Below are 106,114 nucleotides of genomic sequence, written 5' to 3'. Positions count from 1 at the left end.
TTTTTCATCTGAAGGCTGAATTTGAAAATCCTACTGTACCTGCTTCTATATGTGTGACAATGACGATAGGGACCCAGGACTACTGCTTATTGTTCTCTGCTAACTTCATTAGCTTACCATAACTATACAGTATATGCATTGTTTTATTAAGATAAAAAAAAAACCTGTACAGGGCAATTTAGGTATATAATATTTCAGATTTTTTTGTTATCTCTTAAATATTCTTATTAACAGAAGATGTAAGACAGTCAGTGCATGATGATGATGATGATGATGATGATGATGATGATGATGATGATGATGATGATTCCTCCTCCCCTACACAGTGTTTCCCTTCAGACTGTAAATTATTCTGCTGCCCTTTTTGTTTTTGCCTCTGGCAAACATTTCAGGGTTGTTTTTATTTTTTATGTTCGAGTTACATGCTTAAAAAGATTGAAACATTTTTTTTGTTTGAATTGGTTGGCAGTTGAAAAGCATTGACTGCCAGCCAGCCCCCTTTCAGATAGCTACAACGGGCTTCGATTAAGATTGTAATAATAATATTAATGATGATGATAATAATAATAATAATAATGGTCGTTTTTTGTAAATGGTATTTTAAAAGTTATTTTTGTATACACTGTTGTTTGTTGCGTCACAAGTCCACTGCTCCCCGCCCACCCCCCCCCCCCGCTCCTCACCTCTCTTCTCACCCTCTCTTCGTCTTTTGATTTTTTTTCACCCATTTTTCCTCTCGGCTCTTTTAATGTTCAACATGCAACAGAGTTAGATCTCCTGCTCTGGACAAGGAACATCTCGTTATTTTTCGCTTCCTTCATACTTCCCCTGCTGTGTTCTCTGTTTTATTCCCCCTCCCACCCTCGCCTCTACCTTTTTAAATTTTAAAAGGTAGTCGTTTTCAACCCGTCTGTGCCAGCAGATGGATTCATTTCAGTAATACATCTCTAACTTGTTAGTGGTTCAAAGAAACAAAATACGCCTAAACTGACGAATAGACATGCTGGGGGGGAAAAACGTCTTTTAAACTTTCTCTTTTGTTTTTCCAATCCTCCATTTCTTTCTGTTTCTCTACCTACCTGACCCCTTCACATGCACACTAGCCTCGATCTCAGAAAAGAGCCCACCTGTGCCTTTAAGTGAGAGCCCGCCCTCCCCTTCTCCTCCAATCATCATTAGCGGCGTGAGCGTGAGCGATGTGATTCGCTGCTGCTTGCTCATCGCCTCCTGTGGGACTCTTTCAGTCCCCCTACACACACACACCTCGTGCCCCTCCTTACACAAACATAAACACACACACAGCCCCAAAATGTTTGTATGTTGCAGAAATCAATCAGTAAAAATGAACATTAAGTGAAGACACGCCTCTTTGTTTTTATTCGTATGAAACAAAAAAGTGCGCACGCACAGGTTGTGTTTGACTGTGTGTGTGAGTGTACGTACAGACAGCTTTTATTTACAAGGCAAGTTAATGGTACAGAAAGCGATTCAGAGCTGTTAATAAAACACTGACTTGTCTTGATGCCAGAAGAAATGAAATGATTTAATTGTGTCTTTACTGGCTAGTAGTTTTGTACATAGTGTGTGTACACTATGTCGATTAATTAATCACTGCAGCTGGTAAAGACACAGGCGCTCACTGTCTTACACAGACACCTTGAAGGTTTCACATTTGTATTCACTTTACACGCATAGAGAGGCACAGCAGGTGGGAAGACATACTGTGATTATTTGCTTCTGCTCACACGTAGACGATGCTCATTTCAGATTAATTATACATTACAATATTTAGTGTGTAATGGTGCAGCAGAACAGCACTGTGTAAGTCCTCTTTGGTTTCACTCATTGATAAAAGTGCCTGTTGCATCAATGGCATCTACAAAACCTGTTGCAGTCAATTTGGAGTAAAGTATAAATATTGATCAACTATATTTGCTGTTGCAACTTGACGGAAACATCAAACCTGTTTTCAATCAAGAAGAATACAAAAACATCAGATACAATTGGTTTTAAAATACGCATATGAATGCATGATTAAAATTACAGTTACACACACACACACACACACACACAGAGCCTGTGTTGTATGAATTAAGCCAGATTGCTATCTTAACTGGGTCACCTCAGTTTTCCCATGGAGCAGTTTAACATGTTGTGTAATGACTTATAAATATAGCCAATCGGTGTTCAGTGTGTGTGAGTTAATCGGAAGGAACTGAAAACTGTGTCAGCTCGGTTTCAAAACCTAGAATATACAGTATAATGCATTCTATATGTAGGTATATGAGTCATATACAGTAGATGCTTGCATCATACAGTAATGTCAAAATGTTTATGGCAGGTTGTAACTTTACAAGCATGCAGCCGCTAATCATGTTTAGTATTCACTGTGGGCTGTCACTTACTGACAGCTCGGCCAATCAGTCTAAGTGTAGAAATGTTTTCATGTCAATAAATCGAAACACTGTATAATGATGTGTAAGAGTGATAAACTCATCCAGTTGTGGAAATTAGATGAAAGAGAGCAAGTTTATCCCTTTGATGGGAATATTTCCATTTCCACGAACAAACATATTGCTAGCACTACACTCTATACTGTCAGTGTGCTGTTTTGTAGAGTGGTATGTTCCCTTTAGATTGGAGGAAACAGATGTCTGAAAACTGAAATAAAACTATATATTTTGAACTTTACCTTCAACTATTTTGTAATTGGACAGAAAACACTATTAGTACAAGTGTTATAAACTAGAGCTGCAACTAATTGTTTTTATCAATAACTCAATAGAGTAAAACAATTCTTAAATCAAAATAATAATCAACACTTTAATTGATCATTATTACAAGTTTAATTTATTTATCATGCACAATATTTTTGAAGCAGTCGTTGGCAGTGAAAATCCTTAGTTTTGTGCTGCCACTAACAATGCTAATTAAGATCACGCAAGTAAAATCCCAAATAAGAGTCTAAGCATAAAATAGTGCAAGTTAGAATAAGGGATAAAACACAACATAAATAAAATATCAAATAAAGTAATATTAATATACAGTAATTGCAAATCTATAAACATGAATGTAGTAAATGTACTGTATATGCATAATAAGTATACATATATCCTCTCCTTAAATTAAACTTACAGTATATAGAATATTCAGAATTAATTATTTTATTTATTTACTCTGTTACCTTTATTTTACCAGGAAGTCCACCAAAAAAAAAGAGAATGGCAAAGGTAGCAGTAGTACAAAAATCACAACAAAATACAAAAATTCACAATAAAACAGAAGAACAGCTGTTTAACACAGTGGCCTCTCAAAAAACAACCACTTGCCTCCATCACCACATTCTTTATGATGCCTTTTAATTCTCAATGGATAGGCTATACATGTTTTCCCCAGATCTGAACTGGTACAATCAAAGCAACCACTTGGAGGAGCATAGCTGAAAGCTACGACAAATAATATTTCTCATGATGCTTTTTGATGTTCATCTACTTTGCTTGAGGTCTTGCTCCTAATTATTATTTTCAAAATAATACATTAACAGTACATACACAGCTACTAAGCCCCGCCTCTAGTTTTTCCCTCTCTGCCTGTCAGTCAAGCCTTATTCCCGCCCCCTCTCTGGCTGCCTCTCAATCAAACTACGCCCGCCCCTTCACTGCCTGCACGTCGCGCAAAAAAAAACAGCAGCGGCGGCCGTTGGGGGAAGAGAGTAAATAGAGAGAGAAGCCTCAAGATGGCTGACTTCGCTGTGCTCCGCTTACCTCACCGCAGCTGCTACTGCGGTAGCCCCGGCGGTCGCCCCCGCCAAAATCCCGCTCGTCAAGCCGACCGAAGCGAAGGGAGCCCCTGACAGCCGCTCTCAGTCTTCCCGGGATTTCAACCCGCCGCCGCCCAAGAAGGTCCGAGTGGAGGAGAGGAGCGGTAAACCCAAGAAACTCAGCAGGGAAGGAGGTGTGGGAGGCAACGGTAGCGGCAAAGAGAAACTCCAGCAGCCCACGAAGCTACAGAGTTATGGCAGCAGTGCGGGCTTGTGGAGCTTCAGCCCGGTTAAGACGAGTAGCAACAACCCTCCGGTGCCTGCTACTGTTGGACACCAACCACCGACAAACACGCATAAAGTCTTTAAACAGAGCGATTTCTTCCTCCACAAAGCGCCTTCCTCCTCCAAACCCAAGAAACCGAGTAAAGATAAACAGCGCGAGAAAGAGAGGGAGAAGGGGAAAGGAGGCGGAGAGGAGAAAAAGAAAACTAAACTATTGGTGAGCTCCGGACCCGGGAATAATGTCAGTAACAACAACAACAACAACAACAACGATATCGGCAGAATTAATAACACTTCTGCAGTGAAAAGAGAAAATGGGGAGGTCATGCTGCCACCCAAAGGTAGGCCACCAGTCTATTTCCTTTGAATTGTACTTGAAGCGAATGAGTAAAGTTTGAGTTGTGTTTATTATAAGTAGGCTTGAGTTGTGCCCGTTTGTAGTTACTTGACTCATCGTAGAATCAGCCGCTTGGGATATGAACATGTGGCCCTGAGTGTTCAGTTGTCTGCCTCATAATTTGTCTGGACAGTCCCGTTTTTGGACCAGCCACTGCTCAAAGGGCGCTCCTAAATGTTGTCTATGAACCATTCTAATTCTCGAGGGTTACTCTTATTTATAATTGCACATTACAAAGGAGGTTTGTATCGAGTTGAGCGATTACAAAGCCCAGTTTCTACGGGCTATGGCTGCCAGCTTTCGTCGCTTGTGAACCCTCGAGCTCCACAACAGTGTTCCAGGGCAGTAGTCGCGCGACCTGGCTGTTTGTTACAGTGCAACCAACTGCTCTCGTGCTGCTGCGGAATTGTAACGTCGTTACCTCATATTGACACAAATATGTATATCCTGTTTTAGTTATACGTTTAACTGTAACGTATTTGATTCGGTCTAAGATGTTATAAACGGCAAAAACAAGATATAAATTGTCATGTCAGCGTAACGAATTAAGCAAAGGTTTACGTTTTCTACAACATGAATGCGCTTTTATATATATATATTCGTAATTATCTTTGGAGCGGTGTGTGTATTAAAACTGCTGCTGTCATAACAATATGACAGCCGCCCGCCATTATAGGGTAAGTGTTATTTTGGTAGAGCACCACGCCCCCCTCTGTAACCTCAGGCTGGAAACAGACACGGCTCCACCGCTTGTTGTTACTCCATGTTCTACAGTTGTACAGCAGAGCATGTTGTAGGCGTTCAACCACTCCTACATTCATTTGTTTTACAATTAAATAATCTTTATTATTGCACTGAAGTAATTACATTTGGATCCTATAGACACTAACAAGTATAAGTATATTCTTGCTACATGTCATTTAGGTGGGTGAGAGGGAAATAATATGAATAATTTAGGTAAGGTAGAAAAGTCAGTTACATAGCGTAATACAAAATAACTATAATCGTTAAAAACAATAACTAATTATTAGTACACATTTTACAATATTATGATATCTCAAATATCCAGTCTAATTACTTCATCATGTTACAACAAATATGTTATGCTAAATATCTAGGCTATGTTTTAATTATTTAGGAATTATTATTTAATTGACAGTGCTGAAGCAACTACTTTCTGTTTTTCTCATCGTCTCATTAATGGATTTTGGGTTTCTCTTTTCTTATTTTCTGTGTTTTGGTGGGTGTCATCGTCACACCTTTTGCTGTGTGTGAGTTTGTAGACTCTAGCAGGAGACCGAGTGGACACATGCAGCTGTGTGTGAGTGCATGATGTCACCCTTTTCCAGTTGGGTAGTTTAAGAGGTCATGACATGCTCTGAACAGCCACTGCAGTCAGTGAGAACAGCAGAACTAGCCCTATCACACCATCAGAAACACAGTCTTGTAAACATGCTGTGTTGGATGTGCGTGCACGCTTGATAGGGATTTCAGAACAGATGGAGGTTGGTGTTAGTCTTTACACAGAATCAGAACAAAATTGGGATTAAAAAAAATAATAATGTTAAACAAATCATGTCTTTTTATTTAGCAATCATAAGATTTAAAGTCAGTTATTGTAGTTTTATTACATTTATTGTGTTCTTTTTAAAACTGTTAATGCTGGTTGTAGGTGTGTAATGAACGTTTTCATCTCTGAACCTGAGTAGGGCTGCAGAATATATTCTTTTTTTTGTTTTTTTATCTTCATCGCAATGTCACCCTGTGCGGCAAACACACTGTGAAAGATGTTGTACTCGGGAGCTTTTTTCAGTTAGTTGAAAGAGAGTATGAGTATAAAACTCCACTTTAAAATCTAACTATAATTTTTAGTTTTTATTGGTGCCTTTTGTGTTCAGTTCAATGTCCAATTTGTAAAAAAAAAAAAAAAGAATGTTTTAAATAATTTCCCTTCATTGATTTTTAATTCAACAAGCATTTTGTTGTATTTAAGTTGTATACTGAAAGCATCAGAACTGAGTACACTTTAATATCTGTTTATTTATCGCAAGTAATATCGCTATCGTGATATTCAACAACGTTGTAACACATTTTCCTCGTATCGTGCAGCCCTTACACCTCACTGGATAAATTTGATGCAGCCATAAGTAACAATATATAATAGCACTACTTCAACAGTCCCAACGAGGTGCTCTTGAACAAGGTAATGTAACCTGTAATTGCTGTAGGGAGCTGCTCAATGGCCAGCAGCAGGGAGACTGTAATTATATTGAGTAGCTTCAGATTTGAAGATGAGGAAGTATATGAACATGGAGCAGATTGTTGCTGGAAAAGACACATTATTGCAAAAATGTTTAAAGGATTAAAATGGTCTTTTCTGAGCTGCAGCTTCCTGTAAAAGCTAGTAACAGTGTGTTAGTCTTCTTCCTTCACTCTGTGACACAGCTTCAGTCAGCATAGGCTTAAGGTGACACTATTTAAAAACACAATTTTAATAGTGTTTTTCTAATATGTGTTGGGAGGCAGGCTGGCCCACTTGTTAGACAGACTGCTGTTCAACAGGAGGACACTGCTCTGCTCTGAAGCCGATTGTGCTCTGACCTTCCTGGAAGGGAAGACATTTCCTACAGGGATCAAAAGAGTATCACATCGTCACAGCAATATTAGTGTTGGGTTTGCTTTTGGACCGAGGCTAAAGGCAACTGCCAGGAGCAGTGACTCCCGGTTACATACATTTGGTCTTGAAATAAGAAGCATGTGACTAAGTGCAATGCAGGAAACATTACTGTATTAGGCCGACTGATCTTGTGTGAAAGAAATAATTGTCACAAGTTTAATCCTCACTAAGACCAAGTTGACCTGCTGCTGACCCCCAATGTATGTACATGCAGTCTGATATTATATTATATCCAAATGCCGTTCTCCTAAAGAATATCCTATTCATAAATAAAATGTATTATTATTATTATTAAGTTAAACACATCCATTTACGAAATGGTGAGGAGAATATGATATACAACGGAGACGAGCCTATTTGAGAGGCTAAAAAAAATTATTTGCATAAAAAATTACGATTTAAGCCATTATCAAAATAGTTTTTTTTTATTTTTCTGTTGCGTGACTAATCTGTGCAGCTCTACTGGACATCTTTTTAACCATTAAACAAGTCATGTAAACCTGGGTTATTGTGGATGTCGGGTAGTTGTGAATCATGTCTGAATTGCAGTAATTAGGTTTTTTGTGTGCATGTAAATGCAGCATGCTGACTGTGCCCTCTGGGACTACTCGTCTGTAGTCGTGTACAGCGACGGGAAAAGGAAGAGAAAGTCGAGCTTGGCTGCAATCGGCACCCAATTAAGTTACTGCCGGCTGGGTCATTTGTTCAGTTCCAAAAATTACAAGACGCTTAACTCTGCGTGTGCAGAAGCAGTTCAATAGAGTGACAAAGAGTGCATAAACCTTATTGCTAAATGGTTTTGAGATCAGCTTGAATGGAGAAGCATGGATTTTCCACACCAGCAGGAGTGGACAGACCATCTGGACTTACAGGATGTTCCTGCCGGGCAGGTTTACCTGTACTGTTACAGTGAGTCCAACAACACTGATCTAAAAAGAACTCAAAATATTCACTTTGATGTCTGCTGAGCTATATATGTAACTGTTTTCACCCTTAAATATGTACAAGTACATCATAGGCCTGGTTGACTTTTGGCTGTTTTCTGTCGTCCCACTTTGCCACAGTGAGTCATTTTACAGCAGAAATGACGTGCTTGTTAATGTCCAGCATTTTGTTCACATCGGACTGCTCTTCTAGCTGTGATGTCTAATCCTTGAAGCCCTCAGATTCCACAACAAAGGACTAGAAAACTGAATTAGCTTGATTCAGTTTATTAATTAAATTCACAAGTAATATAATCACATATTCCGAATCTCAGAATAGAATAAATAGTAAATAATATTAAAGTCACGTCGCTAACACACACTCAAAGCTACATCGTTAAACACCATGTTGTCACAGGTTAACACACGTTAAATGTCACACATTAAATAAATACAGTTAATTTTAAGGAGAGGTGAAATGGAGAAAGTTGTTATCAAAGTAAACTTTACATAAAAAAAAAAACCCAAAACATTAAAATGTGGATACCCCATTGACTTTCTGAATAAATTATTCTCTTCTACAGCTTTAAAAAGTTTGATAGCAGTGGGGACCGGCGTAGTTATCGTTAACAAACTGTCTGCCTCTGGCCCTCTATCCTTCAAAGTCTTTTCTCTCCTGTGATCATCTGAACAGTGAAATCCACCTGCTGTGTTCCCCTTCAAACCCCGGCTGGTGCAAGAAAGCCAGAAAACAAGATCAGAAAAAGAGTAGAAGTTTCAGTTGCATGGATCCCATTAATATCTGATTCATTTACACCTCTAGCTTTGTGCTGTGTCAAAATCAACACTGTTTAGTTACTGACCAGCTTGAAACTTGAGACCTCAAGTCATGGGATGGTCTGCTTTTTATTTTAAGGTGGAGACCCTTCTCTCAAGCTGTGATAAATCAGCAGTGTATTTAAGGCCCAGGCAGCCAACTGATCTAATTTATCTCCTATTGCCCCTAAATTTATAGTTTATGAATGTTTCCGCTCTGGCAAGGTCTGACGTGTTTTTATAAATCTGGCAATAGATGTGAGTGAATCCTCCCTTTGTTGGCAGCTTCCTGTGGCGCTAAATAGATGCTTTAAAACGTCATGTTTTTTCTTCACGAGGCAGCTTAAAGTGTCTGGTCATTTTACAGCTTTTATTTTGAAAAGTTCTTAAAATGGTTTGTCAACATTATTGGCGTTCCACCTATTAACAACAGGGTATGGGGGGTAATGACTACCTGCATGTTAAGTAGCAAACAAAAGCCACCTACTCAACTTCAAAATGCTAAAGGTATTTATTGAAATATAATCACGGAGTGTAATAATGTACCTCTGATTCTCCTACTGCTCCTTTTTAAGCCTTTTTAAGCCTTTTTACTTTCAAAGAATTTTCTCCTTTGATCCGGCACACAGCGAGTCCAACCCCACTGTGTTCACTTTCCCACTCCCCACGACCACAGGAGAGAAACAGTCTGAAAACACAGCTTCCTTTTAAAGATGGATCTGACTGAGTTCAAAGAAAAAAGTTATTTGGAAAGGAAAAGAAAGAATCAGCAAAAATAAAGGAATTTTTTTTTTCTTTATGTGGATATAAAAGGAAATAAAGAAACAAAGGAGAAGATGTATTAAAGATTTGATCAAATTAAAGTTATTTTAAGAAATAATAATATATTTGTATAGTTCTTATCAGAACAAAGTACTTCACATGGCAAGCAAAGAACACGTGAAGCATAACGGCAACACATGAAACCACAGCAATAAAAGTACTAAACTAAAGAGTGTGTGATGGTATGATATTTACTTTTTAAACTACTGCTCTGAACCAGACTGACTTGTAATGAGTGCAACGTTAGAGTGCATTCCCATTCCTCGAGCTGTAATATTCCCTCAACACTGAAATTATTCTGTCAGAGAGAGAGAAGCGCTGAGAAGAGGAAATTAAACTAGTCAGAAAGCAAGGAAGGATTTTAGGACTTTTAAGACAGGAGCATATTGAAGCTAGCAGAGAACAGAGAAACGTTATATATATATATTGAAGAGATGGAGCTTTAAGGTTGTGTGAAGTTGCAGAGTGACTGCTGCAGTCTTAAAGGGAATTGGAAGGTCATTACAGTGCAGAGGGAACTTGAGAGATGAGAGTAAAGGCTTGGTGGAGAGATGGATTTCTTGCAGCGTGAAAAGAGAAGCCAAACGTTTTGTAGGAGGAAGACCAACAAAATTAAGGAATGGATGACGGCCAAGGTGAAGCACTTGGCAAGAGTTTAGTTGAACATTTGAAAGTGAATAGTGTGCTCACAAGTGTAGCATGTGTGCAGTGAGTAAATCCGGGAGCTAATGCTTATGTGTTTCTACCATCGAGACCTAAAATCATCCTCCTTTGCTTTCACAGAGCACTCCGACAAGGCAAAAGAGAGAGACCGAGAGGAGAGGGAGAAGAAGAAGGTCAAAGACAGAGAGAGAGAAAAGGAGAAGAAGAAGCACAAAGTGATAAACGAGATCAAGGGGGAGAACGGAGAAGTCAAGCAGCCGATTAAAGGTGGGTGGAAACACGCACACACACACACACACACACACACATTAATGCAAACCTAGCGATTTTATATAGGGCTGAAATTTAGTTTTCTTTCAGTTAATAGTAAAAAAATATTCCCAGTCTATGGTCATGTCTTTTAAATTGCTTTTTTTTATGTCTAACCAACAGTCCAAAACCAAAAAGTATTCAATTTACAATGGTATTTAAAATGAACAAAAAAACAACAACAACACAATTGAAACGCTGGATCCAGTCAATATCTGGAACTTGTATTTCGGTTAATAATTAACATTGAAATTGAACGTTCATTTTTGATCTGGGAAACGGCAGCTTGACAACAACATCTCAACAGAACGTTCACATACTTGTTGTTTCCTTCCTCAGCGGATGGAGCTGCTCAATTGTTATGGAGATAGTTTAGTTAAGGCAAATTCGGTCACAAGTGGTTGTATACGGGGGGACAGATTGCAACATCTGTGTGGAACTTATGTTGTGAATATTTTGTCAAGACATCAAAAGTGTTTGAACAGTAATATTGGTTATAAAATGTTTTAATATCCAATTACTGGCTGAATGATGTAATTCGGAATTATTGTTATATATTGCCACGAAGTACTGAAAACTGTGGCGTTATAATAAATAATTCTTACTGCTTTTCTATCATACTTTCATATTTAACCCTTATGATTGTGAAAAGGTTATTAAATTGCATTCTGTTTTGTATTAAAACGTCCTAAAAAGTCTTACATGTAACCATGTGAACCCTGACATATACAATATAAAAATACAATATACAAATAATTGTTTGTATAAAAAAAATGTATGCGCAAGACATGTTGTGACATGTTATATGATCTACAGTAGAAAGTGTTTTATGGGTTTTTGATTTCTTAATTCTTTAGCAGAAAGAAGCTGTCAAACATTGTTATTGTTTGAACCGTCTGTTGTTGTGAGAGTGAGGACAAAATCAATGTCTGCTCTGGTGGCTCAGTGATCTAAGCTACACACCCCACAGGTTACTTGTTATATCTGGTCTCCTCTGTCCCTCTCCATGGTATGCAGTAAAACAACAAGCAAAATGTCACGATGATAATGTTAAAAAGGAAAACGTGTTGAGCAGATCTCTCAGAAAGCAGCACACCAAACACTGGAAGCATTTATGTCATTCAGTCCAGTTAGTAACACATTCAGGTAAAATCCATCACAAAGGTTGCACTGAGTTGCACTTAGAGTCTGCTCAGCATCCCAGTGGGTGTTGGAAACATGCCGATACTGTGGGGGTCTCCATAAAAGGCTCAATATAGCAGTGTGTTACCGTGGTTGTAACCATTTTCTTTTTTCTTTATGAATTTGACCCCTGGCTTTAGGTTGACCTTTGCACTGTGTTGCTCCTCACGTGGAGGATTTGTGCGTCGGGTTTATTTAGTCCGACCTGTGTGTGTGTGTGTGTGTGTGTGTGTGTGTGTGTGTGTTTGTGTTTGTGTGTGCTGGCTGATTGTGCATCTGGTAGTTAGGATTGATACAGGAGAAGCTTGGAGACGAGCCAGGGCTATGTCACCCACTCTTGTGTCTAGTGCCACTCTCTCCAATGAGTCGGTTAATTGATTATTTAGATGGAATTATTTTGATAATCGATTTAACCCATTTACCGAAAAATAAGCCCACACATTTATCTTATATCTCTGTAAATTAAATACTTTTTAGTTTTGGCCTGTTGGTCTGGACAAAAACAATTTGAAGAAATCATTATTGGGGAAATTGTGCCAGGCTTTTTTGAATAATTAATAATAAAAAATATACAACACATCATGAAAACAACTGTTCGTTGCAACCCTACACATGTTTTGTCTTTACATTTCTTATCTGCATGACTAATATGTGGCTGTTGAGACCAGTTTTCAAAATACTTTTGGCAATGAAGTTCTGCAAAATGTTATAAGAATTGTGACCGATGTATGGTTAGACCATAGATTACACATAAAAATACAATATAGTTTTCAAACCTTGAATTTATGAGACAAAAAAAAAAATTCATGACAAGAAATGATGCTTGTAAAACATTTATGTTCTATAATTTCTGGTGCATAACTGGCAACTTGTACACCAAGACAACCAGATATATGAAAGTTCACAGTCGGATACAGAGGTATCAGTCAGGCCCTGTTGTGTCTGTTATCTTGTTTCCACTTTATGAATGCAGCGGCGAGTTTCATTGTTAACCCTTCAACAGCAGTGAATTATTTGCCGAGCGCTGCGACGTAATGTCCGTCCCTCTTTCTTTCTCTGTACTTCACTTGACCTCTTTAAACAGACATGCACACACACACCACACACCGACATGTATACATGGTCGTCAATTTTATTCAGATTTGTTTTAAAGCTCTTGTTAGAATCGCAATGTCTTTGTGCTGGTATGCCATGACCACACTGACATTTGAAGGACTTAGCAAGGCCACATATCATAGCTAGAATGTGCAGATAGAAATGACAGATTGATAATTCAGCTCACTCTTTCAATCTTCATACTTAATGCGAGGTGGACAGGCCCTTTGTAATAGTGGTTCATCTTCTCCGTATGAGTGTAAGAGCTGGAAAGGTGAATCGAGAGAGGGGTAGAGGCGGATAAAAACAGTCCGTGTGTATTAAGTCTGTCAACCTGCCAGAGAGGCCGGTATTTAATCATGTGTGTGTATACGATAATAAAGACACTCTGGGATTCTCGGTGGGAATCAGAGTCGAGAGGGAGCCGAGGAAGAGACTCTCCCCACCAGAGAGTAGGTTTTCAGGAACAGTGAGTGAGGCATTTAATCAGAGAGTGTTGAGTTTGCAAATGTTGGGAGTGATGGAGTCAGGGAGGGGAAGTTAGAAATTTAATCAGTGAGAGAGTGTTAAGTTTACAATTGAAAAGGACGACAGAGAGAGGCACCCAGAGGAAACGTGTATAGGAAATCAATAAGCAGCGAGCAGCTATTCTGACTGTGTGTGTGTGTGTGTGTGTGTGTGTGTGTGTGTGTGTGTGTGTGTGTGTGTGTGTGTGTGCGCCCGTAATAGTCGAACCAAGTATAAGCCAGTGCATTTCTTGTCTAGTGTAAGCAAAAGAGGGAGATCCCAGTTTGTACACGCTTGGGCGTTGCTTTTTAAATGTGAGAGGAACATCATCCATAATTGTGGATATGTTTTTCAATGCTTAGAACCCGAATGATGGACATTTGTGTTGTTAGGGAGAGATTTCCTTTTGGGTTGCTGCTACAAAATGTCATATTTTGATCAGAGCAGAAATGATCTCATATTCGATCAATACATTTTTTACGTGAACAATTTTGATAGTTATTAGAGTAATATTTGTTGTCTGTCCCAGTTTTATATCACTTGTTGGATTTTGGACTGTCAAACAAAACAATACCCTTTTCGGACATGTTGACAAACAAACTATTAAACATAATAATTGGCAGATTCATGGATAATGAAGATAATTGTTGGTTTCAGCCCTCTTGATAAGCCAAACATTATGACTGTAATGAAGTCTATATCTTTCGTGCAATGTTTCAAGCCAATCCTGACAAAATGTACAATCATACGTTTAGACCATTAAGGTATGAGTATCATCATTCAACACCCCCCCCCCCCAAGGGTAAATTTCTCTTGTAGTCAAGTGGAACATAAAACACAGACTTGAACAAAAAACCTGATCAAATATATTAAAACATAAAATAAGAACATGTAAATTATACGCTAAAGCGCACACAAGGCGGCAAACATGTAAAAGTCTTTCATCTACCTTGAATCAATAAAGCACAAAGGAGACATTGCTGGAAGGCTTTTATTATGAAGCAGCTGCCGGCACAACACGCTCACACAGGTTAACATATTTCAGAACAAGCAGTTGCGTTATACAACTTTGACTACGTATGTATTGGTATACTAATGGTTGTGTTTGGTCAGAGCAGAAAATGATGACTATTGGATAAGTAGAATATTGTTATTGTAATCGGAACATGCTTTTGAAATGATCTTTTATCACAAACGAATATAATATATCGGAGTTTGTATCCTTAGATCTGTTTATCACTTCATATTACCATTGCAATATCCAACAAATGTATTATAGTGTGTGTGTGTGTGTGTGTGTGTGTGTGTGTGTGTGTGTGTAATTGGGGGAAGGGTTACTTGTGGGTTAAAGAGCTTTTGGATTAGTATCTTAGGTATTGTACTGCAAATACCTTCTTGCTGTGCTCTCTTTATTGCTCACACACACATTATGTTACTCTCTCGCTCTCTGCTCTTTTTCATTCTGTCTCATTCCTGCCTTATCTGGCGGTGAACGTGTGTGAGGTACAAACTAGACTGTGTGTGTGATTGAGATAATGGCTGATATATGAATTATGCTGAGGCAGCAGCTATCAAAGCGACTCACATGCGCACATATACAGTAAATGTATATTTATCCACTTGTTTACACAACCACTGGGTAAGACCAGCCAGCAACACATTTCCAAATAGATGTGTACAGCTCTGACACACACACACACACCCCCACACACACCCCCACACACAATATACAGTAGCACTGTGCATAAATTTGCATGTTCTACTACGTCCTACCTCCGGCATCCAAGAGTCGGTCCACCATGTACGGTATTATCTCTATTCAGATATGCCACTCGAAAGCTTGTTTCCTGGCTTAGTCATATCTGCTTTTCTCCAGGGATGCCATTTCAGGGCTCTTCAATTTATTTTCTGCATGCACCCCAGGAGATGCGCGCCACCTGGGAGAAGCTATGACTCATCTGTCTACACTCACTTAAAATAGTTAGGCCTCATTATTTTTAGTTTTATTGTTTTTTCAAATGAGGAATCTATCAGGTATCAGTTTGTGAGAACGTCTTGTATTTTTATGGGTATGGCCTCTTTTCTTTTATCCTTTTTTTAACAGAGCATAATCAGCACCTTATTTGCAGTTTTCCCTCATTTTTCTCTTCACCTTATTTTACTGGAGGCTTTTCTGAGCTTTCATCATTGCAAGAGGACCTGACTCCCTGTAAAGTACAGTGAAGTGTGTGTCTTCTTACAGCAGGAGAAGGAAAAGGGCTGAGGGTTGTGTGTTGATCCAGTGCACATCAGACAGTAGACTTGTATAGATTATTTTACAAAGCTTGCATGAATGATGTGTCTCCTTACTCCCTTCAAGCTTTTTCAAAGTTTTTGATCTTTAAACAGGTCTCCTGTAAAAAAGTATCTTCCCTCTAAGTAATAAGGTTCTTTCCTCTCTCTCTCTCTCTCTGTCTCTCTCTCTGTCTCTCTGTCTCTCTCTCTCTCTCTCTCTCTGTCTCTCTCTCTGTCTCTCTCTCCTCTCTCTCTCTCTCTCTCTCTCTCTCTCTCTCTCTCTCTCTCTCTGTCTGTCTCTCGCTCTCTCTCTGTCTCTCTCTCTGTCTCTCTCTCTCTCTCTCTCTCTCTCTCTGTCACTTTATCCAGATGAAAAAGAAAAAGCCAACTCAGAGGAGCTGCAAATCAAAAAAGTGAAGAAGAAAAAAGAAGAAGAAACACAAAGAGGGGGAGAAGCACAAACGAGTGAAGATGTACCACCGCTCCTGCCAAACCATTTGTGCTGGCCTGTTTCTCCTCCCTCCATCCTCTCCATCTCCCACCTCTTCTTCCTCTTCTTCCTCATCCTCTGATCCCTCTCATAACTCCTCCCTGTCTCCATTTAAGTCCCCTCTACCTGTTTACCCTCCACCCAACAACAAAACTGCACATTTCCTACCTTCCTCGCCTCATCTCGCCCCCAAATCTCTCTTAAACTGCGCTCTCCTCGACTCCCTCAACTCTACGTCGTCCTCCATGAAGACGCAAACCAAACACCAGTGCACCTATCCTGGCATGGGGGGCCTGGAGTTTGCTCCATACATCCACATAGAGAACCAACCTAACGGAGGTGCCCTGGTGGCCCACGCCTACACGTCCCAGCTCTCCTCTCTCTCCATGGGCGAGAGGCAGAGATTTGCCCAGGAGTTTGTCACCTTGGCTTTCAGCGAGGACTCATCCCTGGTATGGCATAATTAGATATTGATCATAGGCTTCATTACAGAAGGCCTTTGTGCCATCCTAACTTAGAATTCCTAACTTGGGTAATCCTTTTATTTAAGACTGTTCTGTAATAGCTAAATACCTATCATACCCTAAGATAAGATAGGGTTTTTCCCTAAATGCATTTAGGAAACATATTTCTGTAATGTAAAGAACCCTAAATGTCATCCTGAATTGAGATAAAATTGGATTCCAGTCTTAAGAGGTTTCTGTAATGAAGCCCCTGCACAGCACAGCACTAAAACAAATAATACTTTTGATTTCATTACTGTCCTTGTTTTTTCAGGCAGCTCATTACGTCATGGGAATTGTCCACGGAGAAGCCGGCTACCTGCCTGACTTCTTGGACTACTTCTCAACCAAGTTCCCAACAGCACCAGTCAAAATGGAAATACTGGGAAAGAAGGACATCGAAACCACCACGATGGTTAATTTCTACTCTCAGGTCAGTCAGACACAGTCACACACACGCGATGGGGGAAATGTGTGTGTGCTGCTAAGCCTCTTACTTTCTGCCTCTGTATATAATGTATTGGGCTGAATATCACAGAGTATTACAACAGTCTGTGAATACAGGACGTGTTGAGACACTGTCCTAGGAGGTGGAAACATACTAATAACTTCTCTGAAAGGGAACAAATTAAATCTTTTGTTCATGCACACACATGCATACGCATCTCAGTTTCTCTTTAAAATGTGACACGTTGCTGGAAAAAGCTCATTATTAGTGAATGGAGTAATCAGGGCTCTGTTTCAGTTGTGTGCTGTGGTAGTGTTTATAAATTCAGCTTAGTAATAGCGCACGTGTGCACTTTTGTGTTGAGTTATGAATGGCTTGACCTCTGTGAGCAAAGCTCAAATATTAGATGAAAACAGTGAATATGTCACCCGGTTTTATCTTTTCACAGCAAAAGCATTTACTGCATTTATGTAAATGATCACTGGCGGAATATGTACGTAAAGCTGGGTTTATAGCTGTCCATCGGCACATTTATAACATCACATCTTCCTCTTTAGTAACCAGCACTTTTTATCCTTGAAAACAATAAATGAATAAGGAAGGCTGATGAATATAATATAGGAAGGAGAAAATAGAGGCTAAGAAACTCAGTCAGGAGATGGATGGAGAGACGGGCTGATGGAGAGGAGGAAAGATTTAGAGACTGTACAAGCCGGGGGAGAGGATGAAAGGATGCTGGGGGAAGGAAAGAGATCGATTGAAGGAAAAGACCGGATGACGGATGGCTGCTGTTCGCGGATGAAAAAGTTGTATTGTTGAGGCTTTAACCATCTGGTTTGAGCGTCTGCCTCAATCTGTCGAGCATTAAACGGCTTTAGGCATTCATACAGATGTCTGATTTCTCAGAGTAATTGACGACATTAACAATGATGATGTTGTGTGCAGTGCGTAGGTGGGGACCGCTCTCACTTTAGTGTTACTTAATCTTACAAAGAAACGTTTAAGTGAGAGCAAGAAAGCAAGTGGACATCTCATTAGAGAGTGAAACGATGAAGTCCGGTGGTGAGAAAGCAAGGGGGCTACATAAGAAAAGAAGTCAAGTCAAGTTATGATATCATAATAGGAATGTCACAAAACGGGTAGTAGGAAGTGAAGTTCTAGACTGTGAGAGCTGACTGCTCACAAAGGGTGTTTTTCTTCTTTTCTTTTCAAAACCACAGGTATTGGAGCCTTTTTCCCACTCCTCAACATAATACACAACCTATTGAGGAAAACTGGAAAAACAAGAAGTGTGTGTGTGTGTGTGTGTGTGTGTGTGTGTTGCTGGCGGTGTCTGTCCGGAGTGTCCCTCTGAGTACAGCCACACAGCTAGACCTCTTCGTTTAGTGCTGTCTCACATCTATCGTTCACTAATGAAAAGCCTTTTGTTACCTCAAACCTCCTGAGTGGCTTTGTATTGAGATACTGCCTGTTCTTTCTCAATGTGTGTGTGTGTGTGTGTGGTTTTAAAGGGGTAGAGCAGTTAATGGTCTCGACTCTTTCTGGCTATTTTTTTTAATGTATTATTATGAAATACTTATAATGTTGTTCTGTGTTTTGTTTCAGTTTTGGCCATTCTGCTTCAACAAACACATCTTTGATCTCTACATGTGTCTGAATAAATTTAACGGAGAAATGAATCAATTAAACATCTAAATTGTCCATTGTCTAAATTGAGTTTTCCCTGCAAACCTGTGTCCTGAGCTGTCCCTTTAAGAGTACTGTTCCTTGCAGGGCTCACGTCATTGTCCACTGGTCTTGTTAATTCCCCCCCCCCCCCCCCCCCCCTCCCTTCTAGCTCTCAGCGGTGACCTTGGGAAGTAGACATACAGTCTACACACACACACAAACAGATGTGAGCATGCACACCGATATATACACAGCACAGGTACACACACGGACAGATTAATGATTTCTCTCACACATTTTCCCTCCACATTTCTTTCTCTTCAGCGCTCCCTCCCTCTGCGTTTGTCTGTAATGCTCTCTTTTATCCCTCTGCTCTTTATGTTTCCGCTCTGTTTGGTTCTCTCGTACACTGTCAAATGGCTGCTTTTTGTAACGTGTGAGAAGAAGAGAAGGATAGGCATCTAATGTCATGGACCGAACAATTGTGCTTCATAATATTATTCTGATAATCATCAAAATGTGTTTAAAACTTTTAAAATGGAATTAAAACATAATGGAATCACTTTATTTTACATTTAACTTAGAAACTACATATCAGACACAAATCCATTTGTTTTTGTGAAAAGCCTTTAATTATTTTTTTTATCAAACAATCTTAAATTAATTAATCATAAATCAAAAGATTCCCCCTGAGAAAGAAGGATTATTTTATATATATATTTTCTTTATTATTATTATTATAAAAATATATCTCTATATATAATACATTTATTTATTATTAGAAATATATATAAAATATATTCTAAAATATAATTATCTATAAAAGATATAAAGATCTAAGATCTATGCTCTCTCTCGCATATATGATAGAGAGATAGGATCTTCTATATTAGATCTAGAGAGAGATTCTCTAGAGATTCTCTATAGTAGAGAAGAGAGATTTCTCTCTATATAGATATTCTATATACTATATTTATATATTATATCATATCTAAGATCTATATTATATTAATTATGCTATATTATCTTATCTATTATATTTTTTTATATATCCCCTATGTTTCACTTGTATACTATAATGGGGGAGAAGCTCAGTGTGAGAATATCCACGATAAGGACATCGTGTGTTGCGCTTTGTGGCTGGTTCAGGCTGCGTGTGAGTATTTTGTATTCCGTACCTCACTGCAGGCATTTTCAGAGTTGCTAAGGATTATGGAAGATTACAGCACTCCATTTTCTCAGGGCAAGACAGTCAATACATGATGTGCTTTGACGGTGAGGTCATTTTTGTTTTTAGGTTTAGTCACGTGGTAATAATTTAGTGACAACATCAGATTAATACAATGCAAAAGAACAGACTGCAGCTTTTTAATTGTATAAAAGCTGTGCTCACATTCTGCTTGTGTGTGTGTGTATACTCATAGCTGAAGAGCATTCACAACAATGCCCTGGAATGTAAAGTAGCTAACAGATGGCATGTTTAGTGTAATGATTGGAAAAGGGAATATGGTCTGTAACTTATTTGATTACAAAATGGAGAATTCGTTATTGCCTGTTTTGTCTGTTTTCATGAATGATTTTGGGTTTTGTGGAAAGTAATTAGACTGACTGTCTGACTGTAGCTCCATCCTCCACCTCTGTATCCATCCTGCTGCTGCACTTTCATATACTCTCACCTGGACGCAGTATGTTGCACATGGCCTCTCCAACACAGTGTTTACAAAATAAGCCTCCACTTTGCATCAGTCTCGCATCGCAGCCTTTAAACCGTGCTTAAGCTTCGACACAGCCACGGTGGTAACTTCGACTTCAATGAAGGTGGACAGCAATCCTTACTAGGGTTGGGTGATCATTTCTATTTTCATATTGTCCAATCGTGGTTACTCAAAATCGTCAATAGGCCATCCGATTGCTGGAGGGCGGCGGCGTTTCTCGGCGTCTGCCGGAGCTTGAAATAATCAAACCTTTTTGAGTTTTCTGCAAGCAATACAGTTGTGCCTGTGTTTGATTTATGAATAGAAAGAAAGACACACAGAGCTGTGAAAGAGAGGAAGAAGCAGACAGAGGTCGTGGAGAGGCCAGATGGATTAGAAAGATGATGTCATGACATGAACTCAGCCAGAGAGAGTGAAGGATGTGTTGACGAGAGGAAGGGAACTTGTTATATAGAATTAACAAGTGGTTACAGTGGCTGCACCAGAGACGGAAAGGAGACAGGAAAAGAGAGAGGCTTGATCTAATAGACTTCCCAGGGGGGGGGGACGTGAGTATTATGAGGGAAAGGCAGAGGAGGAGATGGAGTGGCTGACTGGAGACGAGAGAAAAATAGATAATCTGGGTAAAACGGCAAGTGGGAAGTAGAGAGGGACTTAAAGATATACTGCTTTTATCCAAAGAAAGTGACAGCAGGGGAGGGATGACTAATGATAATTATAGATAATGATGGTGGAATACCAAATGAGACGCAATGCATTTTAGTCTGTTTTGAATCTTTTGTGTCCAGAATTAAAATTGTTGGACATAACAAGACATTTAAAGCCATCACTTTGGACTTTGAGTATATGGGATGGACATTTCTCATGATATTTTATAAACCAAAAGATTCATTGTTTAGAAAATAATCAGCAGATTAATCGATTGCAGCCCTAGTTGTACACAGAGGTGAGGATGTACGGGAGCATCTTGAACAGTACCGCTCTGAGGAAGTCTGTCACAATTCCTGTTTTCTTCTGTTTGCCTTCACTTTGTGTGTGTGTGTGTGTGACTATTAAATGTATCCGTTTATTTGAAGGCAGAGGAAGCGTTTCCTAATACTGTACTCCTGTGATAGTAAGACTGTTCCCTATGCTAATGACGTGGGGGTTATTCTGCTGGTAAATTATGCATTGTGTGTAAACACACACTCGCAGTAAGAGATGTTCTAAAGCACACACAGTTATAAGTATGCAGGCTCTCACAGATGCAGACATACTGGGTAAGAAACACAAATGCTTGTAAGCATGAAGGCATTTGAATCCATGTGTGCACACAAACACATTTGCCTCTCAGTATCTAGGTCATTGACTCAGTGAGACTATTTAAAGTTGTGATGTGTTTACGCGTGTGGAGGTAGTATTTCAAGCTTTAAGTCATCATCTTCTTAGGAGGATATTACAGCGTCGGGGCACAGATGCAGGGAAATGGAGTGAACAAACACACCACATGCTTCAGCCTGTTTGTGCATGATAAACTGATTTATTTTGTTAATATATCACAGATTAGATAAACACCAATAGGCAGTTAGGATACATGTCATTCGACCAATTTGCAAGTAAATATACTGGCATGCAGGAGCTTTTTTATTTATTTATTTACAATTTTTAAACAAAAACAATGCTGACGAGACAACACGCTGACTTTTAACGGGATCAGTTCTATGTCCTATACCTGCCGTGTGGACAGGTTGCTTCATCCAGGGAGTAATGCAAGCATATTCTACTAGTGTATACTAGGGCTGAAGCTATTAGTATTATTAATAGCTTCGTCAATTGACGGGCAATTAATCGACAATTTTGATATTCTATAATTTAAAATTATTTATCAAATAATTATTTTAATATCTTTAGATGGTTTTAGACTGTTTGAACACTTTGTCACTTTGGACTCTGGGGAAATGTGTCGGGTTTTAAAGTATTTTGTGAACATTTATAGACTAAACAGTTTCTAAATGAACTTAAATCGCAGCCTCACCACGTATAAATACAAGAACATTTATACACACACACACACACACACACACCTACACACCTACACCTACACCTAAGCGCTGCCTGTGATCTACTGTATCATGCGATTATCCTCTGAGCAGCTGCTTTGGGCTTTAGTGCCTTGCTCAAGGACACACCCGGGAGCTGCTGAGCACCTTCCCCTTCGGTCTTTTTCCAATTCATAGTTTCCATCCTTATTACTTCTGCTTCACCTCCCTCCTCCCATCCTCCTCTAATCTCCACTCATCACTCTTCTTTCCTCCTTGTTACACTCCACCTCCCTCCTTTTTGTCTCTTTAACATCTTTTACTTTTTCTTATCTGGTGTCTCCTACTCTATTTTCCCCTTCTCTCCTTTGCCTCATTTTTTTCCTGTCCACTTTTATCTTCCAAAATCCATGTTATCTTCATTTAGTTCCCTCCTTACTCCCCTTTTGAGTTATTTCCGTCCTCTCCTTCATGTTTCCTCTTTATGTCTTCTGTGTCTCTTTGACAACTTGTCTTGCCTAAACTTTCTCTCTCCCTTCCTCTCACCACTTCTCTCCATCTGTCCCTCGTCCTTTCTCTCCAGCGTATCCTACCGTCTCCTCCCTCTGGACTGTCTCTCTTCCCCGCTCTCTCTTTATCTCTGCCTTGTTGTCAAGTGGTGACTCACTAGAGGCGTGTAGCCAAGGATCTGGCCAACACAGACACACACACACACACACACACACACACGCACACTCACACACCCTGATCTGCCAAGAGTACAGCATGCAGGCCACATGCTGCACACACACACACACACACACACAAAGACACTGAGGGCCAAGGGTATGGAGACGAGACACACACACACACACACACACCGTTTTTGTTTTGACACCCAAGAGTGATTAACAGCTTCCATCTCAGTGTCTAGTTTTGTATTCCTCTGTATTGGATTGCCGTTAAACATGCGTGTGACTGTATTTGGAGGATCTTCTAGAAGGAAATGACAGATACCTGAAGATATTTTATAGCAGCAGCAAGGAAAAACAACCTCGTAAATGGTGACAGGCCGATCCACCTGCAATAGATAATTATTATTATTTATACAATACTAGATGAACAAGATAGATATAAAACCAGGAACGTGCTTGGTGGTTTGCCCCGCTCACCCTCACTGCTTGAAATGTAGTTTAACTTCCCTTTGCTGTCTGCCGATTTGGCATTCATGGAAAATAATATGGAAATAATGAAGTGCTGTATAAAGACCATAATCCCGAATATTGGATGCAAGTTATCTGGATATTGTGAATGCCAGAATGATGGCAATGATGCTGCTGTTCTTTACTGTGGGCTAGTAACATTACGATATCATGGTCTAACGCCGTGTTTCTCCTTTGGTTGCTGCAGGTGAAGAAAACGTACAGTAATGGTACATACAGAGCCGGGGCAATGAGACAGATCAGCCTGGTGGGAGCCGTGGACGAGGAGGTTGGGGATTATTTCCCAGAATTCCTAGGCATGCTCGAGGAGTCGCCCTTCCTGAAGGTGAGTCACGACAGGATGAATGGCAGTAATACTTACACAGCAACAGAATGGGGTGGATAGAAAGGGAAATGAAAAAGTGGCAGAGGTATAAAGTAGATCTGCCCAAATATTCAAATGAACTGAACAGATGGAGTAATACGGCTCGACACAAACATCAACACATCTAATATTAAGAGTTAAGTCGGTGTGTCCGAGTGATTTAATGAAGCTTTCAGTTCAGGGAGTTCTCTTTTAAAGTGTGTGTGCAGGAACAGACCACCAAAGATACTGTGTTTACCGAACTGTCCCTGAAATGCAAGAGTGACAAGCTTTTTCTTCTGTTTGTGATTCTGTGTTGACACTTCAAATCTCCTGCTTGCAGCGTGGAGGAGTGGCGGCGTACGCTGAATATAAAAACACACATCCTCTGGCACTGACTCTGTATTGAGGGCTTTGGCTCTGATTCAGCACCCTCTGAAGCATCTTTGGTGCTTGTGACAAGTTTTGCCAGGGATGGGAAATTTCTGCACATGATATTTCTTTTTTGGAGTCTCTGGAATAAATAAAATCCTTAAGTGAAAAAGTGACCGATGTACTAACATACTGCTTTGATTATTTCTTTCCCCTCCTCTCTTCATCTGTCTGGCTGCAGCGGACTCTTCCCTGGGGAACGTTCTCCAATCTGAAGTCGATGGATCCCACAGAGAGCGATGACGGTCCCATAATGTGGGTCAGACCAGGAGAACAGATGATACCTGTAGCTGATATACCAAAGTCCCCTTTTAAAAGAAAACGGTAAGTACACACTACAGCGTACTACACATTACTTCAATAAACACACACAAATGAAGCAGGCCAATATTTTGGATCCTCCTTAAGCACTGCGATGAGACAGAATTAGCGTGTGTGCGTGTGTGTGTGTGTGAGAGATTGAGCCAGTTGTACTCTCCGCACAAGCCCACAAGGACTGATTATGAAAAACGGTAAACGAGACACACGCACACATTTGAAGCAGCAGCCGTGGTAGCAGCATGAAGCTTTGTTGCAGCACCGGATGAGGCAATTACACCCTCTCTGTTTGTGTCTGTCACAGTGTCATTGTTACTCACACATAAGCTCTGTACCACACACATAAACACAGGATTTCTGTGAACGAGACCATTAGAGAGTGTGTGTGTGTGTGTGTGATGTGAGCGGTATGTGCTTCACCACTCAGATGAGATCATCGTTATGTTAATAGAGTCGACACATCAGACGCTACTTCACATGGCAGCCTAGCCAAGTACGGGACAACGCGCACATTCCTCCAATGCAGCAGTTATTTCTCTCCAGTTGATAGCTGCTCACATCAATAGTAATATATATAATCAATAAGTTATTTTTGAAGTAAAAACGCCCACCGTTCTCTGGTTCCAGCTTTTATAGTGAAGCATGTGCTGCTCTTGTTTTATATCTATAACTGAATATATTTAGGCGTCACCTTGCAGTTTAGCAAATTGACATTGTAAACTAATGATTCCCTGGTTAATTTTCTTTGTCTATAAATTCATACAAGAAAGCTTAATTCAGTCAGACGTTTCCGGGTAAACAAAAGGGGAAGTAATAAAGAAAGTATAGTCACTTGATCTTTAATGTCAGCCTGTAAATACATACACGGTATGCATGGGTTGTTGCGCAGTGTTTGAAGGGGATGACTGTCAAGAAGGAGTGTGAGCGTGAATGTTTGTGTGTGTGTGTGCTGTCAGAAACACTTGTGTAACAGCTGGGGCACAGAGATGGATGGAGAGAGAGGTGGTTAAACTATTCCTCTCTCTTTTTATGTTGCGTCTCATTCCATTACTCGATTATAAATCGAGATATGAATACAGAATGACATCTACAAACCAAGGTGCACTTTTCTCATTATTTCCTCCCTTTTGGCTCCTAGATTTCTCCTCAATCTCTATTTCCTCCTCCTCCAAACTCTTCTTTCCTTTTCTTCCTTTCCTCCCACATTTATCTGTGTGTATATATATATATATATATATATATCTGTCTTTCTTTCTCTATTTCTCTTACTTCTTCTGTTTCCTCCTCCTGACCTCTCTCTCCTGCTTTAAGTGGATTTATTGAGTTACTTCGCTGTTATTTTCAGGAACTCTGAAAGTGTGTTTTTAAAGAAAGCATATATATTGAAGATGTCAAAGCAGTGCATCAGACATAAAACCTGTGTGTTTGAAAGAAATATTGTGACGAGAGGACGTGATTTTGACCGTATGTTGTGTTGAAGGAAGGCTTCTTGTGCATGGGGAACATCTCTTCTCTTCTCTTTCTTGCTGGTTTCAGTGAAAAGGTCGAGCTGGTGTGCCTTTCTGACGGCTCTAAGTCTGAGCATTTAGCTTGATTTATTGTGGTCAGAGGATTGGAAAAAAAGATATTTGAGATTTTAGCCAAGGAGCGCCATGCTTCCAGAGCTTTACAATAATTGCATAGCAACAGCAGTACCCTTGGCAAGCACCAGTTGCGCAGGACAGAGGCCTGACGCAGAGCATGCTGCTGCTGTACAGACACAAACTGCACGACCACTGACAGGCAGCGTGAGTCCATCGAGAGCCGGGCAGCTGTCGGCAACATGTCAAGCCCCAGCCTGTCGGTCTCAAGCGGTTGCAATGATTGGTCGATTAATCAGTTAGTTGAGCAGAGCGACAGAACATTCATCATTCATATTTTGATAATCAATTTATAACTAAGCTTAAACGTTTTCTGCTTCCAGCTTCTGACTTGCTGTTTTTCTCTATCTTATATAATTGTGATTAAATATCCTCCTCTGGTATTGTTACTTCACTTAAAGATGTCACATTGAGCTGTGGGAAACGGTGATGGGATCTCTTGTAATGCAAACACTCATTAGTTGCTTTAGCTGTGTAAAATGTAAATGTGATGTGCAACCTTTCCAGGAGTGTGTGCTGCAGCTTTAAGATGTACTTTTAACAGTGTTTGTCGTAAGAGCATGTGGTTCCCTCAGTCTCCCTCCTCTTTACACTCATTTTTACTGCCTTATCCCTCCACTCCCCACCCGTCTCTCCTTCTTTATCCCCTGTTCCCCTCCACCATCTCCTCCCCCCCTCTCTCTCGCCCTGCCTCTCCTCATCCTCGGTCTCCTCGTTTATGTTCCCTCCCATTTTATTTGCCCATAAATGCCCAGGAATCTGTCACATGGTGCAGAGACAGTTGCCCTCTCGCAGTACTGACATACATTGTGCCGGATCAACATATAGCGGAGGGAGATGGTAGACTTCAAATTTCACTCTACATGTGCACGTTCAGCATCCTCTTCCCTTTTTACACTCTCTTCGTTTCACTGTGTTTCACTTACCACATCTCCTGGTTTTACATTCATTACTGTCAGCCTGCAGTTAGCTCACACACTCTGTCTCTGTGTGTGTGCGTGTGTGTGTGTGTGTGTTTTTCACTCTGTACTATTTTCCTCTGCTTCTTTCTTCCTTTTCCACCAGCTCCTGTCTCTCTCCTCTTATCTCTGAATGAATGAACGCACAATTAAGTGTTCAGCACGGGTAGTCTCGCTGCTGTTCTGTCTACGTTACACTCTCGAAGGAATCTCTCACAGACTCTGTGAGTGTGTGTTTATACTCTTGTTTGAATCTGACTGCAGCTCCAGTGTGAGTCACTGATCCAGCAGAGAGCTGACTGCAGTACTTCTATTGTTTGGCAACACGGCTCATTTTTTATGCTTTTTACTCCTCAGCTCCTCAGTCTGTATGCATGAAGCCAAGTGTGCACGTAGGGGGACATGCTCGAGCACTTTTACTTTCCATTATTTGAAATGCAATATTTTTTTTTACACAAAGCATATTACTGATTTCCAATTTCTCCTTTTCCTGTTATATGTATTTTTGAAGAATTTAAATAGATACCATATTAACCATGCAAGGGAAGTTATTTTTGGAAACACTGAATAATTTGCATCGTGAAAAGAAATATTGGGTCTGTAGCTAGAAAAAGCTCAAGTGTCATTTTTTATATCTGCAGACATAATGTTTTTACAGTGTGCTGTGAAACATCGAGTTAGTTAGGACTTTCACTTTAAATACTCCACAAGGATGTTTTATAATGTCCACACTTTCAAGTGTTTTTAACCTCTACATCACAATATTTCTATGGCTGCAACTTAATATATTCATTATTGATAATTGTTTTGTTTAATCGTTTGGTTACATCTTAAGTTTGCGTTTTTGTTGTTGTACCAAAAGATATTCAGTGTACAATTCCATAAATCAGAGAAAAGCAACAAATTCTCACTTTTGACAAACTTGAACCAACCAATTTATTTTGTGCTTAATAAATACCGTAAAAATGTATTTTTATTATTCATGTATTATCTTTTAGAACTTTTTTTAAAATTATTTTGTCAACTAATTGGTGGTTTTGGTTTCTTTAGTCATTTTCTTTAATGCTTTTTTCACGCTAAATGCCTTATTTCAAAGAAACTTATGAGCACATCTGGTAAATGCAAGATTTGAAGTGGTGATTTTGCATGATTTAATTTTTACAGATCTGTATGAGTTAATAAATTGTATGAGTGTTGAATTTCTTGAATCGAGGATAGCCGTAATTTTCTGTTTTACACACCAAACTATTAATTGAGGTATGAATCAGCAGACTAATTGATAGTGATGATAATCGCAAGTTGATGCCCTGCTGAAAATGCTCCAACACGACCTGAATGCTATTTCATATCCATTCCACTGCAGGTTTTCATCCTGTCTAACATCCTCTCTGCTCCTCGTGTCATACTGTGGCGTCTGGATTACATCAATGAGTCAACAAAGATAACAATACCAGCCGATAATGCCCTGTTTTAGCCACAGCAGACGGGAAACAAAGAAATAAACAAAGCTGCCCACTCACCGTTTTCTTCTTTATTTAGACAGCAGGGAAGCAGAGACATGGGAGAAATCTCTTTGAAGAACTACGTAGATACTCTTGTGTGATTTTCTACTTTCCACTCTACATTGTTTATTTCTGTCTCGTGTTAGCTCCACCAACGAGGTGAAGAACCTGCTGCAGTCGCTACCCAGGACCAGCGAGCCCAGAGAGATGCTATTTGAGGATCGGACTCGAGCCCATGCCGATCACATCGGTCAGGGCTTTGAACGACAAACCACAGCAGCCGTGGGGGTGCTGAAGGCCGTGCGGGCTGGAGGAAGGTAGGCGGTGAAGCAACATATGATCACACTGTTGTGCGCAGGCAGTGATGGCTGTTTGTGTAGAAGCAACACACACTGTAATCCTTCTTACCACCTCCCATGTTTCAGCTCAGAGCCTCCTCGTGTCACCAAAGACGTCGTGTGTTTCCATGCTGGTGATTTCCCTCATGTAGTTCAGAGGCTGCAGCTGGACCTATACGAACCTCCGCTTTCTCAGGTTTGTACATTACACACACACACACACACACACACACACACACACACACACCCGGCAATAAACACTGCTCATACATTAGATTCCCCCTAGCAGAGTAGTCTTTATTAGGTGAGTTCTTCCTCAGTGTTCCCTTGATATAACACTGGGTGAGCTGTAAAGTTAAATGGATCTGATGTGGATGCTGCCACATTGTGGAGCAAAGTTGAACTGCGGTATTTTTGGAGTGTACCTCTTCACTTCATTGATCTAAAACCCTCGTCTCTCTTCACAGTGTGTGCAGTGGGTGGATGATGCCAAGCTGAACCAGCTGCGTCGCGAGGGCATCCACTACGCCCGCATCCGCCTGTGCCACGATGACATCTATTTCATCCCTCGCAATGTGGTCCACCAGTTCAAGACTGTGTCGTCTGTCTGCAGCCTGGCATGGCACGTCCGCTTAAGAAAATACCACCATGGAGCGGGAGATGAGGAGGAGGAAGATGAGGAGGAGCAGGTTGAGATGAAGGAGAGGAAACCCGTGGAGGAAGAGAGGAGAGAAAAGAAGTGTGAGAAAGGAATGAAGGAGGAGGACGAGGAGGTTGGTGTGGCAGAAAACGGAGCTTTGCCTGCTGTCAAAAAGGAGGAACAGGATCCTCACCCGCCTCTCTTGTGTCAGCCCGCTCTCTCAGTGGACTCTAGCAGCGCGAGAGACAAAGAGGTGGAGAAGGTAAAAGAAGGAGGGAAACCCAAACGGCAGGATTCACCTCCTGTGAAGGTGAAAGCAGAACTTCCAACGCCTCCTCTCTGCAAGAATAAATCACCTTTACCTCTTCCTCCTGCCACTCATCCTCCTCATCAGGACACAAAACCCAAAGCAGCATCATCAAAGCACCTTCACCACCATCACCATCATTCGGACAGCAGAACGACGTCTTCCAGTTCAAGGTCCTCCTCTTCTGCTCCTAAATCACCCATCACTAAGTCTTCCTCCTCTTTGTTGGCTTCAGCTGTTACTCCTTCGCGCTCCTCTTTTGCCGCTCCCAATCCATCCTCTACCTCTTCTCCATCTCCTGCCCTGTCCACATCTTCCTCCGCGTCAACCTCCACTACACCTACTCCCAAGCCTGTGGCCAACTTCTCCAAACTCCCTCCTTCCAGCGTCTCTTCCACTTCCTCTCAGTCAGACCAACCGAAAGAAAAGGTTTTGCTCCGCCTGAAGCCAGACGTCCCCGTCTACTCAGACACGCGGGCGCGGGCGCATTCGGAGGTTCGAGCATCACACGGGTCTACCTGCCGTGGATGCACACACCTCTGCGAGTTCACAAGCAGACACACGGACACACGCGGTAGGTCGAACGGCGACAGACTTACGGACACAAACGCTCCAAGAGAGATGGACTCACAGTGCGGACTCCAGGGCGCAGATGCATCCGCCACAGGACGCCGGGAGACAAGGAGTTTACATGCAGCAATACCCACCCCAGCATCTCCCCCCTCCTCACCTCGCTCACATGCTTCCCCCGTCTTTCTCCCCTCTCCTGCCACACTCCCACCTTCCTCATCGTCCGCCAATCCTCCCCCCGAATCTGCTGTCCAATCACTCTGCACAGCCCCAACCTCTGAACTCTTATCTGGGTCAGAACGCACCGCCACATTCAGTTCACATGAGCCAGCTTCACCTGCACCCCCCGCACCAACCAAACTTCTCCGCCCAGTCTCAACCGTACTACCAGCCGAACACTCCCCTCCCCAGCTCCCAGTCTCTTCCTCCTCACCTTCCTCACCATCACCAGTTCGCCCTGCACGCCAACCCCTTCTACCCCCCTCAGCTTCCCCACTTCTCCCCTCACCACTTCCTCCCCCCTCAGTCTTACCTCCCTCAACCACCCAGCTCTTACCCGCTACAACCACAATACCAGCCTCAGTCTTTCCCTCACCCGCCTCCTCCTCCTTCGTCCTCGCCGCCTCCCCCTCCTCCTTCACTTCCACCTCCTCCTCCCCCTCAACCTTCCCCTTCTGTCCTCCTCCCTCCCCCAAAGCATGAAGCGGAGATTTTATAGTTTTTGTACATAAGGATGCTGTTTTTAAATGACTGTATATGTACAAAGTTTTATTTTGGTTGTGATGTAAATGTAAACAATGTAAAAAAGACGTGGATCGGTATCAGCAGTTTATAAAGCAGAGTTTATTCACCCCAGACAACAATGACTAGTGTACTGAATGCTTTGGTCGTTCCAGGTCAGAAATATTAAGAATTTTGGCCTTCAGTCATGTATGGCTGCACCAGTTTTGACTTTAAAGATTATAATATTGCTCAAGGTCTGAATGATCTCCCTTGTCTGAGGTAGGAAGGAACACATGTAAACTTCTTCTTTGACAGACTGAGATATTTATATATAAAAAGGTCATGATGATGACCTTTTTGTGAAATTGCAGCTAATTCTTTCATTTTTGTGGCTTTTTTTTCTAGTATATTGTTTGTGCCCAAGAGTACTGATGGCTCGAACCATGACATCATACAATACACTATTGTTTTGATGTAATATTGCTACATTCTCTCTACTCTATTGTATTGATAAATCTTAATTAATACAGTATATCGCAGAACATTTCCCTGTATTTTGAGCAATAATGCTCTGCAATAATCTGCTGACTATAAATATTAATGCATTTCCCCATTATTGATATGGTGACGGCACGTATCAGTATATTTTAGTCTGACTTCAAAGCCATTGAATCATGTTGGGCGTTATCAAATCTGATTAGTTCAGTTTGTAGTGCTACTAAACAAAAGGAACCCCTCACATGTCAATATAAAAGTATATTAAGTTAAATAGTTTGACATTTTTGGAAATGCATTTATTTATTTATCTTATTTTAATTGAGTTTATCTTGTTTTATTTTAGCTTAGCAGAAACACTGGAGTCATCTCTGTGAACAAGCAGAGACTAGTTACAAGTTACTGCTGCTGGTCAAGAAGTGTTTTGTTATTTAGTGAGCTCTAGAGGTTCTGGTAGGTGCGTTATGCTAGTTTGGGATTAGGGCTGCAACTAACAATTTATTTTTTATTATTAATTAATCTTATTATTTTCTAGATTAATCATTTAGTCTATAAAATGTCAGAAAATAGTGGAAAAAAGTCCATCCTAGTTTCTCAAAGTCCAAGGTGTCTTTTGAATGTTTTGTTTTGTCGTTCCAAAACCCAAAGATATTTACTTTAATATTATATAAAACGGAGAAAAGCAAAGTATTACCTGTACTCGACACCTGTGGCAGAGCTCTTAGTGTCATTTTGCTGTGTTATTGGATGTGTGCCAGGGTTTCCTAAGTTTAGAAACAGCCCTTCAGCCAAGGACGAATTGGACCCAGCCAAGGCCGCTACACAGCCCGGCCTTCAGTCTCAGGAAAAGAAACGTTCAGGACACATCCACCAATATATTGGTCTTCTAAAAGCAGTCCGAGTTACCTTTTTTAGGTAATTGTTCAAGGTCATTGAAATATTAAATCTGCAACCTTATATCAGTACCTATGCAGCTACATTAAGAGCTCGCCATGAGTTAACTTTTGCTCTCACAGCATCAGGGGAAGAATAACAGAATGTAGTAGGTCAAGACTCATTACAGCACTTTGTAACATGGTTATATCCACTGTTGATATCATTGGAGATACTAATTATGTCAGATGATCAACAGGGCAATTTCAGGTTCTTCCAAGACTTATGTTAATAATTTAGGCCTCAGACTTCTATGATACAATTGTTTTTATTTGTTATGGACGCATGAAGACACAGCAGGTACACACTGTTGAGAGTTAATTCCCAAAGCACTATTTATCTATTTAGCTGAAGTCCAGGTTCTCTACAGTGTGGAGCATCCTGTCTATTAACATGTTTTATTTATCAACCAGGGACCGGAACGACTTCTTGTGTTTTTAAAAAAGTACAATAAATTATTGAAATTCTGTTTTAGCGACAACTATGAATATCTTTCTCCAGGCGGTGAACATCTCTTCTGTCTCACTTTAATGTTGAAAACTTGGTTTTGTCATTGATGTCTTGATTTTTCTATCAATATTGGAGTACAGCCCACTTGCTAATGTAGCCCACAACATTTCCCCAGTGCCTGTCCTTAACTGTGAATTACTTAATGGCCCAGAGCCATAAAGAGAAGGAGTTCTGTGCATTTTTTTAAAATCCCAGTTTTTGATTTCCCCTGGAAAACGAGAGCAAAGCCTTAAATTGGTCTTGAAAGCCGCTGAAAACTCTCCAAATATCTGCGGCGTAAGTTGAGATGAGTCAAACCCTGTGGCTCGGTGGGACGATATCCTAAAAGCAGGGTTGTGTTTTTCATGATTAGTCTCGCCGCCATCCTGCTAAATTAAATGTAAACCTTTAGCTCTCTTGCTCAGTTTGCCTCGAAGGATTTAATTTTAGAGACTGAACTCTTCACTTTGTGGCTTTGGGGAGAGCGAGGTGATAGAAAAGCACTTGATGCCAGTTGCAGGGCGCTCTGCATCTCTTTTTATGCTTTTGGGTTTCAGATGACAGGAACTTCTATATTTCTTTTGTACAAATGTAACACAATTATGGTTGAAAACAAAACAAGTCTTCAGGGGCTGGTGTTGTTTTCACAGAGTTTATTTATCTCAAGGTTTTTGGGTTGTTTCTGTGATTTTTAACTGTCATCACTGTATTGTACATAAGAAGTTTTGTAAAGAGGAAAAAATGTGTAGTGTGGTTTCTACTTTAAATATGAGCCTAGCTAATAAAAGGTTCAATGTATGGAAAATATGGTGGTACAAGTTCATTTCCGATATGTGTGAAACTGGAGGAGTTTTAAGACTCCACCGGACCGTGAACGCACTGCTGACATACTGTCATCTTTTAACTTCATATTGATCTTTTAATATCAATATGTTGATATTGATAGTAAACCATTTTATTTGGACACTTTGCTCTCTTTGGGTTCATTACTGCAACCCCTTGTAGTGCTCAAAGCGCCAAAAAAGATTCATTTAAAAAAAACCTGAACAAAGATGTCTCTTTCCAGAAACCATGACCCGTTAACTCAAGATAATCCACAGACAGGAACTATTTACTTTCTACTGTATCACAGTGCAGAAGGAAGCGTGCATCTACTCATGGACGAGAGACTTGTGCTCACTCGTTGTGGGTGTAGTTTGTCCAAAATAAAAATAGTTCCTGTATGAAACTACTCGTGACGAGGTCTGGGGATTATCTTGAGTAACCGTGATTTCTGGAAAGAGACATTGCTGTTGCCTTTTTAAAACGAGCACCACAGGAGGAGTGCCATCTAGTTACATTATATTTGAGAGAAGGCAGACGTCTCTACGGCCGATACCTCCAACACTGAGAGGAAAAATATGTATTTTTGATTTTAGGATGATCTGTCTCTTTAAAGACCAGAGACACCTGTGTGACCTTTTAAAAGAAACCTTTAGGTTATTTCAAATTCTAAGAACCGATACCTCCGCCTTTGTCTGATGTTTACCCTCCTGTGTTTTCTCTCTCTGTATTGCTGTTTTGCAAGCCACCCACTCACTGCCAATCGGCAGCAAGTAACCTCAGCGAGAGATTTGAGCAGACAACTTGCACACACACCCCGTAATTCAGGGCTGGTGTGTTTCAGGTCAAATATGACTCAAAAACAGCCTTTTCCCTCTCTTTTCATCCTTTCATGCACTCTCACACACTGCAGGAATGCCAGAGGAGCTCCGCTGACCTTTACAGAGTGGGAGTGGGAGGGAGGCAGGAAGTTGGAGCAGAGAGACAAAAGAGTTATGGACTCGGAAACATGTCATTGAAACAAACGGACTGTAGAGTCTTTGAGCGTACACCACTCACTCTTCCAGTGCCGTGGTACTAATATCTAAAAACAGTACTGGTCATTAGTTAAGTTGGGAAATGAAAGTGGGCTTAACTGTGTTACCTTCTAAAACACTGACCAAAAGTAAAAGCAGTTGTTCTGTATAATATGTCTCCTGTGACATGTTAGTTTACGGTCAATTATTCGACTGTTAATGCTGATGTATTGATGTGTACTGTACACAGCATTTTACTGCTTTTACTCCTTTATAAACAGTTAGGTCCTACAAATGGTCATAAATTAAATCTGAGGGCTCTTGAGATGATTAACAGAGTAGGAAAGCAGAAAGTCAACAAGTTTCTATTCAATTGTTTGACTTTTGTCTATTTGATCTTTTTGGATAATTTCCCCTCTTTTAGGGTCAAACGTGCTGAACCTAAAAAGGTTGATTTAATCTTTAGCAATGCAATGTGTGTTATAAGTTTATAATATTTTTTATAACATCACATTTGTATCTGCAAAAGTAGCCAGTAGTAAGTATACCTGTGAATTAAATACAGTGGAGTAAGAAATAGAATATTTCACGAGGATTGGAAGTATAAAGTGGAAATACTAAACTAAAGAACAAATACTTCAAGATTGTATTTAAGAGAAAGTACCAGAATAAATGTACTGAGTTGCCTTCACCGCTGCAGATTACTAGATTTTGTGGGACGAGTGCAGCCGGCTGGAGTAAATGTAAAACAGCAGCAGCTAGCATACATGTAATGATTACAAGCTCAGATAGCCATTTCACATTTAGCACACTGTGTTATGCCTCAGTGCTTTTTCCTGCTGCTGTTGATGACGGTGTCGCGACAACTAGGGCAAACTGGAAACATCAATCTCATACACATGGTTCCCACAAGGCCTTGAAAGTTTGTGTATTTGGGGGGGGGGGACAAGGCCTTGAAAGTAGACATAAATAGACATGGGTCAGTGCTTGAATTTATATTTTTGTAAGATAAATAATAGAAATAAGATAAAAGAAATTGAAGTTTCTTAGATGTTTTGTTTTACTTATCTTTTAATTTAGTTGTTACCTTCACTGTACCACAGCACAAATGAGAAGTTTCTCAGGCTGTGTTGGGTCCTTGAATTTGAGGGAATTAGGCCTGTAAAGTCCTTGACCTTTAAGAAGGTATGGGAACCCTGCATGCAGTTAAATATCTGGACTCTAAAATGATGTTCTCGTCATAAAAACACTATAATATTAAAGACTAACACAGACAGAAAAGAATTCAATGTGCTGTCTGTGTCAGAGGAGCAGAAGATCTCACACACAACACTTTGTTTTACAGTCTGCAACTAATTTGATACTTCTGAATATGGAAACACTTGAATGTGTACGACTATCTGAGACAAATACCCACAGTCTAATGTAAAGAATCCATTTATTGTTTTTACAATATGTGCATTAAATATCAAATACTTTCGATCCTAAAACACCCATTTCTTTTCATTTCAACATAGTGCAAAATAACGCGAAGAATGTATTTGAGTGATTATTAAACGATCAAATGGCACAAAACAAATGTCAGTCATGCAGTGTCAGCCGTACCATAAATGTGTCAACACTAGAAAGTGCTGGTAGAAAGTATTCTGATGAATGTTTAAGCCCTAGAAATTCTACTTTAAATACGATAGGAACATGATCTTTATCATGGTACGTGTCAAGGAGTTCTTCCTAGCGACCTTGGACCTTGTAACTACAGTAATAACGGCTTACTAATTTTCACGGGACACATGATGATTTACATGATACAAAAGAGACATTGTACAGAGCAGAGAGGGCAGCCTGTGGAAACATCACAAGTTGTTCCAAGATGCTTTTATGTCCTGCAATTTCCTTATGTGGTTGCAGCCAAACTAAGCTGTTGTCAAGAACACTTATAAAGTACATTTTTAACTTGTGAAATAATATTTGGCCCACTACCCTCCACAACTCAGGAATGAAAAGAAAAAAAGTGTTTGTGCATATATATATATATACGGAGTTTTTAAAGCATTCGTAGCAAAATGCACACTATGATTTTGAGCGATAGTTCTGCAGCTTAAATAAGGGAAGTGGAGTCAAAACTAAACACAGTTCACTTCCTCCCTGTGTGACTTTACAAGAGAAGGTGTGGCAGCTTATATACAGTGAAATAAAACACTAGAAAACAATACTGAACATCTTGAGTTCAAAACTAAAACAAACAGAGGATGTTAACACTTCTTCCAGTGTAGGCTTCACAGTAGTCTTATACATTTACAGTTGATCCCTTGGTGTCAAGAAAATGGAGCCATTTCTTTTAAACTATTTTGAACATTTCAAGTAGATGAATAGCAGTCTCTCCCATGATGAAGCTCTCACAGCATACTCCACCGAGGTCTGAACACATCATTTTTATTTTTACACAAAGTCTCCTTTTCTTAAGATGGATACTAATATCTGAAATGGTGATTCCTTATTGAGCCTCAGCCCTCTCTGGAAACATAATCAGGACAAAACCTCCAATTTCACAAACTTGGCCATACAACCACAAATCTACTCTCAACATTTCTTGGATAGTTTGTTGTTGGTGTAATGACTCTTAGGCTTCTCTCCTTTCAGGAAAGATATTGAGCCCCAGCTCCACCAGCGCCCCCAGTAACATGGTCCACAGTGGTATGCACACAAACGTCAGCTTTACATCCTGCTAGCTTCTCCAGCTTCGCGCACAGCGTCAGGCAGAAGCCCAGCTTGAGCAGCATGGCCGTGAGGTACCAGGCACGCAGACGCAGATCTGGGGAGCCGTTGCGTGGGTCGTACCCGGGCTTGCAACGGCCTGCCATCTTGATGGCAAGCATGAGGATGAGGATGCCATCAAATACCCAGACTGGGAGGAAGATGAGGAACCAATTCCACTGCACCTGGAGAGAGGAAAGGGAGAAGATCATGTCAGTTACATAATCAAGGTGTTTATTCACTATTTATATATCAGTGGTGATGGGTTCATTTCAAGCATGGGTAACAAGATATGAATACGGACAGTAACATGGGATTGATCGCAAACAAATAAATCCAGTAAGTAAAGCAAGGATTTAAAGTAAAAGACTAAAAACCACTCAAAGAAGGGTTAACAAAGACTGATAAATATTAAGAGAAAACGTTACCTTCCCATCCAGTTTCAGTACTAGCATAATGAGGAAGACCAGGGTGAAGACCCAGGTCAACAAAACCCTCTGAGCCAGAGACATTTCACTGACTGGAGACAGATCAAGAGGAAGAAACATCCATGAGACAGAGACAGGAAAGGTCAGAAACAATCAGACACATAATTATAATGAGTCTTTCGAGTATTTTAGCAAGAAACCCGACATATAAGAATAGACAGCTACGTTTGATTTGCTACTATTAGCTATTTAAATGTGTATTATCAATCACATGACACAACATGTCACTAATACTAGCTAGATTCAATTTTAAAATATATATTTTTCATTCATCGTTATTTAGCTCATGTTACAATGACAGCTAGCTTTTTCTTTTTTTTAGCACAATAGCATTTAGCTAACCGGTTGGTGTTTAAATTAAGACAACGTCTGACTTACTTCAGCGTATTTCTACATTGGTGGCCAGGATTGTCGTCTCCCTGTAAGGTATACACAAAAACTCATAACGTTTCTGGTAATAATTCACATAATTATCAACAGACGTGTCCGTTAACTGCAGCAGACGGAGGGATTTTGTGGGTCCGTTATCTGGGTTTGTCCCGCCCATCCTGGAAGCTGATTGGTCGTGCTTCCGTTACCTCACGTTTGTTGAACGTCCATCATTCTGCGGTCTAACCGTAAAGCTTTTGAAAAGGCGCAAACTCGTTTTATTTTTTTCCTGTAGTGGGTTTAACGTCCACTAGAGGTAGGTAGAGTTCTTTCTATTTCTCCCAGTGGTTGTGTTTATATGCAGTTTTCCGTGTCACTACATAAAACAGCGATATTTTACTGGGATATTTAGTTGCTTTTGGTTAATTTGCTCATTGGAGTGATATATATATATATATATATATATATATATATATATATATATATATATATATATATATATATATATATATATATATATAAGCCTACTTGCGTCTTCTCTTCACTAACCGCCGGCGTCGGCTTAAAATGTAAATGCCCATTTACACGGTGGTTTACGGGCAGGGGCTGAAGTTGTATTTTTACAGTTGGAGGCTGAAAGGAAAAAGCTAATGCTTCAAACATCCACGAGCAGACACTGAGCATCTCTTTCAGACAGTGGACAAGTCTGGATAGCCCATTGCCGTATTAAAGCACAGTGTGTGTCTGTGCCGGGACTCGGGGCTGCCGTCGTAGTCTAAGAGGTAAGACTGAGCGGCTGTATGTTGTGGTTGGACAGCATTAATCAGGGTTCAGTATTAGGGCCAGCTGTGTGGGCTCTTTGTGCCGCTAGCTTACTATGAACGTTAGCATGGTGAGCTAGCAGCAGGAGGAAGACCGTTTGTCTGGACGGAGCTATAAAGACTGTTTAAAAACACCGTGACTACATATACACGGAGGCTAGCTACACGATTAGCTGCATTTGAATTTGATTTAAGGCGATGCACAGGTCATGTCCTTTTTAGGAGTGTATCGTTAACTGTACTATTTTGCTATAGTATAACGTTACGACTGTAACGTTACCGACTTAATGGTACTTGACACTAATACACTTTAAAACCATTATATTTAGCCTCACCTATCCTCCACTCAAATTTGACTAGAGCTGAACTAACCATTATTCTCAAATCAAGGGCTTCACACAGTGTTTCATAGCGGCACTGGACCACCTAATAAATAAATATATATATATATATATCAATCTTCACACAGATCTTCTGGCACAAAAAAATGCCATGTTTTTAATGATTGTGTTGTGACGTTTGTTAAGCTGCCATCCACCAACGTAATTGGTCACAAGGCAACATGTATAAGGATCCTTACCACCTTTTTGTTAAATAATTTATTGGGTTCCTTCAAGGTAATCATCTGAGGTTACTATCCTTAAACTATGCAAAACATTGCATGACTGTACCATGCCTGAAATCTTGACATTCCAGAGGCTGGTAGAATTTATATTCTGGCTTTTTTTGCTTAAACTTGACCTTAAATTATTGAAATTCAAGGTCTTAATTCTACGTTATTTCATTATATTCCAGTCTACTTGTGTCCGTTCACTTCTGTACTACTGTACTTTGTTCTCTACTCTTTTATTCTATACTATAGTCAGTGTTGGTTTTCTCTCTATCTTGTGACACTGGTGTAGCAGTGAGGAGAAACATTTGCATGCGGTCCGGCTTGCAGTTTGGCAGGTCATCTGATTATCCAACATGATTTGCCATCCAGCCAGCCTGTCTGTTCCACTGTCCTACTAACGCTGTCATCACGCAACCAGATTTTCCACTGCAATCATAATTTGACCCCTAAATTAACCTTCCTCACTACTCTGGCAGAGTCCTGTACTAATCATTTATGTTAAAATACAGCACAGCCTTGGCAGTCAAATAAACCTTTTATAGCTTAACATCTTTATATATATTGTTTCTGTCAACCTGTAGTTTTTACATGCATTTCTTATTTCCTTTTATAAATCAGAATATGTCCATACAGGCTGAAGAACCAAAATCAATAATACTATATTTGATTAGTAAATCCTGTTCTGAAACAACGACACTGGCGGAAACAACCATCTGCAGTATCGCCTACTGTCACAGCAAGACGTGACTGTACGTGACGTGACTGTTCAGGGGCCACACAAAATTTGATCTCAAGTGGGCCGGACCAGTAAAATCATATCATAATAACCTATAAATAACGACAACTCCAAATTTTTCCCTTCGTTTTAGTGCAAAAAAAGTACAAGTACATTCTGAAAATGTGCAAATTTAATGAACTATCTTTTTTACAAAACATTATGAACAACCTGACATTTCTTAAGAAAAAAAGGAGCAATTTCAACAATAGTACGCCTCAGTTTATCATTTACACATGTGCATTACAACCTACAGATCACAGTGTATCTACAAAGGCACAAACCATTTTGTCATAGGTATCTGGTATCAGTATTTTTACTTTATGATCAAAACAACCTAAACTTTACACTTTGCAAAGTCATCCCGCATGTTTGACACCCCTGATTTAGCATGTTTGTTTCACTTGCAGTCAGTCAGGTAGGCAAGTCAAACATGTATGGCAGCACTGCAATCTGTATTTTAAGAGTTCAAGAAGTAGGTCTACTTTACTACTTTCTAAAAATCAAACAGTTAGAATATCACCGCTTTGTAATAATGTAATTAAGAAGATTTAATTTGTGAATTTATTACTTGTACCTCTCAGGCAATTTGGTGAGGCTTTTATTCAGGGAAACGTATAACACGCGAGATTAGAGATAGTTTCAGTCAGGTGTTATATCCCTTCAGCAAAGCACTTTATTGTAGTTCAGTAGCAAACAGCATGAAGCTGTTGCAAGAACGAACGTTTGCAAACAGGTAATGTGTTTGTTACTTGTTTATAGATGGGGGATGAGGAATAAAGTCCCTGTTGCTGCGTATAGCATGTTGAGTAGAGCGGTGTTGCGTTACACCCAGTGGATGTCTTACAGACCTGGGATTCCCAGGACGATCCTGACATGCACCTGCTAAGCACACATTGTGGATGGGACTACACCGCCTTTAAGACATTGATTTAAATGATTGTCAGTTAGACCAACAGTACTTGTCAGTCAATGTGTGTGCGTGTGTGTAATTCTAACATCCATAGACCTAGACTGCTGTCTATTGTCTGACCAGCGTGTTCCTTTGTCTTTCTTTGTGTCGTTTGTTCTCTTTCCCTCTGCTTTACACTTTTTCTCGTTATTGTCTCTCTCTCCCTTACTCTTTCGCTCTCTCTGTCTATTTGACGATGCTGTGTATTGTGCAGCTTGAATCTGCCTGCAGAGCTGGTTACATCATCAACTGCATTGTAGTCGCACCACCACATAAGACTGCCATATTAACTTTATGTTTCATCAGCTGTAGAACGGCCTGCAGTGCAGCGTTGTAGTTCAATAAAGCCATTGCAGTATTGAGCGTGAGCAGAAAGGTCACAGAAGGTGTGCCCTCTGCAGTAGAGTGGCAGATTGTGTTAATGATACAATGGAAAGTGTTATGTTAGGATGAGCCATTGCTGCTCAGGTTAAGTCAAAATCAAGTGTTCGACAGGATGGGGAATCTACAGCATGTGCACGTTGACTCTGGACCTTATCAGGCTTTCATTTAAATGTAGATTCGCTGCAATTTGTTTTCTTGAAGTATGTCCATATGGTAATAGAAATGGTTTGTATTACCATATGGACATAGGCCTTTTTAACAGAAGACATTTTGTCATGTCATAGACCGAAAAAGCATAGTTGCAAAAAATGAATAATAATAAATGAATGCTGGCTGAATTCCATTCATCTGCTTCAGTTTCAGGGTCCAGGTGTTTTTAAATGCTGGATCACTGACATGGCTCTGTCTGGGACATGTGAATAGAGCAGAGCATTGTTAATGTGATTAGTCACACCTGTGTGAATGATAATGCTGCAATATGTCCCGCCCTATCAGGTGCAACGAAGCTCACAGGAGCGTGACTCATATGTCAATCAAACACAGTCTGTAAGCGCCCACCCCCCACAGTCTAATCAGCCAAAAATAAGTGAACTCTCCTGTGCAGATGTACAACAGGTGTGTAGGGCCTTAAGTCTTTGAATTAATAGGGCCTAGATCAGAGTTATTTCCCTCAAATTAAGTTTCAACGGGTCTAATTTTGTCATATTAACTTTATTTTAAAAAATTGCATCAAATCCATCTACTTTTTAGGATTTATCTGTCAACTTTAATATTTCCAAAGAAAAGGAGAGCCATGGCCGTCATGTGATTCGCGTGCTGCAAAGCTCCTGCGTCTCTCACTGATTGCAGTGTAACACATTGATGTTACTTTTAGGGTCACGCTGTGCCCTGAGGAATAACTTCATTTCTAGGACTTCTGAAGGACAATCAATTATATGTGTGTGTGTGTGTGTGTGTGTGTGTGTGTTGAATTATAAGTCTAAGTGACCAAATAAAATGACTCTTTCCTGATTGACTGGCTTCATCAGAGCCTGAGATACACATGGCTGTTGTTGCTTTGAATCTCTCGCTCTCTCTCTTTCTCTCTCCTTTGTTTTCCAAATGTCCAGCTCCTAATTTGGCTGTGAGGAAGAAACACCAGTCAGCTACACAGCCTGACAAGGTGTGTGTGTCTTGCTGATCGTATGGTTTTCTAGCATGTCAGAAATGTTGGTCGGCTCTCTTTTAAGGATTTTGAGGCGTTCCACGGTCTGATTTTTCTCATGACTACTGTCAAACCATTTGTCGTAAACTATAGTGAGCTTGTTTTTAATATTATTGGAGTAGTATTGTGAATGTTGTTGCTAAAACTATAGTCTGAGGCTGTTCTATGATTTAAGACCGAGCTTTGCTTCAGAACAGACCTCTTTCAGCCATCTGTTCATGGTGAGCTCCCATAAATCCCCTGACACCTTCAACTCTTCATCGTCGATTGAGCAGCGTTATATTTCCTGTAGGCATTCAAACACACACTTACTTAAACACACACATGTGCCCCCCCTCGGCCCAGCTCAGAGATGTAACCTGCACCCATCATGAAATATAGAGCACCCAGAGAGAGAGGGACCAGCTCGTGTTACACATCACGAGTTACCAGACTCATGAAGAAGGTCTCCTCTTGTGATCATGTTTTCATTAAACATCCCAGAGGAACATTACACTAATAGAAAAACAGCAATCAGAAGAAAGAGAAATCTTCTCTATTCCCTGCTGTTCAATGAATTTTGTCTTAAAAAGTACAACTCTGTAATTTGTCTGTCTGAAACAGCTTTGTGGTCAGCTGTGATCGAGATCAGTGCCTGAGGAGTTTTCAGCATTATTGTTTAATGCTCAGTTTCTGTCTAACTTTGTCTGAGAGCTACGTTATGCTTTTTCAGGCCAAATGTAGTAGTTTCCATGAATAAACAAGCAAAGTAATTTGTTTTCTGCAAGTGACTCTGTTTTTCTGTGTTGTTGTGGCTCAGCTTATAGCCCACAGTGATGATTTGCCATTGGGTTTATATGGTCGGCAACTTGTGAACTCTTGAGTGGAGGCTTTCAGCCGATAGTGCTACATTTTCACAGCTATCTAAGCCTTCCCCAGCTTCCATATAGAAGGCAAATGAGGCCTGTCACCATCCTAATCCTAACGTCAAAGTATACCCAGCTTGAAAAACCTCTGATGTTGCTGCAGCCGATGGCGGGACAAAGAAGCGTATACAGTTGCACATCACAAGGTTTAGGAAACGTACACTTCACTGACTGACGTTAAAGTGTTTCTCTTCTGCTCTGCTGAACTTACTTCCAGAGAAACCGTGTCATACTTTTAAGGTATAACTGGGACCATCAAGCTTCAAGAGGTCATGAAAGTCGATGCTTGTGACAAAAAATGATCTTTTTATCAAATCAGGAATCCAGTAGCAAATCCTCCTTTAAAAACAAATCTGAAATCTAATGTAAAGCTGAACCTCTGACTCTGTATCCGTTTTCCAACTTGACCTGTTACCCAACATTGTAACGTTAGTTACTGTGAAGTGAATGTAAGCTATGATCAGTCACCTGACAGTTCGTGACGCAGCTCATGTCGCAGATAACTGTTTGAACAATCACTTCAGTCAATAAATACGTGGCCTTTTGCTGTGTGACGGAGCACCACTACTCGTTTTCCTCAGGCGCTTAATGAGACTAATAGTTTATAGCAAATTTGTATTTCCTATAACTTGGAGGTGCTCTTTATTTCAGGCTAGGAGCTATGTTTAGTAAGTTGCTCTATTTAAATGGAGAAGAGGGAGGACACAACATGTTTATTGAGAGATTTGTTCAAGTCAGAGTTTGACAAATGAGACTGGATTTTAAAAACTTGGAACTGAGTTCAAAATGTAACCGGTAATTGGAAACCAATCCTAGTCATTTGCAATACTGTGAGACATTAAGAATTGAAAGAGAAAGAGCAAGTGTGTGTGTGAGAGTGAAATGGAGTAGCTGTAAGGTGTCAGATTAAAAACTCTGGCAAGGATGGCAGATTGCATAACTAATTGCATTAAATTTAATGAGAACCATTATAAAACACACACACATGACTTCCACATACACACCCACTTTTCATTAGACACACTCAAAAACACACACATACGCACCCTTACAGCTCAACACTTATTTAGCTGTAGGGATTTTGGTCGCTGGAAAAGTAGCAATGGACTCAGTGTTTAAGATGGATATTTTTTCAATCATTGCACAAGATGAGTAGAAGCTCTCCCTTTTTAACACCTCTGAATCTATTAGGCCACTGTAGGCACTGTTGCCCATCAATCATCCGGTTAGATTGATGGTAAACTTGTACTTTTACATGATTTTTTCATCATTGTAGTGAATTACCGTGATTTATCAGTTAATAATTAGCCAAAAACATACATTATTGTGTGGGCACTTTCATCCGCTGATGAATACCCTTCGATGGTTGAGCACTGTCATCTATGCATCACGCTCTTCTTTCTTTTCAATAACCCCCCCCCACCCCGGCAGCATGAAGCCACATGGAGATCACATGCACAAACACACACAGCATTCAACACTTAACCTTCTAATACTGACGCTCATTCATTAACATCATACAGTGGCTACAAGAAACATATTGCTAATTACACTCAACCATTTCCACTTGTCACTTACACACACACACACACACACACTCACACACACACACACACAGTCACGGGCACAAAAAGAGCCTTCATATAAACTGGCCTACATAATACACAAAGTCTTACTTGACCGCTCTCCCTCTCTCTTTCTGTAAATGGGTCAGTTCAGGCAGACTGCTGGTCAGACTTGGCAAGCCTGGTGGCTGCAGACCCTGTGTGTGTGTTGTGTGTGTGTGTGTGTGTGCATGTTGAATTCTTTGAGAGCTTTGTAATCAGGGTGCGTTTGTGAATGAAGCTTTCTGACCGGAGTTTGCTGTTATCTGGAGAAGGATGAATAAAAACAAGCACATTACAACCTTTTTTTTAAAAATAGGATTTCTTTGGGAAATAAATGTAGCCTAAAAATCTAGGAGGTTCACAGGAAAACACTCCCTAGACATTATATTTATATTCTGGTCACAGGATTCAAAGACCTTGAAAAGAAAACTGGCTGTGTGTGCGTCTGTTGTCTAGGCCCTGTTCCCTAAATACCCTTAAGCAAACCACAGTGTATTATAGGAACACTGTGGATGTGAATTGGAAAAGTGTGTTGGGAAAGATCTCACCAAGCCCATTTCTTCTTGTTATGTTTTCCATCATAAATAATAACCCAGCAGTTTACAGCTAATCCTGTGTATGAAGTCGTATTAGGCAATGGAGTGTGTTTGTGTCTGATAATGTGTGTGAATCAGTGTTGGCATCCCACTGAGGTACAATGAGGGGATTTTGAGGCTTTGAACAGGGAGGATCTGCCTGTTTCTTCTTATCACTGTCTCTGCATGGGGAGGATTTGTCTATGAGTCTTTGAGCGTTAAAAACCGAAAACATTGCCGTTTGTGGTCCAACTGCACTAATGATGGGGTGTCATCCCCATCAGTGTGTTTGTCTGGATAAATGTCTGTTTTTGTTGTCTCTGGTCCTGCTTATGATTGTTGTTTTGTGGTTTCACAATCTGTTACGTTGTCGTAGTCGAAGTTGTTAGTAGTTATTTCTCCACAGTAATTGGACACCCAACAATTTGTGTGGACTTGCACATTACTGTCTTTTCTTTTTTAAAGGCAGCGCACCCAACATAAGTGCACATGTTACCTCTTATAAAGTGTTTTAAACATCTTGAACTTTATAATGAAAGTAATTGTAAGTTGCAGCACTAAAGTAGTTTGTTATTCTATTAATGTAATTCTATTTTCTTACCTAAAAGTGAAGAGTTTTAAGTGTTTGGAGTGCAAGCTGCATTCCTCCTCTGGTATGTAAGCAAGCAAAAACAAGTCACTTGTCATATGAAATTCATATTTTAAATTCTTCTCATTGTAGAGCAGAATAGTTTGTGTCTCTGTTAGAGCAGCCAGAAAGTGTGTGAATGTATATTTAGGATGCGGAGCGGAGCAGGAAGGGCAGAGAATACTTTTCTTGCTTTCTCACCCTCCATATGGTGTTTTACTCTTTACATAGACCCTCCGTCTCCCTCTCTCTTTCGTGGTCTGTCCATTATCCTTTTCTTTCGCCGCCTCTATCTCAGTCTCTCCCCTTAAGTTTTAATATGAAGGCCATTATTCACACTGTAAAGCTATTTACTTGTGTTACACATATGCACATGTAAACCGGCATGCTTTGTCTTTTCAAGTTTAAATTAAAGTATTCGTTTTTAATTGCATTTATGGAGGTAATGGCAAAAAGCAAGTGTATGATATATCAGGAATAGTGTGGTTCATTAGTGAAAGATGGAGGAAGGGGTGATGATCGTAATCGTAATCGTAGACAACCGAAAGCAAGAGACTCTTCCTGTTGCTAAAAATGTCTCTGGCTTTCTGAAATGCATATACACTCACATCTCTGCAACCTTATGAGCAGTGTGCATGCAGCAGGGGAGAGGAACAGGGTTGTGTGTGCGTGTGTGTGTGTTCCTAATACTACTTGCAGACTTCTGCACTTGGCTCAGAGTAGAACATTTCCTCCTTTTGAGCATCACATTCTTGACACACTGAGCACGGAATCGCTTTGAACAAAAATGCCTTTGACACACTGGCACTAATACTCCCCAGTGTGTTTGAGGTAGCGACTTTATCGCACAAGTATAAACACTAGGTGTTGCGTTTTGGTTGTCTGCAGATAAGCTGCGGAGCTGTCAAAAGGTCCTTTAGTACCTCGCACACATTTATTTCACAATAAACAAAATTAACTCAATTTCTTTTTTTCCAAAAGAAAGAATCAGCATGTTTAACCACAACAATATTTAGAAGGAAAGGGTGACTCACTGGAAACTAAATTGACTACCCTGCAGACTTAGGCTGGCAGCACAAACGAGCCTTCACATGCAAAGCAGTATGTCTTCACTCTTAAAGGTTCAAACTTTGAGTGGAAAACTTGAGAGTAAAAAGAGAGAAAGAAATGTCAAGTTAGAAAAGCTAAGGTGAAATGGAACTTAATACTTCCCCTCAAAAAAGGAAGAAAACATTTATTTTTGCAATATTTTATTAGATGCGTAATATTTGTTGATAACCGTTTGAAGCCAAAGAGAAAACACAAAGCTCCTGAGTCAGCCTGGCCTGCAGCCGCTGCCCTCCATCACTCCCACTCACACAGCAGGACAACACTTTGCACTTATGTAACAGAGAAATTAAAGAGGGATACAAAGAGAAGGAAGGATGAGTGGATAACCACCAAGCCAACATGTTTTCCACTTTACAGCTTCCCATTAACTGCATTTTCTTCTCATTCCACCTCCACCAATCGATAGAGAAGTTTACTTTTTAATGTTTTAACCTATATAGCACTAGAGGTTTGCTATAGTCTTATTAGCTAAATGAGTCCCTTTGTGTTGTTCTGTGTCAAATACTTTTTGAAGCTCAGGTGGGATAACTGGATCCAGTTAAAGCTCCTCTGGTTCATTTTTATTTCTTCAATTTCTTTAACTATAACAAACCAGCTCTCATCACCTCCACCACCAAAAGATCCTGTTTCCTTGACAACTTATCACTGAAGGCCTAATGTACACTGGGTCACCTCCAATCAGTGACTCAGATGTTAACTATTCATAATTTTAAGAACTTTCTCATCATTATGCAAGCACAACTAAATTGAAGTTGCGTCAGCCTCAAATGGTGCATTGTATTAAAAGCTTCACACGTAGAATAAAAGGGCCAATGGACAAAATATAAGCAATATGAAGTAGAATAAAATGCACTTAAAACACAACTTTTATGATGTTCTGATCCCTCCTCGCACAACAAGCACTGTCGAGATGTTCTAGTGATGGCAGTTCAATACCAACAATGTCCTGTGCTGCATTCACAACACGCTGGAGGGCCTTTTTTGTCAGCTTTTGGTGCAGCTGCGGTACCAGGGCTGTCATGCAGTTTGTTAGGATACCCTCTGTGATGCATCTGTAAAAGTTAACAAGCAGCTTTTAGCTCTCCTTCGCCTTGTCAGAAAATAAAGGCGTTGTTGTGCCTTACTCACCACTGCTGAGGCGTTGTCAGCCCACGAGAGGTCCTCTGGGATGGAGATTTGAAGGCCTGGGATTATTTCCAACTGATGAACTGCATTTGTTTCATTTTGGTGTTGGTCAGTCATGAATATGATCTAAAGTCATATATTGACAGTAAAGTAAAAATAACCTCTTGTATGTTGGTTTGCAGGTATTGCTATATTTCTGTAGGCCTGTCGGTTATACTTGAACCCCGCTACGAAGAACACACAAACGGCACCTATTTATATTCAGAGATTTTAGTCTGTGTGGTGCTTTACATCTATGTAATCTATTTAAGAATACCAGCATAATACCATGCTTTGTAGATATAATGAAACTCTTGTGTTTCAAAGCAGCCTCAGCTTCTGCAGAACAAATTAATTTGGTGTGCGTGTGCGTGTGCGTGTGCGCATCTCTTTCCTAGCTAGTCACTCACACACCCAAACCACTGCAGGGGATCCAACAGCCGTTCCCAAGATTTCCTGTAAACGCATGCCTGTGTGTGCTTGTGTGTCAAGTTTGTTATTCAGTCACAGCAACCAGCTCTAATCACGACCATTAGAGTAATGATCATTCCTAGGTCGGCTAATAGAAAGACTTATTACTGTTATTAATGTGTGTGTGTAATTCAGGAGCAATACGTTTCGAAGAAGATGATATGTGTATCTGTGTTTGTACGTAGTAAGATCAAATCAGCTTAAACAATCGTGTGTGTCTTCGTCTTTTCCTCCTCGCTCTCTCCTTCGTCAGTTGCAGGACACACCTTCCTGCCAGGTATATAGACCTCAGACTTCTCTCTCCTCATTACTCACACTGCTCTCTCTCTCTTGCTGTGTGTTGTGTGTTTTCAGTCTAAGATGCCCTAGGCGGGGAGAAGGGAAATGTAAATGGCTTCCAAAGTAAAAGATGCCGTGGTGTGGTACCAGAAAAAGGTAAGATGCTGTACATTTTTTTTTTTGCATTTGCACGCTGGTTTGTGTTTTTGCATGTCACTAAAAATAAGAAAACACTATTTAAATGTGTTTGTTAGTTGCTAATTTTTGCAGCATTTGTTCTTTTTAATATTTTAAATCATTGCATCTAGGCTTTATTAAATGAAGTGCCACTCTAGCGTGCCTTGCTTCACATTGAATGGTACAGTTAGTTAATTCTGAATTTAATGAACAGTCTGTTCCTGCTGAAAAATCCTTCATCAGTCAGTCAGTGTTGTCTACGCGTGTGTTTGCACATACTGTTTATGGATGTACAGATGCACATCCATAAGACGAGACTTCTTTCTGTCTTGGGATGGAAATGTAGTAAACAAAGCTTGTCTAAGAAGTACCGACAGCAAAGAAGAAGAACTAAGTAAAATACTTTAAGTTTAAGTTAATTTTAGTTTTGTTGTTTTAGTCAAAGTGCTACAGGTTTCCTCAGCTGAATTGCCACGACCTTAACATCAAACTTAATGTAATAGCGGGTTGTAAATGGTCATGTATGATAAAATATCTCTAGCATTAGAAAAAAGAGGACAGAAAATCTGCCTACAGTTCAATCAAAAAAGATTTTATAGTGCAAAATGGATCAGATTATATGTTTATTAAGTATTTAAACCATGAATGGACACAATGTGATGTTTACAGAGTTTATCCTCACTATTTTAAAAGTGCTGAATTAATGCAATATTTAAAAGTACAAGACAAAAATCTTGTACTCAACCAAGAAAAAACAAGTTCAAAGTCTAAGTGTGCACACTCATGAGTGTTTTTATTCAGTTTCTGCAGTTTGTTATTGTACACCAGCACCCGATGATGTGTATATATGAGCCAATATGTTACATAAACGCATAAAAAGATTATTGATAGGAATGTAATCCACAATTTGTTCTGAACAGGATATGTTACAGTTGAAAAATAAAGTACTCTCTGGTATATTATTGTGCATTATTGTAACGCTGTTCTAAATTACCTCAAGGATATGTAATTTTTTATCTATCGCACATGCATACATGCATACATCGGTATATCTGCAATAAACTAATATTGATTCATTAGTCTAGCTCTGTGGTGCACTGAAGAAGGCAGAGCTGAAACATTTGTTAATGTTCCTCCCTTAACACAGGCACTAAAGATATACAGTAGAGTAACAAAAACAAATCATGATATTTGTGTTTACACAGTATGTTGGCAATGACATCTTCAGGGCTGTGGGCAGCAGTACAGAGTCGGGCAGTTGGGCACAGTGTGAAACCAGGCCGGTGTTGTGTGTCTTCTTGTTCCATGGTCTCAGATATCAGATCCTCTGCTGGACTCCAGCGCTGCTCCCCCTGCAGCTCTCAACTTACACACCCCATCTGTCTGTCCTCACAAGCCTGTCTGTCATTATGACCCAGTCTGTATCTTCTTAGGTCTCTTCTGTTCAGTCTGCCTGTTATTATTTCTCCACGACTTCGCTGTTTCCATATCCGTCTGTCTGCTTTCTTCTTCTTATTTGTCACATCATCACCTGCCTGTCTGTCTTCCTCTGATCTTCTGCCTGCACCTGGCAGACGTCAACGTAAGCTTTCACTGGAATCGGATCACACTGAAGATGACTCGTATGAGAAGTTACAGACTTTAATTAAAGGTTGAAACTCTTAAACACTGCTTTCTGCACGAGACAAACTACTATTGTCAATTGAAAATACCAGGTTTCGCTTCTTTATTTTGGTTTGGTTTAAATGAGTCCTAAATATAATTGCAGGCCTCAAGTCTTCAATAAACAAATTCAAATCTACAGTCCTGTATCATTAGTCTAAGGAACTGGTTTGAAAACAGAAACTAAACATGATCTTTAAATAATTAAAGTGTGTGTGTGTGTGTGTGTGTGTGTGTGTTGTGTGTCTGTGTGTGTGTGTGTGTGTGTGTGTGTGTGTGTGTCTGAACTTGTCTGAGCAGGAACAAGGAAAAGATCACACCTGTCTGACTGTCCTCAGGGTTTCTTTATCTCTGACTTTTCTGTTAGAGTGAAGTGTTTCTTTTCCCCTCTAGCTACCTGAATGTAAAAGAGATAAAACAAAGACAAAAACTTGCGTCTGTGTCTTCTGCTTTGCCGTTTGAGTCCCCAGGACAAGATTATTTTATTTATCTCCAATGATTCAAATATCTTTATTGGTGCTCTGAATAATGGGCTGACCAATAAACAGCCGACAGAAGAGCCTTGACGGGGAAAAGAAGGTTCATTGCAGTTTAAATTCCGTGAAGTTCATGCTAAAAATACAACCGAGAGCAAGATATATGTGGTTGGCATTAAGCAAACACCTGACATCATGCCAAATAAAGAAACGGTGCCCTCCGGAGAGTACGTAGGTGTGTGTATTTTTAAATGAGACCGTGGCTCACAATACAAGCCGCACATGGTGGAAAATAACCTGTTGTGTTTTGTAGCCTTGGCTTGTATGAGTAGTGGTGTGATTCTGATCAAGACATGCCTCAGGTTGTATTGTAGATATTGTTCCAGACCATGACATTTAAAAGAACTCAACTGCAAGGGTCTTTTCCACAAACAAAGTCCCCGTTACTTGTGATCATCCGCAGAACACTGGATTTAATTTCTACATATAAAAACTACATGAATGATAGAAAAGCGTCAAGCGCACGGGTCAGCTCTGCTTTGAAAATATTGTTTTGTATCGTCAGTCAGAAAGGTGAAGAGTCGTAATAAGAACTCCAGTCCGATTGACCAGAAGTCATTTCAGATTTGAGAGAAAGGTCCATATTTCCAAACGGGTCTGTGAAGCTGCACTTCCCCATCCTCTTCTCTCCAGCCTCCAGGCAGTGCCCCGACTGACGCACAGTATATTTCTGACTGCGCTATGTCTGCACACAAGCTGCATATAGACTCAGTGTTATGTTTGTGTCATGCCAAGCCCAGTCACAGTGAAGATGCATGCAGCCATGTAGTGATCTGTTGCAGCACCAGGCAGTTTCTAAATGACTGAGACATGGTGCTTTCTGTAGTCTAGTGGGAGGCTACTTGCCAGCTTCTTGTGGCATGTCGGTGATTAATTCAAGCTTAAAAAGTTGCACTGTAATAAATCAGCTTATAGCTTATTTGTGTGGAGGCTTTAAGGCCTTTTTTTAACATGCATATACTTGGTACGTAGGTGAGATCTGTGGACGTTAAGGACTTTAGGTAAGTCTAAGTAGGAAGAGTCTCTGTGAAATGAGTTTATATATGGAGGACATGTCACATGACTAGAGGAGACAACACATGAATTATGAAGTCGCTTCATATGTTATTTATACAGTGTATATATTGGTAGTTATGTACTGTGTGTTTTTATAGTTCTTTGGTCACAGGTTCAGTTTTAGGACGCACTCATTTGCATTTTGCTTATATTATGATGATTTTGTGCCTTTCTTTGTCTTATGTGACAGTAATTCATAGAAAGAAATAATCATTAGTTGCAGCCCTAAACATCATCCTATGTATATATTTGTTTATTGCTGATACCATGACTGCTAACAAGTTAAATTGCATAAATTCACTTAACCCTTCCTTTGTTGTTGTGTGAATATCTACAGGCAGAGTGCAAAATCTCCTTTAACGGCTACAGTAGAAACGCAGACAGGATATTTACCAAGCGATTGGAGAGATTTATCAATCTGTCGACACACATTCACCTGTTTGAGCTGAAAATAGACCTTACACCACACACCAGCAACACTGCGTTGCCATGGTCACACATGAAAACACAGCAGAGGGTTAATCTGCATGCCACAACCAGCTGTCGGACCCCAAATTCTTTTTAGTTGTTCTTTCACTTTAATTGCTCTTTAAGTCATTGAGTCTATTTGGGGGTTTTGTGTTCATTGAATCTTTTACTGTTTGTTTTTGTTGGGGTCAAAGCACAACTTTGAAAATACTTGTGTTGCAAGAAAATGTTCAAGCTTAAAGTTACAAAGCAAAAATATTCAATTTCTTATTAAATAAATCAGAGAAAAAAAGCAAATCCACATTTTGTGAAGCTCAAACCTTATTTTTAAACAAAACTTAATTTTTTTCCTGCACTAAAATACTCTAACACCTGAGGGAAACATCTGGCTCTTTAGCAGCTAAATGCTCCACTGTCACCAGCTATTCGCTTACTTCTGTCAGCCAGTTCGTGCTGAGCAGGTAGTACACGGTGGGCTTTTACAGCTTTTTCCCCCAAAAACCACCACCTGCTACCAGCTGGAAATAACACTGAGAGAGCAATGAGACTGAACCGAAACAATAAAGTTGTGAGCTGTGAAACCAAAACGATGAGCTCAGTGGAGCTGAAGGGAACTGCAGAGCTGGGTGATAATCCTCTGTAGGTTTGTCACTAAGAACGACACCTTCCACATGACACATTTGATCCATCGTCAATAAATATATTGATTGGAGCAGCTTTAAAGTCGACACTCAAGTGTCTGATAATCGGGTTTGGTAACTTGAAGTCACATGTTTAAACCCCAACTAGTCTATAATAACATATAGCAGATGAATGGAAATAATTAACACTGATCATTATTGACACCTGATGTGTGTTCATGTGTTAAACCGTATGTCTGCTGTATGCACACTTAAACACAAACCTCTTCAAAGCAGCATCGATCTGAGAGTCACCCCCTCCGTTGCAGATGGCAGTTGTTATATAATTGGGTTGCTTTGCCGACATAATCTCTCTCTCTCTCTCTCTCTCCCTGGATCATCCCTCCATCCGTCGTCATGGTGACCCCAGCACTGCCGCAGCGGCACATTTGGCCTTGTCATCTTCCCTTCTGGTGCACTCTCGGCGCTCGATTTGCTTGTCAAATTGCCAAAGTCTGTGATTTGTTTTCTCAGTGAAATACGAGTGCCATTTGACCAAGATCAAGAATATTTTATCCCCGGCAGTCACTGGGGAATAATCTTTTATTTCATTTAGATTTTCTTTTTTCTTCTTCTATCATTTAAAGACAGAATAATAATGCCAAAGTTAACTTAAGAGGTAAAGGGACAGAGAACCTGTAAGGTGAATATGTTGGTGCCTAAGAAGTAATTTATTTTGAGAGGAGATGATCAGGTATACAGATAGTGATGTGAGGATCAGTGTGTTTGTGAGGATAAGAGGATTCCCAGTGCAGTTAATCCACTCTGTCAAATCTAAGTTACAGCATCACTCCATGATGTAATGAGGTGTGTGTGTGTGTGTCTGCAAATGACTCTTCTTTCCATACCTGCCCTCCTCCTTATCTACACCCTGTCTCCTTCTTAATCTTTCTGCTGCGTAGTCTGGTCATGTTTGCCCTTTGGCTGTCCTCCACACACACTCGAACATCCTCTCCAGCCTGTGTGTTTGTGTGTATTTTTTAATAGGTTGAGTGATGTGGAAAATTAGCTGTCAGCTCAAATGTTACAGTTAATCAGTCACTCAGATGTCAGATTTAATGCTATCCGGTACTCAGAGTAGCCCATTTGTTCTGAACTGATGGAGCCTCAGGATCCACATTTGTCAACCAGCCACAGCCCAGTCATAGAAGTACATTTGGGGGCAAACATTTGAACACCAAAATCTGCTGTTAATTCCTGTTGCCGAAATAGAACTAAAGGCCCTGTCACACATATCCGTATGACAGAAACGTATACCGGCGCTTACGAAATATCGGCAATACGTTGATATAAATTAAGGGTAAGTTGTGATCGTTTGAAGGACGCAGACGTTACGCCGAACACGCCAGACATACGGCCCTGTCACACAGCTCCGTATGACAGAAACATGCCGGCGTATATGAAAAGTAGCTCAAAGTTTGTCAGTCCAAATACGCCCAACCTTTCCACAGCGGTGTTGTAGCTGACGCATACATACCGAATACATAACTAATTATTATACATATGTCAAACATTGATAGCGTATCACTTACTTATTTAAAACGTATCAAGCGTCTGGTCAACGGAGCTGGAAAAGTGCCATTTGGTTCACGTCATGCTGATGCTGGAGAACAGAATGTACTCTTGTCCTCTCAGCATCCTCCATGCTCTCTGATGCTGGGTTGATGATGGGTTGATGTGTTCATCAAGACGTGAAGACGTGACGTGACTGTGAAGAAGTGAGGATGAGCTACTCACAGGGACCCTATATACTATATTCAAACCCCAATAAGCTCCCAAAACGCTAGCTGAACGCTAGCTGTACTGTAGAAACGCGTTTAATAAGTTACTCCGTCGTCAGGCATCATCTTAACATCGGGTAGGAATAGGTTATCCACTCGTTATCAATACATTGGCTGTAGGGTTCACCGTCAGCCGACGTAGCCTATATCTAACGTATTCACGTACTGTATTCACGTAGGTATTTATGTACTGTATTCAGTATTCACGTATGTGTAACGTAACTTATGTGTAACGTCTGCATAACTTATGAAGCACACGTCGGGTATGTCCTGGAAATTCTGAACATGCGCAAAACCGACTCAGCGTTCAACGACGCACCCCAGCGTAACACCACCTGCTCTTAACGAATACTACTTATGCCTTACCTTTATATCAACGTAAACCAGCTTATTGCCTATATTTTGTATATGGAATATTTGTGTATACGTTATGCATTCATTGGGCATTCGTCTGATCTGATTTGTATAAGTAAGTGATGCGCTATCAATAGGTTAGACATGCGTATCTGTATACGTTCACTTTTCCCATCCGATGACAAGTTGGACCTATTTGGACTCTACGAAAAATAACTCACAATTTGTCATACGTTTCCACCATACGGATATGTGTGACAGGGCCTTTATAATAAGACAGAGAAATATTTTGATGTATAGAGGATACAAACAAAATTGGTCATTTTTTGTTAGGATGAATTAGAAATGTTAAAATTAGTTGGAAATTTAAAAAAAATTCTGAACACTTCAGCATGTGAAAGTTAGCTCAAGTGGTGAAATTGTTTTGTCAAGTGCTGCTTAAAAGTCGAGAATTAACTTTAAATCTTAAAAGTTATAAAAGGAAGAAATGAAAGAAACAGCCGCATACACTCGTAGGACTCAGCTACTTGTTCTGTTCAGCTCTCTGCTCTCTCAGACATTTGAAGACATCACCTTGGACTTTGAGAAACTGAAATGGACTTTTTTCCACAATTTTCTGACATTTTCTAGACCAAACGATCGGTTGATAAATCTGGTAAATTATAAGCAGATTAATCGGTAATAAAAGTAATCATTATTTGCAGCGACCTGCAGAGCGGCGATGTCACGACAGCCGCTGCAGATATCAGTATTTCAAAATGAAAGCAGCAAGTTGAAAGCGTGATAAACTTAAAGAAAACAGAGTTGTGCGGACTACCCATCTGGTGATCAGGGTCAGACGAGCACAACGTGACGCACTGACTGACTGACCCACATCTCACGCTGGTATCTTGTGGTTAACACGGGACATTACAAGTCCTTGGGGCTATAAAAATAAAAGCATGAATACTGATCATGTTCCTCCGATATAAGTTTAACTCTGAAAGAAAGAGAGAGATTCATAAAGTAATCCTGTAACTGACTCTAGAGACCCTCTCTTCGTGTTCTTCTTTCCTCGTCATTGACCTTCCTCTTTGTTTCTTTCTTTCTATCCATGTTTAATGAAGTCTCATTAAAGATGCAGACTTTCCACTGGCGGGCTCGTGGGGTGACCCAGACTCGATGCCTTGGAGACACACACACACACACACACACACTCTCATAAATACACTGATCTGCGGAGGTCAGATCATCAACTGATCCTCTTAGGTCTCACACACTATATGAAAGATGAAAAACAACTGAATTATGTGACTTTATCCTCCCAGCGTCCTTTTTCTCTCGTTCACTTTCAACAACGTAGCAGGGTATTATCAGCTAATTGTGAAAGTAAAATTAACAGATGTGTAACAGATCCAGAGACACTTAACATACAAACAAAAATACTTCAGTTTCCTTTTAAAGGATCTTCTGGTAACTTTTTAGTAATACTCTTTGTCTATTAAAACTCTGGCGGGGTGACATTTGTACAGTTTGACATTGGGGTGCGTTTGTTTTTGTTCCTTTTGTATGCATGTTCCCGGGTCAAATGTCTGGACGAGGTACAAATCTATCTTGTCTCAACGACTTCGGCACGGTCCCGCTACACTCATACAGACACACTGCATGTACGAGTATTAGTCATACATGTAAGTGTGTATTAACCACTCTACTAGCCTCATACCTTCTCCTCCACACACCCACTCTGCAGGTCTATTAATCTCTGTGTCAGGTGGTGCTGTATGCATTTCTTGCTCTCCAGTTGACCCCGACCGTTTTTAACCAGTTTTGCTAGTTTATTACTCAACAAAGAAAAAGTAAAGAGCTCAAATGTAAACGAGAGAATGAGGCGGTGAAAGAAGGGTCACTGTTGGTGGGTCCGATGTGATTTGTTCAGCTGGTGCAGTTTAGTATGTTAACCTATTCAACGCCAGCCAAACCTGGTTTAAGTCCACTGAACTTTATTTTGATCTCTAGTGGAGATCCCAACGTGGTCAAATATTCCAAATATGGCCTTAATAATACCGTGTATATGAAAAGATGATGATTAACGCACAGTAAACTCGCCCTCATGTATAAAGTGTTGTCCGTGGGGACCTAGTCTCTTCTGTTACTTTTGTTTTGATGTATCCGACTGAATTTGGGGGAAATGTGTATAAAAAGCCTACAAGACTAGAATATCTCCACATTTAAAGAAATGATGGATCCTTGCGTTGAATATTAAACTCTGATGTGTAGCTTCAATGACGACTTATTGGTCGGTACAGAATATGTCCTATTGTCAAAAGGTGTGGCACAAGAGGATTTTGTAAAAGCTACTAAAGAGGTGTATTAAAGTGGGGTTAGTTAGTTTTTTTTGTAAGAATTAAACTGATTACTATGTTAAAATCCTAATTTGTGATGAAAAGATTCGTCACCAAACTCCTACTTGTTTATGAGATCATGACGGCTCCAGTTGTGAAGCAAGAGCTTTTTACAATCCTGAACTCTCGCACAAAACAAAACGCCAACCATAATTATCTGTTTTTGCAGACTCGTCACAATCTTGAAAATCCGTTGTTATGGGGATATAATTGGATTTAAGTAATTAGAATGATGCGGCTAAAGGGCGTTGGCAGTTCACTTTGACTTCAAGGAGATTATTGTTACTTTATTTGAGTAAATGCAGATCCTTCATTGGGGGGGGGGGGAAGTGAAGCTTTTTCAGTGCGTCTGAGAAATCCTGTATTGTGGTTTGCATTGCTATTCTTTATCTTCTCGCCCGGACAATGACATGTGCAAGGCATCTAGAAACTAAAAGCCCACTTTAGCTCTTCTCTCCATAATTCATCATTTCTCTTGTTTGTTGTTTTTCCAGATTGGCGCCTATGACCAACAGATATGGGAGAAGTCAGTGGAGCAGCGAGAAATAAAGGTACGTTTGCTTTATTGTTTTCTTTGCTCTGCATTTCTGTTATTTATTTTTTCTTTTTCCTGTTTCTTTCAGTGCTATTTACTCTAAATGTCTCTCATCATCCTCTATTTATTTTACTTCCTTTTTGCCAAGTCTTTGTTTTGTCCTCTCTTTGACTTTCACTCCTATCTTCCTCCCTTTTCTTAATTTTCTTCTGTTTTCGCTGTCTCTCACCATTCTGCCAGTTCTTTTCCAGTGTTTTCTTTTAACTCTTTCCTCTCTGCCCTCATGGCCTGGTGTCACCTGCCCGTCTCTCCTCTCTTCATCTCCATCTCCATCCCTTCTTCTTCCATCCGTCTTTTCCTCCTCCTCTCTACAGTTTATTTCTCTGGTGAGTATGCAGCGGGGAGGACGTCCCTCTTGTTGTCCCACAGTGCACGTCTGCTCACCCACGCTGTAGACTACTAGACTGTGATTGGTTTGTTTGATCGCTCATTTTAGTTTCCATGTCAAAATGCTGATGTGTTTATAAACCCCACTCTGCGTTCACACTGTAGCAACACTGCTTTGTGACGGGCTGCAGGAAGAAGTTGTTTCCTTAAAGTTTAACTGCAGCCAGACAAATGAGGGAACTGAGCAGCTGTGGCCTCCAGAGTTGCTTATGGTGTGAACATACAGCTGGATTAGCACATGTCATGTGATCAGGGTAGCACTTAAAAAAACAAACCTGTATAGTGATAATTGCTCACCTGCTGTCACTGCATCTTTTTTTTTTTTGTGATCTAATACAGAATGTTATATGCAAAAAGATTAAACCACAAACGGGGAAGAAGTAGGAAGTGCAGACACTGCAGAGAGGTATTGTCATAGAAACGGGAAATGTCTCCTCGTGTCACTTTGACATGAATTGGTCAGTTGTAGGAGGTGGTTCTCTTGCATTGCCACATTGCACTGGCATTGCACTTCTATAGAAGTATTGGACTCAAACTGATGCAGCAGAACCAGAGAGAATCGCCTGGCGCCTACATTACCCACAATACAACTGGGCCGTAATAGTCGTTTGGCTGTTGCTGAGAAGGATACATTATAGTTGACCCCTCTTTGCTTTGCTTTATGATATCACTTTGTCGACAATACTGTTTGCATGGCTTGAAGCGACTGTCTTAGCCCAGAGCTATGGAAATTAAATCCTCATCAGCTGTCTGCTGTGACCTCTCACCTTTTGACCTTTTTAACCCCTCCCTTCTCAGATTTAAGAGAGATCTTATTATATTCAATCTTCCTAAAGTGAGGGGTCGAGGACCTGATGATAAAGGCTTCTTACCGTATTTTTAGGGCAGGATTACATTTAGTCTATTTGTTTTAAGTTAATAATAGGGACGGGAGATATAGAAATTGTGTGTAGATCTACATTTCACGACTACTTTCTGTCCCACCTCTACTTCTACCTCCTCCTCCCCTCCTATTGTACCTCTTGTCCTGTAAACAGGAGAGAGAGACACTCTCTTTAATGAGCTCAAAGTCCTCACACACACACACACACACACACACACACACACACAGCGCCCTGGTGCTTCGTCAGTTGAGTAATTGGTTTCAGATATACAGTATATCACGATATAGCATGTTTTCTAGTCATAGTATATGAAGTAAGCACATGGTACAACCTATTTGTGTATACTCCTGCGCAGATTAAATTAAATTACTTCAGAACTTTAGTGTGAAATTGTAGAATTATAATAAATACATATTTCCAGCTGTACCCTGACTGTTATCATGCCTGTGCACAAACCGAGTAATCACATTAACACAATAGTTACACTGGAGTATTCCCAGCAGACATCTTGGGTGTAGGCATGCAGGAGTTGAATGAAATCCTGCACACTGCTGTTGGAAAACAATACTCACAATTTATTTGAACCAACATTTAGGTTTTAAGTGGACCGTTGCACAGTATTCTCCTCCATCATTCTGCAGAGAAGCCTGTCCCCGATCGTTATTATCAATTTAGTCAACGTAATTGTGTATCGCGATATCTCGATTTGATTTCATCACAATATGAATCCATTAAAAGACGATACATTATCATATTTAATGATCACCCGGCCCTACAAGAGATATTTTATTCACAGTTTTATATCACCTTTTGACTAAAGCACTCATAACAGCTACCAAATTAATTAATACTCCTGCTCTAACATGATCAATTTGCCTGTTTTCTAAATGTTAAGCTCTGCAGAGGGATACCAGTCGCTACCTGCTGGTACAAACAGGAAGCTACAAGCTGGATCTTTGGTTCAAATTCTCATCATCGAAATACATTTTAAACATGTACCATTTTAGGAAATAGTGCGACAGAAGTATACGCATGAAAGAAAACAAAAAAAGCTAAATGACGAGCAGTCTGTAATAAGGATTGTAAAGAGCAAATAGTTTAAATGACGGACTGGCATTCATAAATGTTGGAGTCACTGATGCGACATCACAATTTGTAACTGGAGGAGAATATAGATTATAAAGAGACTATAAAGCACAGAGATAAGAGCTGTGGCCAGGAGAGATGTTTGTGAAGGACTTCACTGCTGCGGGAATCTACTGCCAAGAGGAAGCTATTGATAGGCTTCTTTTTGCTCTTCATACACACACACACACACACACACGCACAAATAATCTGCCTATTGCCTCGTTGGTTGTGCTATTTAAAGATAAGGGCCCCCATCATGCCTCTGTATCAGACCATTTACTGATAACACACAATCTGATTTGGCCTGTGTGTAAATATTAACATGAGTCAGATTCAAGTGGACAGCTTTGTGTGTTCACAGGGTTGAATGTGACTTCCTTTCTTAAAATGTACAGTATTTAAAAGTTGTGATTTCCTGGTACACTAATAACAATATCTTTGAGTAGCGCTGAGCGTGGTTTGAGAGTTTTCAATACCAGTGCCCGATACAATACCTGATTTTGGGGGCTGATAGCAAACAAATACTTTCGACACCTTACTTTATTCAATACTAGTGCAGTGCCCGTTATATATATATATATATATATATATATATATATATATATATATACTGTTCGGAACGGCCTCAGTTATTGCTGATACCGCTCATACAAACCACTTCACACTCAACACTTCCTTGGGTCCTCAGCAATACATCCGCCAGGTGTACGGTCGATCGGATGAACGTTTGATGAGAAAATTGAAAGGCAGACAGACTCGTAACATTTTCTAGAAACATTTAACTTTTTTACATTTTAAATGAAGAAGCCAAAGTTCTCAAATGGTAAATAAATAATGTAGTCAAAACATTAATTTGATTGGTTTGGATGGGAACATTTGTGTGTGTGTGTGTGTGTGTGTCTGTGTCTGTGTGTGTTGTCACATGTTGTAAACCCAGCACTGCAGTCATTGTGTTTATCTAGAGCCATTGATAAGAAACCTCATTAAAAAACAAACGGTATTTGCAGGTTGCTCACCATAGAGCTTAACCACACACACCTTTTAAACGTCTTCATTGTTTTTTCTGCTGTCACTCAGAGAGGAAGGAGTTTATAACTTACAGCCGCTGATAAAATGTCAGCTGTAGTTTGTCACTACAGCTGACAGAGCAGTCACACACACATACACACTAACCGATGATGCGTGTGTATGCATCATAGGAAGAAGTGAGTGGTTGGCACAGGAAGTCGGCGTGCCACAAGGGGAGTGTTATTCTCAGGGTCATAAACTACACAACGCACCAACTTTTAAAGCTGTAACAATAAACCTCACTGCGATGACTGACTGCTGTAATACAATGTTTTTTAATGACGCAGCTAAAAGGGATGTTTTTTCTTCTTCTTTTATCCTCCTAACTCTTTAATAAATGCAAAGTAGAGAAGGAGACTCGACATTTAGACCGACGTAATGCATTAAAGTGCAGAAACATGTTTTCCACATCAGTTGAATCTAGTAGATGTGAGTAGATGCCCATGCAGTGAAGTGGAGAATAGAGCCAGTAGCTGTGAGCCTGAATGCACGGTGTGCCTCCTCAAACACTGTGTGTGTGTGTGTGTGTGTTCATGAAGGCATAAATGCATGAGAAGCCTCCTGTAGTTGACTTCCTGTGTGCGGTAACATGTGTGTATTAATAATTTCTGTCTTTATCTAGCGTTGAATCCGTGTCTCTCTGTCTCCTCCTGCAGGGCTTGAGGAACAAGCCAAAAAAGACAGGACATGTCAAACCAGACCTTATAGATGTGGACTTGGTTAGAGGTGAGAAGTGTGTGTGTGTGTGTGTGTGTGTGTCTGTGTGTCTGTGTCTGTCTCACATTCATCACATTTTCATTTAACCATCAAATCAGTCAAATGTATCCATTGCTTTATCTTTGCACAGATAGACAGAACAGATAATCAAGAAAGAAATGCAGTAAGAGCAGATACACAGAAAGAGGGGGGTGGAGGGTGGAGTATAAATAAGATCTGCAGAGATAGTAGAGGAGGAAAGGTTTGAAAAGGAAGAAGCCAAGGATTAAAAGATAAACACACTGCTGACTCCAGTATGTGGTGAGCTTCTGGCTTCACTGGTTCTTCTCCTTAAAGTGTGTGTATTCATTCTCTTACTCCGAAGGTTCGGCCTTTGCCAAGGCCAAACCAGAGAGTCCGTGGACGTCCCTAACCCGGAAAGGCATCGTCAGAGTCGTCTGCTTCCCGTTCTTTTATCGATGGTGGATCCAGGTCACCTCCAGAACCATTTTCCTCTTACTGCTGGCTCTCTATCTGCTGCAAGGTATGTGTGACTGTGTGAGTGTGCACCTTCCCCACACCAAGGAGGGGGAGGTTATGTCAGTGGTCTTTGTTTCTTATATTCAGACTTTAAAAATATGTTGTCCGCCGGTTGGTTTGGCTTAGTTGAAGCTAATGGTTGAATTTTTATTCTATTGTTTGTGTATGTTGCACTTACATTTGTTTGGCTTAATCAAAGCTGTTGTTCTGCACTTAAAGGATTTCACCTATTTGAAGCTGATGTACTGATGTATATTCCTGCTGTTCGGAGTCGTATCCTCATGATTGTTTGCACTTATTGTAAATCTCTTTGGACATAAGCGTCATCTAAATGAACTGTAATGTAATGTCCGCGCTCGCTCCTCTCTCCCCTGCAGCGGCAGCAACAGTCCTGTATGTGACCATCCCCCAGCCTCATGGGATACCGACCACCGAGGTGTTTGGAGCCATCTGGCTCATGTTGCTGCTGGGCACCGTCCACTGTCAGATCGTCTCCACCAGGACCCCGAAACCTGCCTCCAGCAGCGGGGGGAAGAGACGCAGGTAATGATGGGGGGGAAAGAAAAGAGGGAATGAAAACAGAAAGAAACGGTGAGATCTGTCTAAGGCGAGCAGTGCCGAAAGTAAAGGGGAACTGATGCGGAGCTGGAGAGGGGGGGGGGGGAATGGAAGGAGACCAAGCAGAGGATAGAAAAAGAGGAGAAGCAGCTGGAGTGAGAAATAGATTAATCATACAGGAGATGAAGGAATCTTAATATATCTAAATATTAGAGGACACCACACCCTGACAGTCCCACGGGAAATGACGAGCACGAGATAAAGAAAGAGGGGAGGAAGGAAGCTCTATATCTTTTGTTGCTGGATTGTATTCGTCCCTGCTGTTTGCTTTCTACTAACTTCTCAGTCGGCTTCTTTCACAAAAGATCCAAGTGAACAGAAGCATCTTTATCATGGAGAGAGTTTCTGTAAACATCAGCAGACTCTTCTCAGCTTAATTCTAAATGATTCTAATCTTGACAGTAATGTATTTGCAAGAATTAGGACCAGCAGAAGAGGATGTTGTGATCTTGAAAGCCTTGAAATCTCTCCATGATAAATCCAACGTCACTGGTTAAAGACAAATGGGTTTCATTGTGTGTGAAAGTAGAAAGGAGTTTGCTTTACTTGGTGTGTTTTTTTTGTAGTTTTTAGACTTGCAGTTTGTGGTGTAAAGCTCGTCAGTGTGTGGCTGCTGTTTCACAATGATCGAAGACAATTTTCAGACTCTTGGGAAGAAAATTGGACCATGCCACAGTTTTGGAAAGGGTTGTGGGGGAGCGAGGTAATAGTGTTTGCTCCTTCACTGAATCAGCCGTGGGTATTTATTAAGGAACGGGGGAAAAGTCATGAAAAGGGTACAATTATATCTACACAAAGTTGAGTCTGTTCCTCGGAACATTTCCCTGTATCCGTCTCTCTTTTCTTCATCCGAGTCTTATTGACATTTCATCTCATAGACAGAGAGAACTCAGTCTCTTAGGCAGCATTCAATCTCATGATTCAAAAACATCAACATCCTGTTTATCTTGTCTTTTCATTTAAAAATCAAAAGACAAGAATCGTGTCCTTCTCCTCTCCTCTGTGTCCTTTATCCAATATTTCAGGAGCAATTCTGCAAAATCTAACTTTTACGTTAATATCCTGCAAAAGTAGACTCTGAAGTAAAGTTCTTCACAAACATTTTTGGAAATGTGATGCTTCCTAATCGCATCTTAAAGTAAGTTTTTAACCTGATTTTACAGTTTTAGAAACCCTTCAAAAGAGCCCTTTATTTAGTGTCTTTATTTGTCTTTCATGAATACAGGACAATGATCGTCTTTTAGTCACCTCAGATCATGTCTTCAGATCACATTTTCTCTTGATATTACTAGTTTTTTTTCTAAATATCTACTTTTGCAGAATAATAACGTATAAGAGGATTCTGGTAGAATTAGCCTTTTAACTGTATCAGCCTCTGTGTCCAGCGGGTGCCTGAGTTTTGGTTACCGGTGCTGTGCTGTTTGAATCTTAAATTAAAATCATTGCGAACGCCTGATTAAATTTCAATGACAAGATGCAGCCAGGTTCCCGGTGGACACACTGCTGTAGATTCAAGTCTTCTTAGTCTCCAGGTCCTCTCTAAGTCTCTCCACCCTCTATTCTTTCCAAACTGAAGGAAGTTGAGGAAGGCAGCTCAGATGGAGGTGCATAGGGAAGGCGACGGGTCTAGCACTACCGATAACACACAGGAGGGGGCGCCACACTCCCACTCAGCCAGCACCACATACAGCCTGGGCACTCTCTTCCAAGATTTCTGGCATGATATCTGTAAAGCTGGGTGTGTATTTCGTTTCCCAACTTCCTAAACTGAGATGATGTACACAGACAGGACTGGGGTTCAGTTCACCAAATGATCCTGTCAATTAAAAAATGTTTAAAGGGTAAAATCAGTCAACTCCAAATCAAATGATGACATTTTGTCACAAGTTATGTGTCCAACCAGTAAAAAGTCTTACTGGTTACTCCACTCTATTCTATTCTTATTATGTTTGAACTGAAATACCAAGTTGAAAACTGAATCCCAGCCTCGACTCAGACCTGACCTGGGAGTCTTCAGCTGCAACATCACTTCCTCTCCTAGCACATCGGAAACTTTGATGTTGATATGCAACATTGGATTATTGGCTGTACAACTATTAATTCCTGAGCCAGCAAAATGTAGCAACAAAAGCAATCTTTGGTCTCAAGCTGTTTTCAGTGAGGAACGGAGGGATTTTGCAGCTGATTGTGATGTGCATGACTTGCTGACTAAGCTATGTTCAAAAGAAGCATGGGGGAAAGAAATCTACCATAAATCAACTATCTGAAAGTTTCAGAGGCTAAATTGTCACCCTCTTTTTAAAACAATGAAATGTCTATAATTGGAATTTGATGCGTCTCAGACGAGTACCTCCTCCCCAAGCTTCTACTTTGACCAGCTTTCAGCAGACTGCATCAGTGTGGAACGTTTCAGAACACTAAATAATTAGATTATCTCTCAAAACCTTTGTATTGAGCGGCTATATTTCACATTCATGGTTCATGTTGCATTGGAGTCATTAGGTTAAGGTGATATCTAAATATAATAGAGTATAAAAAGTATCTAAATACAGAATCATTTGTATAAAAACAAACTATGGAGTTGCTCTACGTGTTGCACAGTTTAAGATACAGTAGTTACTTGATTCAGTGTTTTTATACCTAATCCATTCATTCATTAGCTTACATCATGTTTTGTGCAACACGTTCTCTCCAATATTGGCGTTTACAATTTTGTATGAATGTTCCCTAGTGTTGTGTTGAATGCATCCTGTTTGTGCGATTTATCTCACTGCATGTCTGCTTCTGAGACTGAACTTCTTAACTGGTAAACTCACTGCGCTGCTGTGTTTTTATCTAAATATCTGTCCGTATCCATCTGTCCATCTATACATGTCTCTTTTCTATCAATCTCTCGCTTTTTCTTCTACTCTTCGTCCTTCCCTTCCTCCTCTAGATCTAAGAAGTCCAAACTGTCCATCGACAAGTCGACAGAGACAGACAACGGATATGTGTCGCTGGACGGCCGGGTGACCAATCGCAGCAGCGAGGAGGGGCTTCAGCTCCACGAGCAGCAATGTGATTTGCCAAACAGAGCCGACGAGGTCTCCTGGACCTCAGTCGTCCAGCCTGCGCACAATCACACACCCCGCAGCAAGGGACTGATGCTGGCAAGCGGCAATAAGGTAATTCATCAAACCAGAGATTTACTGTTCAACTACAGACCCACACAATGTCTGTCTCTCCAGGATTTGGCTGACATGAAGAAGAAAGGTCCAAAGAACTCTTTTGGTAAAAAAGTTTAAAAAGCCTTGCACCTTTCTTCTCTTTTGCACTTTTCTGTTTCCTAACAAAGAGCACCTTCGTTACACACATTTGAACTTCTGAGCACTCTGGACCTTTTTCTTTTTTGTCTGATGTGCCTTTTGTGTCTTTTAGGAGCCAGCATCAGATGAGGCGTCCAGTGAGGAGGACCCTGAAGCATCCTACAGCGCCCTCCGCAGGGGAGTTGAAAGAATGAACAGCGACTGTACACTCAGAAACCGCAAGAATACACACCACTACAAGAAAAACTACGCTGTGGAGGTAAACGCACAAAAGCCAACACGCAGTTTAATCAATATATATCAGAACATTTTAAAACGGGACATACAGTAGGTGCCATTCACAATCCCTCCCATCTGTTTGTCAGGATGTCCCCAAGTCCGGCACCAGCTGCAGCTCCAGATGTTCCAGTCTGAGGACTCAGGACTCAGAGAGCACGCGACACGAGTCTGAGACAGAGGACCTGATGTGGGAAGACTTCCTGCACTGTGCCGAGTGCAGATCGTCCTGCACCTCAGAGACAGGTCAGAAGACGAGATTAGTAGAAGCAAATGTATACGGCTTAAGAAGCATTTGTGTATGGAGTTGATTTACCTGCTTACCGCCCTTGTCCATAGATAACCTGTTGATTTGTATATTGAAACTAATACTGTGACTCTTCTTACAGAGGGAGAAGGAGGAGGGACTCCTGTCTGCCCCCCTGCTAAAAAGGAATACAGAGACGATCCTTTCCATCAGGTCTGTAAACCCATTTGATTGCATTAGGATTTACTACAGAGCAAAACGTTGCAGTAAACAGACGGGTCGATAACAATGTTGCGTATGTTTTCCTCCCTCAGGGTCACGCTCCCTGGCTGCACAGCTCTCACCCCGGCTTGGAGAGAGTGAGTGCCATAGTGTGGGAGGGAAATGAGTGTAAGAAGGCCGACATGTCCGTCCTGGAGATCAGCGGTATGATCATGAACAGAGTGAGTGACAATTCCTACATACATTTAATGTTTTACTTTGTCTACGAGAAAGAAATATCTACTTATTTCAGTGTTTCCCTACACAGGTGAACATCTACACTCCTGGTATTGGGTACCAGGTGTTTGGGAACCTGGTTTCAGTGACGCTTGGCCTCACACCTTTTGTGTACAGGTACTGCTGCTACAACATACGTCCTCTCAATATCTTAAATTTGCGGGAATCCCTTTTTAAATAATTAATGCTTTTAATTAACTCTAAAAAGAGTCAAATAACGTGGAAAGAAATGGACTGGAGAATTTATAATTTTTTTTTTTTTTTTATAAATGATGTTGGTTTCCTCTCATCCGTTTCCTGCAGGCTTGCTCAGTACCGTGACTTTGATCAGCTGATGTCGCTCTCACCCAATGAGCTGCTGTCTGTGGCTCTGGGGGGCGGGTCTGGATCCGATGCCTTGGTCATCACCATGGTAACACTCAGCTTCCTGGTGCGTGTTTGCCTTATATGGCTCTTCTTCTTCCTGCTCAGTGTCGCTGAGAGGACCTACAAACAGGTGAGACGATAAAACTATTTTTTAACGGTGACACTGCAAGAGTTTCTTTAGTTGGCATGACGCTTAGTTAGATCTTTCTGTTCTGATCAAACGTATTAATGGTCATGTGTGTTTCAGAGGCTACTGTTTGCCAAGCTGTTTGGTCACCTGACTTCAGCCCGCCGAGCCAGGAAGTCTGAAGTCCCACATTTTAGACTGAAGAAAGTTCAGAACATCAAGATGTGGCTGTCGTTGCGCTCCTACCTCAAAGTACGTCACTGATGATGCACTGTTGTGTAGCTGGAGAAGAAGTTCAGCCTCTCACTTTAAGAGCATGCGCTGTGTCTAACTGGAAACATTTACATCCACGTTAAATGCTTTTTCAACATTTCTATTTATGAAATTCTCTGTTCATTTGGGAGTTGGCACATACATCTGTATGACTGAAATGTATAGACACAGAAACTGAGTGTAACTCCGTACTGATGCCTTTGCAGAGACGAGGCCCTCAGCGTTCAGTGGATGTGATCGTGTCATCTGCCTTCCTGCTCACTCTGTCTGTTGTCTTCATCTGCTGTGCCCAGGTAATAGTTATGATCACATACCAGCAACACAACTACAGTTTCAATGTCTAGAATATGTCACAGACACATTTATTTTGAACTCGATACGTTCCGTTTCTATTTCCAATGCCAATTCTATTTATTCTGGCAGCGCAGTGACTGTGTTGTTGACCTTGTCTATGCTAGAAGCTGTTCAATTATACTGCCTACATGCACAGGAGCTATTAGAGACAATTCCCATGACCAGCAGCGTTCTCTCCTTCCCAGTGTACGTAATGGAGATTATTTATAAAATGAAAACGTATTGTGTGGATGTAGCCTTAGTGCATTGCTGTCTTTTTTTAATACTACTGCTGGGAGGCACCTAAATTAGTTTTTTATTCTACACATAGTAGCTTTAAATGAATTAGAAAGCGTGTTGCCTAAGACTGAATAGTGTGCTTGCCTCTCTTCCTCCAGTTGCTCCACATCCATGAAACGTTCCTGGAGTGTCACTATAACTGGGAGCTGGTGATCTGGTGCTCCAGTCTGTCTCTGTTCCTGCTCAGGTTCGTCACTCTAGGCTCCGAGACCAGCAAGAAGTACAGCAACACCTCCATACTGCTCACCGAACAGGTACACACAGACAATAATGCATAACCACACAGCAGACGCGTCTTCAAACACTGACGGTGATCCATTGCGTGTTTCACAGATCAACCTGTATCTGAAGATGGAGAAAAAGCCAAACAAGAAAGAGGAGCTGACACTGGTGAACAATGTCTTAAAACTGGCTACCAAACTGCTCAAGGTACCGTTTTTAAAACTACATTTTGTTATCCCTAATTATTCTGTACACTCTGACAGTTGAGGCAGAACTCTTTTTGTTCAAATACACCTCATAATCTTAACTCTCTCTCTCTCTCTCTCCCTCCCCAGGAGTTGGATACTCCTTTCAGGTTGTATGGTTTGACTATGAACCCTCTGCTCTACAACATCACCCAGGTGGTCATCCTGTCCGCCGTGTCGGGAGTCATATCTGACCTGTTAGGATTTAACCTGAAGGTAAGTGCCAGTTTAAAGTCACGCCATGTCAGTCATAAGTGGATACACACACACACAACTCTTTAACTACTCAACATAATTTAGTTAAAATTTGTAATTTTACTTTGTACTTTGTACACACACATTACATGTATATGAATCCTGTTTTTCTTCCTCTTCACAGCTGTGGAAGATTAAATCGTGACAGTGAACAGAAACGGCGTGACCTTCACTCTCACTGACTGAAAGACTGAACGTCGGTCTCGACATATCGGAGTGCTTCACCTTCAACGTTCTCACTTTGTGCAATTCGAAAACTATTTATTTACCCACTCAGTGTTTTTATTTTGAGCTGTAGGTCGTTCCATTTTTGCTATATTTTACTTGTCTACAAAAAGTGTTAGTATTATTATTATTAAGCATAACATATGTTTAACATGATGGTTACGTTCTCAGCTGCATTTGCAACAGTTCAGTTTTCATTCAGCTCGTTCACGTATTTGAAGGCAAAGTATTGAGCTGCCGATGGGACAACAATTATTTTTGTGTTTTATTTGCTTAAACTGAAAATTCCATATATTAAGTAAAAAGTTTCAAACCGTTACGACCTTAAAGTGTGTTACAAAAAAACAGTCCAGCAACTTTGTTGGTCTCTAGTTTAACGGCAACCGGTTAAATTTTGATAAATGAATTTATTAAAGATGCTTCAAACCACAGTATGTCCTCATAAAACTACAGTTGCGGTATTATTTCATATTTGGCTGCATTGGTGCACTGAAATTAAAGATACATATGCTGTAATTCCTGACATTTGATAAAATAACCTAATACCTATTCATACCACTCAAGAGTTATTTAAAAAATAATTCATCTGCAGGTAAAGTTGTTATTTTGCTGGCTCACCTGAGACCATTGTTTCCGTGTTTCGTTCTTACCGGGGAGAGGTGAAATGCCAGACGACATCAGCGCTGCAAAAAAACAATCAGAAATATGACATTTAACAGAAACCTGACAATCGTTTTGTTTTTTAAGGAGTTTTAAATGTCATGACCCAGATCAGTGGGTTTGACAGTATTTCTAGTATTACATGTGTACTGCAGGTAATCACACGGATTATCTGGTTAAAATGACTTGCTTGGACATTGGCCTTTTCCCTGCATGTGAAGCTAGTTAGTAAACATAAGATCACTTCCTTGTTTATCTGCTTAGATCTGAGTCACATGTCGTTTCTGTGTAAATGTACACAGATGTGTCTCAGACGGGCCGCGGTCAAATAGTCTTTTTATTGCTTCGGAAGTAACCGAGCGAAATTACCCGGAAGTATCTAAGTAAGTGGCATAGTATCTTTTTTTGTCTCCTTTTAGCATTTTAACCGAGTGTGACATTTTTGCTCTATAATATTGGCCAACAAGGAAACACATATTTTGTATAAATCTGAAAATGACAACTTGTAAATAAACTTGACGCAAAATGACACAGATTTATAAGTTCCCTAAAGATTAAACTATCTGATGTCTAATCTATAGAAAACAGTGAATGAGTAAAAAAAAAACACTTATTTATTCAGCTTATTGGAGGTCATCTGACAAAAAGGAGGAATCTTCTGTGTTGACCACGTGACGCCAGGAGTCGATGATGCATCCTGCACACCAGAACAGCACGAGGCGTTTAGCTCCTGAACTATCAGTTTGTGTCGGCCAACAATAGACCGTTCCTTCATGTCAATTAGTTTAGAGATTTGTATAGAATTTGATAAACTCCCAGAGATGATTAGACGATAGATTCATGTGCATGACTTTTGACAGTGATCAAAAGTGAAAGTCAGTTAGCCTCTCTGCCTGTCACACGTTTCTAAACACTGCAGTTAAAACAGGTCTGAACGTGAAATGAAGATTTGCACTTTAAAGATAGATTTAAAGAATAGAAGTTACGTTTTGTTTCAACGTCAAGAGATTTTTTTTGTACCTCACCTGCTTGACACAGTACATGTTTGCTGTTCAAGCGAATGCTAGCTCTGAACTTAAGAATATTGTATCGACAATTCACAAAATCCCACTCGGTACATGAAGTTATCATACCCACAGAAACCATCTTAAATGTGATAAGAATTCTGTATTTGCCTCAGTTAACGAGTTAGCGTTTGACTAACTTTATTTATACAAATAAAGTAAAGTAATCATCTTCAGTTTGTTTACGGGGGGAAAACCAAAGTGCTTATTGTAATGTTTGTTTTTGTTTGTCTCTGCTGGAAAAAAGAATGTATTTGCAGCATTATGCTTTAAAATATATTTGTTTCCCTTTGGAAATACTTTAAGTGTATTATTGTGTGCTTTTTGTTCATTTGTAAATGTTTCTCACGCTCGTTAGAAAGCAGGGGCACGTTTTACTGTGTTTTTAAAAGGAACAAATAAGTTTGAAATGTATGTATGAAGATGAATCTAGGTAAAGGACTCTATGTTGTGATTCTGTTTTCAAAGAGTCTGAATATTTAGATTTTTTTTTTTGTGAACTGGTCTGTCCACAAGGTCTACATTTTTATAATAAAAATAAATGGATGTTGACACATTGTTTTCAGTATCCACTTGTCAATATAACGTTTTATCCTAAGACATGGTTGGTGGGGGGTTAATGTAATTACACAGCACAGTTTAAAGAGTCAAATCAACACAGGAATTGATGCTACAATATGAACTTTTATAATATTTTTAATGAATTATGACATACTATACTAAATCTTTATCATGATACTTATGGCATACTATTCAAATCATTTTTATGACTGACATTTGCATGGCATACTATACATGACTTTTTAATACATACATTTTAATGGCAAACTATACAAAATGTTTTACATTTTAAATACTATAACTAAATTGTATTTTACTATGCTATCACTTCTTTAATGGCAGACTATACTATGACTTTATGATTATTCAATTACTTTGTTAATGTCATTGTCATGGCATACTATACCATGACATTTAGTTTGACATACTATTCTATGTAATTGTTATGACATACTATACTATGACTTTAAACATTTTAATGGCATACTATACTTTTTGTATTATACTTGTATGCAATACTACGACTTATTATTATTTATTTTAATCATATCTTTGACATACTATGCTATCACTTTTTTTTAATGGCATAACATAATGACTCATATTTTTATGGCATGATATACCTTGATATTTTTTTATCACATTATTTATGGCATACTATGACTTTGTTTTTACATATTTTAATAGCATGCTATGCTATGATTTTATCGTATTTTTATGGCATACTATAACTTGATTATTTACTTTTATTACTGACATTTTCATGGCATACTATAACTTGATTATTTACTTTTATTACTGACATGTTCATGGCATACTATACTATTAATATTTGTTTATATATTTTAATGACCTATGGATATACCGTGACTATTTTAATTACATTTGTTATAGCATATTATACTACGACTTGTTTTTATTTGTATTATTTTATGGCATAATATACCTTGACTTTATCATATTGTTTTATGGCATACTATTCTATAAAAAAATTGTAAAACAATTTCATGGTATACTATACACCGGAAGTGAGTGTGTTAGTTTACCTGGATGGCGAGGATGAACGTAGAGTGGTGGAACCTCAGTTTGCTATCGCTGTGTCTCGAGCTCAAGCGCGTGCACTGCTTCACGTTTCCAGTTTTAATATACAATATATTTCAACGTAAATGAAACTAAAAACCGAAACTATACCAAAGGGAGAGGTTACAACACCGACCTGCTTCTTCTACAGACGTGCTCTCAACTTTATCCGCCCCACAGGTGTTCCACATAATGCTCCCGGCTACCAACACAAGCCCAACCCACTTCATCCAGACCAGCCAATCAATGAACCCACTTCATCCAGACCAGCCAATCAATGAACCCACTTCATCCAGGCCAGCCAATCAATGAACCCACTTCATCCAGACCAGCCAATCAATGAACCCACTTCATCCAATCATTGACATGCATCTGAATTAAGCGTCCACTTTGAGCAGGGGCCTACACTGTTATGGTATACTATACGACTTTTATTTTAATAACATACTATACTGACCAATTACACATTTTGTATGAGATACTGTACATTGAATTTTCATGTTCTGTGAGCTGATCAGAATTTCTTGCTTGATTGTATTACTGTATTTTAACTACAGAAAAGACAACTGTCCCTAGTGTAATTCAAATTATTTTTGTTTTAAAATTATCTAATTTTAAATACAGTTATTAAAGTAAAACATACACATCTTTTGGAAAGAAGTAACTGAGGAAAAAATTGTCAATAAAGAGGTTCACAATAAGAAAAGAAAAGCACTTGAAATCTATACATAGTATTATATATTATATATATTTAATTGGCCTACTACACAAATGTATACAGTACAATAAAAAAAACAAAGATTCTGTTTATAAAAATGTAAGTAATCTCAAAGCAAATACTGCTTTTTAAAAAATCATTATGATTATTAAAAATAATTAGCTATTTAACTAAACATAAGAGGAATAAAGTCCAAGTGACAAGCTTATTATATCAAGTACTTTTATGTCATGTTTCAGTGCGGTGCACATACTAACCACTAACAAGACAAAGTGACAGTTTCAAAAAACCTTTTTATTAGAACAATACAGCAGATATAAAGGTCTATTGCAATCAAACACTCCCCATCAGAAAGGAATGTGTGCTTCAACAGACAAAATGCACTCCCCAAGAGAAAATAAATTATAAAGTAGATAGCAGATAGATAGAAAAACAGAATGAAGAAAAGAAAAACTGAGAAATTGTGTTCAAATTCCTGGTCAGAAAAAGCTGCCATCAAATAGAAACTTACAAACCTAAATTTGAAACAGTCATAGACATAGTTTATGATAAGCTCAGAATTTAAGTGTTTCCATTGTGCAGGAGCAAGATTTTGGTATTGCCAGAAAAAGACACAAAAGTTCACTTTGTTTTAATCTCCAAGTCTCCATATCGGAGGCAGATCATGTGCCCTTTAAGTCGTTAACGTTATGATCTTTTCTTTGCTATTTGTAGGGCGAGAGACTTGGTACGTTGGGCCTCTCTCCCCTAACCTCACATGATCTCTGGCTTAAATCAAAGAAACCATTGATAAATAATAGAAAAGAAAAAAAAAGAGAAATTAAAGCTTTAAATAATAATTCCAAAAACAGCAGTGGATAAATTAAAATGCAATCCAATCAAAAAGAAAAACATGTTTTAAGACACGGTATCCAAAGGGCAATGAACTGCATCTGTACTGTAATTATACTGCAGTTTTACCAAAATTCGGTGTATGACTCTGGGGTCTTGTTTATAAAAAATATCTTCCAAGTTATCCTTGATATGTTTTAACAAGTCATTTAAGGGCATGTCATAGAAAAGAATAAACTTATTTTATTGGCATGGAACTTACTTTTATCTTTAGACATATATCAGAGAAGATACATGGAAATGGCTACATATCAAAGAGGACTCTTTTATACATCATAGTTTTGACTTTAGATTTGGTTTTAAGCACAAATGTTCACATGAGAACGTTTTATTCATGAGGCCCGATTTGAGATCTGTGCTCCGGCTCTGTGATGCTTGACAAACATGAGTGCACAGGGGTCAACACAAAAGTGGGGAGAAAACTGGAGGAGAGGACGAGTCGCTCCGCTGTCTCCTCGCTTATATTTTTAAGGTTTTTAGGTCAGAAAAGTGTCACTTCCCACTGCACTGGAGACAAAACGCCAGCAAGTTTTAAAGTCACTGTTTGTTTGATAAGATTCAGATGTTGTGCTGTATATTTCAACCTTGCCTCCACCTGTCATCCTTGCATATACAGACTACATGACGTTTTTGAAGCGCTTCCCTTCGACCGCGGTATTATAGTGTTATTCACACCATTGTACCTCGCTGCTAGAGCTGGTAGAACACCTCTCCTCGTCGTCTTTAGTGGATACATCTAACATTTTTATTTATTCTTGCCATCATGTTATAACTTTTTTTTGATTTTTTTCATATACATTTCATACAAATCTATAACCCAAAATTTAGAAATCTTATTTACATGGAAAACGTTTTTTTCTTTTTTTTTTTTACTTTAAAAGTGATTATTAACCCACTTCCCATCATCTCACCCTGCAACCTTCACAATCACGGAATAAAGCCACTCAATTCTTTTTCTTTTTTTGATAATTGAATTAAAGTTTGACATAGAAAACAGGATTCATCAAAAAACACCCCAAAATGTCTTTCGTTTTTTTTTTTTTTAAAAGCCACAATTATGCTTCCTTTTCAAATCAAAAGCATCAAACTCTTAAACGTCAGAACTCAACACAGAAGAAAACGTAGCATTAATGAAGGGAGGTTTTGAAAGCCTCGCCTCCCGACCACACAAACAGAGATACTTCCTGGAAAGAGCAGAAACTGGTTTATAAAACACACCGTTTGAGTGGTTTTATAAATCGAAGCAACAGAGCCAGAGGAGACGAGATGGACAGACAGATAGTCAGACAGACAGACAGAGAATAAAAACCCTCGTCAGTCAGTTTTAATAGCACCCCCTGGGAGGCCATCCTGTGTATTATGCACACGGACACACACCAGACAAGTCACGCCGGTCTTCAGTTTAGGGGGAGAGCGCGTGTTCATGTCTTGTTATGTTTTGTGTGTGTGTGTGTGTGTGCGTGTGTAATTCTGTGCAAATTATGGGAACCAGTGCCTCCCCGTAAAATGTGTGTGAGTGAACGACTGAGTCAGTGTGTGCGTTAGAGAGTGTCGTCCTCCGCACAGCCCCCCCCTGCCTTGTGGCGGAACTCCTGCAGGTTGGAGACGCCATGGAAATGAACGAAAGCTCCTGCGACCACCAAGATGTGGAACAGCTGGTGGGAGTGGAACTAGGGAAGAGAGAGGACGATAGACAGAGAGAAATAGAGTCAATTAAATGTGTTGGAGAGAAAACAGGGTGACACAAAGAGCGACGCTCCTTCTTTGGCATTGCTTTAGAGAATGCGTCCTTAATATTTTGTGGCATGTGTGTGTATTTGTTAGTCACTTACCCAGATGTCACACTTGCCAGGGAAGAACCTCTCAGGGATGCGAGCGGCGTACAGACAGGCTCCAGTGATGTAGAGCGTCGCCATGAGCAGCAGCCAGCCCATCTGACCCATGGTGGTCGCTTTGATCAGACCCTCGCTGATGACAAAGTGCAGAGTGGGAACCACGCCGCTCAGACCCAGACCCACAAACACTCCTAAACACAGACAGAGGGGGGGAGACGTTGTGAATAATTGTAGTAAAATAATAAATTTTTGGCCACTTGGGGGCAACGCAGCAAGCTATTAACACAACCCTGACCTACTGTACTCACGTTATAGGGTAACATTAAAGATACTCCAAGGAATGAATGAATTAAAGATATGCATCTTGGCACCATCTCACCTGCTCTGACTCCTCTGTACTGCGGCGTGGCGAAGAAGTCACACTGGGAGACGGTGATGGCGGACAATCCCAGTATGCACACCACTATCAGGTAGATGAAGCGAGGCTGAGGGGAGCAGTAGAACGAGTAGTACAACCAGGGGACGAACGAGCCCATGATCAGGAAGGCGATCCCACTGTAGTCCAACCTAGACACGGGACAACACCGAGAGGATGATTACAGACATGATTTTTATTTATTTGAGCTTTAAGGACATTTTTCCTGCTGTACAATGTTAGATAGTGTCATCTGTGCGTTTGCAGGATGGCGCGTCTTACTTGGAGAAGACTCTGGAGACGCCCTCAGAGTGGCAGTAGACTGTGTGGAAGAGCCAGGAGAAGGAGAGGCAGAGAATGGCTCCCAGGAAAAACATCCCGATCACCACCTTCTCCTGGACCGGAGCCACGAATGACATGTTGGGCCTGAACATGTACATCAGACCCAGGAAGAGGAAAAACAAACAGCCTGCAGAGAGAGAGCAAGAGACAAGGAGAGACATTAGACACAGTGAAAATTAAATATTAAATAAAGATAAATAACTACAAATGCTGCCGTCACATATAGATCAGAATTTACCAATTAAAGCAAAGGTAAAGACAAAAACAAGATAAGTAGCATCAATAGTATTCACTATTTACACATCTCACTCAAATCACAAAGGCCTGTTGGTGCAGTACCTCTGTTTAACCACTAGGGGGGAGCAGACACTCACACAGTTGTTTCTAAGTCAGAAGACACTAAACTGCCTCTTCAAAAGGAAAAATGGATGCTTTGGCTTAAACCAATTGTAGACACAACAAATAACTTTAAACCAAAGCAGGCAAAACAAAAATCCAACTAATTCTAACAGAGACTGTAAGGGCACATGATCCCGTTATGTGTACTACCTAGCAGATGTGTCCAGATGTTTCCCGTCTCTGTGTGGATTCTGAAGATGCTCTTGAAGCAGGCGCGGAACGAAGGCATGGGTGGCCTGTGGCCGTGAAGCAGGAAGTCGTTGTCCTTCAGCCAATCGGGGAGCACGTCGTGAGGCATGACGCGCCACCGGCCTTCCCACACCTGATTGGTTAATTAAAGACACAGATAGAAACATCACAAGTTTAGAAAAACAACCTGAGTGCTGGGGTGAATAGAAAACGTTAATGACTCCAATCAAATTGTCCTTTATGAGAAGCAGCTGGTTGTTTACTGAATGTCCTTTAAATAGGATGTGTGTGTGTGTGTGTGTAAGAGGGGAGTAGAGTGTGTGATCACGAGTGTGTGTAGAGTCAAATGAACGGTATCAAGGTCAAATGGTGTAAATAAATGTTGCCCTACTTGTTCATTTCCATTTAAAGAATAATGCCACACGTTTCTTTATTAACTTTGCACTCTCAAACTACCTTGTGAAACTCTTATCACTATTGAACTGCTTGATGTTCCAGTTTGGAAAGCGCCCAGACTCATGAAACAATATTCTGTATAAGAGATAAAAACATTCTTTGAATGATAAACCCCAGCACACAGAACTCTGTCTTCATTGTGTCTTTATTGGTTTCTTTTACTATGTGGTTTTATTGAATGTTATTATAAAAGCGCCTTGGTAGAACAAACATCGCACTTGGGAAGATTACCAAATGTAGTGGGTTTTGAAGGTGTGGTGCTCTAAAACGTCCGTAGAGATTACAGATCACCTGGCAGACGCTCTTATCCAGAGCGACTTACAGAGAACTAAGTACAGGGACAGTCCCCCTGGAGCAGCTCAGGGTTAAATACGTTGCTCAGGGGTACAACGGTGGCAGCCTGGTATTGAACTCACAACCATTGTTGTATTTGGAAGCCGTACCACTAGGCCATCACCACCCGCCAGATAAGTTAGGGCCGTGTGTTCTTTACCTTGTGTACAAACTCCTCCATCCTCTCCATGGCATGGTGAGCCTGCAGCAGCGGAGTCATTCCCATGAAACCTTCATCACTGCTCTTCTCATCCTCTTCCTCCTCCTCCTTCTCCTCTCCTTCCGTTCTTCGGTCATCCTCTTCAGTTTTTCTTCTCTCGTCATCGCTCTCTGGGACCCTCTGACAAGAAAACAAACAAACACATAGTTAGGAAAGAGTGATTTTAGAGGACTGGCTGTTTTATGACACCCAGAAGTGTCTGAATTTTAATTCCTTGGAGGTATTTCATCGTTGTTACACGTATGAAGTGAAGAGGGACTGGAGATCGATGTCTCACCTTTAACTTCAACCTTCTACAAGCACATGATATTCACTCCAGACACTTGTGTGATTGTATTGATTCCCAGTTTGCATGATTCTGCTCTCACATGCAAATGAAATTCAACATGACAATAGTTCTTCCTTGCAGGGTTATCAGTGATCATTTTGCATAATCTGCTGCTGACCAGTGACAACAGAAACAGTCACCTCAATGCACCAAGTGAAGAAGAGTACGTCATTTCTTGTGTAGTCAATACAGAGCTCATTCGGCGGCAGGGCTGGGAGTCAAGTTTAAATTACATGAGAGCAATGAACTTGATCAGATAATGATCGTGTCACACTTTTTATTGAACTACAAGGTGCACACGTTTACAGTATTCTCCAGCTTTCCCAATTATAATACTTAGTGACCATGCACAACATGTCTTAAACGGTGGTTTAAGACCGTAGTTTTCTTTATTTGACATTAAAGCAGCGGTTCATAACCATTTTGACTTATGCGCCCTTAAAAACAGATTGTGTACCTGTAACCCCCTGCAATAGTATGTATAATGTACAATATAGTATCATATGCATTAACGCATGAGTGATTTCAACCTCTCAGATTATGTCATTTGACATTTTGAAGAAAAAAAACATTGATGTGTGGATTCATCTGGACAAAATGTATATTGTGCTGCCCACGCAACAAAGACGCGCTGTGAACACACAATATAGATTTCTCTAACGCCAACACAGACACACACTCTTGACCACAGACACACACTCTTGACCACACACACACACACACACACACACACACACCGGCCACGTTCTGCTGAAAGAAAGTAATTAGAAAAGCTTCCTGTTCTTTTTATTACTCCCGAGGTGGAAGGAGGGGGAGGGAACAAAAGAGAGCCAAGAGTGAGAAAATTAGAAAAGAAAGCATAGACAAAGATAGACAAGAAAGGCAGAAAGAGCAAGCAGTCCTGTTGTATATATAATGCACGACTAACCCATTTTAAAGACCCACCAGCAAAACCCTGCTGGTGTGTGTGTGTGAGTGTGTGATGACCATAATGTCTCTTCTGTGGACATTTACATGTCTCACACATTCCAAAGTGTTTTAGACACTCAACACTTTCAGCTTGCTAAAGTCCGACTTTGTTAGTCAGACTTCTGCCCGTGTGCCAGTGTACAGTCTGTGCTTAATCATGCATGGGGATGAAGCTCAGTCTGCAGCTCGTAAAGGCCCCGTCACACATATCCGTATGGCAGAAGCGTATGCTGTCCAAATATGTCCAACTCTTCATCGGATGGGAAAAGTGAACGTATACAGATACGCACGTCTAACCTATTGATAGCGCATCACTTACTTATACAAAATGTATCAGACGAATACCCAACGAATGCATAACGTGTACACAAATATGACGTATTGTGGGCGTGCGTATAAACGAGGCGACGGTAGACAAGCTGTCAAGTCAAAAGGTTTACTTCCCAACAACAACAACAACAACAACAGTGATACAGCGGCAGTAGTAAATATAGTACAACATATCAGCAACATGCTGGTGTACGTTGATATAAAGGAAGGTATAAGTAGTATTCGTTAAGAGCAGGCGGTGTTACGCTGGGTGAATACTTACCTACGTAAATTGGACGTATTTGGACACACTTTGAGCTACTTTTCATATACGGCGGCATGTTTCTACCATACAGGAACTGTGTGACAGGGCCGTGTGTCTGGCGTGTTCGACGTATCGTCTGCGTCCTTCAAACGATCACAACTTACCCTTAATTTATATCAACCTATTGCCAATATTTCGTATACGGCAGCATACGTTTCTGTCATACGGATATGTGTGACAGAGCCTTTAAAAAAGGGACACACACACACACACACACACACACACCTGACGGCGAGTAATTGTAAAACCACATTCTCATAAATCCAGTGTTTCCAAAGCTGAGATAAATGTGACTCCTGCCATCGGTGTGTGTGTGTGTGTGTGTGTGTGTGTGTGTGTGTGTGTGTGTGTGTGTGTGTGTGTGTGTGTGTGTGTGTGTGTGTGTGTGTGTGTGTGTGTGTGTGTGTGTGTGTGTGTGTGTAAGCGTCAGTGATTGAGTATACTATGTGAGCAGAGGGTATCTGGGTGACTGCCAAGTAGTCACGTGTGCTCTGCAGTCATTGTGTGTGTGTGTCAGTAAAAACCGCTCATGCATGCATGTAATGTAGGTGTAAGCTTAAATCCAGATGCTGCCAGCCTCGCTGTGGATTGTGAGGTTATTCTTGAAGGGTGTGAATACCTGTGTGTGTGTGTGTGTGTGTGTGTGTGTGTGTGAGAGACAACAAGGTGTCCTCTAGGTGTACTCAAGATGCCATCACTAAATCATATACACTCACAATCACACCTGCACAGATGATGTTGGGCTCACTTTTCTACATGAAGCATGTTGATACACTCAGATACACACCATACGCACAACATACCCACCGCCATTTCACAAAATACACACAGCGAAATAGGACAGCAGCTACCGCAAAAAGCTTTCAGGACAGATTGGAATAGAGGACAGTGTGCCATACACTCCGCCTTAGTTAACACGTACAATACGCAAAAGAAAGCAACACAGGTAGGGAGATAGAGGTGGAGATAGATGGGAAGCATTTAACCTACAAACCCGTTTACGTGATTTATGATCACCTTCGCACTGGAAACCACATTTTTACTGAACCACTAGAGTCTACTGTGCAGTCACACCGTTGTGTTTTCGCTACACCAGGTAGAAAAAGAAAGTGTGCTCGTGAAACTAAATCACATTACTTAAAATCTGAACTAGATTAACATGGTTATCACATGGCCTTATTTTATTAGTGCTAAACCAACACATGAAGTACTGCTGGTGTCATTTAAACAGAAAGCTTGTTACTGCAAGTGGAGATCGTAAAATAATCATTATATGATCGTGAGAAGAATACAGAAAAACATCCAAGGTTGAAAAAGAAAAAAGGGGGGGGAGGCTATTTGCGGGGGCTAAAGTAGCCTTGAGCCGCTGATTTGAGCAGCAGGCTTTAGGAGGTCTGGTAAACTCACTTCTTTATTAAAATTAAATCTGCCACAGAGTGATTTTCTGCTTTGATCTCAAGAATTGTTGTGCTGCACATATAGCATTTAACTGCCTACATGAAACACAGAGGGTTGTGCTGTAAAGAGGAAGCTGAGGGTGTTTGCAGATATTCACAGGAAAACTATACTAAAAATGACACCAGCTGCCAGCTTGACAAAGATTTTGTGCTGTGGAACATGTGTTCAGCTGCACTAAACTCAATGCAGTCTGTGAGAGCGTTGAGGTTCAGCAGCAGGTGATGCAGAGAGTTTGGCTGTAAACTGCTCCGCTGAATTTGCTGTAATCAGATCTAAACGTAGAGAGAAGATACAGACAGGAGGACTGTAGGAGGGAAGTAGGCTACGGTTCTTGGAAGTGTGTGTACATCCAGACACATGTACTTGTACGAATGCAGTATCTCTGCCACATGTGACTCAACCTCAAAGCTTAGGGAGTCAAATTTCGCTCTGTGTGAAAGTGTGTATGTGGTCAAGGATTCCTTAGAAGAAGTGTCCAACCTCGGCTCTGAGAGCTCACTACAGAACAGCTCATTATCAATGACTAAAACTTTCAGAGCAAGCAGGCGGGCTGCTCGTCTGACACGGAGCCAAAATGTGTTGGGTAATGTCGCTTGTTTTCATACAGCAGAGAACAGTTCTCTGTTTTCTAGGGAAAAGATTTCCCGGGAAAAGCCTGAGGGGACCTTTAGGAATACGGAAATCTATTTCATCATAACATACGCAACCTGTTGAAAAGGGAAGTCTATTATCGAGGTAAACATTTGGCTTTAGGGAGAGTTTAGAGAATTCTTACTGCGTACACATTAACAAAGTATTACCAACCTTACATTGTCCATATCATTCACTTTAATACACGGCATATTCAAATCTAGCATTGACTGCTGCGCCATAAGAAGCAAACATGCAGAGAAATTATAATGATAACGGATTGTCACAGTCATTTCTAGATTTTTAGACCTTGTTTAGTATCGTTTGAAAATAACTCAATTCAATGTGTACTGTGGAAACTAGGCCATATATAACTTGTCAAAATAAAAAGTACAGTACAGATTTAGCATTGTATTGAACACAACAGTAACCAAACCAAAACCCATGATGGATAAAGCACCCAGGACTAATCTAGGAGGATATAAAGACAGAAGAACAAGAGGGGAACAAGGAAATCCCTCAAGACACCGGTCTGCTCAAGATTAAACGAGGCAGCTTTTCTTAAAAGCCCCTAAAGACCGATCTCTCCCTCTCTACTTAGAAAACACATATCCAGCTCCCCTCGGACTCATTAACCATTCTGTATGTAGACCTGGCTAATGACTTTTGCCTGACTAACGACTCTTCACATGTACACACACACACACCTGAGACTGTGTGTGTGTGTGCAATCTTCCGCTCTAATTAGTTCTGCTGAGCTCTACAGTGGAAGAGAAGTTTAAGAAGGAAATGAGGGAGGAGGGACATTTAAGGAGTATCTTCCATCTTCCAGCTAAACATGGAACTTTAAACTCAAGGTAAACAAAGTCACATGCTGGCAGTTTGGTACAGTAGAGGGTGGGGCTCCAGGAAATAGCTGCCAGCCAACCAGAATACAGCAGAAACCTTGGACTAACGACAGAAGAGTCTCAATTTATAATGGGCCAAAGAGGGAAGCGCTCACCCTTGTACACCGTAACTCCTGCACAGCACAGACGGAGACATGTGATTCACACATGTACAATGCTCTCTTGGGACAAAGACGCCCAGACCTTCAAAAACAGACACAGTGTTCCAAATACACACGAGCACATGTCCGACTCTTAAAAAGAAAAGCTGTCACAAGACAAACTGTTCTCTCTGTTCTTGCCCGTGACCACGAGGAGGGCGTGAACAATCGGTATTAGCATGGTAAACAAAGCAACACAGTTGGAGGGCTTAAATCAAGGATCTTCATTTTCAAATTTCAAACATTGCTTTTATTTAAAAAGGTTCAGGGTTTGTATATCATATATATTTACCGCAGACATTTTCTATTTATTTAACCTGTATAAATAAAGGCTAAATAAAATATGTGATATACAAACCCTGAACCTTCTTTCAGTTGACAAGGCTTGTTTTCCCATTTTGTTATTGGAACTATAATGAACTTACATACTTCCCCCTTCCAGTGTAGCAGCATGTCAGCGTTACGAGGTCAGATTTTTCTCCCTACAATGTCCGAGGGTTTAGGGCTTTAAGATAACAAGAATGCTAGAATAACTTTCATGACTGGTACAATAAGAGGACGTGAAACTGGATGTGAGATGCAACTGAGGCTGGGTGTCGATGCATGAAAGCAATAAAAACCTTTGGCACAAAGAGAGGATGTGCAGAGGACTCCAAGTTCCAGAAATCGCAAGCATTGTTCGCTGGTATTTGTTCGCCGTTTATTGTTATTTCCCTCGCTAATAAAATTCCGCAGCCGAGTGTCCAGTATGTTTGTTTCATAGTTTGAGTTGCATGTTTACATTGAAGCATCTGTAAAATGTTTCTCTGATAAAACTCTTAAAAAGGAGGACAACATTATCACACTTCGTTGAGTTCTTTGGCTATTTTTAGTCCTCAGCAGGATCTTCTCTCAACGCTGCTGAAGGTCTCATTTTCATTAGTTGTATGAGCACAAACTCACTCGCCTAAAGCTAATGCAATCAAACATTCTTCCAAGTTTTAATGAAATAAATTGAATTAATCTGTAAAAGACACTCAATAGTTTGGTTTGGCAGCTTTAGATAACCAATGCCGATATAAACTGAAAACTATAGGGTTTTAAAGTGTTCATTTTACACGCATCACTATGATACGTTTCAACAGGCGGGGATTGTTTGCAAACACCAGACTCTGATGATCATCCCTGTAGCGAATACAATGAATAGACAAAGAATTAAGATCAAATGGCAATTAAGAGACAGAGAGGCATCCCATCCAATCTGGTGGCAAATATGATGCGTCATGCCAACTCCAACCGCACACTCGAACACCTACACAAAACGCTGAAAGATTCAAAGAGCGGCCCGTAGGGTGTGAAGACACCCTTCCCTCGCTGATTGCGGCATGGGGCCCCTAGCGTCCTCTCAGGTATCCGTGTTGTGTTACAGCAGGTAAAAAGGGCACGCACAAGCAGACACAATACACACACACACAAACACTATTGTGTTTCAGCTCTACAGCTGAATGCCGATAGCCTTTCACACTGAACAACAGACCGGCAGCGTCCTCTGTACACAGACATGCACGCACACATGTCTGCCAAACTTGTTTGATGGTTGCCTTCATGGGATGCTAATCACACAGATTTTTGGATAATGAGTTTGCCTTCCTTCCAGGAAGAAGTCTGTATATAGACATAACAAGCTTATTTTTTAGTGGCTGTGAGTCTCGCACACATTTAATATCCACATCACTTTCCACTTGAGGTGGAACTAAAACCGAACCTCAGGTGAGGCCGAGCCAACCTATCATAACGCACTGTTAATTACTACAGCGCAGAATGACTCATCGTCGTCGTCATTATTTCTGCTTTGCATTGTCTCACATGCCGTCCCAAAACCTTCCTGAACCAACTTAAAATCTTGAATCAGTTCTTACATTTTAGAACGCTCCTTTTCAAAGTGAGGTCAAGTTATCTTCTATTAGCTCGAGTGTTCAAGCTACCTTCTGATATTAGGCCTTTAAAAATGGAACCCTATCATGTACACACATAAAGGCAGCAGACTGTGGTCGACTGCTTAAACCACATTTCCTGTTTCAAGAGAACATTTGAGAGAGCCCGTGTGTTTACACGTGTATCACAGGCTGCTTTGCAAATATACTAATGCAAAATCAATTCCTATTCATGCAACGGTCAAGAAGTGTTGGTTCAGATTTGGGGAAAAACTCCAGTGTTTATGTTTATGCTTCTGTTAATATACAGAAAGACTTTGCTGGTCAGCATCAGTTACAGAATATTATACCTCCCTCCTAACAACTTTTTCATTATTCATGTGAGGGAGTGTGACCAGTAGACCCATGCCGCGCCACATGGCTCTGACCAACCAGATGACAGTGTGTGTGTGTGTGTGTGTGTGTGTGTGTGTGTGTGTGTGTGTGTGTGTGTGTGTGTGTGTGTGTGTGCGAGATACTCACCCCATTGTGTGAGGGGCACTCTGCGGTGCTGAGGTGACTGGTTGGAAAACTAGTGGTGGGCGTGTCCCATTTTTCCCGGGGACTCGTGGGATCTGTAGGCGTGCTGTCTGTCGCATGTTCAATGAGGTTTGAAGTTCTGTGTCGCAGCACGAAGGCCGGGCCCTCGGCCCCACTCGTCTCTCCTCCGTCCAGCTTGAAACGCCGGACCGACCTCCACGGACAGAAGACTTAATGGATGAAGATGAATAAATCCAGATGAGACCGAACCTGAAGTCTTTGGATCTTCACTCAGGACTTTATGGCAGAACGGAGAGGAAGGTAGAAATTGAAGAAGAGAGATGGCAAGTAAGAGAAGGATGGGGAAAGAAAAAAATGTTTAGTCTCCATGATTTAGCTTATCCTTAAGAGTTAAAACAACATATGATTTCCAACATTAAAATAAAATAATTAGTATTATGTGTAGCAGGTTGACAATGAAACATATAAGCCCATAATATAACCAAGACATGTCGAACATTTCTTTAAACCTGAACAATTAAACTCAGTCAAATTCAATTCATAAATATCACAGCCAAAGCATTAGGAAGTCTTCTATTTGGGCTAAAAGAATATAGTGGAGGCATAATCAAGTAGTTCACAGGTCACAGGTTTGATCCTGCAGATATATCATTGTCCACTCCGCACGGCACTTAATTCATTCAGGTTTGCATTAGAGATAAAGATGATGTTGGTTGTTGCTTTATCTCTGTCATTTCATAAAGTTACACGTAGAATCAAAAATACAGGATCCACTAACACTGGCAGCCAATGAGGAGCTGCCAACTTGCTGTCATGGCGAGTTGCTGAGCAACGAGAGGTGTCAAGGACAGGAACAAGAGATTCACACACAGGAAGTAGATGTGTTCCCTGTTACAATCCCTCTTTTCCTCATCGTTTTCTCTAACCACTTCATAGTTTGTCTTCTGCTTTATGAGGAAATGCATCAATATCACTTCACTTCATTTAAAACTGTGTTGAAGAGCAAGGTGGGAAATTAAAATCCAACGCTGCCACTTTTGTGCAGAAACATAATCCTAATTTTGAGGTAAAACTTGTTGTATGAAATGCTACTCTGACAAATCAGGAATAGATTGAATGGTTGCAACACTGCAACTACACAGCTATGAACTTAGATATAAATTAAGTGTGAGGACCTTCACCACAACCTAAACTTGGAGATTGACATGACCGGTTTTGGCCTTTCTAAAAAAAGATCCTTGGGTTAGAAGGTGCTCATGTGTACCTGACCTACCCATTTATATCTGCATGTTTTTACAGCAGCTTGTATCCAAACACTCAGAAGGCCAAGCTTTAATGTACCGTAAATGATGAGAACTGCAGCTGCACATTTATATCAGCATGTCGCACACTGCTGAGATTTGTTTTCTGTCCGTGTCTTCAACACACACTCTCACATACACACACACACACACACACACACACACACACAGCTCCAGAGGGGCAGAGTCAATGTGAACATGCCCCCGAGCACTGGTCCACTTCATTTAAACCATTCCCCTGTGCTACCACAAACATACATAGGGGGATTATAGACTGGGGAGGGGAGGGGGGGTGAACACAAAGGCATGCACATACACACCTGTACTTGCAAACATACACACACAGACTGCTAAAGACATCATTTGTAATAGGCTGATGTAAGCATGTAGTGAGCAAAAGAGCTGCAGTGGACCTAAAGTAAAAGGGCAAGGTGACACACTCAATACAATATGAGACACACTGCAATAAATTATAATACACACAAACTACATCGCTTTCATATAATATAAATAGAAGACGTAAAAGTCTTCTCTTACTTAAGGTGAAAGCACAATACTGCTGCACTGTATTGTATTAAACGAGAGGATTTAGAGAGTTGAAGGTGACAGAAAGTTGGCTGATTCACATCACTGCTACTCAGCACCTGACTGTCTGCCTGAGCATAATCCAGGAGAAAAGCCGTTTTTGGATGTAAAGAATGCTGGCGTGAGTGGAAGGCCAACACAAATACTGTATAAGGGTTAGTATAAGTATAATGTATAAGAGAGCCAAACTAATACTATCCATACAACGACCTATACCCGTTTTATAGGGATCCAACAATAGGAGCAGCTTTTCACAGAGAGCAGGTGTGTTGTGACGTTTATCCAGTGAACGAGAAGCGTTCCTGAGAAGAAACATCAAACCACAGATGGTGGTGGTAAAAGAACATTGCCATGCTAAAAAAGAAAGAAGAAAAGGGTAAAGAGACAAAGACACAAGATATAACCGGACAAGGACAGAAGAACAATCGTTAAAAGAGCCACAGGAGAAATACAGAAGGTTTCATAACCCAATGACATCGACCAACAGACAGTACCACTATTGTATGCGGCGAAGATGATAAAGAAGACTATTTGAGCTGAACTGAGATGAGTGGCCTGTGGGCCAGTTCCCTACTCGAAATCAAACACTTATACACTCAGACATTGTTCAATCAATCTCTCCCCTTTTCCTCCCTCCTCTTTCTCCCCAATCGACTATTTTTGAAAATGACATTGACACTCTTTTTGAGTAACTGCTCCCTCATTTTCTGTCATAATGAAAAGTGAGATTTCATGCCAGGTCCTTATTTAATAGAGAATAGGAGGTATAAAAGCTATTAAAAAAAATGTTTGCAGCTGTAGTCGATTCCCAAGAGAACAGTCCTGCGGCCTGTCACACGAGAACAAACAGTTCTCCCGACAATTAAAACAGCGGAGAAGTTTTGTGGGTCTGATAAGAGTCTGAAAGCAGCGGAAGTAGGAAAGGAAAAAACATTAGAGAGACTTATGTGGACGACAACACGTGACCATCTTACTCTGAACATCTATGTACACACACCCACAAACACACACACTTAGAGAGTGTATTATTTACTATTTGTGGATACAGACATTTACGAGAAATAAACAAAACTTACAATATTAAAAACCATCTTTTCGGAATATACATTAGTAATTTATCAGTATCTTTTCCATCTCTTGATATTTGTGGATAATCCTCATGTCAAAGTCAATATATGGATGGCTTTAACATATACCCTCCTTAACTAACAAGTGTGTTAACGGAAGGAGCGGATGGACGCAAGATCGCCAAAACCATGTGGTGAGGTAATTGTAGCAAAGAGTTCTTGTTGCTAGATTCTCAATGCTCTTCTACAGTCACATCATTTACAAAGTGGGAGTCAAAAAAGCAAAACAAAACACACAAGCACACACACACACAAGCACACACACTCATTGGCACTGCCTTCAAGAACCAACTCCACAGTAGCAGAACAGGCCGAACAGAACAGACTGACCCCATATTGAGATAACAACAAAAAAAAGACTCCCCGTGACTGGAACATAAGATACAGAGAGAAAAAACTGATCCACACACCCAAACCAAATGGGGCATCCCAGGGTCCGAGCCAACCCCAAACATTGAAGTTTCAGTTCTGAGAGAACAGCTGACACAGAACGTCTGTTGACAACAGGATGCTAAATGACTCATCAACATATTTCTCGCGGTGTAGCTGTATGATAACACATAAAAGCCTTGTGGATGTCGTATACACCGTTGTTTTTCCCTATTACAAAGTCGCTGTATGAGGTTCAATTATTTTCCGCGCTCAACCTCAATGAACTAAAACAATCACGCAGACAAGTTTACCATCTGCTGTTTTTCTGCAAGTTAATACAACTCTATACTAAACTGCCCCAGAGTGATACTTAAACCCCAGAAAATGAACTGACAAAGGATAAAAAAACAGTACAGCAGCCTGAGGGGACCAGGCTCGTGACTTGCTGGCTCAAGAAAGGGATTTACCAATACTTCCCTAATGAAAAATACCCAGTAGCCATTTCTTTTCAACCATTCCCCAAATAGATAAAAACAGACCAAGCAATCAAGGTTGTGTGCGGTCAGCAATATTAAAGTCCTTCAGTACACTCACTAAGTTCCTCTTTATATTTTTTGGGATTTTATTCTCTTGACATCATGACCCAACTCCAAGGCTACAACAGCAATGTCATCAATAAACACTTTTGTCTTTTAACCATGGATGCTATTGAGCTTTTAATATTGATGCTTTTGATTTGACCAACAGGTCGATACCATCAATACTGCGAGTGTGCGTAATGCAGTCCTGCAGGCTGTGATGGCGTGTTGTGGATAGACAATTTTAAAACCGTAGCGATTTTTTTTTATGATAAAAAGGAACATTTTTATCTTTAATTATTGATGTCAATTATGTGACCTTTGGCAATCTTTTTCTCCACAAGGACACTCTGCTTGTGTCCCGTTATGCGTGTCGTGATGTTTATGAAAAGACTTGTAGCAGATAAATACACGTTTCTTGTATTTCTTATAAAATAAAGGTTTAAAAAGGAATAGTTTGACATTTTTGCAAAAACGCTTATTTGCTTTCTTGCCGAGAGTTGGATGAGAGGATCGATACCATCGTATATCTTTAGGTGAAGCTAAGCTAACCAGCTGCTGGCTGCTAACCATACAAAGATGAGAGTGGCATCAATGTTTTAATCAAACCTTTAACAAGAAAGTATACATCTGCCAAAATGTTACTTAAAACATTCTTGCTAATATAAGCCACATTTACATTAGATTAACCAGTCAACCATGTCAAATCTGAGCTAGGATAAATGGTAATAATGAATAATTAAACAGACCATCTTTAATTATCTTTGAATCATCCTGTGACCTTTTATCTAGCGGCAAAGATTTAGTCTAGATTTCTGCTCGAATAACACTTAAATATATGACAAAATACGTCTGGAACAGATGAGCAAATGTATTTTAACCCTAAACTGCACTTTGATATCAATGTTAACAACACATATGTTAACATGCTAAGACTATCATGCTAACAATACACACACAAGGTCATTTATTTCTGTGCATTATTCCACACAGGCATGAGCCGCAGCATTCCCTCACTCTCATTGTCACCATAGTTCTGTTTCTCTCTCTCTCTCAAACACAACAACACGTGCAAACACACACAGACAGACCCACACACACACACGAAGAAGACAGCTGACTTCACTCCAAAGTAGTGTGCAGTCAGTCATTGTCACTGTAGAGCTGCAAATATGTGGCTCCAAAAATCAATCCTGGCAACCGACAGACAAACCCAACAGAAACTCAGACGGACACTGAGGAGAGAAAGAAAATAAGAACGACTGAAAAATTAAATGAAATGTCAATGGGAATTGATTTGTTCTTGTGTTTTCCTCCTCGAGGGAAAGAGTGAGTGGTGCAGCTGGGTAGCAGTAGTAAAAAGTGGAATGAAGTACCCATTTCTAGTTCTACTGTGGACTAGGGACCCACATTAAGGACTCGTGATCCGTCATGGCTGTGACCGTTTGTACTATAACATTACACGTATATATCACTTTGTGTATATATTATGTGTAATAATAGAAAAAAGGGAGGGGGGGGGGGGGGGGTTGGCAGCTGACCTAAATTATGGTGGAATATGATGCATTTGGTTTAGGTAGCACAGGAAGAGAAAACATGTTTCATGAGGAAGTTGACTGCAGAAGAAGGCAGCGGACAGAAAAGGGTGAAAACAAGACTTCTGCTAACTAAAGGAGAGAAGAAGAAAAGACGCGATTAAGAAATGACAGAAGATATGACTCACTAAAATCGGCCCTTGCAGCATCGTCTGGTTGTCTGACACGCAAATGCGCCTGCGTACTGCATGTGTGCGAGGGTGTTTGTGTAATGACACATCAAGTTGTAGGTCACAGACTATTTGAAGGAAAGCAGTGTCTTTCCTATACTTTCATTCAGCGGGAAACACATGTAGGAAAAGGGTCAAATAGTAAGTGCTGTGTTTTACAACAATCTACTATTCACTGGAGGATGTGTTAGCATTTTGGATTTAATATCAAGTAAATAAACAATCCTACAAAATGGACATTGGAATTATAAAAAGTTGCCTTTTCTCTGTTGTAGATTTGCCTCCTGCTGATTGTTTCACCTAAATCGCCGTAGTTAAGCATGTATTAACTAGCAGCTAGTGGATGCTAAGCTGGCTCTTAATTAGTGTTTAATTAAAGACAGGTGTGCTGGCCAATAAGTTAGAACAATAGCGTAAAGTCACATACGCACTGTTGGCTGCAACAGGAGAGATCTAGCATTGAAAGTATTCCTGTTACAGTTTCTATTGTTAGTCTATTTGTGGACTTTATAATAACCACACTACTTTGGATTGAACTCAAAATGCTAAAATACCAACATTTGGCACACAGTGTGGTACAATTATTCACTTCCACAGCAATATTCCTGTTTAAGGAATATGCCTTTACCCTAGAATATGTGTCACTTTGTCCTTTATGGCCTGTTACCCGCTATGTCATTACTCTTCTCGGAGACAAACACACACATACACCGAGTCACATTGATACATGTGTCTTAAATCAGTCTTTTATTTCCAATAACCTTTCAGCTGATAAGATGATTGGCTGATTGTTTGTAGTAGACGTTATGTGTGATACTCAGTGTATCAAACGGGATGCATGTTTACCCAGTGTTGCATACACAATGAGGCAATGCCATTTTAACAGAAACCCAAACTGGGACATGACAATGAGCTTCTCCATGACATCCCACCTGGTTTTTCAGGTCAGGCCTGCAACAGCCAACAGGAGGATGTTAAAACAGGAAACACAGGCCTATCAGTTTAAATTCAGTCAAAACTGGTTTATACTGAACTCTATTTTTTGCTAGCAAGAGTTTTCACAACCAGATAATCAGCTAAAAGTGAGGCTTTAGGCTTGTTTAGCATCCAACATGTTTACTTTCATTTCATCACTGTGTAATGTAGCGAAGCCACGTTCAGTAACTTGAATAACCTATGCCCAGTCATCGGCCCCTCAGACCTTAGACCGGGACATTATCTTTTTTTTATTTTTATTGTCAATGTAGGTCCAAATGTCACAAACACATTATATAAGCTAACGAGTACACCACATATTGCACATTGCCCTTTAAACAACACCGTGAAGTTTGATATGGCTTCTGACCAGCGGACACGTTTAGGGCTGGGAAACCAACTTGGATACTTTTAGGCACCGACTAAATTCCTTTAATACTATCATGCATCGGAAAATGCCTCGTCATTCAATACCAAATTTCAAAACCTAAGGAGTAAATCCCATTAGTGTTAGTGAGCCAATAAGCATGCAGCATGTCCTAATATACCATAGCGTACCAAGACCTAATAATGCTGCAGATCGGCTGTCTAAAGTTACACGTCGTAGAGGCATTCAGGTAAAACACTATGTTGCGCTCATGTATGTGCCTCTGTGTTGTTGTCTTTTGAGAGGTGAGACTACAGTGTGCGTCGCATTGGTGTAAAAAACATCAGTACAATTCAAACATAATAAAACGGTATACCTTGAGACGTCAGGCTGAGTGTGGGATGGTAGTAGTCGGGTGCGTAGGAGTGTTTTAATCAACGTAGGATTTTTTCAGTGTTGGTGAAGCTCTTTTCTTGTTAACTTGTCAATATCTTAAGCCCCTGAACTTGCTTACTCCGGTAGAAAGAAAAGTAGTATTGACGTAAATTACTTACTTGTTTTTAATTATCTCTACAAGGCAATTAAAGCAGTACATTGTCAGCCTTTTGAACTGCAGAGATCTCAAACCTTATTATTTGGCAAGAGAATAATTAGAATATTGAGTTTAACTTGGTACTGAAAGCTCAATATCAAATTTGGTGGAAAGAAAGCGGGACCTTCTGGCTGGTGAATTGGTACAGTGTTGTTAACTAAAGTGCCCTGCTCTACATTAACATTAACCAAAGAATTGGAATAGACGCTTGATCGAAACTCTTCATTAGGTGGTGCAGTTTACTTTACAGTGCTTTATGCTGTGTGTGTTCCTATGGCAGGGGGTGGTGAATAGGCCTCCCTTTTGTAATTGGGGCAGCTTTACAATGATTTAAACCTGCTGTTGGCGACCACATGACTGCTTTTACTGTTCACTGGGACTATGTAATCAAACTGAGAACTGCACTTAAACACAACACACATACACGCCCAACCTACCGTGATATTACTGAAAACACACCTTTCGTTCTCTGTCTCTATTTTGCTATACCTGAAAGCTAACAGTACAAATAATTACAAGTGTTTGCTTTAGCCTACTTGCAGCTTCACATGGGTGGGGTTTTGCTTTGTGAGAAAATGAAGGAGATTTCAGGCTATTTGCAGGCCAGTGTAGCATATCTTTCTAGATCAAAACACTTTTTAACCTAAATTAACCAACTGATATTAGCCTAATACAAAGTAAACAAAATAATTAAGAACATAATCTTACTTTAAATAGGATTTAATATCAATAACAAGTCATATTTTAGTTTTTTGTGTTAGTGCGTGCCTCCTGGTTATCTCGCAATCCTGGTACAACAGCGAGTTACTGATGTGGCTGCCAGCGAAACAAAGGGAAACAGTGTGAAGTGAACCACACACACACACACACACACACCATTGTTCTCTAATGCACAGTAAACAGGCAAGCCATGTAGCATATAAATATAATGCAACACAAGTATGTAAAAGGCTAAAACTACATGTCCCCACGACAAGATATTCCTTAAACATTCCTAAATTCACCAGAAGACGAGAGAAAAATATCATTACAGATAACATACATAAGCATTGGTCACATGTTAGGTGACATTCAGGTGTCCTTGGCCAGAGGAGATCCGACATAGTCAACGGTTTGGTTTGATAAGAAACAAACTCACACACACACACTTTCCCAAACTCTGACCAAACATCAGCACAACCAGTTTAGCAGCCTCTGAACTTGTAGCCCCCCTTTTTTTTTTTTTTTTTTTTTTATAAAGTTGTGGCTCAAATAGCGGGTATTATTTAAAAAAAGTATTCTGGAAAAAATAAATGGCATTCATCAACCATGGCGGGAGCCAAAACATGTCCACCAACAAATAAAAGCAAATACCTGATTTTCATCCAGAAGAGAGAAGTACTCTCTTTATCAGTTTTCCATACAGACACGTGCCACGTGCAAAGGCTAAATACATTCTCATGAAACATCCATGTAGCAGGATGGCACTGCCTGTTAGTTTTACCAGTTTGCGAGTGGTCAGTGCTGAACACTTACTCCGATATACAGTTACTGAGTTTATCATTATCTGTCAAAAATAGGCTTAACTCTTAACCCCACACAGGCCTAACTAAAGCAGAGAATCGTTTCACATTTACAATTGTCATGAAATTAAATGTGTAAATGTTCCTGAACCCCCACTATACAATGCCTAGGCTGACACTGGTTCAATCCTGCCTAAATTACCACCCTAACCCTAAATGTTCCGATGATAAGGCAACCTAATGTTACCGACTACTATATTAAGATATCTATGCCGTCTGTCTGAATAACGGCTAAATACACACGATTGGCTTCAAATCACAGAATATTGCCTAAATGTAAGTGTTGTCTCAGCTTTTCAACAAAGTGGACAATTGGGTAAAATTAAATTAAATTAAAGTCATGTTTGAAGTGCAACCACTCCTTTGTTGTTCTAATAATGTTTGCTGTTGGGGAGTGGGTATCATGTATGCTTTGGATAAACATAGAATATTAATAGGAACAATAGAAATTAATCTATATATATCTACTATATCTATATATATATATATATATATATATATATATATATATATATATATATATATATATATATATACATACATACACACACACACACACACACACACACACACACATACACACCCAAGTCTGCCCCACGAGTTTACTTACATATTACAAACGCTGCTGGAGCTAGCACACAACCATTAAAAAAATAAAATAATCCACATCGAATTAATTATTTATTTGTTTCTGTTTACGCTCAGAAGTGTTTCGGCCGCAAGATGCTTACTCTGCCTATAGACAAAGTAATTAACCAGTGACAACGTTGCAGCATTAAGAGCACATTTTGTTTTGTACACAACAAGAGCCCATTTTGAGTTGTGAGGAAAGAAAAGCTCAGACAGAGACAAGAAGCGTCATATAAAAGAACGAAAGAGGCAGCTACTCTTTCTTATGATCAATCAATTTTACACTGACACATCTCTACTATTCTTAGAAGCTATGTTTAGCTGCTCTTCTGCCTGGCACACTGTCAAAGAGTGACTTCATTATACATTAAACTATCTAGAGATTTGTACTTCCAGTAAAAATAAACATGACGTATTGCTTGCTCAATAGCCATGTCTGGCAGGATGAGACTGGGTGCACACATCAGCTCAACCAAAGGAAGTTCTGAATTCATTCTTTGTATAATTGCAAATCAATATATTCCAACAGTAAATTAATGCAAATGTCCTGGTTCGATGATTCTGAAGGATGTGAATCACATCTCTGATAAATGAACTACATTGTAAACGTACCGTGGTACTGTGCTTTGTGCACAACTCTCTATTGAACACATAATGAGGCAGAATTCTGCTTTGTATGACCTATGTGGGTTTTGACACAGAAGAACATGCGCAAATGCAATTCAAGAATTACAGCAGAGATAGGTGTGTGTGTGTGTGTGTAAATTGTATTTAATTAATTAAGCAGGCACCGATTAAAAATGCAAAATGGGTTTCAAGTTAAAACGTGGCTGCGACATGAAATATCCATTGGGATATTATTAAGATAGGGGACAGCTGGGAGTGTTTTTTATACATATAAAGTTTGTGTTCAAGACAAATCAGCTATCAGCTACACAGCCCATGAAATATTTATGAGATGACTTCATCCTTTGTGGCAAACTGAACAGAAAAACACTGAAATGGGATGGGCATGCATGTACTACTGCAACTGTACAACTAAAAATAAATACTAAGCAGCATACAAGTGACTCTCTTTAGTATGCATGTATCTCTTGAATATATCTGCTAAATTTAAAATATTGCATTTATTTATATGGTAAAATTAAAATGTTAGCAGCAACTATTCAACAAAACTCAATAATAAAAGCACTTTGGTTGTTAAATCCCCACAGACTTACATAAAGCAGACGGATAGGGTTCAGATCAAGTCTTCAAGTCAATAACAGGAAAATCAACTTACTCTCTAACAAGAACATAATTTATTTCTGAGATAATTACTGCTTATAGTACAGACTGTTCTACAGAAAGCAGTATTGTCTTGATCTGAAAAGTCATAACCTTATAAAAACACTACATGTTGCTATCGCCACGCAGGTGTAAATGATTTCCAGCATTTTTTTCTGATTTCATTAGACATCAAATTACAACAAAGCAAAATGCTAGATACTAAAAGATGCATTAAGAAAGAAGAAGAGCCAAGCTGAGCCAAAACAGGACTGACAAGTGATTCAATAAATGAGCATTTCCAGCAGATACTTGCATTTTGTGGTTAATAAGATAATGCATGGTCTCTCACCCATTCACACACACGCAAACAATACGTTGAAGTGCGCACAAAATAGCAGCAAATTGCGACACCAATCCGACAACACACAGAGTACAGAGGAGTCAACACTGGCGAGCAAGCGAGACAAAGAAACCCCAAACTCCAGCCAGACTAACAGAGACCTTCTTGTTGACAGCGACAATTCATACTTTTAACACACACAAAAAAAGGTGGCGTTTTCATACGTTTGACCTTAGACAAACTGTTTAACCTTACATGTGTCTAGCTGTGTTGTCAAAGGTAAAACAAGAAGCAGACCGCAGCCCATCGACCGGCTATGATGATGGTTTGTTTACACCGAGCTAGCGAGCTGGCTAGTCCGCTAACAAGAGCTGCCACATCCCAAAGAAGCCAAATAACTCTTTCACAGAGCTTGTGTTTATTTTGACAGCTTAGCACAACGACCTATCTGCCTTTAAATATACCAAATACTGCCTCCATCGTAAAGAGAGAGCGGTGCTTTCTTGCTGGCTAGCAGATTATGCTTCTCTCTGTTGTTTTGACAGCCAGAATTAGCTGGATAGCAAAGCTGCTAGCTGGCAGGTTGTGTTCAGAGGCGCTAACGTAACGCAAGGAAAGTCCTGGTTGAATTCAACAATCCGAAACAAGATACAACAATAATAATAAAAAACAACTGTGGCAAATGTCCGTTGTATTATTCACCTGGTACTGGTGTCTGAAGATGAATCCGTCCTCAGTAATGTAACACAGTTAATATAGAGTTGTACACGCTGCTCTGCTCCTCTGTACTATGAACGATTTCTGACTGTCGCTAGACCAAACTGGACTCAGCGACGTCGGAGGGACGCAATCACTGCGTGACGCCGCTCGCATGAGCGACAGCTAGCCAATCAGATCGCTCAAAGAAAAGAAAGACCAATTACTGACGATCAGAAACCGGAAGAGACATTCTTGAAATGTAGTAACATTGTTGTAGTTTTTAACAACTTTGACCAATTCTATGATAGGAAAGTGTGTAAAATGAGTGGATACAGCAACATTTCTAAGATGAAACAAAAATAAGCGTTTATGAAGTTTATGAAATATGAGCTGTGTAACCCTGTATTAAATATGGTGTTTTAGTTGTGTAACCAGCAGTTAGAAACTTGTTTGGCAAGCAAATGCCATGTGGATATTGAGCAACTTTAAACAATATTTGACCAGCCTAGAGTTTATAGCCTAATTATAATATCAAATAATCATCACATATACAGTTCACACATTCAAGATGCAATCCTTAAGTTGTTCAGTCTTTAAAATATCAGGCAAAATATGGAATGGAAATATTACCACCCAAAAACCCAAATGTTTTCAAATTGCTTTTATTGTCAGATAGTCCAAAACTTAAAGATATATCAATCTATGAGAAAAACAGAAAAACAGCAAATCCTCTCATTTAAGAAGCTGAAATTAGCAAATATTTGGTATGTTTGCTTGATACACAACTTCAACGATTAATTGATTATGAAACGTGTCGATAGACTAATTGAATAGTTCCAGCATTAATGTAATTTCTTCAAAAACATAATTATTTTTAGTAATGTTCATCAGTAAATCTTGTAGACAGCTCATAAATCCTCACCACGTGGTGAGCAGCAATACAGTATAAATAAAATATGTGCAGGTGGTGTTACAGTTCAACTCCACTACCATATATATATATATATATATATATATATATATATATATATGGGAGTATGCAGTGTGATAACAATGGCTTCATACTGAGAATCACACCACTATTCGATCACCTGCTCTCTGCTCTCTCTCTGCTCCACAAGCCTGGGGAGTACATATCCATGGATATAAAGTGCCTTGCCAGAACACACACACACACACACACACAGCTGCATTTATGGTTAACTCTGATTGCATGATTGTGCAAATGGATTTATTGTGATGCAAGGCTTTGTCGGCTGGGTGTGTTGCTACTCTCAGCAAAGTTTAATGTAGTTTTGTTGTTCTGGTTTATCAGGTCTCACCACTAAACAACCTTTTCAACAGATATTGGCTTTTGTTATCAGGGGAGAAGAGGCCTCAGAAATACCCATTTGAAGAATGTGGTTGTACAAATGTTGCAAACCCTGCTGCCATTGCTGTGCTAATGCGGGTTGTATCTCTGGTGAGACAGCATGTGACGTTACATTGGTACTTTGACCTGATTATGTTTTGTGTGCTCCCGGGTCAATGAGTTTATCTTATTACATCTTACCTGATAGATAAATGATAATGATAAATGTACAGTTTGATTTACTTTAAACACAATGAAAGTGTATCACACGGTACAATATAGTATAAAAACATTTTTATATAAGTATGATTAGGTTTACAACATCTCACATAACTTCATCACCTCATTTTATTGATTTTCTTCAGCTAATCGGTTGAACTGGCTACCCTCAAGGTTCAAATCTTTTTTTTTCTTTACAATATAACTGATGAGTGTTTATCGTTCTGTGACAAAGACTCAATAGATGTTTCTCTGGAGTCACAGGATGTCCTTCAAGATATGGCATGGATGGTTCCTTTATCATTGTCTGTTCTAGGAATTCGTCTCAGTCATCCTTCTTTCTCCTGGGAACAGCAGATAATACAGAATGACGACTGATCGGCCACCATCGTGGTCATCGTCATTTGTCTGATTCTGAATTAAACAATGTCATCAAATTGCATCATCCGTTTGTAAAATACATTTTCTGTTTCACCTTATGATTTAAATAGGAAAAGAGTTTGAGACGTGAACGTTACGGAGATTGCAGATTCTTGATCCATAAGTCGTTTGATTTCCAGCCAGCTGGTTATACTGGATTTCTTATTGTAGCATGTTCACATTGATAATCTAGCATTGTGTGTGTGTGTGTGTGTGTGTGTGTGTGTGTGTGTGAATATATGTGCAAACTCCTTCCTGGTGAGTAATGTGGCCATTTAGATAAGTAGCTGTACAACCGGAGCAGCGAAGCAGACTTGGCTGCTTTATATGTTATTATTACTATTGTCTATAAATTATGTGTGTACAATATGTGTGTTGCTTTCTCTCTATTGCAGTTGTACAATATGATGTCAAGTTCAAACACAGAGGACTGAAAAATACATTACTCAGCATCTGCAAGTATTTAAAATAACTTGACTCAAATGAATTGGCAGTCCACTGCATGTACACAGTCTACAGTAAACATTTACATATTTAAAAATACAAAATTGAGAATAACGATAAATACATAAATATGTTTACAGGTCACTTAATTCTTCTCCAGCTTAAACATATGTTCCTTCAAATACAATTTCCATTAGCTGGCAGTGATGTGTGTGAGTGGTGCGTGTTAAAGAGACGGTGGGTGTTGCTGGGACACTGGCATCCACTCAGCTTCCACAAGTCACAGCAGGCAGACCACACCTGACATCAGGCAAAACAAGCCTGAAGGTAATACACATGGTCCCACATATGGTCACCTAAACACTGATATAATACACACACACACACACACACACACACACACACACACAAACAGGGTGTGACAGAAGAGAAGACTACATGATGTGAATGGATGGTACACACCTACCACACCTCATTCTGTCATTCACAGGTCATGGAAAGTTTTAGTTGTCACAACGAGAAGAACACATGCTAATAAAACATCGCGTGCCTATTGAAAACCAATAAAGTACATATTTTCATTAATTAGTGCTCAGTGTTGACTCCAGAAATGATGCTAAACCTTTCATGAAGCCTGGTGTCATTTTACTAAACCTTTCATGGTCGCTGATCTGAATTCTCCAAAGGGATTTGATGTGAGCGGCGTTAATGGATTTCATTTGCAGGTGAAGATGTTGGTTAACATTTTAATTTTGCAGTATGCATGAGCTATCTTTTAAGTGTTTTTGCAATGAGTAGCAACCCGGATTATATTTGGTTTAATTACACAGCCATGAATAACTGAAGCCATTAACCAGCTTTGCGTATTGATGTCCCAGTTGATCCTGTTGCATGTGTGTAAGTGTGTGTGTTTGTGTGGGGTTTAAGGTGTGTCCACTTCACACTAACTTCATCAGAATCCAGTGAGGCAAATAAATGCTACCGTAGGTACAGCGTGTACACTCAGTAAGTCTGCAGCTTTTTGTGATAAATAAGAACTATTTGTATCCTGTGTTAACCGCTCCAGAGAAGTCGGTTAATAAACCGCACAATACATTCATTACAATGAATAAAGTGGTGGTGCTGATGTGAGAATTAAACGTTCAACTCACAGTGCATTTACTGAATCTACAGCACCATCCCAAGAAGAAAACATATTGTGGTTTATGAGGACTGAGCTGCTCCGGCCACAGATCGTAGAAAGCATACGGATGAATGAGCTTACAGATGGCGGAGCACGTGGGTTTAGGCTTTGTCTTTGAGCTCTGTGCGTGTTTGAAACAAGACAGACAAAGAGAAAACATGAAAAAGATGGAAAGAGAGCTTCAATAACGATTCATATGCGTTTTTACACAAACAATGACTTCTTATGGGGAACAGCATACTTGGTATAACTGAAGCTCTTGGCTTCTTTTTGTTTTTGGACATTATGTACAGTATTTTAATGTTGTCGTTTCCCCCTGCTGGACACATGAGGAGCTCCTCCTCTCCTGCTCTAACATATGGAGAGAGCAGGCTGTAGAGGAGTTATTGCACATCGCTCAATGCCACAAACTGCACAGAAATGAGAAAGGATGTTGTCCTGCAGTAATGTAGTCCAACTGCAATAAGAACAAGTCATGCCACTAAGCTGGCAGTCAAACACTGAACAGACCTGCAGGTGAGAACCAGAGGGTGAGATCAGGACTCAGCCTTAAGCACACAGTACTGGTGCACCAGGCCAGTTTGCATGCAGATGTGCATAGACACTTTTTGGCTTTTTAAAAGAGACCTGCAGCTACATGTTTCGTTCCAGTCGGCCGCTTCGCTGAGAGTCAATGCTGTAGAGAGGAAGATAAGAGAAATGTTTATAATGAAGTCCAAGCTTCAGGACAAGGTCCAGCTCACCAAACACCTGAGGAGACAGAAGTCTAACACCAAGGTGATAGTGGTGGCTGAAAGAAAATGATTTTTTTTATCACTCTAATAAAATGCTCCCTCAGGGACTCGGGTTTAAACTAGGAAATGGAAATGGGGGATTTTTGAATCGTCTTTTAATGGTCACACACACACAGCACGCAGGACAGCACACACAGTGAAATGTAGACTCTGCATTGGGTTATATCCTGGTAATAGGAGCAGTGGACAGCACCCAGGGAGCAATGTGGGGGGTATGGTGCATTGCTCAAATGCACATGAGGTGAACTGTAACTCCCAAACCAAGTCCCTATGGATTGAGCTTCTGCCGCCCTAATGAAAACATGCAGAAAGAGATCTTGCCCCCCCCCCCAAAAAAACACATAACTGTTGCTAATAAAGAAAAATATTCTCACCTTTTGTTTGTTTGTTTGTTTGAGAAATGAGCGCAATGAAATTAGAAGCATCACGGCAGCAGATGGCTGTCAGGTAAACAAAAAGGATTAGAGACACCACCAGGTTGCACTTTCACTGGTCTCACACACACACACACACACTCAGTAATGTACATAAACAAACAATGTAGAATTAATACACTTATACAAGTCTTTCTCGGAATAATTAGCAGCAGCTGTTTAGTCTGAGTCTCTATCATGTGGGAAGGATTACACGGACAGAGACAGTTCTACAGGTTAGTCATGCCGCTCCGCTGTCTAATCCAATTAGCCGTGAGCGGCTAAAAGTAATGGGATTGTTAGTCAGGTCACTGTACAGACCTGCTTAACCATGACTGTGAGCTTGACATCCAGTGCTAAAAGTTGTTAAAGGTATAGTTAG

At 40.2% G+C, this 106,114-nt stretch overlaps 4 protein-coding genes and 1 long non-coding RNA gene across 7 annotated transcripts; 2 read left to right on the top strand and 3 right to left on the bottom strand.

The window, feature by feature from the left end:
• Nucleotides 1–3,722: 3,722 nt before the first annotated feature.
• LOC115028627 (uncharacterized) lies at nt 3,723–34,248 on the top strand (the record flags this gene model as incomplete). The annotated part of the gene is made up of 9 exons (XM_029462513.1): nt 3,723–4,386; nt 10,464–10,614; nt 16,130–16,652; nt 16,978–17,136; nt 23,942–24,079; nt 24,711–24,853; nt 29,095–29,265; nt 29,374–29,482; nt 29,754–34,248. Coding segments are annotated over 9 exons (3,810 nt in total), but the record flags the coding sequence as incomplete, so codon positions are not given.
• Nucleotides 34,249–36,702: 2,454 nt separating this feature from the next.
• On the bottom strand, nt 36,703–39,055 carry LOC115028378 (transmembrane protein 60-like). The gene is given in 4 exon segments (XM_029462142.1): nt 36,703–38,006; nt 38,008–38,220; nt 38,464–38,555; nt 38,902–39,055. Coding segments are annotated over 3 exon segments (402 nt in total). The 5' UTR covers nt 38,548–38,555; nt 38,902–39,055; the 3' UTR covers nt 36,703–37,901.
• Nucleotides 39,056–39,498: 443 nt separating this feature from the next.
• LOC115028256 (putative homeodomain transcription factor 2) lies at nt 39,499–74,348 on the top strand. Of its 3 annotated transcripts, XM_029461896.1 has the most exons (21): nt 39,499–39,674; nt 50,456–50,536; nt 59,970–60,026; nt 60,385–60,396; nt 64,194–64,263; nt 64,619–64,777; nt 65,151–65,316; nt 66,968–67,129; nt 68,327–68,555; nt 68,809–68,955; nt 69,062–69,218; nt 69,362–69,432; nt 69,534–69,662; nt 69,749–69,834; nt 70,021–70,213; nt 70,331–70,462; nt 70,690–70,776; nt 71,215–71,370; nt 71,450–71,545; nt 71,674–71,799; nt 71,963–74,348. In XM_029461896.1, exons 2-21 carry the CDS (start codon nt 50,492–50,494, stop codon nt 71,981–71,983), a joined length of 2,301 nt encoding a protein of 766 aa, XP_029317756.1. In that variant the 5' UTR covers nt 39,499–39,674; nt 50,456–50,491; the 3' UTR covers nt 71,984–74,348. The 3 variants fall into 3 exon arrangements, with proteins under 3 accessions (XP_029317756.1, XP_029317757.1, XP_029317758.1); XM_029461897.1 differs by lacking the exon at nt 60,385–60,396; XM_029461898.1 differs by lacking the exon at nt 66,968–67,129.
• Nucleotides 71,355–75,581, bottom strand: LOC115028258 (uncharacterized). The gene is made up of 3 exons (XR_003834549.1): nt 75,395–75,581; nt 72,714–72,746; nt 71,355–71,461 (listed from the first exon to the last, which is right to left on the bottom strand). It is a non-coding gene; the product is annotated as an uncharacterized LOC115028258 (long non-coding RNA).
• An 841-nt stretch (nt 75,582–76,422) lies between these two features.
• On the bottom strand, nt 76,423–90,023 carry adipor2 (adiponectin receptor 2). The gene is made up of 8 exons (XM_029462512.1): nt 90,020–90,023; nt 88,729–88,955; nt 81,167–81,346; nt 80,179–80,350; nt 79,570–79,756; nt 79,252–79,439; nt 78,870–79,063; nt 76,423–78,707 (listed from the first exon to the last, which is right to left on the bottom strand). The coding sequence occupies exons 1-8, from the start codon at nt 90,021–90,023 to the stop codon at nt 78,579–78,581; spliced, it is 1,281 nt and encodes a 426-aa protein (XP_029318372.1). The 3' UTR covers nt 76,423–78,578.
• Between the last annotated feature and the right edge of the window lie 16,091 nt (nt 90,024–106,114).

This window comes from Cottoperca gobio, chromosome 23 (genome assembly GCF_900634415.1).
Source record: "Cottoperca gobio chromosome 23, fCotGob3.1, whole genome shotgun sequence".
Classification (NCBI taxonomy): Eukaryota; Metazoa; Chordata; class Actinopteri; order Perciformes; family Bovichtidae; genus Cottoperca; species Cottoperca gobio.
Note: the sequence above shows the minus strand (reverse complement) of the source record. Positions and strands in the feature narration are given on the sequence as shown.

Excerpts from the sequence above, each read along its gene's own strand:
- LOC115028256 (XM_029461896.1), top strand. The coding sequence starts at position 50,492 with ATGGCTTCCAAAGTAAAAGATGCCGTGGTGTGGTACCAGAAAAAG. Across the intron at positions 69,433-69,533 it reads GAGACGATCCTTTCCATCAG|GGTCACGCTCCCTGGCTGCA; the intron begins GTCTGTAAACCC and ends TTCCTCCCTCAG. Across the intron at positions 70,777-71,214 it reads TCTTCATCTGCTGTGCCCAG|TTGCTCCACATCCATGAAAC; the intron begins GTAATAGTTATG and ends CTCTTCCTCCAG.
- adipor2 (XM_029462512.1), bottom strand. Across the intron at positions 80,351-81,166 it reads TGGAGGAGTTTGTACACAAG|GTGTGGGAAGGCCGGTGGCG; the intron begins GTAAAGAACACA and ends TTAACCAATCAG. Across the intron at positions 78,708-78,869 it reads CTGGCAAGTGTGACATCTGG|TTCCACTCCCACCAGCTGTT; the intron begins GTAAGTGACTAA and ends TCTCTTCCCTAG.